Here is a 144,179-nt window from a genome sequence, read left to right on the forward strand (position 1 = left end):
CTTTCTTTAGTTGCTAACCATATTGGAATATCTATTCCAAGCTGTAACCTTACCTGTTTATAACAATAAATCTATCAATTCTTCTCCTACTTTTAAAAGTGGACATTCCAACTTTTAGAAATCCACTGTCATATTAGGTCTTAGCACCTGTTCACTCTACCAGCAAGAATTCCAATGCCTAACCAATTCTCATACCGGAAATCCATACTCCTTTCCTTCAACCTGCAGCAAGTGACTCGCAAGACCCCTCACTCTACTACTATTCAATATTTTATCATTACTTTTTACTATTATTCAATATTTGATCATTACTTTTTCACTATTATTCGCAAATTATCTGAGATCACGTCACTACCCAAACGTAAGCCATAATCAAGGAAGCAATGGGTCTCCAGAAACTAGAACCATACCGAGAAGGAACAATGAGATAAGGATAAGAAACTTGTAAATATTTTGTTTCAAGTTATTCAGCCCATAAGAAAAAGTCATTCAGAAAATCCCAAGCAAATTTCATGTGAACAGCCTTTAGAATTTCCTTCAAATCTCTTATGCCAAAACTCCCTTCTTCAACCGGTTTGCATACCTTTTTTCCAAAGCACCAATCTTCTTTGAGGTGGCTTGAAACTTCCTTGAGGTGTCACAAATATATGATATAAGAATAATGAAAATCAGTCACAGAACCATGCTGAATGCAAATGCAGCATCATGTGGAATGCAAAAGAAAAAAAACGGATGCTTTTCTGTACAGCCTCAATAGACAGGTGCATGTTTTAGAGATAGGTCGTTGCATGTGAAATTCAAGATTTCGATAGTAAGAACAACAATTCATTCATTGTTTCCTATGCTTAATGGGGGGGGGGGGGGGGGGGGGGGGGGGGGGGGGGGGGGGGGGGGGGGGGGGGGGGGGGGAGGAAACGTGAATCCCACCTTATATCCAAGATGAGTTCAACTTTCCACTTGGATTTCCACAAGTCGAACGGGTTGAGTTTCATATCGGTCTAAAAAATGTTACCTAATGACATCATACTTCAGAATCCCACAACTGTCCTATCTCTATAATCAACAATATTATTCTAGAGAATTTCATTCCATCTCACAACAGACAAGACAGCCAAATAAGATCTAGTGTGGATACACACTCATTCTCCATTTATTTATATATATATATATATATATATATATATATTGATTTTGCGGCAACAAGGGATGCATCCCTTCTTCCTTCTGCTACAACTACAAAGAATCCCTGATCTTTTTCCTTTGGTTCAAGGTGGGCATAGGATCATCATCTCACAGATATTGAGAGCGGAGCTGAGTATCCAAGTAGAATGTATTCTCTAAATGAACGGCCATTTCATTCACAAATATAAAACTTGGATTAACTTAAATTGTGTATATATCCTCTATGATTTTCCTGCTTCAGAAGATTCAATATCTTCCGTTTCGCTGCCTAGTTTGACGATATCTTCAACCAGTATCTTTCCTTCTGTTGCAAAGAAAATGAACAAGTAGCAGTCAAATACGATGGTTATGATGATGTTAGAACGTCAAAGAATGAAACAAAAATCAGAAAGATAAAATTTAGGCCTTTATAGCTATTCATAGATTCAATCATTTTAATGCAATACCAAAAAGCAATGGAAAGAGAAGAATGTTCATATTGCTCTTCTACCACCCAAGGGTTCCTTTAGTTGGAAATATTGATTTCACAGCATGAAGGACGTTTCAACAGATCAAAATTGTGATGTTTTATCCCTCTTTTCCTGGAAAGTTAATATGAATAACAGATAATTCCATTAATAGATGGTTAAGACGATAGAGAATGTTGTTGTCTCCATGCGGTACCAAACTCTTCATCATTGAAGTCTAATTGCATCACACGGAAAATATTAACATTCCTTTAAGATCTACATTTATTAGGAGGATAGTGAAAATCAGAAGGGGAAATAACCTATTTCCACTGACCTTTATCCTTGGAAAGATTGCTGATAAGTTCTTGAATGCCCTCCTTACCCAAAGTGTCCTTAAGGTACATCGCAGCAGATGCAACCTCCTCAGGTGTCACTTTCCCATCATAATCCCTGGCATAAAAATAATAAAAGGCAGTTAACTTGACATAATTCCAACAGATGCAATGAATTCTTAAGAAAGAGGGTAATGGAAGTTAACAATTGCTTTGTCGTAAGGATTAGACTATGATATTAGCTTAAACTGCTGTGCAGGAGGATTCAAAAGTACACGAACGATGTAACTTTCTAGGAGACTAAAAATTTCACAGGTGCCTTTTGGGTGGAAGAGTAATATTTTTAGGGAGGTGATGCAGAACATTGACACTGATAAATGATTTTGTGTTTGCTTGATCCATCGGAGGAGATATATACTAAGAAGTTCAGCACAATACAAAAAATCACAGATATTGGGGCCTTAATTTAGAAGACTACCAACTCATTAAATAGTATCACCAGCATTTCTTCAAACATTGTCTCGGGTCAACAGGACTTGAATTTGAAGTTGTACCCGGAAAAGTTTCATATTAAATTTCTCTTTACTACAAGAAGGTTAGTAGACCATCCAGGAAAGTTTTACAAGTTTGTTTTTAGTAATTAAATTTTGTATTAAAATTGCAAAAACATAGTTTGAGTACTCAGGTAGTATATAGGAGAAACACATAACTAGATGATCACTTCGATTTTGCGTCAGGCAGCTTTAAGCAAGAGACACATCATGACAACCAAATTGTTCCAATGTAATGGTCCCAAACCTTTTCTTTTCTATAATTGAAGATTTTAAGCCACAAATCATTGCTTGTATTGAGACTTGTGTACCCCAGAACTATTTCTTTTCTTTTGTTTTTTCCCCTTTCAGAAAAAAACAGATGGGTACTGAGAGAGGTAGGGTAATCATCATGTGTTCAGACAAGCTATGCCTGAGAGGCCTGTACAACTGATATTTTGTAAGTGCATTGGGACATGGCAACAGCATGCAACATGTGATGCTACAATCTGATGAGGACATCTTCTACTATTGTTATTTTGGTCATTTTACGTATGTTTTCTTTATTTTATTTGGGTTTGTATTAATGGGCTTGGACTTTAGCCCATAGACTTTCTAAGGTTTATTTAGGGGTTGTGTTATTTTTCCTATTTAAGTGCTTGTAATGAAACACTGAAGATCAGTTTTTTGAGATTAATCAATTGAGGCTGCCGCCGTCTTCCATCTTTTTCTGTCTTCTTCTTCTTCTATTAATTTTCTGGTTTCTTTCTTATCTTCTGCTATTTCTTCCTCTTCTAGTGTTTTCTCAATTTTCATCCTAAATCATAATCCCTTCCCACAAATATATATTATCGAGCACCATGGATTGTTGTCAAATACCAGCCCCCTCCCCCCCCCCCCCCCCCCCCCTTTTTTTTCTCTAAAACCATTTGCGGGATGACATCCTATATGCACACATCATGAACATGAGCATAAAGTTCTGTAGCATTCAACATCACCTTTCAAATGACATAGCTATTAAATGGCAACAAACCTATCAAGCAACCGCCAACGGTCTCCAATTTTTGCATCAACATCATCAATTTCCTTTTCAAGCTTGTGGAGCATACCATCAACCTGAAACAAGAACATCCCATAACATTTTTGTATATTTCCACTTGCACATAGAACACATACAATCAAGATCCAACCATCAACAGGGACTAAATCGAGAAAAAAAAGGAATTCATAACTCAAAAGTATTTTTAAAATATAGTTACCCTTTCTATAAGTGCCGAAGAAACCTTGTGATCTGCAGCAGTCTCGGCAACATGATCACCATCTTCCCGGGCAGCTTTGTACGCCTTCTTAGCTTCTACTTCACCATCTGTACCCTCTTTCTCCACCATGCTGTTATACAATTCTATCTGGAAATGGTAATAGCAACAAAAACATATAAACAGCAACAGAATATAATGAGACACATACAAGGTTCCGAAGGGAAAAAAAAAAAAAAAGCGTGAATAACATGGAAAGTTTTAAACCTAAACTACTTGTTATTTCAATTAATCCTCATGAAAATGGCATGGTAAAGTTTGTATTATAGTATGATGGACAACAAAACTCAAGGGGAAAATGATATTTTCGAGTAATGTAGCAGAGGCTTGAGATAACAACATCCAGTTGCTATACAAACACAGCATACATGAAGGAAGTTCCTACTTAAAAGACAAATTTCGCTAAGACCCTTCCAGAAGATGAATTGATATATACACATACACAGAAACTAAGAAACTTTTGGTGTGACTTTAAGATAAACTCAGAAATTAATACATGCACATACACACAGACTCAGCAAAAGTTAAAAATGTACTGGTTCAAAGTAAAAGAGAGATTGGTTAGCTTACCTCCTTTTTGACAAGTTGCAAGAACTCTTCGCGCTCCCTGCTCACTGACTATAATGTGTAGCAGAGAAAAATAAAACAAAACAACAAGTATGAGGAAAATATTAAATAAGATATTATCAATCACTTGGACAAGCCTTAATAAAATTAAAAGTACTACCAATCTTTTTTTTAAAAGTCAAATTACTTCCAATCCTTACAGATGCTGAAGCCAAAACAGCTAGTGCACGACTGAGCTCACAAAGCTCCTCCACTTTCTCCAATGTTTTCATTCTCGCCTGTTCCCGTGCTTCTCTAGCCATGGCAGCAGCCATCTCTTCCAAAGCCACATCCTTTTGGCTGCCAGCAGATTCCTTCATCTTGGCCTGCTCCTCCTCTTCTTCCTCTTCCTCCTCCTATAGAGATTAGTTAAAATAGTTAATAAACAAGCAAAAGGTAAGGATATGATATACCATGATGTATACCAATCAAAAAATGATATACCCTGATATATCACAGACCTAGGAACTACGCGTATGTTTGGTTAAGAAGAATTTTGAGACCAATTTTTGAAAGAATTTGAGATTCATTATTTATTGGGTTTTGTGAGAAGTCTTTAAGTATCGAAGTTTGTTAAAGTGGGTAGGTAAAGTTGAAAAGATTTTTTTAATATAATTTTTCTAAAATAGCTTTTTCTTATTAAGTTTTTTTTGGTTAAGAAAGATTTTGAGAATTTTCTTTTGAAAAAATTAAGATGTGTTTTTTTATTGAGTATTGTGAGAAGTTTTTTATTTAATTTTTTTATATGTCCAGTATTGAAGTTTGTAAAGATGGGTAGGTAAAGTCAAAAAGTTGTTTGAATATAATTTTCTAAGAGTAGTTTTTTAAGTAAAAGTTTTTTTGGTCGTTTTTTTTTTTCACTGAATCCTAAGCAAATGAGTAGATGAAAAATTGATATAGAATTTGTTTTTAGATTGAAAGATGTTTGGATTGAAGTTGAACGTTTTTAAAAAAAAAAAAAAAAAAAAAAGTGATGACCAAACATGGCCTAAAGAACCATAAAAGTTTCAATGCAACACAATCACATGATCCTTGCACACTAATTGACTCACAACCAGTACAACTCTTTTATGTATTTATGTTATGAATGATCTGTTTCAGAAATCTTGAATAATTTTGGCAAAGACATGGCATTTATGAACTTCTGACCTGTTATCCTTCTCATATTTGATGAAAAAGTTTGGCGCATAACTTCAATAAGCATTAGTTTTTTTTTTTTATAAGAAAGATAAATTTTATTAATGAACAAGAAAGAACATAGGCATTATCAAGGTACACAAGAAGTATACTTCCAATACACCTAATAAGAGAACAAGAACTAGTAACAGAATATCAGAAGAAAAATGTAATCTGCTAGCAGATTAAGTACTGAAAATAGTAGTAAAGAAAACCAGATATATATAGTAGAAAGACCAAATCTCTAGCCCAACAAAAATGCCACTGGAAAAGGCAAAAGCACCTAAAGCATAGTATAATTAACCTTGATCATTTCTTCCTGCATTTCTAGGAACTCCAATTTCCTCCTCCTTTCTGAAACAGTATCCTCTGATGGCAAGGTTGTTACTTGAACAGTATCCACAACCTCATCTGGTAGAGACGAGATTGCCTCTTGAACAACTTCCTCTGGCTTTTTACCAGACGTAGAGAAGGCTCTGCAAAGCCAGACCACAATCAAGAAATTCAAGCATGGTTGTGTGTCTTGAAACATCTATAATCAGGTGCAGCAATAAGTTACCTAGAAAGAATCAGGAGGGAAGATGGAAGAGAGTGATTGAGAGACAAATCCAACCAATCACGCAGCTGCAAAGTTACAAACAGATACAACAACTTACATGCCTGAATAAAAGGAAACCTTTCTTGAACCTTCTATGCAGAGAGCAATATATCAAAACTTCAAAAGCAAATTCTAACTATTTTAATGGCATCTTCAAAATTTTAATGAATAAGTCACAGACATCAGAAGAGAGTCACTGCCATAAGATAGGTTTAACTAGACTGATTCTAGGAGTTACAAAAGCTGTTACTAGGTAGCATTCTAGATGTGTTAAATGTCCTGTTAAAATTATTCTCACTGCTTCAGCAGATAACTTGTGTTGTATCAAGAGGACAGTGACTTTTTTTTATGAGTAGAGGACAATGTGACTTTAAGATAAGGTCATTGGACCTTTTGCATGAGGACATTGCAGACATCAGAAGTTCAGAACCGATTAGGTTCAAAGTGAAGTAAATCTATCTATAAGGCATGAAAATTCTCCTTGTTCTCAAGGGCAGTAATTACAGGGAAGATGGACAATCAAATTACTGCACATTGCTTAAATTGGCACACATTAAATCAATCAAGATAATTGGCTACTTTTAACAGTTCTGAGCAGAAAACTAGTGGGTGAATGCTGACCATATCAAAAGAATGAGTTTCTGGCAGATGTATGTAAGTACAATGAACAAATGGTTTCAATTAAGACTATAGACTGAGGAATCCTCAGAACTTTTCAAATGCAATCACCCAAAAAGAAGTGCATCAGCCGAAAAAATAGGATGCAAGTTCAAGAACCGTGTGTCATTGAAATTAATAGGATGCAAGTTCAAGAACCTGTTGACGCATTTCCTCCACTGAAGATAAGTCGAGCATTCCTCGTTCTCTACAGGCATGTCGAAGTTCAGCTTCTGAAAGGGACTCCACGCCCTCAGCCTGAATCAACTTATCATCATTCTTGATCCTGCCAAACCGAAACAATTTAAGGTTTTTTCATCCAAAACTTGAATATATTAAAAACCTCTTAAGAATTTATTGATATCGCCCTCATTTTTATCTTCTCTTTAAATCCCCAAAATGGCAATCCAAAACTTTTTTATGCAAGAATCATTTTTTCTATAAGCAATGCAGAATCAGCGTTGGTGAAAGCCCTAGGTGAACTTAAGAACAAGTGACCAACTGAAGTAAAACACATTTTTTAAAATGATGTATAATACAAAAAACACCCATAAAATACAATTAAAAAAAAAAGCTTTGAAAAGCAAAATGGTAATATATTTAGCCTATTAACTCAATTTATTAGAGTATTGTGCAACATTATTGATAAAGTAATAAACTAATTACATAAATCTAATAAACTAATTACATAAATCTAAACATAATTTATATAACTCTCATGCTTTACTAAATATAAACATCTATGACCAAAAAAGTTCAAGAATTGCAGATATTAGCTTCTATGCTAGCATAAGCAATCAAATATCAATCCATCTAGAAAACCAACTTGGACTATTATATTAGGTTTAAAGCATATAAATCTTCTGACAACATGTGCCACCATGTGAATGATCTTCAGTATCAACTAAAGACTTAAGAATATTTTATTTCATCCTTTTGGGGGTCTTGAATGGATTTTTGAAAAATTTACGCAAAGTGCATACTGCACTTTAAGCTCAAACAAAAAGCACCTTGTAAATGCACTTTGCTTTTGGTATGTGAAGCGCTTCAGCCGTGGGGCTTTGCATTTTGCGCTTAAGTGTGCTGTTTACAGCACTGGTTGTAATTAGGGGTGGTAATTTGTGTTTGTAGGTCGTGCTCGTATCGTGTCAAGTCATGGGTATTAGACTATATATGGGTCAACCCAAACACAACCCATTTAATAATTAATTTTTATTGGATTAACCTAAACATAACCTGTTTAGAATGTATTCTAGTTATATGGGTTGATTTTGGGTCTTGCAGGTTGATCCGCAATTGACCTATTTATTAATTGTGTTTTATTAGGTCAACCCGTTTTGACCCAAATCCGCTTATTTCGTGTCGTGCTCGTGTTGGGTTTACGGGTCGGGTCATATATTACCTCCTATTTGTAATGATTATAATTTAACAAATTTCAAATCGATTATTACCTACAAGACTAAAACTAATCGTATTTTATCATTAAATGATAAATCATAATGGAAATTACACTTTACACCCCCAACTACCTTTGTTTTCTTAGTTAGCACCTTAAACTAACAATATGTTTCACTTTGCACCCTCAATTAGATCTAAATGTTAAGACAAACGAAAATAAAATCAAGTGGCACAATCACGACAATCAAATCTTAATAGACGGTGCAAATTGAAACCTATTTGTAGTTTAGGGTGCAAATTAAAACTTTTCGTAGTTTACAGCGGCAAAGCAAAACTTTTTTTTTATAGGTACAGCAGCAAAGGGTAATTAAACTTGTACCATATTAGAGAGGTGAAACACACATGAAATTTGAAACAAAAACCTAAAATCAAAGAAAACGAAGAAGACCACAAAACTCCCAAACATGAGCTTATCGACTAGAAAACCTCCTCAGAAATTTTCAAATGCCAGAACTGTAATAGAAACATAAAACCTTTTAAAATTGCCTCCAAAAGTATTTAAGATAAATTGCTGTTAGAAGTTATTTCTATTATTCTCCTTTCAAACAAAACAATGTCGCGAATAACATTTCTTTATGTCCACTAAATAATATCATGGAGAAAAGAAAAGGTTAACCAAATGAATATTAAAGCGTAAAACAGCAATTGCAAGGAGTGCAAGTGGATCAGCTATTTGTTTATAAGTACAAATCGACATTAAATCAAGGTATTTCACAAATGAACCTTCAGTTCATATGTACGTATACATATAACAATGAGAAAATGACCACTTGTGAGAGAGTGAAAGATTAAGAGCCCACTTTTAAAATACACTTGTCCAGACTCCAAGGCCCCCTTAAAGAAATTTCTGACCACATAACATAAGCAGAAAGTCCCTTTCCAGACTGAAAACACACAAGCAAGCTAACAGAAAATATAACAAAAAGGAGAGAGAAGAAGAAGAAGAACAAAAGGATGCAGCTATAAAAACAAAATGTATCTTACTGTTGTAGTCTTTTCCGAAGCATAAATCGCAGATACGCATCAGTTCCATATGAGCTGATACCCATATATTTGCACATGTTAACTAACCGAGGCCTACGTTTTACACCAAAAATAAGGTATCTTTGTCAAATACTGCATTGATAACAAAAACACCAATAACTATGGGAGAAACTGGATTACAAGAGTCATACGTGGAATAATACTATCAATATGAAGTTATAGCAGAAGCACCAACCTGCTGATGTTATCCAAAGTAAGCTCATCATTGAATAACTTGGCAAAGCCTAAAATTTCATCATTGGAACAACTGGCACCTTTTCTCAGCTATGCAAATCGCAGAGCAAAAATAAACAATAGATATCACAACAGGAAGACAGATGATTATAGAGCAACTCAACCTCCCTTGTTTATGAGAAGGATAACATATAAATAACTAACCTTATTGATAAATTCATCAAGATCTTCTGCTGTCTTCTTAATTTCTCCACTTCGCGAGATTTGGATTTCCTTCGCCATTTCTTTCACTGTGTCCTGAAGAAACTTTGCATATTCTAGTCTTGCGTTTAGCCTCCTTTTCAATGCCTCCTGCAGGTTAATCATTATAATTGAAACCAACATTCTCCTTGATAATGGGGCTCTATGCATTGGAGTGTAATATATGGAACAGGGGGGATATATGTCACACCACAGGTACCCCGCTTCATCTTTCAACAGTGATGAATGGAAACAGGACGCATGAGAAGCAATTAGGTGCAACAAACTGCTGATATTTTAAATAACTAAGCTTTAAGCAACAGTGATATTGCTAGTTTAGCCTTCTCTATCCAAAATAGACATGAAACCCTTCCTTATCTGTTACATAACACATCTAACGAAAATCTATACCTTTACAGCTGTTTGGAATCATCACCGTGGTCTGCTAACAGCATATATATATTAGCACAAAATGGAGAAGTAAATAAGTAACTCATCTGAAACAATCCAAAGAAAACCCAAGCCATATCTAGACCTATGCTCCACAATGGCTAGTAAATGATACAATAGGAGCTCCTTGAAATCATTATAAAGGGAAAGAACTTCTCTTTCCCAAGCAATATGGGTTTCCATTCACCATCCTCACATACTAAACCTGGGTTATTAAAATATCCCCCTTTTAAATCCCTAACATTCTCGTCAGGTCCTTCCATTGTAGGTGACACTAGTCAAGTCCCACACTTCTGATTGAGATTGGCTTTGATACCATTTGAAAAGACATAAGGAAAGTTCAAGCCATATTTCGACCTATACTCCAAAAAAACTAGTCAATAATATAATTGGAGCTTCTATGTGAGATCTTATTCACCACCTTCTCATATTAATAACAAAATGGTTCGAATTGTCTTCTCTTCTGAGAAGGTCTTTCATTATATAGGCAAGACTGCCAGCTTTACAAAGAAACTTAAGCTGTACATGCTAATCAATAGAGTGATCCTAGGGAGCTATATATGGTAAGCTAGCTAATTACATAGAGTAATCCTAGGGAGCTATACATGGTAAGCTAAATCTCCTCTCCTATTTAGGAGAGTATATACAGCCTAGATTAATGAGTCAATTACAGCTATTACCCAGTAAGAATTTATCTATTGACACGGCATAATTTATGGGCTTCTATTGACATCCCCCCTCAAATTGATGTGGGTTATCCATAAGCATCAATTTGTTTGTAAGAAAATTATGTCGTTGCCGTGTGAGAGCCTTGGTGAAAATATCTGCCACTTGAAGATTGCTAGACACATGGGGAAGAGAGATAGTCTGAGCTTCAAACGCCTCACGAATGAAGTGGCAATCAACCTCGATATGTTTAGTGCGTTCATGGAAGATGGGATTGGCTGAAATGTGAATGGCACTAGTATTATCTATATGAAGAGAAGTAGGACCGCATGGAGAAAAACCAAGCTCAGCCAATAGCCCACAAAGCCAATGTATCTAAGCGCAAGCTTGGAACATTGCCCTATATTCGAACTCAGTAGAGGACTTAGAAACACGGTCATGTTTCTTACTTTTCCAAGAAATAAGAGTCAGGCCAAGAAACATACACCAACCCGTAGTAGAACGTCAAGTGTCACTACACCTGGCATAATCAGTGTCACTATATGCTACAAGATCAAGTGAAGTACCAGTAGGATAGAAAAGTCCCGGCAAAGCTATGCCCTGGACATAGCGGATGATCCATCGAACTGCAACCATATGGAGGTGTCGGGGAGAAGCCATAACTGACTAACCAGCTGGGCTGCAAAAGAAATATCAGGTCTGGTGATTGTAAGATAGACAAAGCTGCCAACAAGCATATGATAGGCTGTAGGGTCTGATAACAGGTCACTCTCTTCTTTGCGCAGCTTGAGATTAAGTTTCATGGGAGAACAAATGGTTTGAAAGATTTCAAATTTCAAATACCCAAGCCTCCTTTGATGGGAGAACAAATGGTTATGGAGAGATTTCACAATGAATGGAAGGCCTTGTGGCGAATGGAATCATGGGGAGGTTGGTGTTCCAATGAGGTGAGTGGGCCTCATGGAGTTGGGCTATGGAAACATATTAGAAGAGGTTGGGACACATATGCAGCACATACTTGTTTCAAAGTTGGAAATGGAGTGAAGGTAAAATTTTGGCATGATTTATGGTGTGGTGATCGGGCACTCAAAGAATTTTTTCCTCAAGTTTGTGGCTTAGCAAGAAGAAAAGAGGTATCAATAGGGGATTTAGTTCTCATCTCCAATGGCCTTCCACAATGGAACATTACTTTCCTTAGAGATGCACAAGACTGGGAAATGGATGAATTTTCGGTGTTCTTTGACCAAGTGTACTCCATTCATGTGTTGGGGGAAGGCGAAGACAAAATTTATTTGCACCCTTCCAGGAAGGGAGTTTTCACAACCCGTTCTTTCTACCATTCTTGACCATGCACACCTCAGCCCGTTCCTTCCCATGGATGAGCATATGGAGGACAAAGGCACCTCTAAAGGCAGCCTTTTTTGTTTGGACAGCTTCTTTGGGAAGATTCTTACTATAAACAACTTGAGGAAACGTGAAATCATAGTTATGGACTGGTGTTATATGTGCAAGAAGAGGGGCGAGTCCACTGACCATCTTTTACTACATTGTGAGATTGCCAGAATCTTGTGGGACGAAGTTTTTGCTCGATTGGGTTTAACTTGGGTGATGCCAGAAAGGATATGTGACTTTCTAGTCTCATGGAGAGGTATTCGGGGCAACCCTCAAATTGCATCCATATGGGAAATGATACCTATATGTCTATGGTGGTGCATTTGGAGGGAGAGGAACATAAGAAGCTTTGAAGATCAAGAGCAATCGATGGAAGAGCTTAGAAATTTGTTTTTCAATACCTTGGTTCATTGGTCGATTGTAATTGATTTCCATGGCATGTCTTTTCATGAATTCCTTGTATCTCTGAATTAGCACACACAGGCGTTGCTCTTATATATGTCCAGTATACTTGGGCTTTTTGCCTCCTTTTGATCAATAAAATTTTGTTTACCGATAAAAAAAAAAGTTTCCATGGAAGTATCAAGAGGAGTAAAGTCCTGGAGACCACCAGCAGCCACCAAGAAAATACATGAGAGCCCAGATCCTTCATGTGAAAAGAGTCTTGTAAATGCTGCTTTAATTGGGAGATCAAAACCAAATCAATACCCATGATGATTATGTCGTCATCATACACCAAGAGAATAACAACACCAATCTCATTTTTGCGAAGAAACAAAGATGCATCATACTTGCTTTTGAGAAAAGCAAACTTGAGTAGGGTAGAGGTAAATTTCTCATACCACACACGAGGGGCTTGTTTGAGACCATACAAGAAGTGACGCAACTTGCACACTGCAGAAGTAGGGGTGGAAAGTAAACCTGTAGGAGGACGCATATAAACATCTTCCTTGAGATTCCCGTGAAGAAAGGCGTTCTTCACATCCATTTGGTGCAAACCCCAATTTTGAGAAGCAGCAATAGCCAATATTGTGTAGAGAGTGGTCATTTTGGCTACCGGAGTAAAAGTCTCCTCATAATTGACTCTATATTCTTGATTATTTCCAAGAGCTACTAAACGGGCTTTATACTTGTCCAAACTACCAGACTTACATCCAAGTGGAGTCAAACCTGCAGGACAATCCACCAATTCCCAAGTCTTATTAGCTTTAAGAGCACATAGTTCCTCCTACATGGCCTGCTGCCAGCATTTCTCTTTGACTGTCTGTGAGTAACCACTAGGAATAGAAATAGAAGATATAGTGGCAGATAGTGCAAGAGTTGATGTACCTGCCATAAGTGACAGGAATCCATAATGGTTAGGAGGACCAAATACTCTAGAGGAGCGGCGCAAGGGAGTAGATGGCAAGACAGTAGTGGAAAGGGGCAACACTGGAGGGCTTTGCTGGTATACCGTGCCTGGCTTGAACCTTTCAACTTGAGTACTAGGAGCACGAGAAGTGTCATCAAAAGAAGGCAAGAAAGCAAGGGAAAGCTCCGGTGATGAAGACATAGGAAAGAACCATTGATTTTCAAAGAAGAGCACATTCCTTGAAACACGAACCCGATTGGAGTTTGGATCATAGCATAAATAACCTTTTTGTGTGACACTATATCCCAAGAAGGCACAACAGATAGATTGGGCATAAAGCTTGTTTCTGTCCGATGGGGGAAGATGAATAAAACATGCACACCCAAAAGTTGTGATGACTTGTATAGGTAGGATTGTGATGATGAAGCCTGAAAAATGGGGACTCGAAATCCAAAACTTGAGAAGGAAGTCTATTTATAAGAAAGGTTGCAGTGGTGAGTGCTTCTACCCAAAACTTAGGAGGAACAAAAGATGACGATTCTTTCGTTCAGCTATCCATTTTGTTGCTGAGTATATGGACAAAAATGTTGAGAGATAATACATTTAGATTGCAAGAAAGATTGGAACTCATGAGACATATATTCCCCACCCGAGTCGGACCGAAGAATTTTAACAGCAGCTGAAAATTGAGTGTCAACAAGAGCTAAGAACAGTTTGAACATAGGAAAAACTTTTGATTTGTGCCGCAAGAAATAAACCCATGTATATCTGCTGTAGTCATTGATAAAGGTCACAAGATATTTGTATTGGGCATGAGAAATGATAGGACTGATACCCCAGACATCACTGTGAATTATCTCAAAGTTGTGGGTTGCTCTACTTTCTTCAGAAGGAAAAAGTAAAGTCTTACTTTTGCCAAGTTTACAAGTTGCACAATCAGGAAATACAGTGGAAGAAAAATGCTCTTTATTATTCAATAGACCAGATTTCAACAAATAAGATAGAACCCTAGAATTAGGATGACCAAGGTGCTTTTGCCAGACATCATTTGACACTTTAGACTCATTACAAAGTAAAGATGGTACAGAGAAAGAAGGTAAGCTACATGGAACAGGTAGTTGCAGAGAAAAGAGACGTCCGTGCTTAGGCCCCTTTGCTATCAACTGCCCTGACATCTGATCCTACACAACACAACCACCCTGAGTAAAGTGTACATCACAATTTTGGTCCACAAGCTGGCCAACAAACACTAAATTCACAGAGAGATTAGGTGATACAAGAACATCCTTAAAGGAGGAAGATACATCACCAACTGCCACAATGGCTAGAGCATTACCATTGGCTGTTTGAATATGTGAGGAGCCACAATATTCTTTGATATTACTTAACCCATGGAGAGAATTAGTCATTTGATTAAAGGCACCTGAGTTTAAGATCCAAGAGGTAGATGAAGAACCAGTACCTTGAAGACCAAATGCTGAAAATGCATTCACAATCATTTCTTGCATCGTCTCTCGAGTTAGATAAGGTGCTGGAGGCCGTAAAGCAACAGTAGAAGTTGCAGCAGAAGCAACAGGAATAGTAGGCTGTAACGCACCAGAAGTAACAGTAGCATGATAGGCCTTGTTGGAGCGTGAAGGACGAATAGGACACTCCTAACAATGTGCCCTGGCTACTTGCAGTAGTTACAAAGTTTATGAGGACAGTGAGGGGCAATATGGCCATATTTCTTACAACTATAGCACTGTGTGGTGCTCTTGTCACGACCCTTCCCCTTGCCATGAGTAGCATAGGCAACTGAGACAGTATTAGAAGCAACATGAGCCTGCTCCATAATATTCTGAGTATTGAGACGTTCCTCACGCAAGAGTTCTCCAAAATAGGCCTCCAAAGTCGGAACAGGATCTCAATTTACTAGAGAGGCATGAACAGATTCAAAGTCAGGCCACAATTTCATTAGAAATTGGTCTCTTTGGCTGGTTTTGTGTACTTGTTGTACTGCCGCCAATCCTTCTACAGAGACCTTGAACGTAACAAGGTCTGAATAATCATTCCACAAAATCTGAAAACCATAGTAGTAGTCTTGAACTAACAGATCCCCTTGGGTATAGTTAGCAATGGCCAACTCAATCTGGAAGCACCAAGCATTGTTGTCTGGGTTATAGACTTGCTTGAGATAATCCCACATAGCCTTTGCAGACCTATGAGGACGCAGAGAAAGAATCAGATGAGGCTCCATAGAACCAAGAATCCAGGCCATGATTTGGTTATCTTTGGCAGCCCAAGCTGCCTTGTCAGTCACAGAACCTTCTGCAGTAGATCCCCCTTTGTTGCTGCCATCTATATGGCCCCACAGCTCCTTACCCTTGAGAAATGTCTCCAATTGAAACTCCCAAGCAGCATAATTTTTGCCAGTGAATCTAACACAAACATTATCTGACTTCTCCATAATCACTGAGGCTATGACTGAGAAAGCTAGGACTGAGATTTATTAGAGAATAGCTCTGATACTATAACAGAATGGTTCGAATTGTCTTCTCTTCTGAGAATGTCTTTCATTATATAGGCAAGACTGCCAGCTATACAAGGAAACTTAAGCTGTACATGCTAATCACATAGAGTGATCCTAGGGAGCTATACATGGCAAGCTAAATCTCCTCTCCTATTTAGGCAGGTATATACAGCCTAGATTAATGGGTCAATTACAGCTATTACTCAGTAGGAATTTATATATTGACACGGCATAATTTATGGCCTTCTATTGACAATTAAACCTGGGGTATTACATCCTCAATCTCAATATGAAGGCAAGAAGAACCAGCAATTCAAGTGCTACAGGAAATGTAACACCGGCTTGTCAGAATTGCTCATGCAAAAGTCATTGTCAATACTTGTGCAAATTTAGAAGACAAAATCAATAGTTTGACATTAAATCGCTTATTAATAAAAAAATTTGTTTCACATTACATCAGACTACATTATAAACTTTTCTTCTATTTTTCCCTGGAGAAATGCCATTAGCACAACAAAGATTTTATTCTCAACCTAAAATTGTTGAACACCTAGAGAAAACACTTCCAAATTTTAAAATTCAGTCAAATCTTTTGTAGATTGATGCAAATCAAGAAGGAAAGTTTTTTTCCTTGTACTTCTGCTCCGTACTCTATCTTATTGAATTCTTATAAAAGCAAAATAATTTGTATAAATAGTGCCTAGCTGTTCTAAACAGTTGTACCAAAGATAACTATTTTAACATAACTAAATGGAGTAGAGAAAAAGATAACTAAAGAATCATTGCACCAGCAAATAGCAAAATTTTCTTAATTTTATTAACTTTAGACATTTACCTTGGAAAATTCATAAAAAATGAATACAGGTTTGTTACAAACTAAGATGCTTTCTCACAGCAAGATCTCATGGGCAGTGGACCTAGAGCCATAACCCATCGATCAGCAATAAAAGGCTATAAGTATTGCACACCACCCACCAGTAAAGTATAGAAATCAGAAACTCTAAACAGCTAAACAAAAAGGAAAAAGACCATGAAGGTCAATCCACTCAAGGTCCTCCAAAATAAGAATGTGACAGACCTCAAAACAATTACCTCTTCTTTCATCTTGTCCTGGAAGGTTGATGGCAACATGTTGGGAAATAATCTCAGGAATACTGGCAGCAAGAACTCCATGAATGGAACTATAATAAAAACTGCAAAAGGAACAAGCCTGAAAATATCAGCTGTGGTGCGTGTGAGTTGTTGTCTCTCCCTTCTAGAAAGTGTCTTCCCTTTTGCAAGCTTCAATGTTAACCTTGAGCTGATCCGAATATCGGCCCAAAGTAGTTTTGTACCCAACCAATAGTGCTGCAATGTAGACTTAAATTCATCCATCCAATGGCGAAACTTCCTAGCCCAGTCCTCCCTATTAGTATAATACAAACATAAGTACTAAACTAGTTAAAAGAGATCACACACAACAGATTAGAGGTTTAGAACCTGCTCATGGAGGCAACAGCTCTCAAAGCAGGACCAATTCCCAGAAGTTTTGTCCATATTGTCTTCATAATAGATTCAACATTCTTTTGGGGTTCTTGCATTTGCTTAGCTTTTGCTTTGGCTTTAACTGTACTCAAACCTTCAACTGCTTGGTCACACTCCTCCGGTGAAGCTTCCTTTACCCTTTTAGAAACCCTTTGTTCATTTTCATCATTACCACTAGTTGTTTCAGGTTGACCCACTGGGGCTGCTGAAGCAAAGCGAACAGATTGTGAAATCCAATGAACTCCCAAAGAGGGAACGAAACCCACCCTTCCAATTCCATTACCAAAAGTTGAAATTTCAAAGGAGTTATGCCTAGGAAATCCTGTTAATAAAAGACCAGGTAATCCATCCTTGTTGACTGAAGAGAAACCTCCTTCATTTCTACAATTAGTAGCTGCAAATGGATGATTTGCAACCCAGCTTGAATTCAATAATACATCAGATGAGGATGTCCTTAGTAGCTCAAAATTTCGAAAACCTCGAATCAAGCAAGTGGATTGATTCAGGGAATTGAAGAGGCTTCTTTTCCTTTGCAAGATTCCTCTTGAAGCCATTATTAGAATCTTCAGCCCTTGTGCAAAGAAAAAATGCACGTCTCATGCAGCCACTCGACTTAGCCAGCCTGTATGCAATGGTACTCACAATCAAGTGAAAGAATATAAAATGCTACTTGAAGGTTTGACATGTTGACTAAGGCGCATGCTCTCACTATAAGCTTTTATATATTTATCAAGACCCATGCTATCATTTTCACAGTTCTCCCCAAATACACATGGTTTCATCGATAATATGGGCCAAAGAAATCATCAACTATATTTGCACATGGAAGGGGGAAATTTCAATACTTTTCAAGTTGTAATCTATTCATTTACCCTCATTTTTATTGCAAAGCGGAAAAAGAGGAATATGAATTTTTTTTAATAAGTAAGAAAAATTATTAATCCACATAATTAGGCATAGCTCAAGTACACAAGTAGTATACAAGAAAAACCCCTAATTACAATCTAAGAGCTAGAAAAAGCAGCATTAAAAATATATATATATTTTATAAGTAAGAGCAGCATAAAAATCATTAAAGCTAACCCCCTCCAATACAATAGCCGATGCCCAAAGTAACAACTAACAACGTATGGAATTTATTATCGAAACGTCCATTCCTCTCATTGCATATGCACCACATAAGACATAATAGCACAATCTTCCAAACAGCCACAATTTGACGATTGCCCCGTATTCCACTCCAACAAGCCAAAAGATCTGGCATCAGCTGCATCACCCATGCAATATCAAGCCTACTAAAAATCTCATCCCATAAAACCTTTACCACATCACAATGGAGAAGAAGATGATCCACCGATTCACCATTCCTTTGACACATAAAGCACCAACCCATAATAAATATACCACGCTTCCTCAACTTATTAATAGTCAAATTTTTCCCATGAGAGGCCAACTAACCAAAAAAAGCAACATTGAGAGGCACTTTATTTCTCCAAATGCATTTCCAAGGAAAAACAGTAGATGATTGGATCGACATAACCTTGTACAAAGATCTGACAGAGAAGTATGAATTCTACAATTTTATGATATTTGGTTCCCAAAAATAAAATGATTTTTTTAGAATGTTGCCAAGGCCATGTGGGATGATTTCTTTGACAAAGTTGGGGTAGCATGGAGGGAGAGTGGTTGATTTTCTTGTTAGCAGGAGAAGTCTCTATGGTATGCCGCAAATTGCAGCAATATAAAGGACGGTCCCCATATGCCATCTGTGGTGCATTTGGAGCCAAAAAAAGACGACCGGAACATCGAAGACAAGGAATGCTCATTGGAGGAACTCAATAGCTTCTTTTTCAGCACACTGGTTATCTGCTCAGTAGCTTTAGATTCTAATGGGCTTAAAAATGCTCATGACTGCCTTGTATTTATTTCTTCCTTTTAACAAGGCCTTTTTTCTTTTTTCTTGTATATATCCAGTGTGCTTGGATCACGCCTACTGATATTAATAAAAATTTGACTCACCAAAACAAAATAAATTGAACTAAAATAAGTGAATTAGTAACATCAGCTAATTAGGGTCGATTCAGTATAAATACCTTTTGCCTGAAGCCTAAATATTGAAAGTAAAAATTCAAACATAAGTTCACAGTTCTGAGCACCCTGACAAAGTTCTGCATATCCATGGTATACATACACGCATACATACAACGTGTACAGATATCTGCATATCATCGTATTTACCAAAAACTTTGTCAACCCATTAAAAATTCCTTTTATTCTACTTCTAATAGAAACCATGTAAATGGATATATCATATACTGAATTGTCATCTGAATCTACGTAGGCACACCAATCACAATAACCTGCTTAGACTAGTGGGGTTTGCATAAATTACCAACCATTAGTTATACCACGTTTGCCTCACCCACATCCACTCCCCTACAGACAGAACACATTTTTACATCACAGTTGAAGGATTTAAAGTCCCTGCTCGAGAATGGATTCTAATCTCAAAACCAGAAAAACAATTAAAAAGAAAATTGTGAGTCCTTTCCTCACTCTGTATGTTTAGCCGTATGAAAAGAGCGTGCCATTTGGTTTAGTTAATCAAAGCATATACAAACATGTACACGTGCATAATATATATATATATAGAGAGAGAGAGAGAGAGAGAGAGAGAGAGAGTCACGCGCGCAGAACACATATAGATTTATGTACGTATTTTTGTATGTTTGGTGTAACATTGGTAACAATTAGGCAAGGCCATAGAACAAATAACAGGAAGGTACTCAAGAAAATGCCTAAAAGAGAAGTTCGATGCAAGAAATACTTGGAGAGAAGAAGCCAATTAGGTCAATACGAAACTTACCTTCCGAGCTCACAGAAAAGACAAGCGATCAGAGAGAGGGGGGGACAAGTTCAGAGAGAGAGAGAGAGAGAGAGAGGTGCAGACAGAGAAAGAGTGAGCGAGTCAGCAGAGAGACACGAAGGGAAGGTGAAGAAACTAGAAACTGCAATGGCGTGTGTGCGTCTTTGCGAAATCGAGCGGACTCTAGTATACATACATATACATTCTCTGTGTGGGGCGCGCGTCGCGTACGACTGTGCGAAAAAACTTAAAAATAATTGTGTCTGGAGCGAGCGGACCATATCAACACCTTGACGCCAATTTTGTTGCTTTGAACTAAACAGAATATTCTTAATGGGGTAATATTCATACTTGCAGGATGGTGCAAGAAATCAAGACTAACGAAGATGTACCCAAAAAGAATGAATAAGCAAATGAATAAGCAAATCCATGCTCAATTACAGCATATATAAGGCATTAGTATTGTATCTGTTTATAAAGTTGTAATTTATTAGATGCGAGACTGAAAGGAATATAAATTGATTTTTTAGTAGGTTTGATTAATTACCTCGTTCACTTTTATAAAACTTTTCATCTCATCTTATCCAATTATTACAATTTTCTTAAATCTTTACACAAAATAAAATAATCAATTCAATTTTTTCAAATCTCCAAAACAAAAATAATATTAAAAAATATATTCTAACAATATTTTATTCAACTTTTAACTTTTATCTCAACTCATCTTATTTTATCTCATCTCATCTGTAAAAACAAACAAGGTCTAGTTTCGACTGCGACATTTACGAAAGATCTGTTTGAAAATTTTGCACATATACTAGTAAAATGTAATTGAATTCACAATTTATGTCTATATTTATTTGGAATGATTCATATACTTGACAAATCAGATAAAATATAAGAATTGATTACACAGACATACATATGCACGCACGGTAGAAGCTTACATGCAAGGCAAGTATGAAAATTAGATAAAAAAACATATATATCTATATATATGACTATTACATTTTTAAAATACAATCATTAAAAAAGTAGGTAAAAAATCTCGTTGTTAGATTAAAAATGACTTTTAGATAAAAAATCAAAATCAGAATTTTAGATAAATGGCCATTAGATAAAGTAATAAATCTGACTATTAAATTTTAAAAATACGATAGTTGGAGAAATAAAGTAAAGAAATAACAAAAAGCAATAAAAATATTGTTTTTTTATTTATCTTTTTCCTTATTTCCCATGGTTTTAGTTTAGGTCACAGCCCTTCATCCATTTACTAAAGCATTCCTCCAACATGGCATGCGAGAGCTACAGTCTTAACTAATACTTACTAAAGGGAAAATTTAAGAAAGAGTTGGATTTGCTGTTTTGGGCGAGTAAAGCCGAGCAATGACATGGGTGAGGATCAAGGCTAGTAAGGTATAAACAAACGAACCATTGAGTTTAACAACATCTGGCGAGCAAGAACTACACGGGCAAAGCAACGTGCAAGCAATTCACAAGGTGAGCAAAGTCAGGAAATGGGTAATAATTATATTGGGTGATGCAGGATGATACGTGAACAAGATGCAAGTTAAGGAAGGCGACAATCATACTGAGTGAGCAACGTTGGGCGAGCAACATGTTAGGTGGACATACCTTGACATGCAAAGTGTTTGGAGCCCAAAGTACATGGCGGGCATACCCTTTTAATTATCCAGGAAAATGTTAGTATGCCACCTGACTTTGTCTCCTCATCTTGATTGCTCATATATTTTAATTTTTTTTTTTTACTTAATGATTAAGGTATTGGTATTTTTTTTCAACTATTTAAATATTTTAAAGAAATGTAAAAATTAAAAAAAAAATGAAAAAAGAGATTTGTGCTGGTGAGCACGCCTAGCAGTTAAAATTGGGCGGCACGCTAGCACTGCCCAATTATCAAACACGGTGAAGGTTTAAATAACTACAACATTTCAAAAAACGTTGCATGGATGGACACGTCGCACGATACACTACACGAGATCTCACACTTAGAAGCTTGACACCTCACAACTTTATTGACAACATATAGGACACCCATCAATGTTGAGAAGGCTACATAAAGGTGGACATACATCACTTAATTCCTTTCACTTATTGATAACACATAAGACACCCGTCAGTACTGAGAAAAACAGTATATAGGTGGGCAGACCTCACTTAATGCCTTTCACTTAGTCAAAAGGCATTAAGTGAGCAGCCAAGAGTGGCAACTAGTTTGGCAGCCAAGAGTACCTCAAGTACTCTCAAATACTCTCACTACTATTTTTTACTTCATTGTTACTTTTCACATACTTTTCTATTATTCATTACTTTTCACCTACTTTTTATTACTATTCAATATTCTATTATTATTTTTTCATTATTTTTTCACTACTATTCACAAACATTCTCAACACTTCTCAAGTGTTCTCACTACCTAAGAGTGAGAATACCTGAGAAGAAGATAAGATTGAAAAATGCAACAGGACATGCAAATGTAGATAAGACATAAAAAATGGAATAGGATAGGCACTTGGCCCCTGAGGTGCAAGATGGGAGCAAACACTTTCCTTTCCCGCTTTGCTCGCCAGGTTGGTGAATACTTTTGACTCTTAAGGTATGAGAACTTTGCTTCTCGTGATGTTCGATTGGGGTTCGAGTACTTTGCCTTTAGCAGTGTTCACCTTGGTGCAAGCACCTTCTCCTTTCAGAGTGCTCTCCTAGGTTGTAAGCACTTTGTTTTACTGGCTGCTTTTTTGAGTTATGAGTTTTTTACCTCTCAAGGTGCTCACCTGGGGTGCGAGCACTTCATCTTCTAAATTGCTCGCCTTAGTGCGAGCACTTTGCCTTTCTGGATACTTGGTTTAAGTATGAGCACTTTGCATCCCAGGATGTTCAGGGGTCAGATTCATTTAGACCAAGGTAGGCTTGTGTGACAACTCGGACTTATCCAAGTCCTCGCCTGCTTTTGTCACCTTGATATACCTAAGTTGGACCGTGCATAAGGTTTAGCGCCCTTAAGAAATCTTGGACTTTTATTTATTTAAAATTGTTTCCTCTAGTATAATTAGCATTTTAACCTATGATAGAGGCCCAGCAAAGCTTTAGGATTTCGGTCAGCCCATTTTTTGAAGTACAAAACCCTATAAGGTTTAGGGTACACGCACAACCCACCAAAACTTTTGTCATACATTCAAGGCCTCACAAATCAAGACCAAATAGTGGGAAGTATGGTAAGAAAATTAGGGTTTGGTGTAAACTAAAAGTCTTAGGACGCCACCCATGAAGAGAACATCGGATTTTTGACACTTGTAATTCATGTAGGGGGAAATGAGGATTCTTCTAGGGGAAGTATTCATGAGGTGCCTAGGGAAGACAAGGGATACTCGGCCATTGCACCCACACACGCCAACCACCCACTTTTCCCTTGCCATTTGTTAAAATCATGTTAGTTCCAAGGAAGATTGCATGGGAAAGAGCGCATATGAGAGCTCAAAGGACAAAAATACGACCCACCAAGAGTTAGGATTTCAGCCAAGGTGAGATGCACTCCCACCCTAGAAGATCCAACAACTTCTTTGCCAAGCTTCACCCATACATTCGAGAGGGGTGTTTCTAGAAAGAATAAATTATTAGGAATGGAAGAGAAACTTATGGACAAGGCAAAAACCTAGTGCCTAGGTTCAACCACACACACCCACTCTCCCACACCCACACGATATATGTTACTCATCTAGGAAATTGACACTACACGCCACCCCAAGAAGCTAGGGGAGAGGAAGAGACTTTGTGGGAAAATGAGGAGGGTGGCTAAAACACACACACACGCTATTTGCCAAGTGGCAAGCATGCACACACTCATCCTCCCAAGAATGATTGGATTTTTGTGTATTGACCTTTTAACCATCAGATTCATTGAACCTAGACGCGTGAGAGGGGCAATTTGAACCTAGACGCTTGAAGAGGGGCACTCTTGGAAACAAGAGTTTCGGATGAAGGGTCTCACATGCACTTGTCAATGGGACTCTTGACTTTCCCAAAACAACACAATGATGAGGAAGATGAAGGGGGTTTCAGCCATTGTGCCACATGGCATCCATGCATGAGTCTATTACATTTTCAAGATTAGAGTGTGAGAGAAGGGAAGGTGTCTATAAAAGGGGAGGGGCCGATGGGTGAAGAGTCTCTTTGGGCAAATTTCGAATTCTCAAACACTTCACTCTTGCTGCTTTTCTTCTCCCACACGCCTAAGCCTTTTCTCACCATTTTCTCACCACTTTCTCGCCACCCAAACACACGTCTTCCTCACCTCTCATCTCCTTCAACCTCCGGACAATGAAGGAAACTAAGGGTCTTGCTTTCTAAGGAAGAGGGCGCACGGTACAACCATACAACTCTCTCTCTCTCTCTCGGGATCATTGAGAGAAAACTTGGGTTTCGCAAAGTTGGGAGGCCGAAACCTTGAGGGATGATCTTCAACCCATGTCAAAGTTGTTTTGACCATAACACATCACAAGCACCTTACCCCAAACCAAGCACATACATACCACATGTCTAAGACCTAGCTTAGGTAAAAAAAGAGGGACACGAGCATTACAACACCAAAGGCCTCTAGGCCGAGCGCTTAAAGTACCTTTATGAACAAGAAAACCCTAGCACCTTCACACAGGTATATTAGGGTTGAATTCTTTCAAATTCTAACTATTGAATAAACCTTTTTACAGCTTGGTCATATTGCTTTCGCTTGGATCTTTGTAAGTAGACCTTCAACCTACTCTTGGATAATATGTGTATATGTCGTGTGAACTTGCATTCACATGTTATTTTATTATCTAGTTGAATGGATGAAATCTCTTATTACGCCATGCTATGTGTTCGATTCTATATAAATATGTTTGCCATGTTGGTTGTTGGTTGAATGAAATCTCTTATGATGCCATGCTTTGTATATGGATCTATATGATTATGTTATCATGTTAATTAATGATGTTATATCGTACATGTTAGAAGTTATAAGCTCATATTACTTTTGTAAAAGCATCCTGACAAATGTTTATATGTTTCGGCCAAGCATAGTGAATGATGTTTATGAAATTGTTTTACCATTTGATAAGTGTTGAATATCATTGTTCATATGTGTAAACCAAGTACTCGCATGTTCTAATATTTTCAAGCCGTAGCATGAGATGCATATTGCTTGGTGTGTGATTACATGAATCTCAACATACATGATTATATGGTTCATGAAAAGAAAGAAGCATCATAAGTCCATGTCACATGCATTTGGGTTTGTGCATTGTTTTCAAAGAAATGAGTCAATAAATATTTTATCATGATCCCAAAATGCTAGGGCGGGGGAATGTTTTAGTGTAACTCCTCTGTCCGCTCTGAAGTGGTAACCTTTGGGTTGACGAAGTACAGTCGGTAGACCTTGAATGGATCATTTCTAAAGGATGCTAGAGCAAGGTAGCACCTAAAGCTAGTGGGTGCCTATATGTGTTGTGTGCGGTGAAGGCGAATATGACGAACTATCGGACAAGAATAAGACATAGTCACCTCGACTAAGTGAGTCGTAAAGCGATGCGGTAACTAGCGGGAAACACATGGTGCGTAGGGGAGCCGTGAGGCATCCAACCATATTGTTACAAGTAAAGATAAGGCCATAAGTAAAAAATGTGTGTCAAATTGTTCAAAGTGCAAAGGAAAAGATGTGTTTTGAAAAGTCAAAAGAACTCTGTCATGTGATATTGAAAAGTCAAATTGCATAAGTGAATTTTCTGTCTCAAGTACATGTTCATGTATTCATTTCATGGTTCGCTTTTATATGCTTATATTATTTGTTATATGTTGTTTGTTTACTTACTGGGATTTCCACCGTGATAGTTTCCACTAACATTCCCAATCTAGAATGGTAGAAGTTGTGACGTGTGTGGATACAGACCATGGAGAACCACAAGAGAATGGATCCCTCACCCACAAAAGGAGGCCCCGAAAAGCCCTGAGCGCTCGACTGAGCCATCCATAGAAGGTAGTGTTACGGACCCCGGTCTTGTCCTTAACACTAAGGTCCACGAGCTTGCCTTGGTGAAGATGATAACCGAGTGATCTTGTTATCTTGCTTGGCTTTCACCAAAGGAATGGTGTATGAGTAATGAAATGATGAAGATGATGCACTTGGGTAAGCTAAGTGTTTAGGCTAAGGCAAATCAATGTGGGTGGCTAGACTTGTTCTTGAGTGAGGTGCCAAGATGATGGAGGCTAGGGTTGAATGGAAGAGATGAGGTTAGGGTTTGTTCTTGGAGAGTGGCGCCAAGTTGATGGAGTGGGAGTGTTCTAAGAGTTGATTAGGGTTGTTTGATGCAATGAGGATGGCTTGGGGGTTTCCCTTGATGTTTGGGCCACTTGGATGGAGATTAGGGTTGGTATAGTGAAGTGTAGCTAGGGTTTTGTGAGGTGGCTAGAGTGGATTTCGAGATTTGGATGAGTTGGCTTAGGGTTGGAGTTTAGTATGATGCTAGGGTTTGGAAATAAGATGGAAGAGTGAGGCTAGGGTTTGGAGGCTAAGGTGGGCGGAATGAGGTTGACTTGGTCTTAGGAGGATTGGCTAGATTTGGTTAGTTTAGGAGTGGATATGGGAAGTTTGTAAGATGGAAGGAATTTTTGAGTGAAGAGGGAAATTTGAATTTGAATTAAGATGACAAGTCAATAGTTGACTTAGAGAGATTGTAGGAAGAGTGATTTAAGGAATTGAAGAGGATTTGCAATTCCTTAAATTAAGGGATTTGAATTGGGATTTGAATTTGAATTTGAATATGGTAAGAGGATTGAGAGATTTTAGGGATGTGATTGGGATGAATCAACTTTCCTAAAATTAAGGAAGTTGACTCAAGAGGGACTCTTGATGGATGGCTAGGTCAATGGATGTTGGAGGCAAGACTCCTAAAAGGAATGAATCACCTTATGGAATCTTGAGGTGGACGGCTAGAGCTTATGTGGATGAATGGCTAATTATGGTAAGTTACCAAGATGGGAAAATGGGAGGTAAGATGGGTTCGGCTAGGTCAATGGTTATTTGAGTGATGAAGGGCAATTATGGGAATGTGAACTATTATGAAAAGTAGGGCAACACTAGGGTTGGTCGAGTATGGTAAACAGGGAATATGGCTAGGGTTTAATGAGAGATGGTGGCTAGGTATTTCGGTTAGGGCAATTGGGATGGTGGGAAGACCTTATGTAAAGTGTGTCAATTTATGAAAATGATGACAAACAAGATGGTGGTTGAGTATGTGGTATGAAATAGATCAAATGAGCAATGGAATGGATGAACACCAAGAACAAATGAAGAAAACAATGAACAAATGATAAATAATCAAGAACAAAGTGAACAAGAGATAGCCAATTCAACTATGATTCACGAATTGCACATAGATGAAATAAACCTCTTTATTGATGAACTTGAAAATAACAAAGAGAACAACAACTTGGATTCACGAATTGCACCAAGTTGCAAGAACAAGATAGATTAAACCACACCTATTCACGAATTGCAAGGTGTGATCCTCTCTCAAGGGATTCAAGTATTGCATCCCAAAGAGGTCAAGTGCCTTGGCACCGAAAGGTGATCTTAAGAACAAAATAGTCTACCCACTAGGGAATTTGCCAAAAAATATCAATGCAAAGACTAAGGGTCCTATTTATAAGGATTACAACTTGGAAACCCTCAATAGGTCCCTTGGAAAATAAATAATTAAATAAAAATAAAAAATAATATAGTTGGCATGGGCCAAGTTGACCCATGTCATGCATGAGCTCATGGGTGGGTTAGGCTAGCCCATGCCATGGGCCAGGCTAGCCTATGGCATGGGCCATGGGCATGGCTGGCATGGCTGTTGGCATATGGCTGACATGGCTAGTGGCTTGGCCATGGGCCACAACACATGAGTTCCTACCAAGTAGGCTCGAAGCGGCCAACCACCTCATAAGTGAAGTATTGGAGCTTTTCGAGGTTTTGAAGAAAATTATTAACAAGGACAAGGCAAAATAGAGAAGGCCTTGTAGGGTTTTGAGATGAATTTTAATTTGTGTTGCTTAAAAGAGGGAAATAGTTTTAAGATGTTATCTTTTCGAACCCTTTTGTATTTTGGAAAATTTGAACAATAAAATATTTTGGTATTATAGTTTAATGGTACCATGATGTTTTGCAAAATTGCCCTCAATATTACTTAGACTACAAGAATTTTTGTTGTGATTTATTGCATATTACTAGAATTACCTTAAGTGCATTGCATCTAACTGTTATGAATGATGGTATATAGCCTTGAGTTATATGTCTCGACATCACAATTACCGTTCAATCCCAAACAAAGGCAGGGGCATCACAACTTGACATGCTGAGGAGCTCCCACCTAATCTAACCAATTTGATAGTGGTTTAGGCTTTGCATGTTTGGGAGCCGAGCTCCCATGTCATCCTGCTTTGCTTTCCTCGGGATTTGAGCAGTCAATGCTTGCCCCAGGGTTTGAACGATGATGAAATTTCTTAGATCATGAGGTCATCTACTGACCCTGTCAGCGGCTTGGCGAAAAGACAAAGGGATACAAGTAAGAAGGGGGTCACTTAAATGACAAGACAAAAGGATGAACACAAAGAATGGATCTGACAACTGACAACAGAGGTAAGATGCTATACAGTACAATATAACTTATTTACCGAAAATCATAACTACTAATGTAATCATAACTAATGGTATTTTAGTCTACATAACCATAAGAAAACACAAATTTTGAGATCAAACTGGATCTTTTACCACAAGTATAGAATAGATAAAATATTACAAAAAACTAGACAGAAGGAGAGAACATTGCATGATGGAGAAGAAAAAAAAGCAGTCACACGGCCATAAATTGAAAAAAAAAGATGGTATTTGGAGCTCTAAGAAAAAAAAAAGTAGGGTTTTCCTATGGTCTTGAAACAATGTTAATGTTACAAAGGCATTATAGATTTTTTTTTCTTTATTTTATTTCAAATATCATCTTAAATTTTATTACTGTTAGGGTTATAAAGTTTATCTTTAGGAACTTGTTATCTAAATTATCAACTAAGGTTAAGGATGAAATCTCATTGAGAATTAATAATATTTATGAGATGTGGCTTTTTTCTAATTACTTTTTTGTTCAATAATTAATTATTCTTGCTTCATCTCAATTGATAAAGATATAATCCTAGATAGGAGTTTAATCATATTTTTATCATTATTTAGAATAATCTTAATTAATTGAATGGTTGGTTCCTATTTTAATTAAAAAACCAAATATCTTTAGACAAAATTAATAGCTTGATCTTTAAGTTTTTAAGCTAATAAGAACGTGCTTTAGATATTTTCTTTAAAAAAATAGTTTTAACAATAATATTTTCATATTGATAATATTGGTTTCTGGATTATCATATAAATGTTTTGGAAGAACCAATGTTATAAATATATGTTGCTATGAATTAAGAGGTAGATTCTAAAACCTTAGCTATTTCTCATTGATAATTTCTCCATTGTTTAGATTAATTTGCATTTTTAAGATTGATTTTAATTCTTTTATTGTAATAGACTTATAAACTTCATTATTTTTAACTTAGATTAATTAATTTCTTAGGTTTTTTTTACTTTATTTTAGATGGTTCTCTTTTTTTCCTGCGTTCTTTCAAGGAGTTCCTTTCTCCACGTGAACTTCCAAATAAAATTAATTTATCCTTTCTTTATATCATCTTATTACCAAAATGATTAACTTCCAATTATTTCTTATTTATTTCTCTGTCTTTTTCATTTCGATATTATAAAAATTCACATGCTTTGGTACTTCAGACTTTCATAGATTCAGGAAAATTTAAAAACGTGTTAATTTTTATGTGGACGAGCGTATTTTTCATCTTTTCTTGTTTATTTTTTCTATAATTATGTGTGTTTCCTTAAATTTTGTGTATTTTTTACTTAAAAATAGCATGCAGACCGCATGCCTCTACAAATTTCGTAAAGAGAACTGCTATTACCTTATTTATACTACCTTTTTGACGTGGTATCACTACTTGATGCCACGTGATTTATTAACAAAATAAAAAAAAAAATTCAAAACAAAATTACGTTTCAAAATACAAAAAAATGAATATTAAAATCCTAGATTCTCTTTACCTCTTTTATTTTTATGTTTTTTTATTTATTTTTTTAATAAACTACGTAGCACACATGAGGTTAATGGGATAAAGTGAGCAGTATAATGCATAGTAGCATTTCTCTTTTGTAAATTGTTTCTGTCTTAGATAATTTTTTTCCCTTTTATGCATTTGCTAATTGAATTTTAGCTTTTGATATTTTTCTATATATTTGATTGTAGAATTAACAAAATATATTATTACCACTGTTTGAATTATATTATAATTTTAGAAACAAACACTACAATAAAAATAATATATATATATATATATATTTTAAGGATCTAGTCATAAACAATTGATAAAATATTCTTCTTTTATATTTAACTTGAATTTCGTATGGCTCTCCTAAATAAAAATTTTGGCATCATCACTAATTAATTGGACCTGATAGATGAACAATGTTGGAAAGTAATTGACGTTGATAATATAGCATGGATTACATTAATACTATGATTCTCTAACTATTCTATGCATGATTAATTAAGAGATATATCATGTGGGCTACATATAAGAAAGTTTTATTTAATATAAAGTTATGAGTGATGTTACTCATTGAAGATTGTATCATGTGGTGATACATTATATATCGATTGTTGCATTTCTTGTGCCAACACTATTTTAAACACTCAATATTTCTTATATTGATGGATAAGAATAATAATTCCATTTCTATTCTTTTATATTCTCTAGTATCTTCCTATCAAACATTCACCATGATTCAGTTGAATTGAGAAATGTGTCCTCCTTTGCCCATAGAATTTCAAATCAAGGCACTTTAGAAAGAGTGTTTTAAACACTTGGGGCTTGTTTGGAAAATGAGTTGATCTCATTTTATCTCAAAACTTCTCATAAAATTTTTTCCAAACTTTATTTAAATACAAATACTTTTCAATTTTAAATGTTTAACTTTTTCATCTAATCATTACTTAATTATTATATTTTTTTCGAATTTCTAAATAAAATACAAAAAGATATTATTTTTTTAAACTTCAAAACAAAAATAATATTATAACAATATTTTAATTTTATAATATTTTTATTCAACTTTTCCTTTCTTATTTTTCAAGACGCAATAAAACATATTAACTCAACTATTTCATTACTATTCATAAACCATTTCACTCTAACTTTATAAGCATTTTTGCAACCAAATGGATTTGAGCTTTGTAAAGTCAAAAAAGCTATGTGTGATTAATTAGCCATCAACAACCAAAAAGGACAAAGAAAAACAATAGAGGAGAACTTGGAAAGAGCAGGTATAGCATTCCAAATTGGCTTCCGCTTGGAATCTTCAACTCAATTTTCAAACACTTGCAACTAAAGGTAAACTAAACTTCCCAGGTGATAGTCTTACATGCTCTCACTTATAATTACCACTTGCATGCTCTTACTTATATGCTCTTACTTACACTACACTTACATAATCTTTCTTAAAAAAAAATAAAAATCACAAAGTCATTAAAAATTACTACCTTAATCATTAAATAAAAAATAAATGAATGGGAGTCGATAACTTTTGTCGGGATGCATCCTTAATTAGTGGTTGCATCATTTACCTTATAGTATTATGGTTACAGGCAACCTCACCCATTAAACTATTTAATGCCAACTCACCTTCAAGCTTATCTCTTCTATTATTGCCAAGAGACCCCAACCTATTATTTGAAAAGAAAAATTGGAGTTGTTAGGCATTTACAAAATTATTGAGAACCCCATTTTTTTCTTATATATATTAATTAGCTATTTCATATTATAAAAAAGCACAAAGATTATATATATATATATATATATATATATATATCTTGGATAGGCAAGTTGGTTATGTGGATCTCAAATTAGACTTTGTTAAAAGCTTGTGAAAAATCAGTCTGCTCGTTTGATCTGATTTGGTGTACTCTACTTTGGATTTGCTCTTAATATTTTTAGTCATTTCAACCAAAAAAAAAAGATAAAAACAACTTGTACCTACTCATTTGATTCAAGTCTGATCATTTCCTAAATCATAATTTCATGCATATTACAAACTCTCACTTTGTTTTTATAGATGATATGAGATGAGTTGAGATTAAAGTTAAAAGTTAAATAAAATATTGTTAGAATATATATTTTTAATATTATTTTTATTTTGAGATTTGAAAAAGTTGAATTGTTTAATTTATTTTGTGTGGTAATTTAAAAAAATTGTAATGATTAGATGAGATGAGATAAGATGAGTTGAGTTGTGAGAAATTATGAAAACAAACGAGATTTTCATTTAAAATTTGTGGGATCATTTAGAAATTTATCTGATATATATATATTTTTTCCATTTTGTGAAAGTAGTGGGATCCATAAAAAATATATTGTATAAGAAAAAGCCTCTAAACATGCTTTTACTAATTTTATAAACTTAGTGGGATTTATTAAAAATATGTTCAGAAGAATTTCTTAATAAGATGCATTTGTTTTTGAAACTTTATCACAATTGTTTTGATTTTCATGTACAAATTACAATAATGAAGTATGGACCAATGTTCCAGTGGCTTTCCGTGCTGTTTAGGTATCAGGTGGTTGCTCCCTGTTAGCAATGGCTTGAAATTGGCCACTGTGTCAGCGTCTCGACTCTATCCACCAATAAATATGTGCATTTCTTTTTAGTCAACGATGTTAGCAATTTACTGAATAATAATACATTTATAATTAGTTTAATAGGGCTGTTTATCAAGGTTTCGGATCGGGTTTTCGGATATATCCAGCCAAAAATCTGAATTTCAAACCCGAGCCGGATTCCGGCCCGAATAGCCAGGTTATAACCCCGGCTAGAATCCGGATGAATCCGGGATCTGGATTCTAACCCCTTTTTTTTTTTTTTTTTAACAAAAGTCCAGGTTATTAACTTTTTTTTTTTAAATAGAAAAGGTAATGTTGAAAAGCATAATATTTTTTTTTTAATTTTATCTAAAAGCCTATATTTATGTTAAAAAACATAATACTAATGGAACATTGACTATAATGATAAAATGTATCAAAATGGAAAACTAAATTTTATGTAAAAAACAACTAAAGTTACAACCTAATTACCATTTTAACTAAATGCATGCAAAAGAAAGTAAATGCAATATTCATTATGTAAAATGCATGCAACACACAATGCACTACATATTACATTATTTTATATTTATACATTACATTATAAAACACAAAAATTACAAAATTACAATATATGAATTTTACAATCAGTAGCATGGTCTTCCATCATCAACTTTTATTCTAGTATTCCAACTCAGTGGCTCTTTGGGGTTAGTTCTCAAATGCTGCGATAGTTCTCAATGGCAGTCCCATTGAACTGAGATTGGCAATACGAATGTGAATCAAGAGCAAGCGTTTGCACAAGAGAATGCATAATATCAAACTCAATCTATCAACCAAACCATTTAATAAAGCAATTCAAAACCAATTCAGTAAGCCATAATACTCCAAATACCTGTTCCTGTGAACAGAAATACATGAACGGCGTATAATGCAAGAAATGACTTTTACCCACAGACCTGCATGTGAAAGGAATCCCCGCCTAATGCAGGATAGACACAACATGTTACGTTCACAATTCATTAAATCTGAGTCACACATCACAAGACAAATCTACTCTCTAATCAAAATAAACCCATGTACTTGTATGGAGAAATGGAATGGAATACTTTTACCTTTGGAGACATAAGCAAAGAATCATGACAGATGATGCTATCTTTAGATGATCATAGGAAGCATTATAATTTATGACATTATCATTAATTACAATTCTTGCAAGTGATTAGCAGAAATAGTAGTCAGTTTCATGTTATGTCAAAAGAGAGTTATAGCTTATCCGACCTTATCCACAAAGACAGACACAACAATGCAAGTAAAAGAAACAAAGGGCTATGCTATGCTATCTAAAGTTATACACATGCTACAGACACAAGGGTGCATAACGACCATAAACCACACCAATTTAATAAATAAAAAACAATCAGTTTTAGTAGCTTCACTACTAGCATACAAAGAAGAGATTTACGCTACAGAGTCACAGACAGGAGGGTGCATAACCGTCAATCATTTTCAGCTCTCAAGCACACAACCAAGTCCCCTGCAACTAGCTTATACCCATGTTGAACAGCATATACTTTATACTCATGTTTAACAAAATAACAAAAAATACCTCATATCTATCAAAGATTGTTCCATTTAAACATTTTCAGCAAAACAGACCCGAATCAATAAAGTAATAAAATGAAAAAATCTTAAAAAAATTGTTGTAGAGAAAGCAAGCCAAGACCAGTACTACTTATTGCTCTGAGGGTGAGGTTTTTTTTCCCCTTTTCATTTTCTGAACCACACTCCATTCTGGGTCGTTTTCTTTTTATTTTCTACACAAATGTTATAGAGAAATATTTCCTTGGTACTTCATTTCCTTGGTACTCTCTTCAATAAGCGACGAAACTTTGCTCGGCAAAGACGCTACAGTTTCAGAGAGAGAGAGAGATGGATGGGAGAGTCTCAGAGTTAGATGGATGCGAGAGATGAACCCGGTTATGGAACCTTGGTCTGGACCGGATGAACCCGGTTATTAGAATGCAGGTTTCGGCCCGGATTTGACCCGAGCCGAAAACCGTAACCGGAATCTGGTTATCTGGATTCCTGACTGGGCAGGAAAAAAATCTGACCCGAATGAATAGTCTTAATTAGTTAATATGATAGTGCCATCCCAATTAAATCAACACATGTTTTTTTTCTTCTTCATATTTTCATATTATTTAAAAACTTATATATATATTCATTCACTTTTCAAGTGTTTTTAGAAACTTAAACAATTAAAATCTTATCTTAAGAAATAGATCAAAGAACTTATATCCTAAAAAACTTGTTAAAATAAAAAATAAAATAATATGTAAAAACAAGATTAAAAAAATAAATTAAAAGGCATATGACATAGATCATAAGTACACCAAATGACTCAATAGTTTTTTTTTCCTTGATATAAGCACAAATTGTTTATTTTAACAACTTGAGCTCTAGAATATACTTTAGAGGATTGAAAAAAAATTGTTTATAAAAATGTATGATACACTCCAAATACCTGGGAGGAAAAAAAAAAAAAAAACCCTCTCTGTCCAAAGAAAATAAATGCACCTCTATATTTATATTTTGAAGAAATTTCCACCCATAAACTATCATATATTTTCTCAGTTTGCACTTCAAATTACATAAATTTTTTAATACACTGTATATTTACACCTTTTTTTTTAAGATTTGACTATATAGATATATTAAGAATTGTTTACACAATAAAATTCTAATTAATTGTAAAACATTATTTCTAGTTAAAATTATGATAAAAAATGATTATGACCCGTCATACTGGAAAAAAAAAATTTCATACCAATTCTATATTATTTTGTCCAAAATGTACGATAATTGTTAGTAAAAACTGATGTTAAAATTGATTTTCGTAGTCTCATGGTGATATTATAATTACTACAAATAGAACTGCCTTAATTATGTTTGATGATTTAAGATTAAAAAAATAAATTTACACCATTTTTCAAGATTAGACTATTTAGATTAATAAACAAATTACATAATATAATTTTAATTAATTATAAAGTATTGAATGTAAATTTAAGATTTTAAAAACCTAAAGTATAAATGGAAAATTTTGATTTGAAAGATATATTTTGGATGGGAGAGATTTATATTTGTTCCAGATTTTTGGATTGGAAAGAGATATAAATTAGTGCCTGATTTTGGCCGTAGATTTTAATACACGCGAGTTTAGGCTGGGGTTTCTGTTTCTTAGGTCAAACTCTTATAACTGGTTTGAATTAGTAGATGGGTCGGAATAATTTATAAATAATAAAATATAGATTAAATTATTTATTATATTTTATATAAAAATTTAGAAAAATTATTTTGAGATTTGAAAAAATTAAATTATTTATTATATTTTATATAAAAATTTGAGAAATTTATAATAATGAGATAAATGAATTGAGATTTGATTTGAAATTCAAGAGGCTTTAAAATCGAAAACAAAAGACACGTGCGAGAAACCAACAAGGGGTTTTGTATCTAGTTATGTTTTGTGGCACCGCCATGTAATAATTATCAGCGTCTCTCTCTCTCTCTCTCTCTTTCCATCTCCCATTGGAACTAGAGGAGTTACTAATGGCGGCCGTGTCACCGTGGCAATCACCCGTACGGAACCAGAAGCTGAACCCACTTTTGAAACTGGATTTGGGGCATGGGTTTTACAGAAGCTTGAATTTTGTATATTTGAGGCCAACCCAATCGAAGACTTTTAAATGCAAGAAGCTGGTGGTCTCTGCTGCTAGCAACGACAATGCAGCGTCTCTGAGCGAGTCCACAGCTATACTGACTCGGTCTAAGTGAGTTGCTCACTCTATTTTTCTTTCGCTCTCGCTGATTTTCTTTTGCTCTTTTCTGGGTTTTCTAAACCCAATAAGATGTTTTCTAAACCGAATTAGATGTATACGAAGGATTGCTTTTAACTAATCAAGATAGTGTATACACTTGGTTGACTACGGGCTTCTTTTTCTGTTGGGGTTGTAATGGTTCTACGTGAGCTTTCTTTGGTTCATTCGTTGGATTTAGTGGTTGCATGCAACTGTTCTATATAGCTCTATTTTATTTATTGAATAATCTTTTTTTTGTCCGTCAAATTGCAATTTGGTTGTACGAAGCAGTTACTTTTTCTACAGAATGATTCGTGGTTAATTTGTGGTAAGTTGAAGCAATAAATACTGGAGCTTGATGGCCTGGTGACAAGGGTCTCATTATCTTTGTTCAGCAATAAAATGTAAGAATGGTGATACGGTTGAGAAATAAAATCTGTTGGTAAATTTTATTTTTTCTAGATATCTATTTCTGGTTTCTACTTGATATGATTACGTTCTGGAAAAAAAATGCTCTGTATTAGATAGCTTTACTTAATTAGATTTTCCTTGGAAGATTGCGAGTTTTTTCTTTGTCAAAAGGCTACTTTTGAGCCTGTTTTCTTTCCCTGTACAATATCCATACCTACTATATTTTTTATGGTTATAATGTGGTATCTTAATTGATTTCAGGGTGAAACGCCATACAATTTCAGTGTTTGTTGGGGATGAGAGTGGAATAATAAATCGAATTGCGGGGGTATTTGCTAGAAGGGGTTACAACATAGAGTCCCTTGCAGTTGGTTTGAACAAGGACAAGGCTCTCTTTACCATAGTTGTCTCGGGTACCGAGAAGGTCTTGAGACAAGTCGTCGAACAGCTGAACAAGCTTGTGAATGTCATTAAGGTTATGTCTCACGTAGATAATCTTAAAATTTTCCATGGAAATCCTGATTTCTGGTTGCTGATGATTTGTTGGGACGGGGCTAGGGGACTTTTATTTTCAAATGAATCTTTCAAGACTCTGCTTTCTTGACAGTGCCCTATCTCTTCTAATAATTTTATTCTAGGTTTTTTTTCTTTAATAAATATCTGTATATAATTTTTAGAAGTGAGCGTTCCCTTATTTGGTTCTGCACTTTACTTCTCGAGTGACTCATCTAATGTATCAGGTTGAAGATATCTCAAGAGAGTCACAAGTAGAACGTGAACTGATGCTTATAAAACTTAATGCAGAACCCAACAGTCGTGCTGAGGTAATGATTTAGATCATTCAACCACTAGTCTGATCCTTCTCTTGGATGGGCTACTTTGACTAGAAAGCAAAGCTCCTCCCATCAGTTGGTTCTCTTTTTCCTGAGTATATTGCTATGTTTGTCTGTCTGAAGGCAACTTTTTTCGACAGATATTGCATCGATGGAGTGGGAATAACGTTTTAAGTTCTTTTTTTATTTGTACTGGGTGCAATATTCCTAGCAAAGATTTCTGATTTTTAGATGCCTATTGTTTGATTTTCTCCTGTTGTTGTCCAAGACTTCATTTTCTAAAAATATTTTGGGGGTATGCATAAGAAAACTGAGCTGATCTTCCCTTTAAAATTAAATTTAATTGATTTGCTTCACTAAAAATGGAAGCATACGTTTATATTGAATTTAGAGAAATTTAGAACAGTTTGTATTTCCATAAAAAAGTGTGCTAATTTGTCAGTTATATAGTCTGGTCCTAAGGTGGGTCTACTAAAAATGAGTTCATGCCCTACATGTATGCCATGTGTCTTTGTATTATATAGTGTTGTCATGAATTTCATTTGGTTCAAGCAGGAATTAACCAGTAAGGTCTACTATATGCTTTTTTGTGTATGGGGTTTAATTTTTTGTTTTAAGATAATTGGAGTGGCTCTCTTATTTGAAGATAAGGGAGCAATGGCTTTTTGTTGGCTTTCGTTTTATTTAGTGCATTGAAGTACTTGATCTCTTCTTTGTGCTGTAATCTCCAGATCATGTGGTTGGTAGACGTCTTCAGGGCAAAAATTGTTGATACCTCCGAAGATTCACTGACTATTGAGGTGAATTCTGTCATATCCTTGGCCTTTTCTTGTGTTTTAGTCATTGTAATTATCTATGAATTTAGTTTTAGAGATGAATACTAACACTGATGATAGAATAAATTCACAAAGGCATGATTACGAAGAGAGTACATTCACCTCACCAGATCTCTGTATCATCGGATGGCTGCAAACCCATGTTTCTTGGCTTCAGTTTGAGTGATTTTCTTGATCTTTTTGGCTTGGTGTTTTAAGTTTATACTCCCTGTATACTTGGGTAGCGCCTTTATGCTCGCTAATAATCTATTTATTATTACTCTGCTGCTGCTGTTGTTATCATTATTAGTAGTAGTGTTATAATTACTTTGACATGGGAAAGCTCTAATTTGAAGAAACACTCATGGTCAAAACTATGTTAAACTTCACACCATCAATGATAAAGAACATAGCCCAAACTTGCAAGAAGCCAAGGTCACCTACCACTATATATGAGCCTTGTATAGTTCTTTGTTAAAAATTTCTGAATTTTTTCCTATCTTTTCTCCTAGCAGCCAAGGAAACAAGAGACCTATAGAGACTCCATTCTCATTCCCCCCTCTATGAAAAAAACACTTACATAAGTCCCCAAAGAGATGCTACTTTTTGGAATATACATTTTTCCATTTAAGTAGGTTTCATTTCAGTGAAGGCATCCATCCACATGCCTCTCCTGGTGCAGCTCCGATTTAGGTTAAAAATCATGATATCCAAAAAGCTTAGCTACCAACAAAATGTGTAACAACCCCTTCCTGTGGGTATAGGAATGCTATTGAAATGTTGAAGTGGTGCCAGGTAAGAGATCCACATAATAAAATTTCCCTCATTTTAATGAAAACACTCTTAAAAAAATGTAATAAAAATAATCTCATGGCAAGAAAACTTAAAACTAATCCTGTTGTGTAAGGACGCTTAGACCCCGTTTGGATACAGAAACTGTTTCATTTCCTCATCTCATTATTACAACTTTTCCAAATTCCCATACAAAATATAATAAATAATTTAATTTTTTCAATTCCCAAAACAATAATAATATTCTAACAATATTTTATTCAACTTTCAACTTTCATCTAAAACCATCTCATCTCATCTCACTATCCAAACGTGGCCTTAATCTTGGACATCGGATTCTGATGTTTAAGCCTAACCCGACTGTGCTCATCTTCCTCATTCTCTTCATCTGGGGGGTTGGAAGAAATAAAAACAAACAAAATGAGTTGGTACGTCATACAATAAACATAATTTCTAACTTGGTTTTTCTTGAAAAATATCCATACCAGTCATGTCATATAAAAGCATCCATGTACACAACAATTTGACATCTAACTTGTTTGGCATGTGACTTAACATATTGAGCGCGGTAAGCTATCTATTAAATTGTCTCACTTTTCTTATGGCCAACACACATTACCCTCTGTGTGTAGGGTTGTGGCTTGGTTCCACAGACTGTGGCTACAAGGGGAACCACTTAACTTATTCATAACTTTCTTTGGTGGACCACACTTTCATGTAAACGTCTTTAAGCAAGCTAACATGACATTTGTATGCATATGTATATGGCATTTTTTTATTGGTGAATATGTACATGACATAACAAATTTTTTTTGATCAATAAATAGGAAATTTTACTAGAAAGAGGCGAAGCCAAGTACACAGGATATATACAAGAACCACATGTATGCATGACTATCTAAAGATACAAGAAAATCATGTACCTTCAGGCCGTTAAAGTTTATTACAATCGACCAGTGGAATAGCGTATGAAGAAAAAAAGTTCTAATCTCGTCTATTGTCCGTTCACGATCCTCAAAACTCTGACCATTCCTCTCCATCCATATGCACTACCATAGGCAGATCGGTATTGTCTTCCACATAGTTACGATTTGAGAGTTACCTCGAATGCCATGCCAGTTGGCCAAAAAGTCAACAACCCTTCTTGGCATCCCAAAGGAGTCCTAGTCTAGCAAAGATATTATTCCATGAGCTCATGGCTACATCACAATGCAATAATAGGTGATCCATAGACTCCCCACTTTTCTTACACATATAACACTAATCCAATATAATGAATTGGTGTTTCCTTAGATTATCGAAGATAAGAATCTTTCCTAGTGAAGCTGTTCATACAAAAAAAGGAAGCTTTTAGGGGGGTGTTAGTCTTCCATATGTTCTTCTATGGGAATGTTCTTGTAGAGTGTGTCATGAGGGACTTATTTTTTTTTGATTGGCACCGGGTGTCCGAAAACAACGTCCCGACTGATCCCAGGGGTGCATAGGCTCTCGGTAATGAGTTTCCTGCAAGTTCACCTCAGGTAATTCAAGGGGAAAATCCCCTAGTCCAATGACCTTTAAAGATTGTTTACACTCAAGGGGATTTAAACCTTAGACTTGAGGGGAGCATACCCTCAAGCCCAAGGCCTTTACCACTTAAGCCAACCCCTAGGTGTTACTGAGGGACACATAGTACGACTGCATAGTAAAATTCCCCTTCTTGGATTGTGACCACATAATCTTATCTGCTCGTCTAGTCACTATTACGTTGCATATCTCATAACATCATGGCATTAATCGCATAATTTTTTTTTTTGATGTCGGGGAACCTCTCAAAGGCAGGGCCCTTCGGACCCCCCCGTACAGAGTAAATCTCGGTCCCGTGCATCGCACCTTCAAAAGTTTCTTTACACGGAACTGGTTAAATCGCTGCATTTTTACTAGGGGGTGTGGCCCCAAAGGATTGTTTGCACCTATGAGGTGTTAAACCTTGGACCTTGAAGGGAGTGATACATATGCACGATATGAATTAATCGCATACATATGCACGATATAAATTCAAATATGACATAATAAGCATACTATGCGTAACTTTAACTTTCATTGTCGCTTGGGTACGTAGAATGGGATTTCCTATGAAGGGTTTCACGTGTTGTAATAATTTAAAACAGCATTGTTTGCTTTATACGGGTCATGCTATGCACTTCTAGCTTGAGCACAAAACTTCATAACCACCTATAATTAGATGTGGTACCTTGTCAACTTCTATTGAATCCCTTGCTAGATTGTAATGCTCCAATGGAGGCCTAAGCCACATCTAGGGCATAATCTTAAACAACAAGAACTTCTCCCACCTGAGTAATGTGGGATCCTATACCCCACTTACATCATCACTCAATATTGGGTACCACAATCTCTTCCTTTAAATTCCTAACGTCCTCGTTGGGCCATTCCATCAAAGGTGGCACAGTTCAAGTCTCACACTTCTGGTGGGGGTAGGTTTTGGTACTATTTGTAACGCTTCAAGGGAGGTCCAAGCCACATTTTGACCATACTCCAAAAAGGACTAATCAATGGTACAATTGGAGCCCCATTGGAATCATTGTAAAGAGCAAGAATTTCTCCTCCCAAGCAATGTGGGATCCCCGTATACCACCTACACTCATCACCTTGTATCAGATATCATATAACAACTCATGCACGTAAGGTGTTCTAGGGCAGTTTTTCAGTAAAATAGTTTACAATAATTGTCTTTTTGAAGCTATGTCTTGCTGGAATTTCCATCATTGGTGGCACAACTGCACCACAATACAACCAATGAACAACGACATTAATTCTGTCAGCCCACCTATTGATTCTGACGACCACCAAAACTACGATTATGTTTAGGGAGAACAAATAGAGCAATAAAAGGTAGAGAAACAAGATTGCTCTATACCATGTAAAAGTTAGAGTTTAGAGAAAGAAGAAAAAGTGGAAAAGAGGGAAAATGATGGGTAATTCAAAATCTTGCACTACTCTCTTACTATTGCATTATGTATATTTAGCTTGAAGTTGACAGTTATACACCCTCATGGAGTATACTTAATACAATCATACCCAGAAACATGGTTAAACTTTACATTTGGTAGGGACCAGATTTTCTGGTTTATCTTAAAGTTAATTTCCATGTGGATATTCCAGGTCACTGGAGACCCTGGGAAGATGGTTGCTGTTCAAAGAAACTTGAGCAAATTTGGAATCAAAGAACTTGCAAGAACTGGGAAGGTAATATTTTTGTATTCATATGGTCATTGTTTTGTTTTTTTTTTATAAGTATATGGTCATTGTTTTGTATGCATGTATTTATGTTTATGTATTCTTACATTATTCAATCCCTTATTGGCAATATTGAATTTAATTTGTAACTGCTGAGAAATTTCCATCAGTTATTTCTTTTCAATTTAAATCAGAATGCTACATAAAGTCATCTTCAATGGGATGGTGACCATGAGATCTGATATTGGAACAAACGTTAATATATTGAGCAGTCAGTTTTTATACTTACAGTTGGGCAATATTCTTTCTGAGTTGAGCCCCGAGTGTTGGCTGTTTGAACTCGGTTCGACAAAGTTATATGTAGCCTCAACCTTCATATATGTTCGAGCTAGACTCAAGTAAATTTAGCCAAGTTTGAACTTGGTTCAAGCTTGACTCCAATAACCCACATAAGTTGACCTTGAGCTCAAGTGAAATTTCAATTTAAAAAGACAAAAAAAGAAAAAGAAAAAGAAGAGTGTAGATCAACCATAACTCCAGCTTGAATCAGATTTCAGTACAGATGAACAAACAAAAGCACACATTACCATAGATTAATCATCTTACCCCCAAAATACAAATGAAGGAAGAAAATGAGAAAAAGGACCAAAATAATGAAGGCAGGGATCTATAATGGAATCACAAATGGCGGACGAAGAGGAGGGAGGAGAAATTTCTAGATTGTGTGGTCCTTGGAAAGGGGAGAAGGTGGCAGATGATGGGGCTTAAAATTTGGGGGGATGGTCTGGCAGTTGATAAGTAGCACAAAGGCCTTCCCTAGGGCTCCAATCTTTTCTTTCTTTCTTTCTTTTTTTTTTTAAGTAAATGATATTATTAATAAGGATAGGCATAGCCAAAGTACACAAGATGATATACAAGAGATAAGACCTATCTAGGTCGCAGTAGTGGACTCATTTCCTTCCAGGCTTGTTCTTGGTTGGTTTGTTAGAGAGAGAGAGTGAGTGAGAAGATTTGGTGAAAAGCTGAAATTTGCAAGGTTGGGGGTTGGGGAGAAAGAGGGGACTTGTGTGAGGAATTAAATTTGATAAACTGAAACTGGTTGTTTACACATGATTGTTGAAAAACTTGATTGACCTGCTGGCATACACTTCTTTTTCCTCTCTCTGTTCTTTTTTGGGGTGTGTGTGTGTGTGCGTGTGGTGATTATCAATTCTGTAGGTTAAGGCGACAAGAGAAAGACCAACATTTGTGCACATGTTGGCTTCTTTGGCAGTGAATGCACTATTGTAGAGCTTTTTGCAATGCTTTACCTCCAGGCTCATGAGTAGTGCCTTCCTTATTCTCCACAGCTTTTACCATTATGATGTTGGGTCCTACATCCATCCCATAATGCATTATTATTTTTTTTTTCTGTTTATTCCTTTGTATTTTTAATGAACATACTGTACTGCCACCAGTATTTAGCTCCTATTACAATTTGATTTTCCACACATGTTAGATACCATGTATATAACACTACATATATAATTTATGCAAAACACACACACACACACACGTATTTAATTATTTCAGCATTTTTAGACGTCTTGGTTAAGAAGGGAGTATGGGTCTGTTGAGTTGTTTTTGGGTGGAATCGAAGCTTTCAAGCTCTTAATGGAAATATGTATTGATACAAGGAAGCTTGTGGAGATGAGTAGGCGGTATGCAAGGTTAGTCTCATTGAGTTGTATTAGTGTATGGTGACTGGTGACCACGGTGGAAACGGTGCTATAGGCGAAGGGACAACTGAAGTTCATAAAGCACACATGTGATGGAAATAGAGCATACTTGGGTCTACTGTTCTAGTCTTCATGGTTGCTGTTGAGAATTTACTGAATATGGTGGAGGAGGCCAGCGAGGTTTTGTCATTATACCAAGAGGTGTTGAAGTTCTAGGATGGGAGAAATGTCACTAAGCTCCACAAAGCCGTGTTCTTGGTTTTCTCAGTTCATGGTAAAGTGCCATGGGGAAGAGCTCGTATAATCTAGTGGTGGCAATATGTGACATGGATCGTGAACCCAACAGGAACATGACACAAAATAAATGGGTTTGGTTCAAAACAACTTGACTCGATAAGGCACGATTAATAAACCGGTCAATTGCTGGTTAAATCGCGAAACTTGCATACCATGAATAAATTCTATTTTCAAATTCTATAAATTTTTAGTACATTTACTATGTCTTTGTTGTTGTTGAGATGTAATATTAAATAGTTCAACTCGAGGGAAGTCTAAAGGGAGGGTATTGTGAAGACGGAAATCAAGGTGTTGGGGTTGGTATTCGGGTAGAGTTTTAGTTCTATGCGACACAAGGATTGGGTCGGGTCTGACGTACATTGGGTTGGTTTTTTATGGGCTTTTTGGGTCATTAGGGGCTTGTTGGGTCATTTTGGGCAAGGTGTTTTTTTGTATACATTCAATGTACTTGGTTTCTCCTTTTGATATATACAATATTTTTACTTATAAAAAAAAATGATGATAATAGTATTTGACTATTTAATATAATATATCAAACTATTAAACTTTTTTAGTTAATATGTAATTTTATTATTTGGAGATATTAATTTTCTTTTATATTATTGGTTTGGATATTGATCATAAAATACTTTATCATGAATCTAGTTGTAATTGTGAATGACTTATATAGTTATCATTGCATAATATATGAAATTATGTTAAATGGGTCAAAATAAATATATGGGTTAGCTCAACTCATTTATATGTAACTGGTTGAAACATGTTGAAATAGGTCGTGTTCAGGTTAACCAATAAGATTTTATTATTAAACATTTGATTATTAAACGGGTTATACGGGTCATGTCGTATCATCCGTTATTTATATGACTTGACACGACATAAACATGAATTGCTATCCCTAGCATAAGCTCTTGGGTCATGAGGGATTTTCAGTGAAGTTGAAGAAGAAAACTCTAGCTCTTGTGACAATGGTAGAGATGTCATATATAGGAGCATCGTGTGGGGGTGGGACAAGCCTCATCGATATGGATGGCAAATAGAGGTGGCATGGGGAACAAGGAAAATATTGAAGTGGCCATTGAGGGCTTGTGTGGGCAGAAACCAAGGTTACAGAGGTTGACTGACTCGTCTGTAGCTTACAAACTGACCATTGCACAATGAGAAAAGAGTTTGGTCCTATCAATGGCTGCTTGATAGTAAGAGAAGTACAATATGTTAAAAAAGATAAGGTAGCAGCTGATTGAAATGAAAGATGACATCATTTCCATATTAAAGAAGGTGGACTCAGGTTTGGGCTTGGGTGAAGTGGGTTATTTATCTACTGAAATGCTGAGAAGAGGCCTAAGGATGGAGAGTCCAATTCTAGCACAGTTGGGAGCAAAGGTCCAGCTCAGGTATTAACTGAAATAAAAGGTCCAAGCAGAAGTGGGCCAATTTAACCAAGTCCAATAAAGGTAAAAAGAAAATTTAGACCAGCCTGTCTACTTTGACCTGGCCTAGGCATTGGTGGTGGGTAAAAAGACAATTTGGCCATTGTTATTTGAAATGGGCTCCACGTTAGGTATAAGCTATGGGATGGCTGAAACTCTGATTCCTCAGCCGGGGGTGGTACAGAAAGGGTTGTGGGTGAGCAGTGCACATTCGGCGACCATACAATCTGATGTCTTGCTGGCACTCTTGCCAGAGACGAAGGACCAAGGTGAGGCACCGAGGCTTGGAAACAACATTGGGTCTGCTGCCATCCCATATTTGTTGAAGGCAGTCTTGAGGGGTTCAAGCCTCGACTGCATTTTTTAATGTGTTGTACTCTACTAGTTTGAAAACAAGAGGTGAAGACAAGCTGCTTTGGGCTCCATCCAAGAAAGGGAAGTTCAATGTCTGTTCTTTCTATGAAGTTCTTATCTCTCATAATAGTTAATACCACCCATTCCTTGGAAGAGAATATGGAAGACTAGGGCCATGTTTGGTTACTAGGTTTTTCCAGAATTTTTCAAAATTTTTTACAAAATGTTTTTAACTTCAATTCATTTTAAATCTCAAAACCTTTTATCTATTTCTTCAAAAAAATTTCCGTTTAACCAATTGCCTAGGTTTAAGTGAAAAGTAGAAAATACAAAAATCAACCCCTAGGGGTTGGCTCAAGTGGTAAGGGTTTTGGTCTTGGTGGTACGCTCCCTTTAGGTCTAAAGTTCAGATCCTCTTGGGTACAAATAATTTCTAGGGGCCATTGGACTAGGGGGATTTTCCTTTGAATTACCCAAAGTCCACTTGCGGAATTGTTTGCAGAGGGCATGTGCACCCTTGGGATTAGTCGGGACTTTGTTCTCGGGCACCCGGTGCCAATAAAAAAACAACTGTCACAAGAGCACAAAAAGGTACCCCAAAAAATTATATTCAAACTTTTCAAATCAACCTACCTACTTTCACAAACCCCCATAAAACATATTTCAAAAAACTTTTATCCAAAATTTCCTATCTAGTTTCACAAAACTCATAAAAAAACATATCTCAAAACTTTTGTAAAATGTTTTTTTTTTTTTTATAAGAAATAAGAAAATTTTATGTACATAGGAAGTATACAATACAAGAGAAAGCATCTAAATACAAGCTAGGAACTAGAAAAGGAACTAGAATAGACTGAAAGCAAATCATGAAGATTATCTCCATTCAATACCAGAGCCTTGCCCAAATACACAAAATACTAAAGAAAAACTCTCTTAGTTCTCCCATCAAGTGTTCTCTATCTTGAAAACACTGCCCATTCCTTTCCAACCATAAGCACCACGTCAAACATAAAGGAATCATCTTCTATATAGCAACAATGCGATGAAACCCCTTAAACCTTGCCAACATGCTAAAAGATCCACCACTTGCTTAGGCATCACCCAACCAATACTTGTCCTACCAAAAATCTCATCCCACAAAGTCTTAGCCACCTCACAATGAAGAAATAAATGGTCAAAAGACCCACCATCTTTCTGACACATGAAACACCAATCCACAATAAATAATCCATGCTTTCTCAAATTATCCGTGGTGAAACATTATCAAATTATAAAAACCTCTCAAACATTTTCAAAATCTTCTTTACCCAAACATACTCTTAAGTTTATAACACCCAGGTCTAGCACCAAGGCCAGTCCAAGCTCGCGCACTATTAATTTTTATTTTTATTTTTTTTAATTGGGGTTAATAGATTTAAAGAGTGATTTTGAATAGGCCACGGGCCCAAAAATCTATTTTGGTGGAATCTGAATTTTTGAGCATAAATTACATTTAACGGGCCAATATTTCGGAAACTTCAATTGAGATTTATTGGATATATTTGGTTAAGCCCATGGACTATAATTCTAGGGTTAACTAGGAAAAATGTTCTTTCGACTGGACAGTTCAAAAGACATTTTTTTTAAGTCCATTAAAATTTAGTGGGTTATTTTGGGGATGCTAGTAGTGGATTATGTATTAGGAACCCCAAAGAACCAGGACTCATGCGGAAGGCAAGGCTTAAGCTAAATGTGACACAAACCCACGTACAAACCATGCACATGGATTTTTCTCTTTCACTAGGGTTTTTAGCTACCTATAAATACAAACATAAATGCACGTTTTCATGCACAGCCCCCATAGAAGATTTCCCCGAAATCCTCATCTTCCTCCTCTAACCTCTAGGGTTGTTGCAACCTTGAAATATTTTTCTTCTTTCTCCTTGTGAAGCTCCTCCTCCACATAGCCTGCCGCCACCTTCCCTTCGCCCATGTCGCAAGGAACAACAGCAGCAGCAAGCCGCTGCATTGCGAGAAGACCCCCATTGCCGTAGTTCGTCCTCCGCGGTAGAACCTCCATGCCGTGGTAAGCCTCCGCTGTACCTGAGCACCTTTGCCCTTTCCCCCCACGGAACCGCAACTTCAAGCGGTTGCTGTTGAAGCCATTGCAAGCAACAGAGACCAACACTGAAAGCCAACCTATGCCACCAAAGCCCACACTCAGCCACGACAAGGCCACTATCATCGCGTCCTTCCTCCTCACATGCATTGTGAGCCACTAGTTGCACCGCCCACTTTTCTTCCACACTTCCAACCCACACGACAAGCTCTGTTTCTATATAACAAAAACAGAGCACGTCTTCTTCTGTTAAGCACGACTCCTCCGCAGGCTATCCAACCACTTGTCGCCTGTGCACCGTAGCCCAACCGTGAGACACTGCCCCAGGTCGATCACTATTACACCGTAAGCCTCTGTCTCTTCCTCTCTCGTTCTCACACACACACTCTCTCTCTCTCTCTCTCTCTCTCTCCGTTCTCTCCCTCTCATTGTTTTCTCTCTCCCTCTCTCTCAGTACCGTGCTGCCGTGCTCATGACCACCATCGACCTCAGCCTAGCTCCTTGCGCTGCCATGTCTCTTTCTTTACTCGGTAAGCCTTGCTGGCCCTCTACCCATGTACAATGTTGCCTGGTTTTCTATAAAAAGAAAAATGAAAGTGATGTCTTTGAAGTTCCCCCGTAAAGTTTCTTACCCATATAGTATAGAAAAATTGCTTTAAGATGATATTATAATTATGCCCTTTGATATATAAGCCAAATCATAATGTGTTTTGAACTTGTATTTTGTTGGGCTTGATTTTAAGATGGGCCTAAGTTTGATGGCAGAAAACTATTGTGTTATTTTTAGTGGGCTTTGTCTCACTTTATATTAGCCCAAAAAGTTTGTTTAATAGAAAATATTTAAGGATTTAAATTATATTAGTTGGTATTAAATTTTCTATTTACAATGGAATTTCAGTAGTAAATAGTAAGTATTTAACCCTATTTTAAATTCTTTAAATCTGATCAAGTCTATTTTTATTAAACGAAATTTTGTTGTTTACTTTAATTGATTTTGTTATAATTACGTTAAGTAAATATTAAACTAGAAATGTAATTTACATGGGTTTAGTCTTAATTGAGTAAATATGTTAGTCATGCACTTTATTTTTACATAAATAATTTAGAGTTTAGTAAGCGGAGAATTTAAGTGGATATCAATTAATTTGAGAAGTGGTGATATTTTAGGTTTACGAGAATTTTAGATTTTAGGAAAGATAGGTTATTTTAGTATTTCAGGCTTCAATATCAAAATTCGTGTTTAATTAGGGATTTAAGTAAGTTACGTGTCTATTTTATAGGTGACGATTGCTATTTGTTTGGCACAGTTGTGGGAAAATTTAAAGAAGTAAAAGTCCAGGTAAGCGGAGTTCATATGCTAGACTTTGCATACAAGAAATGAACTGAGGTTGATTTTCGAAAAATATGCATGTTTTGTCATGAAAAGAAATTTGAAACAATCTCAGTTATTAGTTCTGCATTACTCATGAAATTTGTATAAAAGATGAAAGTATTTTTATCATGACTGGTGTAGACATGAGCAAATTTTTAGCATTATGTTTTTGACTATGTGAAAGAGCGAATATGAAATCTGGAAATTTGTACATTTTATGTGAAGATGTTCTAAATCTGTTTTGAATATGTGAAAATGATATGAAATTGTTCAGTACTCTGTTTTGATATGATGTGGCATCTAAAAAACATTTGGCATGACTTTCTGATTTTGTTTCTGGTCATGATCCGATGATTCTGATTCTGTTTTGCTTTGATATATGACCTTGCCATGGGTGATAATAGTGACCTCTAGACTTGTCATGAATGATAATAGTGACCTCTGGCCCTGTCATAGGACATAATAGTGACCTCTAACCCTGTCACGGGATATAATAGTGACCTCTGACCCTACCACGGGGCATAATAATGACCTCTGGCCCCGCCATGAGATATGATAGTGGTCTCTATTCTGAGTGTAATCGCTTTGGTGTCATGTTGATTTATATTCTGCTTGGCTTTTCGCAGAATATACAATCCTACCATGGGGGTTAAACATGGTCTCTGTTCTGATATGACGCTTGATATGATATCATATGATATGATATGATGATGATGTTTAGTTATGCTATGCCAAATGACTTATGAATATGAACATTTTGAACTGTTGCTATGACATTCTGATAACATGTTTTGGATCTGCATTCTGAAACTAAAATGTTTTGTTTTGCATTTTGAATTCTGTGAAAAGGCTTATGTTTAGATACTAGTATATGTTCTCTGTTTACTGAGTTGTTGATAACTCACCCCTTGTCTCAACAATATTTTTCAGATAATTTTGAGGGTTCAACTGGAAATCAAGAGTAGGAAGCTTGAGAAAGATTAGATGATCGTAGAAGAATTAGTGCCAAAGGGTACAAGTAATTATTGGAGAGTCCTATTCAGTTGATTTATTAATTTTTAGTTTGTTATGTTGAGGTCTTTCTTTGGTGTTCTTGTGGGGGAACGTAAATATTTGGTTGAAACAAGTATATTTATTTTTAAGGAGTCTTTGGAGTATATATAATTGTGTTATGGAGATGATTTTAGATAACAGGAGCTAACTCTCTGGACCTCTGGGACCGGGGTGTTACCAAGGTAGCTCCAAGAACTGTATTTTTTTGCTTTTACAACATCTATCGGAAGGATTCTTACCATGGACAATGAGGAAAAGATACGTTGGTGTAATTGGTGGTGCTGTATGTGCAAGAATAATGGGGAGTCAGCGGACCATCTTTTACCACAATGTCAGGTGGCTAGTGCTGTATGGAGTAATTTCTTTACTCGGATTGGTTTGGCTTGGGTTATGCCTGGAAGCCTAGTTGCCCTTTTTAGCTCCTGGAGAGGATTAGGTGGCAATCCACAAATTGCAGCAGTGTGGAATTGGTTCTTACATGTCTCATATGGAGTATTTGAAGGAAAATGAATGATAGAAATTTGAGGACGATAGAGGAGCTCAAGACCTTTTTTTTTTTCCTAACACTATACTGCTCTGGACAGATGACTTTCTTGTACACATTTCATTGTACGTGTAATGAGCATTTTAGCATTTTTGATGATATGATTATTATTTATCAAGAAAGATGTTTACATGTGTTTATGCATTTAAAAAACATATAATAGTGAAAACAATAGGTTACAAAATTTAATCTAATTTGGTCTGTAGCTTATGGTGATCATCCATGAGCAGGTTCCTTAATAGATGTTGTCAATGAACTAAGATGAATAATTGTTGCTCATTAATATATGACTTGGGTTTCCATGTTTTGTGCTTTGAATATGCATCTACTTGTAGATTGCATTGCGGCGAGAAAAGATGGGTGAAAAGGCTCCATTCTGGGGATTCTGTGCAGCTTCCTATCCAGATCTTGAACAACCACCTCCTGCTAATGTTCTCGTAGAGAAAGCGAGCCAATCACTTGATGGTGATGCCAGTACATCCTCGAGTGTATGTACCTTTTTTTCTGTAAAGGAGGCGCAGTGCGTTATTTTTTTCCTCATACATAGGAAATTACTGTATAGAGCTAAGGGTTTTAAGTTTTAACTCATTGCATGTGCATACATGGTTCTGCATTTTCATATGCCATTTTTAGAAGGCTTATCATTCGGCTCGCACACACACACATCTATATATTTTCACACACAAACATATAGTTGTTTATATTTTTTGCATATGCTGCTGCCTCAAAAACATCTACAAAATGATATTTAAACAATTAACTTCTTTCTTTTTGGGGGATGAGATACTGAACTTAGAAGTTTATATTTTGATTTAATTGTTCTTAAGTTCTAGTCAAATGAAATTTCAATTAAATACTCCAAGGTGGCCTTTGGTTTGAACTCCTGAATCATTTGGGAACACATATTGCCATTATTTAATAGGGAATTGCTACAGGCACAAAGAGATTACATAAAGTAATCCAACAAACTGATGTGGCTTCATATGATCCGTTAGATCTACTTTATAATAAAAGTAACTTTACGATTTGACGAACCATATCATGCCACGTTATTTTGTGGGGCTATTTTGTGTAATTCCTTTGTGACTAAAGTATTTCTCTATTTAATATAGAGAACATATACTCCTGTTTTAAACTTGCCTTATTTGCCACCTATTGATTGCTTTTATTCTGTGATGCTTCATGCTTGTTGTTAGCATTATAACTTTCTTTTGGTAAGTAGAAATATATTACTTTATTTTTTATTTTTAATTTGACTGTATGATGAAAAAAGCCCAGAGTCAGAAGAGTATTGGTGAAAAATTGGTTTATAGAATTATGGTTCAAATTGGGGTAGAGACACTGGCTAGAGCTTGGTTGGTCTCCCTTATTTGAAGTGAATATCCTAATTTTGTGCTTCTATGACGTACCTTTTGCACTATTGGGATAAATTCAGTTGAAAATAGTAATCAGAAAAGGTGACCAGCAAATAGTGTAGCTGTGCAAATAAATGCACAATTATTACTGAAGGTAGGAAAAGGTCTTTGTGAGACTTTTCTGAATGCCTGATAGATAAACTCAAAGAATGAAACTCATTTGAGTCAGAAAGTGGCACAGCTTGTGCTCCAATTTTTACAACTTCAAAATGTGTTGGCCATATGCAAGCTGATTCAGAAATTGCTTAAATATAAATTGTTTGCCTGGTAAAGGCCTTGGTCTTGGTGGTATGCTTACTCTAGGTCTAAGGTTCAAATCCTCTTGGGTGCAAACAATTTTTGGGGCCATCGGACTGGGAGAACTTCCCCTTGAATTACCTGAGGTGCACTTGCGGGAAACACCTTGCTGAGAGTCTGTGGTCTGTGCACTTTTGGGATTAGTTGGGACGTTGTCCTCCGACACCCGGTGCCAATAAAAAAAATAATTCTATGTTTTGGAAACTATCTGGTTTTTCACCTTCTAGATATTGATAACATTACATGGGTAGGTAGCCTACCCTTTTCTGAGGTGACCATTTATGTTGCAAGCAGTTTGTGGTCCAACACTAGTGGCATGTTAGTAAAATCATGTTATATGTATACTGTGGTTTGAGGTTGGTAGGATTATAATCTAGTTCTTTTTTCTACTGGCATGTATTTGGGATTGCATAGTAGTGCTGATGTTTTAATTCACACATTGTTTCCTTGTATAAAGTTGGTGGCACTTGTGCTGTAAATGGTAAAAGGGGGGAAAACGTATTGTCTGCTGGATCTTTTTATCTGAATCATGCTTTTATGTTTTCTTTTCTCTGCCCAAGGATAGTTGGAGGTGTTGCAAGCAGATTCCAATAGTTTTTTTTTATATTTATCATGTCCTAAGGGTGATATTCTTTCTTACTTTAATGAATCTATATTTTGCTGCATATATTTCACTTTAGTTTGTGTTGTTGGGTTTTTACTTGGGATCATTACAATTTTGGCTTGCAAATATTTAAATTTAATTTTATTATTACAGGGTGATGTTTATCCGGTGGAGCCATACAATGACTTGTCAGTGAAACAAGTTCTTGATGCTCATTGGGGTGTTCTCTATGATGAAGACGTAAGATATCTATGTGTTTGAAGATCCTTTAATTCATGTTGTAATCTTTCTAGAAGATAAATATGGACATAAGTAAATCAAAACGAAGTTGTGAGGTAAGCACAAAGCAAAATGCTCTTTTGCCTTTTACTAAATAATGCCTGTTTTTGTAGGGGTTTCTTCCCGATGGATAAAGCCCCAAATTATAATACATATAAGAAAAAGTAATCATGAAGAATTTCAGAAAATTCAACCCTTATTTGTTATTGGCTTGTTTTAGATAAATAAAAAGGCACAAAGGGGTGCAACCCTAGTATATAGGAAGTATACAAGAGAACCCCTATTTACTGATTAAAAAAAACAGAGAACCTCTATTCAGATTAAAAAGCAATATTTTGAAAAATCTGGAAAGCTAAAAAAAAGCAGAGTATAATAGCCATCATCCATGTATAGAGCGAGCTAAGGTTGAACTTTGTCAGCTCTACTACTGAAGCTTCCTTATCTTCAAAGGTCTGTGTATTCCCCTCTCTCCCACTACACCACATTAGGTATGAATAAGGGTGCTACCCGCCCTATATGGGGAGCACCCAAATTATAATTCACTTTGCTACTTCACAATGAAGAAAAAGACGATCAATGGGTTCCCATACTTCTTACACATATAATATCAACTTTCCATAATGACATGTTAATTAACATGAAAATCTTTCTCAATGCCGCCGACCGTACAAAAAAAGCCACTCTTGAAGGGGCCTTTGCTTTCCAAGTACACATAGGGAAATGAGGAACTATTAGGTAATATCAAAACCTTATAGTATGACTTTATTTCAAACTTGTCTCTTGGATTAGATCGGGCATATCTCTGAAATTGTATAATACGTTAAAAAAAGTGGAAACCACATCCACCTCCCAATCTTGCATAGGTGTGTAGTTAAAAGGTACCCCAATTAGTAGTTCCATTTCGGATTCACATGTGCTCCGCTGCCCTTGCATCTTTACTACGAGTAATATTATATGACTCTGGGTAAGATATCTTAGAAGGTTGATCCAAACACCACACATCATGCCAAAAACTAGCCTTAGAACCATCATCCATGAGAAATTGAATGAATTTTGACTACCAATCCCGCTACTTCACTGTGTGGTGGCCTAGCTGTCTGGAATGACTTCTTTGGTAGAGTGGGGCTTCCTTGAGTCATACCGAGAAAATTAGTAGACTTCCTTGCATCTTGTAGACGCTTATACTGCTTCCCATAGATTATAGCGATATAGAGGATGGCTCCTAAATGTTTACTATGGTGCATTTGGAGGGAGCGAAATAACAGAAATTTTGAAGATCATGAGTGGACCACATGTGAAATAAAAAAAACTTTTTCTTTCACACTTTGTTCCTGTGGGCTTAAGTGATAGATTTTAATAGACTTGTTCATATGATATTGTTTCAAGTATAGAAGGAGAAAAACCTGGGAGAAAAACCCTAAGGCAGTATGGAGAGAGAAAAGGCACCCAAACCCCACCGTCATCCTCCACCCAAACCCTAAGGCACCCCGCCACCGCCACATACAAGATCGACGGGCTCTGGCGAACTCCGCTGAGTGCAGTCCAGCTTCGGTCCTCCCTTCGGTGACCTAGAGTGTCTCAGGGTTCTCTCTCTGTCTTTCTCTGGGGCTAAATGAATGAGATTCTCGGTGACGTTAAGGAGATCTCTCGAAGGCGACATCGACCGTCGAACCTGTGCCTCCGCCACTAGTCCTCCCTTCGGCTACTCCTCTAAGGGCACTTTGGCGTCGGTCCTCCTTCCGGCGACTTGGATTTTTCACTTCTTTGGTTCGTTGGCGCAGATGTCCTCGTCGATGGAACGATGACACCTATGTCGAAGGTGAAAGAACCTTTAATGGTGACAACAATGGACAACAACAATATAGCTGTTGAGGAAATTCGGGATTTGATTGCAGGATATGACAGAGAGGAAATTATGGGTTTGTTATTGGTGCCTTGTGAGGATGAATGTCTAGGGTCGGGAGTGCAATGGAGAACTTTGTCTGGGGATAATGTTGTTCCCCTAGTTTCTCTTCCTCCGATAAACAATATAGCGGGTTTACCATCAAATTGAGTTATGCATAAGGTTAACGAGATTCAGCATATTGAGGAGCTTTCATATGCAGGATGTGAATACCAATTTAAAGCACTACTCACTACGATTGAGGAGGACCACTCGCTTGAAACTAAATCAAGTTTTAAGAAAAGCAGGGAGTTAAAGCGTCTTTCTTGGGCAATCAACTACGATGCTAAGGGAGGTAGCTCAAGTCGAGGGAAGACTAAAGGGAGGGGCATTATGAAGACGTCCTCGTAGAGGGAGTTTCGGGTGGAGTATTAGGGCCCGTTTGGATAGTGAGATGGGATGATATGAGTTGAGATCGTTTGTGAACAGTAGTGAGATTATTAGTTGAAATTAGATGAGATAAGATGAGATGATTTCATCTCACCTCTGTATCCAAACGGACCCTAAGTTTTATGGGAAACAAATGGTTGGGGAGGTGTGTTCTATTCCAATTTGGGCTTCTTGTATTTTGGATAGATTTCTAATTTTCATAGGCTTTTTGGGTCATTAGGAGCTCTCTAGTATGGGTTAGGTGTTTTCTTGTATACGTCCTGTGTACTTGGTTACTCCTATTGATATATATATATATATATAATATTTTTACTTACCAAAAAAAAAAAAAAAAAAAAAAAAAAGAGTTGTTCATGATTTCCTTGTATCGGCTTCTAACTCTTGCTATATGTTTCTCTTGTATATGATCCATGGAGTTGGGCTATGCCTTGATTTTTTAGTAAAATTGTTGATCTCTTATATATATAGCCATATCAAACCTGAGCTTTCATTTGTGGTGCTCTATGTGACTTTCAGCAATGTGGGTAATGCTAGATACAGTCTTAGTGTGTGCAAGTCCTGCGTACTTCCTTTGAAAAAATGTGGGGTCTACCATTAAAAAAATGATTTTTTCATGTGGGTCATAGATTTACCCACTTTTTAGGAGTGCACGGGGCTTGCACACCATAGGATTGCAAATATCATTTCTTTTGTTTAATAATTGGTATAAAAAATATTTTGGTTGCTGTATTATAGTTTTTTTTTTTTTTTTTTTTTGTTTTTCCCGTTGTTTATGAGTACCAATCATTATATTGTGCTGAATGTCATTCTACAGTCAAGTGGGCTCAGGTCACACACGTTGTCTATGCTTGTGAATGACTGTCCTGGAGTTCTCAACATAGTTACTGGGGTTATTTCTCGAAGAGGTTATAACATTCAGGTCAGTTTGGCCTCAAATTCTGCTCCTCTTTTGGGCTTATCTGGTTTTGATGGTCTATGCTGATTCAATAGTTTCCTTTTACTTTATATTCTAGAGTTTGGCCGTGGGTCCTGCTGAGAAAGAGGGGCTTTCCCGCATCACGACTGTTGTTCCTGGGACTGATGAGTCAATTGGCAAGTTGGTTCAACAACTGATAAAGTTAATAGATCTTTATGAGGTAAGGGGTACTGGATTACATGCTGAGTGTATTTACGGAGACTTTTTCAAGACAGACCAATAAAAGAAGCCCTAAAAGAGAACAAAAAAATCTCCAACCACCTCTAGTTTGGGAATTAAAACTGTTAACTCAGTGGGTAATTATAATATGCAACTAAGTGGTAAGATAAAATAAAGTACCCGCATAATCCTGTATGTACAATAGTCTCTAGAATCCAGAATCCTTTATATTGGTAATTACATCTACAAGTATGAAGTACTTTTACTATTTTCATGCACCCAAAGAAATTATGCCGTTACACCTTTCATCCATCTTTTTACACTTGAAAGTTTATTTTCTGATTGGTTTTGTGTACATACTTCCCGAGGTGAAAACAAGATATATTATCAATAAAATCAACGGGAAGTTATGGATTAAAGAATGTATGTAAAAAACTTAGCGTAAAATAAACATGTCAGTTTTGGAAAAACGTCCTACCTTGTGGGTCTAAGGCTCTACTTGTCATTGGATCTTTTCTTTATGATGAAGTTTGAGAACATCTGTAATGCCTAGATTATAGATTTGGGTAAGTGCTTTTATATTTGTGCGTGTGTCTGTGTTTTTCCTTGCCAGGAAAAAGTTTTCTATTGAACTAATTCCTAAACTTTCATATTGCTGAAAGAATTTAAGCTTTACTGGAATTGCTATTTCAACAGTCAGTCTTAATTTTTATTACTTCCGGAAGAGTTCTGTTAATTAAATATTAATCATTATGACTTTGCATAGATGCTATTTTAACACGCAGTCTTAATTTGTATCATCACCAAAAGAGTGCAGTTCAAATAGTCACCATTATAATTTTGTATATGGATGCTAGGCTTGATCCATGACTGGGTTTCCCCATTCTTGAACACTTGATGTGCGTGAGTGAATGATTGACTAAACGTCACTAAAGAAAGGTGGTCATTTCTTCAGGTTCAGGATATCACTCACTTGCCATTTGCTGAGAGAGAGCTTATGTTGATTAAGATTGCTGTGAATACCGCTGCTAGGAGGGATGTCCTTGATATTGCCAACATTTTCCGGGCCAAAGCTGTTGATGTTTCTGATCATACCGTTACCCTAGAGGTAGAAATTCTTACCATCTATCAAATTATCAATCATCATATTGTTACGTCTTGGCATGCATCATTTTTGGACACTTATTACTGTAATGCCATTTCTTTTCATTTAATGAAAAAAGAATCATAATGCTGGCTGGGGGTTGGGCAAGGACCCTTCCTATTGCTAATGAGACAAAGATTATCAGTGGTATAAGTGGGGAAGATAGGTTTGATCAGAAGAAAAATTTAATTGAACGTCCATAACACGCATACCATTCAAGAAGAGGATGTAGGTACAGGTTACAATCAGAAAAGATATTTCTCCTATATTGTGTCGGTTGATCTTGTAAGACAACTTTTCATGTGAGTGGGTTATTCTTAGCCAAAGATCCAATTAAGTCCCATTCTCCTCTTTTAACCTTGGAATGATTGGCTAGGCATGTATCAATGCTCTGATTAGAGCTTGCAAGTTCCATTTGGTATTTATATACCGGCAACTATTTAGTAATATTGTCATTGTCTACTGTTGTTAGCACTCCATCTCATTGCCCATCACATTTTTCTTAGGACCAATAGGGTCTTTGAGAAACCCTCCTCAAAACTTTGAAGCATTTCAAGGTCAGTATCACATACACCTTTAGCCTTACTCTTGAATCTGCTTAAATTGAACAGTGGCTCAACTTCGTCTGTGACCTTACCCTGAATGCACTCAATCTAGTTTCTTTAATACGAACTTTGGGACTGAATATTAAAATTGAAATTAATGGATGTATACCTGAGTTTGGTGATGAAAGCAATGTAAATTATATGATTGCAACTTGATTTCTGGGAGCTCCCCATTCATCAATATCTTCCTATTACTTTTCCTGGCTTGCAGTCTCCATTTTCCTTGATTAATATTCTGACTATTTCTAGTCTGGTTTTTGTATGTGCTCCAGCTTACAGGTGATTTTAACAAGATGGTTGCACTACAGAAGTTGTTAGAGCCCTATGGGATTTGTGAGGTATTTCATGATTCTTGTGCTTTTATTCTGGTTCTTATGTTTTTCGAACTGATTTCATAAATTTGAGTATTGATTCCAACATTTTTGTTTGAGAGAGAGGAACTTTGAGTTGCCATGAGAACACAATCATTTAATTTTTAAATTAATTTTTAAGAGTACTTCACGTACAGATCATGATTCGTTTATTGGTTGAAATACCTGTGCTTCTGCACAATAACAAACTGAAATTGCTATATACTGCCGAGGATAAGACAGATTTAATCTCTGTGCATCTAGTCAATTTCTCTTGTGCCAACCATCTCATACAAGAAATATTTTGAACATCAGAAGATTCATGCCACATGTATTAAACTGATTGAAATAAATGGCTAAAGAATCTCGAGTCGGTCCATTTGTGTTGAGTACAGGGCTGTTATGAGGTGCAGATGCAAGTCCTTACAGTGAAAATTGCCATCCGGATATAACTGTTTCTGGAAGTGTGGAGCATGAAGTAACTAGTAAGAGTGTTCTAATTGTTGCAATTCCCCCTAGGGGCTAGCTCAAGTGGTAAAGATCTTGGTCTTGGTGGTATGCTCCTTACAGGTCTAAGGTTTGAATTCTCTTGGGTGTAAACAATTTCTAGGGGCCATCGGACTGGGGGAACTCTCTCTTGAATTACCTGAGGTGCACTTGCTGGAAACTCCTTGCTGAGGGCCTGTGCACCCCTGAGATTAGTCGGGACTTTGTTTTTGAACACCCGGTGCCAATCAAAAAAGAAAATATTGTTGCACTTTAATCTGCAGATCAGCCAGCCAAAAGTTGGTTGCAACATTCAATAGCTGCTGGTTTTAACTTTAAGTCAATCTATGAGATTGTTTGAATTGTGTAGTGCCTTTTCTCACTTTACTGGACTCCTGGCTCGCTTGCCCACTGGTGTGTAACCGATTTCTTTGAGAAAGAGAGAATTTTGCAAGTGAAGGGTGAAGACAAAGAGGAGAGGAAGTAGAGGGATAAAAAAGATTTTTTTTTGGTCAGTTGGATAAAAATGAAAAATTGGGGAAGTATAGCTCGGTATGTGAGGAAGTTTAGTTAACGATGCTGATATTTATGCCTCAATTACTTTCCCAACCGTTTATCACGAAATAGGTGATTTTCTAACACTGCATTAGCGGGTGTTTTCGGAAAATAATTGGTTGCTGGATACTGTTCTTGGTTAACTATTTAACTATTACTATAGATTTATAAACTGTTTCTTCTTCCTTGAAGGTGGCACGGACGGGTAGGGTGGCAATGGTTCGGGAGTCGGGGGTTGATTCCACATATCTCCGTGGTTTCCCTCTTCCAGTGTAATGCTGTGTCATTGAGTAGCTCTAACAATGATGGAGCATGTTAAGTAAGTTTTCTGGTTTTGCCTTTGATAGCCTTTTGTTTAGTGTCTTTTTTTCATTTTCAGATTGTAAAGGAAAAGAAATGAATTTGGGTTGTTCCATAATTGTGTTAGGTCTCTTGAAGGGCGGATCCATGCTGACTTTGAAGTGCAGAAAATGTGGTGCCTGTCGTAACTTACACCTGTGTCCTCTTTGCACTTTAGATCTTGTTTATTTTTTCCTAAGCTTTTTGTCAGCTTTGTTTTTAACCGAATTTATAGATATACCTTCACGTCAAAACTTCTAAGAACTACTTATGTTAATGTAGCTGTTCATTTTATTCGAGCATTTGGTATCATATAGCTCAAGAAAACCGAAAACCAATTCTAAATTTTACCGTTCTCGGTTCTCAAAGGATTCTAGGGGAGAACTGCTCTAGCCTCTCTCCATCTCCAGCTGCTTTCTCTACTACAGTCACAAGAGCATTCATGCTTGTATGAGTGCTCAAAGCCACGGTCTGATTTGTTACATTCAAAGTGGCTTTTTATTAACTAATTTACTTATGAGATGACTTTAAATATGTACATCAATCAATGTGAATGTGGATGATAAAATTTAGGATGAAGGGTAGAATCACTTTTAAAAAAAAAAAGTAGAAGAAAGAAGAGTGCATGTTGAGGACTACTCTGATGGCCAGAATATGATGAATTGAGTTTAGTCAAGGCACCTAACTATCGACCTGAACTAATCCTGGTATGCATTTGATTCATTCTGCATTTCTTCAGTTGTAAGTAGATGCCTACCAAATAAGGAGCCTCTCCCTGGCTGTTTAAACGTTAAACCGCTTGTGGCGAGAGGTCACTTGCCCCCGGTAAAGAACTTTATCAAAATCAATAGGGACGTCGGTTTTTGGCATTCTGCCTTGTATGCGGGGCAGGCATTTTGGCTTTAAACTTAAATTTGGGTGTAGTTTTTAAACCATCCGTGATTTTAAATTCAAGATTTTTCGATGTTTAAAAGTTTGTTCGGCTTTGGTGTAAATCCAAATCCAAACGAGATTTATTTGTACTTCAAAGCTCCACCCAAATTTTTTGTCCAAAACTCATCAATCCAAACGCAAAATCATAGCAGAGTACGTTCCGGATGAGAAGAGCGTTGATATGGCTTTTCCCAAGGTTTGAAAGCACGTGACAGTTGGAGGGTGGATTGTTGATCCCCGTGCATGGAACAAGCCGAACTTTCTTGGTTACCAAACATATTTGTTCACAAAACAAAATAGAATCGCTGGTTCAATTCCTACGATGGAGTTCTGCATATGACGTTGATCTTCCGGTAATCATTGTTTGACTTTTGTAACAGGTCGAGGTGGAGCGCCTCGAGGGAATAGAGAAAAGAGAGAGTCGTGGTTTTTTCATGAATATTTAGATGCATTCAAAAGGTTCCAGGTGTACAATAAAATACACACCACTAATGGGCCCATGATAGCCTCTGACCCTACGGACTCAATTCAAACTAAAAGGAAACTAGGGTTGAGCTCCGACTCCGTCAGAGTCGGAGTAGCCGTTTCCAAACTCCGACTCCGATAAGTGTTGGAGCGAATTTTTTGCTCCGACTTCCGGTCGGAGCTCCGACCGTCTATTGGACTAAAAAAAAAAAAAAATTAATGATAGTATTTGTCAATTTCTTCTGTTAAATAAATTATATGCAAAAATAAATTTAATCTAAAAATAAATATAAGACATTAAGACTAATAATTTAACCAAATCCAAACTTGTAAAAAAAAAAAAAAAAATACTGAAACGATAAAAAAAAAGCTTAAATACAATAATTTAAAAACTACATAACATGTATGATGTAACCATAAGTTATAACAGTCCCATTTATAATGTAATAACAACATTGACATAAATATTTAATGCTCATATCACTCAAATCTCAATGGTCCATTGATCATGCCTGAAATGAAAATAGAAAGTTGTAATCAATAAATGAAAAAATATCGATAAAAAAAAACTGAAAACGGTAAAAGTAGAATTTAATTCTTACCCAGAAAAGGGGTTCTCTCAACTCCATCCCAACTCTCAAGGAGCGTCCGTCTCAGACTTTCAGTCATCGGCAATTATGTTAGCGTTTACAATTAGATCTATAAAATTATAAAAAGTAGAAGTTAGAAACATTAAAAATAATTAAATAATCATTTAAAAGCATATTAACTTACCCGATTCAAGCTTATAGCTCTCGACATCAACGCCAACGATATATAGTCCCCAATGAACGTTTCACTTATCCAATTCTGTGTGCAAACGAGGGCCTCCACGGTTGACGGTGACAATGAACTCCAATAAGTATTCAACACGCGACCTTTAGTGCTAAATGCCGACTTTGAAGCAACCGTAGTGACAGGAATGACTAGCACATCTCGGACAACACGGGAAAGGACTGGATACTTGGTGGAATTAACTTTCCACCAAGTTAATAGCTGAAATACATTCTCAGGTGCCTCGACAGCTTCTATAAAATATCGTTCAACCTCAGATGTACAATGCATAATATTCCTTGTTTACATGAGTTGATGATACTGCTGGATAATACGATGGCTTCTAACCCCTACAGATGGGTTAGAAGCACCTGAGGAAGCTTTCGACCCTGTCGGCCTCGAATGTGAGGAGCTACCAGTACCAGCTGCGGATGAAGGCTGACAACTATTGTTGTAGTGATTATATAGGTCATCAATATCACTTCTTAGCACTCTAATAAACTCTGCAGCCTTCACTGCCCCGAGGACGAAATTTACCTAAAATTCTAGAACGGCCAGCTTATATTGGGGGTCAAGGATCATAGCCACAAATAGCAATCTATTTATCTTCTCAGTATTCTCCTAATATTTATCATATTTGGTCTTTATCCTCGTAGCCATAGCAGATAACAATCCCTCAGAGTCAGTAAAACTATTTTTCAAGTGGAAGTGAAGTCTGACAGCTCGCTAAAGAATGAGTTCGCAGTCGTATATTTGGATCCAGATAGACGCACGGTTATGTCATAAAAAATTCTTAAAAATTCAACAAAGTAGCTCACACTGGTCCAATCATGTGCATCCGGCGCACCAAGCCCCTGTTCTGCTGGCTCCAATAAAGCATACCTCAAGCCCCCATCCTCGACCTCCATCCGCTCGAATGCTTTTTGGTATTTTTGTGCCACATCCAACATCATGAATGTAGAGTTCCATCGAGTCGGAACGTCCAAACACAACATACTAGAACATTCAATCTTAAGATCTTCTGCTATTGCCTTAAACTTGGCAAGCATTTGAGGGGAACCCCTCACATATCGTACAATACTGCGAACTCGGGTAATGGAATCATCAACCTCTTTTAACCCCTCAACAATTATGAGCTTGATGATATGAGCACAACATCGAACGTGAATAAACTCGTGGGCCCGAATGACATCATCTCTCACCGTCGTGTTCCGCTTAAACCAATCAATTGCTGTTTCATTGGCACTGGCATTGTCAACTGTAATGCATAACACTTTTCGAATTCCCCAGTCCTTTAAACAATCATCCATCTTTGCCCCAATGGATGTACCTTTATGATACACAATATCTTTAAAACCAATAATTTTTTAATGCAAAATCCACTCACTGTCAATGTAGTGTGCTGTGATACACATGTAACAGACGTTCTGTATGGAAGTCCATGTGTCAGTTGTAAATGACACTCTCTGGCTAGTGGTAATAAACATCTTCCTCATCTCCGCCTTGTCCTTCGCATGCCTCTTCATACAATCTCGCATCATCGTATACCGTGATGGAATGAGAAATCGTGACTCAACAAAATTTAGAAACTTTTGAAAGCCTCTTTTCTCGACTGTGGTAAATGGCATCTCATCAGTAATTATCATCTCTGCAAGCATGTCCCTCAACATCTTCTCACTGTATTGAGGGATGACCAATTTCTTAGTCTGTGTACCATCAGTGGCTGTGGAAGTTTGGTAACTGAGGTTGGTCTGATCAATGGCTTGCAATCCCTTTGCTATCTTATATCGTTGGCAACCATTTAGATGTGCTATTAACACACTGGTACCTTGCTTCTTCGAATGGTATCCACAAAGTGATCCACAGTAATGGCATCTTGCTACCGGGTTCGCAACATCACCAGGAATTTTGGTGAAATGCTCCCATGTCCACGACCTTTTTTTAGAAGGCCGTGGTGGTTGATCTTGCTCAATGGGCATCTCCTCCTCTTCGTTGAACATATCCTCATCTTCTATATCAACTGGGAGTGGGAGTCGACTACTCACACAAGAAGTAGCTGCTCTAGATGTAGCTGCTCTAGATATAGCTGCCCTAGATGTGGCTCTAGGGGTGGAAGTACCCTCCGGTGTAGGAGTTGTAGTATTGGCATCTGCCACATCCCCTTATGGATGATCCATGTCACAATCAAAGAAGCTGAAAAAATAATAATGAAAAAAAAATTAGTTTAAAAAATAACTAGCCTTTATTAAACATTTAAATTAACACAAAGATATAAAATTATTCATTGCAAGAGGGCACATCACTATTAAACCTGCAAATGTCACATGATTTATAGTTACTATTATTAAAAGCTACTTGGAGAAAGGTTTTGAAGTTTGGATGGTAATTGAGGCATGTAATTATTAGGAAGAAGATTTGTTTCCTTGTAACCCTTCTTCAATATGCTTTTGAAGACTGTTTTCTTATAATTTGGCCTCGTCTTTGTCTTTCTTCTATCGGGGAGGTGATGAAGCTTGTTAGTTGGATGTGGCCTTGAAGTAGTCAAGAGTGAGATGATTTACAGAGCATTAAGAGAGGAAATAAGTAAAAGAAAAAAAAAAAATCTCATTCTCTTATATTTGAGTCTTTGACCCAAAAAACCAATATTTTTAGAATAAGTGAAGTATCATGAGAAAATAATAGGTACAAACCCAAGTTGTTGATTTAATTCTGGATTTCCTTTACCCATTTTTTTTTCTACCTTTTGTTTCGTTAAATTTCCTTATATGGTAACTAATTACATAAATTTCTAGATGCCCTTGAATAGAAGGAACCTGATAGAGGACTTCTATAAAGTAAATATGAGAGTCTATTTCTTAAGTAATAAGAAACTTTCTTGCATCAAGTTTCCATTTTTATCTCAATTTTCATTTACCTATTCAAACAAAAAAATTGAAGTGCACCCATGAGGACATAGTGGGGTGGCAGTGTTTTAGTACTTCAATGCAATATGCCATTTTGTCTAGATCACCCGCAATTTTCAGTATTTTAAATGTCTTCTTTTAGAGGCTCTGGCTGATATATTGATCTTGGATGTGCTTATCTTGTTGGTAATTTACATGTTTACTTATAAAAAAACAAATCTTGTTGGTAATTTTGTGTCCTCTTGCAGATTTATGTCCTGAAAATGTACCCATGATTTTTTTATTGATGCTTTCCAACAGTTTTGCTTGTAGATGTAGTTTGGGACCATTGCCTCGCCCTTTGAATATAAACGTGAAATGGTTTTTGGTCTAGTTAGTGTTGATTAAAGTGTGATTTTCATATTATATTAGTGCAATTGAACCTCACCAGTTTTTATATTTAAGAGAGCCTGAAGAAAAGTGAAAGCAAACAGTTATCCCAGTCTTTGAGTTATCGAGGAAGTGATATGACAAAATTTTATTTAGTCCCTATCTCACAAGAAGAATCAAGTGATCAAGAATTATTCTAAATTCAAAAAATTATTCGATGTATTATACAATTATTTTAACATTCAAACTACGTTCATTCTGTTCATATTTTACCAATTTCACATACCTTATACACTAAATAGAACCTTTAAAAGAGTTGGCACCAATTTCCCATTGAGAATTATACTTGCAAGTGTTCATTAGTCGGAGTTAATATCTCTTACACATTTTATCAAACACTATGCATGCATACAACACAACTTACAAACACATCATACATTTCATTAAACACATTTCCTTACTACAAATTTACAAAATCAATTCAGAAGAATCACAACAAAATACCAATTCACAAGAGAGTGAGAGACGTTTACATAAAATTAATTAATTAAACTACTAAATTTAATTCTAGGGCTTGGAAGTTCGGAACCCCTTACTCTCACCGTAGGCTGAAGCTCGGCTTGAAGTCACACGGAGGAGCAATGAGGAATGGCGGCAAGGGAGATGCGAGAGGCAGCACGACAGCAGAGCTCGGACGCAGCAGACGAGAGACTAGAGAGAACAGAGAACTGAGAAGTGAGAAGGAAGAAAGAAGAAGGGAATTGGGGGGGGGGGGGGGCTCCTGCGTCGTTTATTTTTTTTTTAAAAAACCCCAGATGTAAAATGATGTCGTTTTACATCTAGGGTCTTTTTAAAAAAATTCAGAGTCGCATGGAGTTCCAAACTTCGACTCTGACTCCGAACCCCGTTTCGGAGTAGCTCCGAATTCCGCCTCCGAACTCTGACCACTCCGACTCCGTCGAAGTGGGAATGGGAGCTGATGTCGAGCGAAATAAAAAATTTCAGAATTTTGCCCAGCCCTAAAGGAAACCAAGGCCTACGACCTGCTATTCAACAGACCGTTTAATTAAAAGACAACAATTAAACACCAACTAACAAAAGCTAAAGACCCACACTGCAAACCCACTGGCCCATGACCCAACCCTTGTACTTCATCAGAAATCACTTTAGATTAGTTCAGCTTCTACACTTCAGTCAGAGCAAGTACATCTTCACGTGTGGTAGGGTTTCGACCCCTTCTTCTTCCTTTTGGTCTTCCGCCGTTCTTCACTTCTTCTTCTTCAAATTGGTGTTGCCATGTGTTACATATCTCCCTTGTTCAAAACACCTTGCCCACTAGGTGGGCAAATTCCTCTCTCAATCATGAATATCCCTCCCAGGTGGCATCGTTGGCCTCTTGGCCTTGCCATTGAACTAAAAGCTCCACCTTGGCTTTGTTACCGGCCTTGACCATGCGTCTGTTCAGGATCCCTTTAGGTTCAGGTAGAATCACTCCATGGTTGTCCATAGGGGGTAGCGTGGGAAAGGCAGTGACTCTGGTGCCGAGCTCGCACTTGAGTTGAGACACATGGAAGGTGGGATCGATTCTTGAGGAGCTGGGAAGATCTGGTTTGTATGCCACCTGCCCGATCCTCTGTAAGATTCGAAATGGACCAAAATATCAGGGAGTAAGCTTCAGGTTGCGCCGCTGTGCCACCATGCTCTGCCTATATGGCTGGAGCCGCATATATACTTTATCACCCACACTAAATTATTGTTCCTTCCGTTTTAGATCAGAGTATTTTTTTTTCATTCTATTTTGTGCACCGTGTAAATTGTGTTTGAGTAGTTGTGTGATCTGGTCTCGAGTCCTTAAGGTGGTATCCATTGTTTAGTACGTGCTGTGCCCGGCACATAATCCATTAGTCTTGGTGGTGGTTGCCCATAAAAGGCTTCATAGGGAGTCATCCTTGTCAAGGAGTGCTGAGTGGAGTTGTACCATCACTCGGCCAAGGGGACCCACCTAGCCCAATCTTTAGGCTTGTCCCCACTGAAGCATTGAAGATAGTTCTCGACTGTCTTATTCTGGGCTTCGAACCGCTCGTTGGTTTGAGGGTGGTACGCAGTACTTAGTGATAGTTGAACCCCCTGCAAAGAAAAAATCTATTGTCAGAACTGGCTAGTAAACATGTTGTCACGGTTAGAAACAATAGACTGTGATAGCCCATGCAATTTAAAAATATGTTTGAAAAATAACTTAGCAATGTCCTTAGATGTATAGGGATGTTTGATAGGAATAAAATGATTGTATTTGATTAGCTTGTTGACCACTACCCACAAGGCGTTGTTGAACCCTTATGAATTAGGCAACCCCTCCACAAAGTCCACGGTGATATGAGTCCATGGACACATCAGTACAAGTAGTGGTCGAGGTAGCCACTTGGTAGAGTGTTGTCTACCTTAACCAGCTGCCATAGGTCACAATTCCTAATAAATGCCTTAACATCCCTTTTGAGACCTTCCCAATAGAAATTTCTCCTCATTCTGTGGATTGTTTTGTTGTAACCCGAATGTCCACCCCATGGACTATTGTGCGACAGTTCCAACAACTTATTCTTGAACTCCTCATGTTGAGGAATATATAACCTACGCTTATACACAATAGACCTTCCCTCTGGTGTAGTTTGGTCCTATCTTGCCTTTGGAAAGTAGCTTAATAAGGTTCTGTATCTGTGCATCATTCTCACAAGCAACATTCAATTCTTCCATCCACTGCACATTAGAGAATGAAATCAGAATTTATTGTGCCTTCCCATCCATATCCTTCCTTGATAGGGCATCGACAACCCTATTTTCCACCCCCTTTTTGTACTACACCACAAAGTCATACCCCAGCAGCTTAGTAATCCAACGTTGTTGCATCGGAGTTCCCACCTTTTGGTCCAGAAGGTGCTTGAGACTCTGCTGGTCAGTACGCACCACAAAGGCCTGCCCTAGTAGGTAATGCCTCCACTTAAGAACAGCTGAAATAAGGGCAAATAGCTCCTTCTCATATGATGTAGGATAGAAGTGAGAACAAGAGATAGAAGCAGAGTAATAAGAAATAGAGAAGAAAAGGAACCAGAAGAGAAGAAAGGAAGAAGAAGAAAGCAAAAGAGGGGTTGGAAGGAGGCGACTGTGGCGCTAACTCTTTTCTCTTAATTCAAAAACTACTTTCCAACGTTCCTTACAAGTCTTTAAGTAGTAGGGCAATACAAACCCTAAATGAAATAAATAACATATTAATAAAATAACAAAAATAGAAGATGTCTTTAAATAGTAGGGTAATATAAACCCTAAATAAAATAGACAAGACATTAATAAAATAAATAAAGCATTAATAGGAGATGTCCTCATCAACTCTCCCGGGGTGGAAAAGCTTGACTCTGTCGAGTTGACGAGTCACACTAAGGCTGCAATCAATCACCCATAAGCTAAGTGGTTGAGCACGCTTCTTCTGACGACCATAAACATGTGTGAGTGGAGGCCTGAGTCTGGTGTCCCTACCCACTTCTCTAGAACAAGTAGCTGGTGATCGGGGCAAAGGAAGATCCTGCTGGCTCTGATAAAGCTCCAATAAATCTGGATCAAGCTGCTGGAGTGTCTATCTGGGAATCCATGTACAGTCAGAATCTGGTTAATCGACCCAATGAACAAGGAAACGCTGAACCTTTCCATCATTGGTCAACACAATCTGTTCATCTAGAATAGTATCAATTTTATCTTTGTGTGCTGTGATAGATGGTAGTGGATTAGGAGTGACAAAAGGTTCAGGGTCAGGGTTCACAGATGGAGGCAGAAAAGGATCACTGGAGGGATTGAAATGGCCTTTGTAAGCAACTAAGTCCTCAACATTGAAAGTAGAGTGGTAACCAAAATGTGATGGAAGATCAATAATATATGCATTTGGACCAACACGCTTTAAAATTTTAAAAGGACCAGCATTACGTGCTTGCAATTTGGAAGCGGATCCAGGTGGATGCCGTTCCGGTCTAATTCGGATCATAACATAATCCCCAACCTTAAATTCAACATGTCGTTTATGCAAATCAGCTCGAAGTTTATATGATACATTACTGGCCTTAAGTTGTTTATTGATCTCAATATGAAAATCATGAAGATGTTGAACAAATGCCTCAGCTGACACAGACTCATTAGCATGAGGAGACATGGGAATAAGGTCTAAAGGCTTCCTAGGTTTGTAGCCATGAACAACTTCAAAGGGATTCATACCTAAAGACCGATTCACAGAACTGTTATATGTAATCTGAGCTGTAGGGAGGATCAAATCCCAATTCCTAAGATTTTCCTGGACCAGACATCTTAATAAGTTGCCAAGACTGCAGTTCACAACTTCAGTTTGACCATCTGTCTGGGGGTGGAAAGCAGTAGAGAATTTCAATTTAGTGCCAACCATATGCTAGAGGGTTCTCCAAAAATGACTTGTGAAACGAACATCCCTATCTGAAATAATAGTCTTAGGAGGACCATACAACTTGACAATCTCATTAAAGTACAACCTAGCGACCTTAAACGCATTTGAAATTTTGCTAGAAGGGATAAATTAAGCCATTTTCGAGAAACGGTCCACTACAAGGAAAATAGAATCATACTTCTTCAAAGTGCGTGGAAGTCCCAACACAAAATCCATACTAACTTCTTGCCAAGGACAACTAGGGACAGGAAGGGGTGTGTAGAGACCAGTATTCTGTCACTTTTGTTTGGCTAATGGACAAGTGTTATTGGTGCTAACTATCTTAGCCACATCTCTCTTCAAGCTGGGCCAATAGAATTGACGTTCAATCTCTTCTATGGTCTTATCATGTCCAAAATGTCCAGCCAAGCCTCCGGCATGAACTTCCCAAACTATAAAGTCCCTAACTGAAGTCCGAGGGATGCACAACTTATTGGTTTTAAAAAGATAACCAACCTCCAGACGGAAACCATCAGTGGTATCCGACTGCCCACTTTGCAAAGCGAGAAAAGTATCCCTAAAACAGGACAAGACTCATACTCTTCCTTAAGTCTTTCAAAATCTATGACCTTGACATTCATGATAGACAAAAGGGAGATGCGGAGGCTCAAGGCATCAGCTGCTTGGTTCTTAACACCCTTCCTATGCTTTAAAGCAAAAGAATATGCCTGTAAATATTCAACCCAACGGCCATGCCTAGAATTTAGTCTTTTCTGAGAATTAAGGTATCGGAGGGCCTCATGGTCTGAATAAAGAACAAACTCCTGAGGTAACAAATAATGGCGCCAATAGCGCAAAGCTTGCACAACCGCGTACAGTTCCTTATCATATGTAGAATACCGTTGTTTGGCATCATTTAACTTCTCACTGAAATAAGCAACAAGGTGGCGTTCCTGGCTAAGAACTCTACCTATTCCTACCCCTGAGGTGTCACACTCGACCTCAAAAACTTTGGAGAAGTCAGGAAGTCGCATGACAGGAGCTTCCGTCATTTGCTTCTTGACTAACTTAAAAGCCTTAGCCGCTTCTGATGTCCACTGAAATTCTCCCCTCTTCATGCACTCCGTGATAGGAGCCATGATTGTGCTAAACCCCTTAATCAAACGACGATAAAAGGTAGCCAGACCATGAAAACTCCTGACGTCATGTATAGTCTTGGGCTCAGGCCAACCAACAATGGCTTGAATCTTTGTGGGGTCAGCAGATACTCTAGTAGAAGACACAATGAATCCTAGGAAGACAACTCGATCGGTGAAGAAAGAGTATTTCTTCACATTAGCATACAGATTTGTTTCACGAAGGGTGGAACAAACCTGTGTGAAATGATCTAGATGTTGTTCCTTAGTCTTACTGTAAACGAGAATGTCATCAAAGTAGACGACGAGGAACTTGCCCATGAAAGGCTGAAGCACTTGTGTTATCACTCTCATAAAAGTACTTGGGGCATTGGTTAGTCCAAAAGGCATGACCAACCACTCATAAAAGGCTATCATTTGTCTTGAAGGCAGTTTTCCACTCATCACCCTAGCGAATCCTAATTTGGTAATACCCACTCTTTAAATCAATCTTAGAAAATATTGTGGCACCAACCATCATATCCAACATATCATCAAGCCTAGGGATAGGAAATCGATATTTCACTGTGATGCTATTAATGGCACGACTATCAATACACATTCTCCAAGAACCATCTTTCTTAGGAGTCAAAAGAGCAGGAACTGCACAAGGGCTTAAACTCTCACGGATAAAGCCTTTGTGAAGAAGTTCACCCACTTGCCTTTGGAGTTCAGCATGCTCAGTGGGATTCATCCTATAATGAGGCATGTTTGGAAGGGATGCTCCTGGGACAAGATCTATGGCATGTTGAATATCTCGTAGAGGGGGTAAGTGGTCAAGGAAGTCTTCAGGGAAGACATCCCGAAACTCTTGAAAAAATGACTGGGCCTCGTCAGGGGCCACTATTGGAGACTCCAATAGAACCTCCATAACAACCACAACAAACACAACAGAAGCACCCACGAGTGCACGCTCAAACTTCGTAGAGTTAATGAAATTTAGCCCTTTTCGTTTCACAATTTTCTTTGTTTGCTGTGAGCCAACAGGTTTTAGGGGTAAAGGGTTAAGATGAATCTTCTTTCCATTAAACACAAAGGAACATGAATTGGATCGACCATGGATGGTCACATCTAAGTCGAATAACCAAGGCCTGCCAAGAATGACATGACCGACATCCATAGGAATGACGTCACACCATATACTATCCTTATATTCTAGGAACTGGATAGGCAACAGACAACGCTCTTTTACAGCTATGGAAGAAGTATCAACCCAAGATACACTATACGACTGAGGGTGAAGCACTGGTTGCAACCCAAGACGGGACACAATAGCCACAGAAACCGCGTTAATGAAACTCCCACTATCCACAATGATTTTACAACCCTTATCATTGATTTTGATTTAAGTATGAGAGATGGCATGACGACGCCAATCATCAGCACCTTTGGGTTGAGTAAGGGTACAACGTACAACACTTAATCGGGGTGTGTTGGGAGCAAGGGGTACAGAACCTAGATCATAGGAAGGGTTCAGATTCAACCCAAGAAGGTATCCTCATTATCACCTAAATCATAAAACTCCTCAAGCTTAGGCTCATAGACTTGATCTTCTAACGGTTCATCAATTATACCCTCATGTTCCTCAATGACTAGGGTTCGACTAGGACAATTGGAAGAAATGTGGCTAAAACCCTTACATTTGAAGCACTGCAAGCGGGAGGAAGTCCTGGGAATTTTAAGACCTTTACCCTTATTTTCCCATGCGGGGGAAACATTAGATGGTGGAGGCCCTAAGAGAGACTTAGGGGAAAGGGTGGGCGCTGGGGTGATGGAAGGGTGGTTGTCACCACGCCTTTTATACGGAGTCCTCATAACCGACTCATAGTCTCGAACTAAAGAGTAAGCGTGGTCAAGTGTAGCGACACCCCAAAGGACAAGCTCGCGCCTAAGATAATCTTTTAGGCCTTGTCTAAACCTACTCAAAGTCATGGCCTCATCCTCAACAATATGACATCTCATTCGGAATTCATCAAATTGAGTGACATACTTAGTCACTGGCTTATTGCCCTGTGTAAGGGCATTCCATTGGTCCATCAAATTACCCCTGTAAGATTGGGGCAAGTACTTCTCTTGAAGACGATGTTTCATTTCTTCCCAACTCCCAATAGGAGGCTCATGACGCCTCTCAAGGAGATCCTCTACACTTTCCCAAAAGAGTTGGGCAGTGCCAGTTAATTGCAGACTAGCAAATTAAACTCTCTGATCCTCAGGGACTCTATACCAGGTAAAGAAACGATCCATATCCCTAATCCATTGAGTAAAAACTCGAGGATCTAGGCAACCATAAAAAATAGGGACCTCTAGCTTAATGTTTATGAATAAGCGCTCTTCATGGTGAGTAGGAGACTGAGTACCTTGACTGGAATGGTCTTGTTCTCGCTCACGATCATAATCCCTACCCCCATGATCATGTTTGACATGTTGTCGATCACCTTGTCGATGACGATAGTGTCTATTATGGGACACTTCAGAGTTGTCAGACGAATGAGGGAGTTCCTCAAAATTATTCAACCTAGTAGCTAGGTCTCTGTTCTCTTCAAGAGTAGCAGCCATCTCAGTTTGGACAACCGCTAATTGAGTTTGTACATGTTGCTGGTTATTGGCTAGTTGAGCTAATTGTCGAGTGAGGGCATCAAATTGGGAAGGATCCATGGTAGAGGTACTGGAACTAGAGGTGACAAGATGACCACTTCACAATTGTGTGCAACGCAACACTAGCTAAATGAGGTGCAACGAAGAGATCAATTAACAACAAGTGCAAGTCATGAAAATATCAATTGAGCAAAATAATAATAAGTATTTTTTTTTTGGATTAAGTAAATCCAAAATACGGCAAACAAATAATGTTGATGTTTAAAATAACTAAGCAATGGTCAAATGCTAATCGAACAAATCCAATCACATAGCAATGCTGATATTTTTGTTTTAAGAAGATTTTTTTTTGGAAGGACAATCAATGCAAAGATGAAAAGTAAAGGTTCGGGCTATGGAAGTGAGAATGGGAACACAACAAATAGGAAGTAAAACAAAATCCAAGTGTTGAATAAATCTGGCCGTAGCAAATGTGGGTTTGGCTAAATTCACTATGGTAACAACAACACATAGAAACAATTAATACATTTTCAAGACAAGCCGATAGTGTAAAACCAAAAAAAGAGATAGTAAAACTCCCTTTACTTGTTGAGAACTGTGCACAGTCGGTGAAACTCCCTTAATGGTGTACCCGACTCATTCCTTTCTTTCTATCATTTTTTTTTGACTGGCTTCGTTTTGCTGTACTTGTTGTTCTGGCTATTTCTGCACTGGGAGTCGTGCGAGAGGAGAGACCGAAAGAGAGAGAGACGTCTGCTAGAGGGAGAAGAATCGGAGTTGAGGTAGCGGAGGGCACCATGTTTCCGGCACCATCTGCCTCAGGTTTCCTGTTTCCACACCTATGGTCTCTGGGATTTTGGCACAGCAGTGTGCTCAGGGTTAGGAGAGGCAATGACGGTAGCACTCACAGAGCCAAGACCTAAAGACTTACAGGCAGTGTGCTTTTTGTCAGGAGAGGCAGCGACGGCTGCACTCACAGAGCCGAGACCGAAAGACTTACGGTGAAGAGCGGGCGGCAGCGAGACCGAGATGATGAGATCAACAGCGTGACCGAGACCGCTAGTTGAGGCCGGTGAGGTCTACTCAAGAGGTGCGACAGTTTTTGGTGATTTTCAGCAATCTCACTTGGTGGTTTTCGGTCAGGTCTGAGAAGAAGATGAAACAAGGTGAATGGGTTTTCGGCGGTTTCTGGTGAGAAGAAAGTGAATGAGTTTTGTTTTGGCTTGGATCGAAGGGAACTCTTCGGTGGGAATGGCTTGCAGAAAAATGAACAAAATGGGGACCGAAATTAATCTATTGTTTGAGAAAACAACAGAACCGGCTCTTGATACCAATATGATGTAGGATAGAAGTGAGAACAAGAGATAGACACAGAGTAATAAGAAATAGAGAAGAAAAGGAACCAGAAGAGAAGAAATGAAGAAGAAGAAAGCAAGAGAGGGGTTGGAAGGAGGCGGCTGTGGCGCTAACTCTTTTCTCTTAATTCAAAAACTACTTTTCAACATTCCTTACAAGTCTTTAAGTAGTAGGGCAGTACAAACCCTAAATGAAATAAATAACATATTAACAAAATAACAAAAATAGAAGATGTCTTTAAATAGTAGGGTAGTACAAACCGTAAATAAAATAGACAAGACATTAATAAAATAAATAAAGCATTAATAGGAGATGTCCTCATCATCATAGGTTGACATCATGAGTGCTCTATCCTTCAAGGCTTGACTGAAAAATGCAATGGGTCTGCCCTACTGCATTAGGACTACCCCAATGGCATTTTTTGAGGTATCACATTCAATCGTGAATGGTCCTGAGAAGTTCGGAAGAGCCAATACGTGACACCATCGTTCAACTTGTGAAAAGCTAGCTTAGCTTCCTCACTCCATTTAAAACCATCTTTTTTCAACATTTGAGTTAGAGAGGCAACAACTCCACCATAGCCCTTTATGAACCTGTGGTAATAACCCGTTAATCCCCAACACCGTCTCAAGGCCTTGAGGGATTTAGGCAAGGCCCACTCCTTCATCGCTTGTAACTTTTCCGGATCTGCCCGTACCCCTTCAGCAAAGATTAGATGGCCTAAATATGCTATCTCCTTGCACCCAAAGTGGAATTTAGACCTCTTATCGTACAACTTGTGTTGCCTCAGTAGCTCAAGGGTTGTTTGGAGGTGCTCCACATGCTTCTCCACTGTTTTACTGTAAACAAGAATGTCATAAGAAAAAAACAAGCATAAATTTCCTTAGGTAGGGGCCGAAATACCTCATTCATAAGGTTTTGGAAGGTGGACAGAGCATTAGTATGCCCAAAGGGCATTACTAGGAACTCATAATTTCATGTGTCCTAAATGCTCTTTTTGGAACATCATTCGGTTTAACCCTGATTTGGTGGTAACCGGACCTCAAGTCCAGTTTTGAGAAAATAGTGGCCCCTTACAACTTATCCATAAGCTCCTCCACCACCGGAATAGGATATCTATCCTTGATAGTAACACTGTTAAACCCCCAATAGTCTACATAAAGCCTTCATGTGTCGTCTGCCTTCCTAACCAGCAATACCGGCAAGGAGTAAGGACTTTGGCTAGGCTTTATCACCCCTGTGGACAGTAGCTCTTGTACTATTTTTTCCATCTCCTTCTTTTGGTAGTATGGGTATCGATAGGGTCTTATTGAGGTGGGTTTTGTATCTGGGATTAAATTGATAGCATGGTCATGGGTCCTTGATAGGGGTAGCACTTTAGGCTCTGAAAATACATCTTGAAACTGCACTAACAGTTACTGGAAAATTGTTGGAATCTGCTAACAATTTTGGTCCTTTCACTTCTTCAATTACTTGCAAAATTACTCCCTTCTTCTCCAACCATTCAAATTTTTTAAGGACCCCTTCCTCAATCATTCTTGCTACAGCCAATCCTTGAATCAATACTTTCTTGCATTGGTACTGAAACTTCATTAGGAGTTTTGCAAAGTTCCATAAGATTGATCCTAAGTCCCTCAGCTAGTTAATCCCCAACACCATGTCACACCGGCTAAAACTAATAAATGCACATCTATTGTGAAAATAGTACCTTGGATCAAGACCTTCATGCCATTACATTTTCCTTCACTAGGAATCAACTCTCCATTTGCCACTCTCACCTTTACCTTTTCTTTGAGATCTATAGGAAGTTTGGTTCTGTTGATGATTGCTGGATCTAAAAAGCTATGTATAGACCCTATATCCACCAAAATAGTAACCCACTAAGTTCCAACCTTCCATTTCACTCACATAGTTCTTGAGTTATGAGAACCCGTTAATGCATGGAGGGAAATTTTAGGCCCTCCTTGATTTACTACTAATTTTGTTGTTGGTGTTTCTACTGTGTTGTCGCACTATTCTTCATCACACGACACATCAAGATCAGTTTCTAGCAATACATCTTCCAATGAGTACAATTTTGGACTTTGGCACTTATGGCCCAGGTTCCAGTTAGCATCGCAATAGTAACAAAGTCTCTTATCCCATCTCTCTTTCATTTGTTGTTGGTTTATTTTCTGTATAGGTAGGGATGGTTTAGGGAAGGGGTTTTGTTGTGTTTTTGGGTTGGTTGAAGGGTGGCAGGTTTTGTTTTTTAAGAATGCTTGGATCTGGTGAGTAGCTTGGGCTGAACTTTTGGGTTTTTCTAGTCAAGTTAATGGTTTCTTCTTGGATCTTGGCCAAACTATAGGCTGAGGTCAAGTTTTGGGGATTAAACATTTGGACAAGTAAGTGAATGTCATCCCGAAGGCCACTAAGAAAACAACTAAGTTTGTAGGTATTAGACAACCCTTTAAGCCGATTAGTCAGGATCTCAAAGCTGGCCTTATACTCTTCAACAGTGCCACCTTGTCTTAACTTAGTGAGTGCCTCCATCGGGTCATCATAGACACTAGGACCAAACCTCACTAATAAGGCTTTAATGAAGGAGTCTTAGTTAATAAGTTTTCCAGATTCCTCTAGGTCTTGGAATTAAGTAAGAGCCTTACCCTCCATGTGGAAAGAGGCAAGCCTTAAACGATGATGGGGTAATGTACTATGAAATGAAAAAAATTGATGAACTTTGTAAATCCAACCTGCAGGGTCTTCTCCATGGAAGTTGGGAAAATCAAGTATGATGGTTCTAGTTTGTATCTCTCTTGTGGGTTGCTGTGGAGTTGTGTTGTCCCTGTCCCTAGTGTGGATTTCTGAGAATGATTCACCATTACTGTTCCTCCGTTGCATTTCTACAATCAAGGCTGCAAATTGCTGGAATATTGCATCCATCTGTCTCTTTATAGTCGTCACCTCATGGATTTTTTTACTGCATTAAGCCAATCTTGTAATTGATTCATTCTAGTGCCTTCATCAATACTTGTAATATTGATATGTAGATAATCGGTGTCTCTAATACCACTTGTAACAGGTCTAATAAAGTAAGGGACATTAAGTAGTGTAAAATAGGCGATTATAGTGCTCTCTTTGAGGTGGAGCGCCACCAGGGAATAGAGAAAAGAGAGATGGTTTTTTCCTGAATATTCAGATGCATTCCAAAGGTTTCAGGTGTACAATAAAATAGACTCCACTGATGGGCCCACGATGGCCTCTGATCCGATGAACTCAACTCAACTAAAAGGAAACCAAGGCCTATGGCCCATTGTTCAACAGACCGACCGTTTAATTAAAAGACAACAATTAAACACCAACTAACAAAAGCTAAAGACCCACACTGCAAACCCATTGGCCCATGACCCAACCCTTGTACTTCATCAGAAATCACTTCAGATTAATTCGACTTTTTACACTTCAGTCAGAGCATGTACATCTTCACGTGTGCTAGGGTTTCGACCCCGTCTTCCTTCTGGTCTTCCGCCATTCTTCACTTCTTCTCCAAATTGGTGTTACCGTGTGTTACAACTTTGCTCATTGCACATGCTTAAAGCCATCTCTTTTAGGTAATGAATTGTTAGCACAAAATCAAGAATATAGCAGAGCAGAACCCAAAAGGTTTGATAACTATATAATTGGCTGATGGTATAAACTGAAATTAAATGTTTAGATGCTGGGAGAAAGAACCCAGAAATTGTTAAAATGACCAAAATGAAAAAAAGTGAGAAACACAGATATATTAAGCTGAAAATGATATTTGGTTGCAAGTTCCGCAATCACTTTAAAAAAAAATGGATAAATATGATATCTTTATGAAAAAATTATTTTTTTATGATAGACTACACTTTTTTTTAAACGGAATGCAAGCTGCCATTGAACCCCGATCTCTGAGATCATTGCCTTCTTAGCATATCTCCAAGAAAGCAACACATGCTTTTAGCATATATTTCATGCAGTCACAGCTCCAACAAAAACTCATCACAACATAAAATTGGTTTACTCGTGCAAAACTCAAATGAGCAATTTCAAATATAAGTTGGGGGCAATGACAACAGCCAACACCTATCTTGATATTACAGCACAGAATTAAATCTATATACAATTGGTGGTTCAAACAAAGGTAGCAGCACAACAGGCGTCAAATGCTATTATCTTGCCTAAATGCTTAATATCGTCACAAGTCATTACAGCTACTACTACCATATATCAGACAGGTACCTATCATATGGGACCAAACTATGATATCTCAACCAAAAAGAAATCTGTCTTTCAATGGGTTTGAGTTGTTTCTTGAGCAACGATAAGTTCATCCAGACAATTAGCATCAGTGCAATCAGATGGCATTAAGATCTCATCATCAGTTGTGAATTGGTACTTCTCCCCAATAGCTCTAAGAAGCTGATACACTTCAAACATAGTAGGTCTCTCCTTTGCAGTTGGCAACACACAATTACAAGCAACTTTCAGAAATTGTGTGAGCTCGTTATCAATACCCTTTCCAAGCAAAGACTTATCAATGGCAGTTTGGAGAAGAGAATTACTTGATAGATCAGTAATCCATTCTGCTAAACTTCCCTTGAAGGTCTCTGGGGCATTAACCACATGGGTTGGGTTCTCACCTGTAATCAATTCCAACAGAACAACTCCAAAGCTATACACGTCCCCTTTTGGAGTAGCAACTAATGTTCGCGGATACTCAGGATCAACATAACCCAAATCCCCAAACTCCCCATTGACAAAAGTACTCAAATGGGTGTCAATCGGGTTCATAAGCCTCGCAAGGCCAAAATCAGATAACTTGGGCTCAAATTCTTTATCCAAAAGTATACACTTGGAGCTTATGTTCCGATGTATAATACGTGGGTTGCAGTTATGGTGAAGCCATGCCAAACCTCTAGCTGCTTGAATCCCAATTTTGAGCCTCATGGGCCAGTACATAGTCCTGGCCTCAGGTTCTGTACAATGTAATTGATCATAAAGTGTCCCATTTTCCATATATTTGTATACCACAAGTCTCTCCCTCTTTGCCATACAAAAGCCCATCAAGGGAACCAAGTTACGGTGCTTCAGACTCCCCAGAGTATTCATTTCAGATACAAATTCTTTTTCTAGGTGTTGAGAGTCTTGTAACCTTTTAACCATTAGGGTACAACCATCAGGAAGCAATGCTTTGTACATAGTTCCAGTTCTTGTCGTTCCAATGATATTGCTTTTGCTAAAGTTGTTAGTTGCCTTCATGAGATCACTCAACCTCATTTTTGAGACTGACTTCTCAAACATTGAAACCTGTAAACAACATTACCTTCTTTGTTAGTCACGTTGGAGCTTCCTCAACAAAAATCAAGACCATATAAAAGTTATTCTGTACTCAAGAAACTGAGGAAAATATAGTCTTATTTAGCAAACATTTTTTTGATAAGTAAATTATTTAGCAAACATATATCATAAATAGCATTTTCAAGGAGCAACATATAGAATCACAAAACTTGCCTTGATTCCTTCCATTCCTTTCAGAGTCTTTGCCCATTGGTTACCTTCAGGGTCATCTTCCTTCTTCTTTCCAGCTACTCCACGTGACAAGTAGTAGAGAACAATACCAACAACAATAGATGTAAAAGTCACACCACCAAGTGCTGATGCAGCAATTATTCCAATATGAGATTTTTTGGTAGTATCTTGGCAGGCTTTCAGAGGCCCCCCACAGAGTCCTAGATTATTCGCATAGCTCTCCGCAGTTACATTAGGGCCAAAGTTAGGGACAGGCCCTGACAAGAGATTGTTGGACACACTAAATTTCTTGATCCGATTAAGCAGGACAAGTTGAAGTGGGATCATACCCGTCAATTGGTTGTGACCGAGTTTAAGCACATTCAAGTAAGTACAATTCGCAAGACTTGATGGGATTTCACCCGAAAAACTGTTGGATGAGAGATCTAGGGATGTCACATATTGGAGTTTATCTGATATATCACTAGGGATGGACCCTGATAACTTGTTGCTAGAAAGATCTAGGCCTGTCAAACTTGTGCAATTCTCGATGCCAAGGGGAAACTTGCCCTTAAGATCCATGTCCGAAAGGCGAATATTTAGAACTCTGTTCTCATCAGGATGCCAACACTCCACGCCGTTGAACTTACAAATGAATCCCTCAGTATTGTTTTCAAAATTCCATGAAGGGCTCAAGTAGTTGGAAGGGTCTTCAAGAGAGTTTTTGATGGTTTGCAAGCAGTAAATATCACTCTCATTGGCAAAACTTGAACTACCACTAAAAAAAACCACACCCACAGACAAGATCAAAGTGTGGGCAAGAACGGCAAAATATTTGCCATTCAACACCATTTGCGTGGGAATATTCATTATGGAGGTCTAAAAATAAAATAAATCAAACCCTATTGGCAATTATACAAATAAGGGTTAGTTGTTAAAAAAAAAAAAAAAAACTATTATACAAAGAAAGGGGCTTTCAGGAAATTGGAGCAATAATATACACAATCAACAAAACTTCAGTTCCAATGGCACAAAAACCAAAAGAAAAACAATTTTCATTCACAGAAAAGACCCAATCCAACCGAAGAAAAATCCATTTAAAGAAAAACAATCCTACACAAGATATGTCACACGAAACAACAACCGTAACAACTCCAGAAGCCTGAAATTAATACCAGGATGTTACAGACGCTAGCCTTAAATCCTTTAGAGACCCCGAAAAATTTGAAACCCAGGAAACTAATCTATGTTATACATTAAATATAAAGAAGATTTAGGGCACACACAGAAGAGAAAATGGTTTCAGAGATACCTGACATCATACTTCAGAACTACCTATAAGAAGAGAGAAAAAGATAAAGGGAAAAGATAAAAAAGAGGGGAACACTGAACGTTGAAGACCCTTTCTGCAGCATATGAACTCAAGAATCAGCGAGCAAACATCATTAGGATGTTATTGTCACAATGACTTCCTTTAATGTCAGTCTTCCCACCTTTTCCAACAACCCAAAGACACAAAAGTCGAGAGAGAGAGAGAGAGAGAGAGAACCGCTCCTACCGTAAAAGTTGTGAAGGAACGGCCATGAATTAGTGGGTGTAGACCGTGCCGCGTTTACTAGTAAAATGAATTGAATTTGACTGGAAAAAGAGACTGAGAAGTTGGACTTCCTTGCGTATCAAATGGGTTGGTAATTGGGTCTTCGTTTGTCAATCGCTTGGCGAAAAACTGTCTGACATGTCCTTAAACAAGTATTGCATAGGAAAACAGCTCTTCTATAGACAATAAGTTGGGTCGCTTATTGTGCGATAGGTGCGAATTCAATAAGGTGGGTCCCTCGTTTTTATCACAATAAGGTGGGTTCTTAGAATTTTCAGTCGCAAACTAGGTTCTCTGTTCACACGCAAAAAGAAGTTCTTTGTTCTCACAGTGTTGCAGCTTTTGGCCTTTGCTGACAAAAATAACAGACGACTGGCTCCGCTTGGATAATAGAAAATTTTTATTCTCTTCCCTCTCATTTTATTTTATTTTTAAATATCATTTAAATATAAATATTTTTAAACTAATTATAAAAATGTTTTTACTTAAGGCTCAAAAAGTCAAAAAAGCTCAATTAAGCCAGGTCCGGAATAGAAAGCCATTAACTCCGCCTACTAAAAGGCTCTATTGTACATGACCTATAGAAGGGATGGTACTGTAGAGGATGAGACTCGTCGATCTGAAGACCCCTTGGAGAGTGTCCAGTTCTAGAGTGCTCACCCGAATAGCAGGCATAATAAATGAGGAACCATTGATCTACTAACAGAGAAGACATGAATGGACCAGAAGGAAGACAGATTGAGAAGAGGAGGTTGGAGAACCACACCGTATTAATGGCTCCGCCACTCGGACAATATGTCACATTAATGACATCGTTATAGAGCCACGCCACATTTAAGGATTCTGACATAAGGAACAGTACGTGGAACGCAGACTTCATGAAAGAAGGCACAGTCTGCTCCTCAGGCTTGTAGTATAAATAGCAGATCTTAGGTACGAGAATATCTCTCTAATCCTTAGGCTCTCTTACTTATTTACTACACTTCAAGAATATTGACGAACTTTGGCATCAGAGATTCCCGGCCCAAGGCCGCCCTCTCAAAGCTGTAGTATTTTCTACATTGTGTAGGACTCATTTTTTAAGACCTGGGTTGTCGAAGCTTAATAGTGGCGTCGTCTGTGGGATCGTAATAGATCTTGCGTATCCTTTTCATGCCTGTGACAATCTGTTTCGAACAACTCAGGAGAAATATGGGAGACGCCATGGAAGCAAGGTTGAAAACCATGGAGGAGTGGGTGAAGAAACTAATTGGCGAAGTGGAGACACTCCGCAAAGAGAATGCGGAAGTAAAAAAACCCCAACGAGAGCAAGATGGCGGGGCGAGATCCAGCGACATTGAGCAGATGGGATCCTGAAACACACAAGCGGGACCTAACAAGAGAGAGGAGCAGAAAAACATGCAGGACGAGTTCCACAGCCGAAGCAGAAAAACATGCAGGACGAGCTCCGCAGCCTCAAAGGGAAGTACGAGGAAATAACAAGGAAAGTAGGCATATCGTCAACGGTAGACTAGTTGCCTCACTAGCACTGGTCTACCCTATACCCTATACTGAAGCAGTAATGACAGTTCTTTTGCCACCAAAGTTTAGAGTCCTTGCCATGGAGATGTACGACGGAGGAAGGGACCCCCTCAAGCACTGGAAACTTTCAAGGCTCACATGATGTTGTATGGCTTCCCCAGCAAAATAGCTTGCAAGGCATTTTCGCTGATCCTGAAAGGGTCAGCACGTGTATGGTTTGGGTCACTAGCACCTAAATCTGTGGATAGCTTCGGCGAGCCAGTCAGGCTGTTCCTAACTCAGTTCATGTCTAGTCGGAGGAGGTGGTGTTCGGCTGCATACCTCCTCACTATCAAACAAACAGAGAACAAAAGCCTGAAGTCCTACTTAACTCGGTTCAACAAAGAGTGCATGACCACCAACGACCAAGATGAGAATATAACCTTGGCGGCACTCCTGGGAGATGTCTGGCCGCTCTCCTAGTTTATGACAGAGCTAGCCAGATGGACTCCCATGATATTACGGGAATTTATGGACCAGACCGACAACTTCATCAACACAAAACACTCTCCGGAGTTGACAGAGCTGTGAAGGAAGGAAATAGAGCTCGCGGAGAGGAAAGATAAGGTCCCAACCAAGGCCAAATCCCAAGAGGAAGGGGAAAAAGGCTCCTAGGAAAAGCGGCAGGAGGAAGCCTAGGCAAAAGGACTGGGACCACGGTACGATTGACCCACATTACCATTCAAAAGGAGGACTATCGGGGAACAATGTGGCGCTACTACATGTAGCATCGGTCCACCTCACACAATACCGAAGACTGCTTCTCCCTGAGAGGAAGGAAGGAATATGTGGAACAACAGAGGTGCCGTCGCTCCTCAGCCAGAAGACAATAGCAAGAGAAAAGGGGGAGATTGAGGAAAAGGAGTCGAGATTAAGGTGACCATCACAGACGGGCGAACAACCCTCAACGACTAGCAATAAGGGGGCCACCGCTAGGTTGCCCCCATTCGCCACCTAGGCAACAACCCCTTGGAGAAATTCGAACCATAGCTGGAGGGTTTGCAGGTGGGGCCACCACCTTGTCGAGTTGGAAAGCATATGCTAGGTGGGCCCGATACTACTAGGTATACTCGACTGAGTATCACACCGCCAAACAAAGAAGGGGTGACCTTGCTTCGATAATCTTGTTTACGGAGGCCGATGAAGAAGGGGTTTTGTGCCCCCCACGATGCGCCCTAGTGGTCACAATGCTCGTTGCCAACTTCATCACCCGCATAATTCTCATTGATAATGGGAGCTTCGCGGACATCCTATTTTGGGAGACCTTCGTCAAGATGGGTATTGAGGCCTCCCGGCTACTGCCCGCTCCCATGCCCTTAAAAGGTTTCTTCGAAGCATGTCCAGCCGATGGGAACTATCACCCTATTGGTCCTGGTGGGGAGTAGCCCCTGCACGACCCCTGTTATGGTCAATTTCCTGGTGGGGAAAACTTTGTCAGCATACAACGCCATCATCGGGAGGCCCACCCTCAACAAATTAAGGGCCGTCATGTCGACCTACCACCTCAAAATGAAGTTCCCAACTCCCTAGGGAGTAGGGGAAGTTCGAGGAGAGCAGATATTGGCGAGGGAATGCTACGTCCAGGAGCTGAAGCAGAAAGATGAAGCGCTCGCCTTGAACGACGACAACGGAACAAGGTAGGCCAGACACCATTGAAGAAATTGCGGCAGGCCTCCGACTACACCTCGCCCTGCCAGTTTCGAGGGGGGAAGGGATGGTGCGCAATTTTGGAGAGAAGGATGGACGACGACCTCCCCAAAGAGGTATTCCGTGTCCCTTAATTTTGTAACATCTCTTCACCTAGGTTGTACTTTCCTTTTTATTTAATAAAAACGTGACCTTTCAGGAATATGCAGAACACCTGTTCCACGATTTCATATTACCAATAAGGCACCAACAATAAAATGCGCGGCCAACAAAATCTACGGCAACAAGATCATCAATAGATTACCTCTCTGCGGGGCACCATAGGGAGAGGTAGGCCTAAGGGTTGCCTTATCCCTCTAGCGGTGGAGTGTGGGTCAATCTTTGGTGGCCTGAAAATGAAAATTTACCTTCCTTGCGGACATTAATAGGCGGATGCGGGTCCAGTCACATGATAGGTCGAGTCTTGTCCTCTCGAGTTCACACTTCAACTGTTCTCTCTCCTCCAAGCTCTCTTGAACGGCTGCTCCTAATCATCCACGATGGAGGCCGCAAGATGAGAGGTGCCCTGGCTATATAAAGAAAATACTAAGAAAAATGAACAAATAAGAAAGCAAAAGGTGGGAAAAAAGCAGTCGAACCTCGTGAAAAAAGCCCGATAAGTACTCAGCAACCCGACCAATGGCTTCCTTTTGGTTCCCCTCCAGGGCCAGCTGAAATAGAGAAGGAAGGGCCTCCGTAAGGCCTGTAGACTTAGACAATCCTACAGAGACTTCAATGGGAGTAGGAGGGCATCCGGAAGAAAGTCGCCCATGCTGGACACTCAGCCTGGGCTAGTGGTTCATCACTTGCACTATCACCAGCTGCATAACCTACAAAGCTACCACCTTCAGAGAACCCCACCTAGACCGGGGGGGGGGGGGATGGTGCTGCAGAGGACGAGACTCGTTGATTTGAGGACCCCTCGGGGAGTGTCCAGTCCTCGTGTGCCCTCCCGCACAACATGCATAATAAACAGAGAACCATTGATCTACTGATAGAAAAGGCATGAACGGACCAGAAGGAAGGCAGATTGAGAGAAGGAGGTTGGAGAACCACGCCGCATTAATATTTTTGCCACTCGGACAACACGTCACATTAATGACGCCGTCGTAGAGCCACACCGCATTTAAGGATTCTGACAAAAGGAATAGTACGGGGAACACGAACTTTATGAAAAAAGGCACGGTCACTCCTCAGGTCTGTAGTATAAATAGTAGATTCCAGGTACGAGAATATCTCTCTAATCCTTAGACTCTTTTACTTATTTACTACACTCCAATAATATTTACTAACTTTGGCATCAGAGGTACGATAATATTTCTTCTAGAGATCCCTTCTGGACCGAATGCGGTGCCTTTATAGGATTTACACCCTCCAATAGAAGGATGACACGTATTTAGCCTAGACAAATTACGGTAGGAGCTATACACCAAAACAATCTCCCTCTTTTTCACTCAGTCCGTTCTCTCTCTCTTTCTCCACTCTCTCTCTGTCTGTCTATCTGTCTGTCTGTCTCTCTCTCTCTCACAATGGCAGGCCGAAACCCAGGATTTTACTTTTCCTCAAAAATCTCATTTGATACCTTCTTCCTCTAATGTCTAACTCTCAACCAAAAATGGAATGGGTTTAATGTAAATATAATCTACCAAAAGTTTGAATGACTTTGGTATTGATACTGTTGCATTATTAGTATTCTTGGCAAGGATGGTAAGTTTCATCTCTCTTTTATCATTAAAGACAATAACAACAATCTACAAGGGTTGAAGCATTTGCAGGAGTAGTACTAGTGGTTTTTGGGTATTGGAAATAGTCTTTGTTGCTAGTGCTTCGATTTTGTTTTGCCATCTTTACACCATTCTTTGATTTGTTGATATGGTTTCTTAGGGGTGAATTCGGTTTGGTTCGATTGCTCAATAGGGAGTTTTTGGGACCGGACCGATTATTTCGGTCCACCATTTTTCCACCTTGGATTGAACTGAATATCCCTATGGACTGGACTAGACCATTAGCTATTGGTCCCGTCGGTCTGGCCCAATACCAAATTGGTTAGTTTTATTTTTTCGGCCCAACTGACATTTCTACACAGATTTCGGCCCAAATAACATGTTATCCTATTTTTTAACATTTTATCCTATTTTTCAACCCAAATTGCATACAAAAAATAGAAAGAACTTGAAATAGATGCAATATGCCAATAACATCCAAACTCTAAATAAAAAAAAAAAAAAAAATAAAAAAGAAAAGGAAAAAATATACATAAAAATTCCATATGGACCATATCCATCCAGAAAAGGTTGGCAATCATACTAATAAAATTAAAAACAAAAAAGAGAGAAAAAGAAATTAAAAAAAAAACCCCTAATTATCCAAACTCCAAATAAAAGAAAGAAACGAAAAAAGTAATGACAACTAACGATAAAAATTATTATAAGCCAGTCATCTAGCCAGAACCTACCTACTTATAAAACAATATTACAAATTCAAAATTACTCCACAACTAAAATAAAACAAATTGCATCAAACCACCATCCAAATAACCAAAAGGAAATGAACAAATATCTTAGTTTAAAAATCTTTTTCATGCTAACCAAAATAACTACAAGTCTAGTATAGAAAAATATCCTTCTCACCTCAATCATCTGTAATGGGCGTAGATATTGTATTCAATGCCTCCATAGGATTTTCATCTTCCCCAACAAGTTCTATACATAAAAGATAAACAAAAAACAAATTATATAAATTTACAAAACATATAAATCAATGGATCATGAAAATATATAAAAGCCAAAAGAAATAAATTTGTTACATACCCATATCTAGCTTCTCAAAAGCTTCCTCATCATCCATTAAAGTCCTAAGGCTAATTGGAGTAGAAGAAGAACGAAGTCGATTCTGTGCACAAATGAGGCCTTCTACCATAATCGGAGACAAACTATTTCGAGAAGGATCAAGTATACGACCCACTGTGGTAAATGCAGATTCAGAGGCCACTGTAGATACCAGTATTGCAAGAACATCGTGCACAACTTTTGACAGTACGCGATATCTAACAGAATTAACCTTCCACCAAATTAGAATGTCAAAATTTGCACTAACTTCCTCACGGCTTTCGGCTAGGTATCTATCAACCTCATTGCCTTCCTATCCTCAAGCATACTATCTATGGTAGTTACATCTTCACGAGGGGGACTTATGCACTGCTATTGTTCACCAGAATTGTTCCCTTATTCAATTTCAACTACACATACATATGGGTTAAAGCACTTTCCACCTTCAATTTCAAATCAACCACTTTGTAGAATCATGGACATATATTGATTTCAATGAAAACTCAAGATATCGTATCTTGTACCGAGGATTAAGAATAAGCCCAACATACAACATATTCATATTATCAAAGTAGCCTCAATATTTATCAAATTTTTGCCTAATATTTATTGCCATTAATCCAACATGGGGCTTAATTCTTCACACTCCATGTCAATCACATCTTGAATTGTAACTAGATTCGTAAAAAAAGAGTTGCAAGTCAGATAATGACCCCCCTAAAAATGTAAAGTTGCATAATGAAATAATTGAAGAAATCTCACAAACAACCTTACATTCTCCCAATCATCTTTGTTAGCACTAGAAGAGATTATGTACTAGGAAGGAACTCCCCTGAATCTTCTTCCTCTAATCGTTCAAAAATCTTTCAAAAATTTTCAGCCTTCTCCAACATTAGATAGGCGGAGTTCCACCTAGTTGAGTACATCTTAGAGATCTCCTCGGACATGAACACTTCTTGGTCGGAAATTTGAAAATAGGAATGTACCTCGGAGAGGAATTCATTTAAATACGTCAAATGTGACCTGCTCCTCGCTGATCCTAAAATGAGTTTCTTTTGTTGGACATCACTTAAGGCTCTCCCCGTCGCCATGAAAGGTCAGCCTAGTATTAAAGGGATCTCCTCATCCTCCTCTATGTTGAGTACAATGAAGTCGGGCAGGAAGATGAACTTATCAACTTTCACTAGTCCATCCTTAATGAATTTTTGGGGTACTAAATAGATCTATTCGGCAATAGTAGAGAAATGGTCATTGGCTTTGCTTCTCGAAGACCCAGTTTCCTGAAAACAGAGGGAGGTATTAGATTAATATTTGCCCTAAGTCTCATAAAACTTTATCAAGATAGAAATTTCTTATAGTGCAAGGGATCGTGAAACTCCCTGGATCTTTCAACTTAGGCGGCAGCTTCTTTTGTACAATGGCACTGCTTTCCTCGGTTAACATTACTGTCTCAGCTTGCTGGTCAGTCGCATCATGCTCGGCTTCTTTCACCTCGGACTCCACGTTCTTGGCAGCTTCTGCATCTTGCTCAGTATTTACTGTTTCATACTCCTCCAACTTCCGTTTGTTTGATAATATATCCTTATTTTTTCTTAATCTTTGAGGAAAAAAAATTGGTGGATCATAAATTAAAGGAGAATAAGTTTCAGATATAAACTCCCTGGGTTTCTTGGGTTTTGAAGCCCCTTTATTTTCCTTAGTCTTCTTGGTCGATCGCATCTTGCTCGGCTTCTTTCACCTAGGATTCCACGTTCTCGGCAGTTTCTACATCTCGCTCGGTAAGCATGATTGAGAGCTGATCGATTTGTGCCTCAAAATTGCAGGTTGAAGCCGAGTTGTTCTGGATCACCATATCCATCTTTTGCATGTAGTGCATGAACATCTCCTTAAGTGTCGGCTTCTTTTCTTGCCGTGGAAACTGTTGAGGAAACTGTTGTGGTGGTCTAGCAGACGCTTGATTGTTACTCTATGAAAAGTCAGGGTGATTTCTCCAACCGGGATTGAACGTGTTTGAATAAGGATTGTTTTGATATTGGAAATTGGGCACGTAATGGGCTTGTTCATAACTAGGTTGGGTGAAAGGATTCCCCTCTTGGCAATCTACACTTGAATGACTTCTTGCGTAATGACTACAAACAACATTAGTTTGAATATCATTAATGTTCATCTTACCTAGCTTTGTGATAGAATTGCCATCGGTGCCGCCAATGTGGTATAGCATACTCTCTTAACGCCTTGTACTCCTAGTCGGCTATATTAAATTTAAAGTCGACGACCTCTGTCTTTTTCTCTTTAATTATCTGATGGAAGGTTCTTTCAATCTCGGGATCGAAGAGTAGATGTTCTAATGGTTTAGATCGGAGCGTGCACCTCTGATTCCTGAAAAGAAAATAGCAAAACTGAGGTCTATTTAAACAACTTTTAAAAATAAATAAAATAAAATCCAAATTAGTTGTAATCTAGCTAGTATCAATATCAATAACAAATAATTAATCCCCGGCAACGGTGCCAAAAACATGTTCGCATAAAAATATATCTGCAAGTGCACAAATATCTTAACAAGTAGTAAAGCGTGTTAAAGAAAACGGTTACCGAACCCATAGGAAATAATTATACTATTGAGTATTGAAATCGACTAAATTAATTACTATTTGGAATACCGAAATCTGAAGAATGGTTTACAAATTAAACTAAAGAAAAAAAATATTAAAATCAAGATTTTAAAAATAATGAGAGTAGATCTAGAGTGTTTGACTTCACCTAGCAAATCCCATACAATTTATTCTTCATTGTTATGGAATTTCAATTATCCCAAGTTGATGATAAAAATCTTTTAACTATTCGATATTTTCTCTCGAAAAATACCAAAAATATCTCCAATTAATAACTCCATATCTCTATGTGAATTTAACGAATTGGAGACTTTTAAGTTCTTTGGATTTTTCTTAAAAATCACACTAGTCGCGGTAAAGCATATCTGGTTTTGCTCAATTAATGATATTTAATCATAGAGCTTTAATCAAAAATCACCTCTCGGTCTTATTGCAATCCAAAAGATCGAATAATAGTTAGCTAAAAAATTGTAAGCATTAAGAACAAAGAATAAACACTCAATCATGGAAATATTAAAAATAAAATAACTTGGAATATAACCTGTGTGTTCAATGCTAGGCTACATCAAATCTCTAGAAAATATAATTAGTTCATAATGAAATTAAAAAGAAAAAAAATAAAACTAGTGTTCTTTGTTGAAGTCGGTTGATGAAGCATTCGGCTTTCGCCTCTGCTCCCTTAGATCTGCCTTCTCGAAAGAACACTTCAAAAATAGAATCTAAAAACTCTCAATCTCTAATTCAGAACTCCAACTAAGATTCACAAAACCAAAGACTCCATATTCATCCCACAAGATTGGATTAAATAGACGTCAAAATCAAATCCGGAAACAAAATAAATGTGGCTACAATCTAGCATAAAAATATGGAACATAGTTTCTAAAGATAGTTGTTAACATAAAAGAAAATTATCCCAAGAATATCGAAATTATCAAAAATGGAAGATTCAGTAATATGGGCTTGATTTGCAGAGATCATAAGGATTTGGTAGTCAGTAAATTGATTACGGAACTCGGGAAGATCCCATCGGGTAGATGCTGTGTGCGTTGAATATAACTGGTCTCATTGCCTAATTGCCAAGATGTAAGGCTCCTCTCGCTAACCTACCGAGCGGTAAAGCTGCTCGCCTTTGCTGGTTGTCGCCCACGATGTTGGCCTTTGATTGGTTAGACTGGTCACCAAGTCTTCTCACCTATTCTGATCGCCATTGGGTCTCCTCACCTGTCAAGAGGAATGATTATTCTCTTTGCTTCCCGTGGTACAAGGCTCCTTGCCCAAATCTCCTCGGCTCTCTTTAGATCTCGTCACCTCTCTTCGGTCTGGATCTTTTAGTTTCTTCTTTTATACTAAAATGCTCTCATTTTGCACTAAAATCTTCTCATTCCTTCAAATCCAAGAAAATAAAGAAAATATAAAATAAAATAAAATAAATAAAATTGAACGAAAACTAACACTTTTCATAAATAAAAGAGTAATAAAATCACATCAAAATCACACTTATCAGGTACATCTAAGCAAACATGACTTCTGCACGTAATCTCTTCTAGTTGTATACTTGACTTAAATGCACTCCACCTTTGATGAGAGGATTTAACGTATTCACACCACCTCTCACCTTGGAAATACACTCATCATATTCTTTCAACCCCTCCCGAACAATTAAGTTTAAGATGTGGACACAACATCAAACATGCAAGAATTCATGTTCCAAAATAATGTCCTTCCTATGCTTGGTTTTTTTTAATTGCTCCATTATTAGAACTTGCATTATCAAGAGTGATTGCAAATATTTTTGGCGCCCCTAATCAATCAAGCACGTCTCTATGGACTATATCACCGTTGTGATTTTCAACTAAAGAAAAAGAAAGGATCCTCTTGTATAGTTTTTAATCATCATCAATAAAGTGTGCAGTGAGACACATATAGTTGAGGTTTTGCACAGATGTCCATGTATCCGTGGTAAGAGAAATCCGTTGCCCTTGAAGAGCAATTCTCAACTGATTTTTCGCCTCAAATACACACTATAACAATCTTTAACAACCGCAACACAAGATGAGATCCCTATCCACTTAGGTTGAACAACAAGCATAAACTTTTTAAAATTCTCCCATTCAACAATGCTAAAGGGCAGCTCATCAAGTATTACCATTTCTACCAAGGCTTGTTTGCAAGCCTCAACACTGAATCTATAGGAACAAGTCCTCCACTACCACCTCCCCCATCCTTGACCTTCCAACCTAAAGTAGTTTGACCCTTATTCGTCTAATTAAACGAACATTTCTTACATTAATGCTCAATGTGATACTTTATGGATTTTGTACCATTCACCTTACTATCACCTGTATAATCAACATCATAGTAATTACATGCAGCCCTAGGTTTATTTGGATCACTTTTTGGTATTCTTGTGAAGTGATCCCAAACTATTTACCTAGTTCTGCGCCCATTAGGTCCACTACCACTCTATTTAGTACTTACTGTTAACGTTGTGTTTAATACGCCTTTGAGCCAAGCTTTGGTAATTCAGGTCTTCAAAACTTGGGTTTGTGAAAATAGAGAAGAAGACAATTGGGAAAGGGTGGCCTTGGGGCCGGGGAGTCTCCGATGCCAAAGCCAGTAAATTCTCTTGGAAGTTTATAAACAAGTGAGAAAGTCTAGGGATCAGAGAGAGCTGGGGGACATATCGTGTCTGCCCTCATGGAGTCCGTGTCCTTCGTACTGTTCCTTTTGTCAGAGCCCTTTAATGCGGCATGGCTCTACGACGGCGTCATTAATGTGGTCTGTAGCTCAGGTAGTGGTGCCATTAATGCAGCGTGGTTCCCCTATTTGCGTCACCCCTCTAGCGTTCTTGGTGGTCCGTTGATGCCTCCCATGTCAGAGGATTAAGGGTCCCCCATACTTTCCATCCATTACATGGACAAGCACTCAAGAGTTTGAGACTTTTATTCGAGGAGTCTTCAGGTTGGCGAGTCCCACCCCTCCAGCACGTTCCCTCATGCAGGTAGCATCCCGAGTAGCCTACCCGTGGGCTTGGTTGAAGATTCTACTTCTTCTGGGTTGTGCCTTTGGTTCTTTTCCCCTTCGTTGCCCTTCTCAGGCCCACTGAGACAGAAGGGGAAAATCCTCTTACAGTTACCCTGCTAATTCTTATCAAACTAGTACGGTGAGAATTATTATTAATCTTGAACTCGCCTTGTTATTGAGGCCGGGACCTCCCCACTGACGTGTACATGACTTTGAAGTTTGAGGAGGTTCCCATCGCTTGGCTACCTTGGTATCGTTTCCCTTCCATTTTTACTGGCGTGTCTCTCAATAACCTTGATGGCGTCTTTTCCGTTATATCAATGTCAAGGGCGTTAGATGGCTCTTCACCTTCACATTGCTTCGTGTTTCGTATTTCTTAGGATTCGAAGCATCTCATACTTCTCCCTTCTGCCACGGGGCGTGGGATATCACCGTTGCCTTCCCCTATATAAATGCAATTTGGATTAGAGTCTCCTTTCCATTCAATTTACTGTAGTCTCCCTGCCATCCTTGCTCTCCCAACTTCTTCTCCCTTTTGCTTACTCTCATTTCTTTACTACATTCTACTTCTGTGTTGATGGCTTCTAAGAAATCCACCCAATTCATGGCTTCTAGTGGGGGAGACGCTGATGTTATGCCATCTTTCTGGGGCAACCGTTGGCATTCCAATGCTCAAGCTAGGATGCTGGCATCACTGGCTCTTACTTACCAGGTGTCGGAATTGGTGCTCTTTGAGGTCCCTAGCCCACACGAGGGTGCTGTTCACTTTGAGGGTCACTCTTTTCGAGTGGCCCTCTTTCTTTCCATGTTTACATGTGGCTTGAGGCTTCCTTTTCCTCGCCCCGTTCGCGACTTGCTGGATCACCTTGGTCTAGCCCCATCTCGGCTTCATCCAAATGCTTGGAGGCTTTTGATTTGCTGCAGTATCATCTGGTCGCTTGCCTTGTTGGAATCAGACTCGGAGCAAGTAGACCTCACCGGCCGTGAGTTCCTCTTTACTCACAAGGTGTTGCAACAGAAGGGGAACGTCTGTAGTTTCAGGGTAATGCATGCCTTTGTTAACTTGGAGTCGCGATATCGTAAGGGGAAGGACTGGTCTATGAGTTCTTCTTTGTGTCTGGTCACAGGTGGTAGTTCCTGGTGGGTCAAGTGAGTTCCCTATCAGGGAGGACTGGGGAAAGATTCTGGAAGACAAAGAGGTGAGTTGAACGGCTACCCTTGCAGAGTTGCGGCCTATTGCCCTAGTTCTGGATTGGGTGTAGAAGAACTCCTGTAGCATCTTCTCAGAAGCCCTCCTTTTTGAGGAGAGCCTAAAGGGTTCTCTACCTCCCCTTAGCCACATTCCTTTTGACGACAGAGCGACTATTGCCTTGTCTCGGGTCATTCCTCTCGAAACTGCCTCTCAGACCTTTCTCCATTGGGCAAGGGGAAGAAGCCTCACTTAGAGGGGGCTGGGGCTGGCAATAGGCCCCTTTCTGGAGCCCCGATTCCACAAGCGTGGGAGTCGACTATGCCTGAGGTTCGCCACCCTACTGTCTCGTTGACGCTGGTGGAGGCATCCCACTGTCCTGTTGACGTGGAGGTGCCGGTAGGACCTTTTCCTAAGAGTCCTTGGACACACCGGTGAGAGGCCCTTCGACTGATGTTCCTGTAGTGCTGTCCCCACTGACTGATACTGGTGATGTGAAATTAATGCCCTACTCCAGGGAGTCTCTGCAGTCGAGATCCCTGGTCGGGCTCTCATAGAGCAGTGTTCTCCGGGGGTTTCCTCCCCTTCTTCAGCTCGTTTTGCTACTGGTAGTCACTCCTTTGTGGATAAGGTCAAGGCTTGCTTGGGAGGTCTAGACGTCGTCATTGAGAGGGTGGCGGCGGCTATTTCTAGTAACCGTGTCGTGGAGGTGGAACGCCGCTTAGAAGGTGATTCCCTTTTGGATGTCTTAGTTGGCTCAGTTCCGAGGGGTTCGTGAGATGATCTGACCACCCAGGCGGAGCACCAATTGGAGGGTTATTCCCTTCTGAATGTTACAATTGGCTCTGGTCGAGAGGTCTCTACGAAGATCCGCTTGTTCAAACAGGAGCGCATGCCGAAGAGTTTGTCGACGAGGTTCATCGGGTCGAGGTGGCTATACAAACATTTGAAGCCAAGGGCTCAGTAGAAGTTATCCCTCATTTGGCTTGGTTGGAAATGGGAGGGAATTGTGCAGAGGCTATTAGCCAGGTCGCGAAGTGTTTGTCCAGCTTTTTCTAAGAGGTTCGCCTATTTTTTTCTCCGTCCTTTACCTTTCTTTCCCTATTTTCTAGTTTCCCTTTACTGATCGTTGCATGTTGGTCCGTCTTGTTGTCTGGGTTCCTCTCAGCTGACGGCCTTTGTTGTGGATGGCCAGGAGGCCGTTGAGCAGGAAAACCAGGACCTTCGTGCGATGACCCAGACCACCCTTCAGTGTGCTTGCGGTGAGAGGGAAGAGAGGGAGCAGCTGGAGCAAGAGCTGAATAGGGTATGGCTTGCCTTGAAGGAGGAGCGCAGGAAAAATAAGAAACTTAACCACCATCGGAAATGGCTCAAGAGGGAAGTGAGGGAAAATAGCCATCGAATAGTGCGACTTGTTACAGATCTTTAGGGCGACTTGTATCGGGTATAAGAGGTCACCTCCCGCCTGGACAGGCAGCTAAAGTTGGTCCTGAGCATTGGCAATCTCATGTGGGGGTACGGGTATGTTGAGGGCTTTAGGTCGATGCGGGACCACCTCTTGGGGAGTCCACAACTACGTTCGTGGACCTTCAAGAAATATTTGCAGAACCTCGACCTTGCCCAGATTTCTGTTGACGAAGCGGTTTTCGCGTTCAATTGCAAGTTGGGAAGGGAAGAGATCCCTAATGCTTTCATGGGTCCTGTCGTCCCGGTCGCGCTTGAGCTTGCTGCTTCCAAGCCTAGTGATCCTACTCTTGACGTTCCTGAGGTTGGTACTCTTGGCGCTGAGGCCTGACGTCGCCATGCCCTAACTTCTTGGTGCCGCTGCAGCTCTTTTGTTTTGCTCTTCCATTTCTTTTCTTTTTAGTGAATGTATATACCTGTGCGTTGTCGCCCTGCGACTTGTATGCAAATTTGATCAATGAAATTGTTTCACATTTTTGTAGTGCCGGGCTACTTGTCTTTATAATGTTTTCCTTTCGTGCTTTTATTATTATTATTATTACTATTATTATTTTTTTTTATTTTTTTTATTTTTTCCTTTTTGTGGTCAGCCTGGGGAGTTTTGCCGCAAGAAATTATGGAAATCTTGACTACCTCACTAGCCATCCGTTTATCTGTTTACGTCGCCTTCGTTCGCCCTTGTTAGGTAGTTGTCCTCTCGGGACCTTTAGCGACTTTATTTGATGGGACTTTGGTTCGCTGAGCCTTACAACTTTCTGTTGTACTTAGCTGGCTTTTGATGCTTGTCAATGTAATTAGTCGCTTTATATTGTGACTTGTTCTTTGTAACTCTGTGGCTTCATGTTGTAACTTGCTCTTTGTAACTTTGTGGCTTCTTGTTGTAGCTTACGATGATTGATGATATCACCCTTTATCGACTATGTTTGGCTATTTGTCTCTGCGTATTTTTCTCTGTTATTTTTTTTTTCATAATCGGCTTGGGGGGTTTTGCCGTAGGTAATTACGGGCTAGGCGTTAGGCGGGAGAGGGGGGGTGTTGTCACCATATAGGGCCTCATGGTCCACCCCGCCAGCGCCTAGCTTATTCTCGATAACCCCGCAGGCCGATGACTCTCCTGGCCGTACTACTTTTGTCTGCCTTTTTTAAGTAGTCATTCTCATGAGGCTTTTAGCAACTTTTTTTGACGAGGCCAATGTCTTTCAGTCTTTTCCTACATCGATTTCTTCTTTTTGTCGTCTGTCTTCTGAGTATGCTTTACCTCACCTAGTCCTTTTGTTCTTTCATTTTATGTTGCTGCGCTTTATTTTATCATGTAACTGAAAGAAAAGAACAGTTGTATTGTCAGTGTTCATTGGCCTTTGCCCGCTGCCGCCGGTTTGGGGGGATGAAAATCCTCCCCTAAGAGTTAAGCCATGCCAGGGGAATTTAGGTTGCCTCCACATGGGAGAGGCTGGGTAGCTCACCGCTAACCCGCCTCTATGCCCCTCTCGAGTGACATCGTGGTCGCGAAGTTGGATATAAGTAGATCGGGTTGCCCTTTGTCGAAATAAGGGACGAGATGAATTATTTCGGGTAGCCGTGGTGCTATTCCCGCTCTCCACTGCGGGGAGACAAAAGTGGCCTTTGGCTTGACCTGTCTCCTTGGCCTGCAGGGAGGTAAGCTTTCCGAGCAGTTCGGAACTGGATTCGCTCTCATCCGTTAGCATTGTTCATCTATTCCTGGTTGGAAGATAAGAATGTCATCATCATTTTATCATTTAGTTTTGTAGGAGTTAGATTTCACAAACCTGGGCCCCCCGGCCTTATGACGCGATTTGCCTGCTGCTTTTGTTGGGTTATTGACATTTGCATTCCTTGGCTCAATATTTGGGCAGTTGAAGGACCTGGCCCGCTCTCCACTAGGGAGGGGTCAGGATGCCTCGGGCCGACCTACCCTTTTAATCACCGATGATGTAATTTCTTTGGGCGGCCGCGGGCCGGCTTTCTGTTTATTGTGATGAGAGTTGGGGTAAGTGTTCGAGCATCCAAAAGGCTGGGCCCGCTCTCCTTTGCAGGAGGGTTCGAGGGGTCTCTGGCTTAACTCGCCCCTGTTACCCCGCTAAGAGGTAGTTTGTTTGGACAATTTGAGACTGAACCCGCTCCCGCTCGTTGACATCGTGTAGTCTGTTATTTGGCCTTCAAGGGGGTTCATCCGTTGCTTCGATGTTTTATCTTTGGAGACTTCATTCACGTCGGATAGTTGAAAGACTAGGCCCGCACTCCATTAGGGAAAGGTCGGGATGCCTCAAGTCAAACCCGCCTTTTTGATTCCCTAAGGAGGTAACTTCTTTAGACGGCCATGGGGCTGGTCCGCCCTTTTGCTGCAATGGGAGTCTGGGTAAGTATTTGGGTTGTCGAAAGGCTAGACCCGCTCTCCTCCTCGGGAGGGTCCAAGCAGCCTCTGGCTCGACTCGTCCCTGTTACCCTGCTGGGAGGTATTTTGTTCGGGCAGTTTGAGATTGAATCCGCTCCCGCTCGTTGACGTTGCAGGGAAAGGTAAGATTTGGGTCAGGCTGGCGCTAAACCCACTCTTCTTTCACAGCGGAGGTCGAGATAAGTATTAAAGACCGCCGTGGGAGTTGGATCCGCACTCCTCTGCGGGAGGGGTAGAGCAGCTTTGGCGTGACTCATCCCTTTAAGTCTTGCGGGGAGCTAAGTTTTTGGGCAGTTTGCAATTGGACCCGCTCCCGCCTGTTGACGCTTACGAGGAAGGTAAGTCTTTTGTCTTCGGGCAGTTAAGGACTCACCTACACTCCGCTGCATGAGGGATAAGGCAACCTTTAGGCCTACCTTTCCTTTTGGTATCCCGCGAGGGAGGTAAGTTCGGACAATGATATAGCTGGTCTGCTCTTCGCCACGATAGGAGTCGAGGTAAGTTGTTCGGGCCCCGAAGGGGTAGAACGACCTTCGGCCTAGTTATGCCTTTTGGTCTCGTGGGAGGTATGCTTTTCAGATAGCATGAGACTGAACTCGCTCTTGCTCATTGATATCGCAAGGAAGGTATGTGTTGGGCCAGGTTGGCACTAATCTCACTCTCTGTTGCGATGGAGGTTGGGGTAAGTTGTTCAGGCCATAGGGGGCATGACCCGCTCTCCATCGCGAGAGGGGTAGAGCAGCCTTTGGCCTAGCTCTCCCCTTTGGTCCCACGGGAGGTACGTTGTTCGGGCGGCTTGAGATTGGACCAACTCCCGCCCATTGACGCTTGCAAAGAAGGTAAGTCTTTGTCTTCAGGCTGCCGAGGGCTGACCTGCACTCTGCCGTGGGAGGGATAAGACGGCATTTTGGCCTAACTTTCCCTTTGGTATCCCAAGGGGCAGGTAACTTATTCGGACAGTGATGTGGCTGGTCCGCTCTTCACTACGATGGGGGTCGAGGTAAGTTATTTGGGCCGCCTAGGGGGCAGGACCCGCTTTCCATCATGGGAGGGATAGAGTGGCCTTCAGCCTAGCTCTTACCTTTGACCACGCGGGAGATACGTTGTTCGGGCAGTTTGGAACTTGACTCGCTCTCACCTGTTGACCTCGTAGAGAAGCTAAGCATTGACTCGGTGATGATTTTGTTGCTTGCAGATTTTGTTAATCGTAGATTGTCTTGTCGGCATTTTGTTGACAACACGAAAGTTTGAAGTAGATGTGCTATATTGTCTTGGAAAATTTTGTCTTTCATTAAATAGTAAGAATTTACAGTGATTAAATGACACATTACAAAATAAAGGGAAACAAAACCTTTTGCCGAGGAGCTTTCATTTGTTTTGCCTCTGTCTTTGAGGCCATGCACCTTCCCACTCCCCTTCAAGCTTGGTAGGGTGAGTTGCAGACTAAGGTCGACACTTTAGCTCTTGGACGTAGCATTATCTTGCCAGGACCTGTTTGCCTTAGATTTCTCCCACTCTGCAGGGAGTCGAGAACTTCATCTTGAAGTGGTAGGTTGACGTGACGGCTCGCAAGATGTTAAGGGTGGGCCTTTCGATGATAGTGTTGTACAACGATGGGGTTCTCACCACTAGGAAGTCAACTATGATTGAGGCCGTGCAGGGGGCGCTGCTAGCGAGAATCGACAGCATGATGGTTCCCACAGGATGAACCATATTCCCAGATAAGCCTTTCTGCGGCATGGGGGCTAGGTGTAGTGGGGCCGCATCTATTCCCATCCTGGTGAAGCACTCCCAGAGCAGGATGTCTGCAGAACTCTCATTGTCAATGAGAATTCTGTGGATGGTGAAGTTGGCGACCAATATAGTCACTACTAACGCATCATCGTGGGGGTACAGGACCCCTTCCTTATCAGCCTCCGCAAAGGAGATGATCGGGGTTGGTTCACCCCTTCGATGCTTGGTGGGATGTTACTCCGCCGAGTACACCTCGTGGTACTGGGCCCGCCTGACGTGTGTTTTCCTTCTTGAGGAGGAAGTGCCCCTACCCATGAATCCTCCAACTATGGTTCGAATTTCCCTGAGTGGAGGTCCTGCCCGTGGTGGCGAAATGGGCTGATGTTACTGCGGCCCCCGCTCTGGCGGTCGTCTTTGGGGGCACTCTTCCCTTCTGCACCGGTTGATTCAGTTCCCGCTGCTTTCCCTCGACCTTCCCCTTCTTTCCTGCTCTAGTCTTCGGGTCGGGGGATAGCTTTCCCTCATCTGTTCCGCATGCTCCCTTCTCCCTTGCTGGGAGAAACAATCCTTAGTGTTATGCGAGGTGGACCTGTGGCACGTGCAGTAGCGGCATGCAATACCCCGATCATCATCTTCGTGGGCGGCAGAGGTGTCGGCTACGTGGATGGTGAATATAGGTCAGTCGAACCGAGGTCACAGTCCCATTGCTAGAGCTTCCTCCCTCCTTTTGTCTTGGGAACTCTTCTCCGACTTCTCGTGGGCCTTATCTCTAGCCAGGACCCTCGCCTTCCTCTCTGCTTGCTCCAGCTCCTTCTTTCTTGGCTCCGTTAGGGCTCAGAGAGTGTCTTCGGCATTGATGTAGTTGTCAAACTGATCCATGAACTCCCATAGCGTCACAGGGGTTCTCATCGCCAGTTTAGCCATAAACCAGGATCGAGGCCATACCTCTCCTAGAAGTGTCAAGGTTATTTTCTCATCTTGGTCGTCAGTGGTCATGCAATCATTGTTGAATCGAGTCAGGTAGGACTTCAGGCTCTCCTCCTCCCCCTTCTTGATGGTGGGGAGGTATGCTTCTTGGTGCCACCTTCTCCGACTCGACATGAATTGAGTCAAAACAAGTCTGGCCAGCTTGCCAAAACTGTCCATGGATCTAGGCGGCAGAGACTCGAACCATACTCGTGTTGGCCCTTTCAGGGTCAACGGGAATGCTCTGCATGCCACCTTGCCTGGGAAGCCATGCTGCGTCATGTGAGCCCTACACGTTTCTAGGTGCTCAAGGGGGTGCCTCCCTCCTTTTTACATTTCCATGGCTAGGACCTTGAACTTTGGTGGTAAGGGCACGATCATCACCTCCTTTGTGTAAGGTAGACCAGTGCTCGTGAGTAGTTGGTCCATCGAAGATGATGTACCCACCTTCCTTGCAATCTCCTCGTACTGTCCTTTGAGATTGCGAAGCTTGTCCTGCATGTTCTTTAGCTCCTCCTTCTTATTTTCTCCAGACTGTGTGTTCCGAGACCCCAAGTGTTCACTATCGTTAGGCTCTGCTTCCTCATCATGCACCCGTTGAGGTTTTCTGAGTTCCTCATTTTCCTTGCGAAGCATTTGCACCTCGTCGGTCAGCTTCATCACCCACTCCTTCATGGTTTTTAGCCTTGCCTCCCTGGCTTCCTTTGTGTCTCTTCTAAGCTGTCTGGAACGGGTTGTCACATGCATATGAAGTACACGTAAGATCTATAACGATTCCATAGACAGCGCCACTGTTAACATTGTGTTTCGTACGCCTTTGGGCCAGGTTCCAGCAACTAAGGTCTTCAGAACTTGGGCCTACGAAAAATGGAGAAGAAGACAATTAGGAAAGGGAGGCCTTGGGGCCGGGGAGTCTCCGATGCCAAAGTCAGTAAATTCTCTTGGAAGTTTGTAAATAAGTGAGAGAGTCTAGGGATCAGAGAGGGTTTCTTGTACTTGGGACTTGCTATTTATACCATGAGTTTGGGGGGACAGATCATGTTTGCCCTACATGGAGTCCGTGTTCTTTGTACTGTTCCTTTTGTCAGAGTCCTTTAATGCAGTGTGGCTCTGCGATGACATCATTAATGCGGCGTATAGCTCGGGTAGTAGTGCCATTAATGTGGCGTGGTTCTCCAAATTGCCTCACCCCGTTGGCATCCTTGGTGGTACGTTGATGACCACCCATGTTAGAGGATTGATGGTCCCCCGTACTTTCGGCCCATTACACGGAATAACACTCAAGAGCTGAACATTATTCGAGGGGTCTCCTGGTCGGCGAGTCTCATCCCTTGTAGAACGTTCCCTCATGCAAGTTGTGTCAAGAGGAGTCTACCCGTGGGCCAGGTTGAAGATTCTACTTGTTCTGGGCTGGGTCTTTAGTTCTTGTCCCCTTAGTTGCCCAAAAACTTGATCAACTTTTAATTTCGACTTCCAAGCGTAGAAGCTGTCAAAGTAATACAAGAGTAAATCCGAAGATCGAATTTACAAAGACAATGGGAATTAAGCAAACATTTCATATTCACAAGATAACATATTACCGTTCATGGTGACAAGAAATTTCGAAAGGATAAGAAAGCATTAAACTAAAAGATCTAGCAATGAACAAAAAAGGTAAGAAATGAGAAATAAATTTCAAAGGTTGACCACTAACTATATCGACACCAAAATAGGGGCTATTTACTAAGGGAGTGTGGACTGAATTAAGAGTGAAATTATTGGTTGTTCTGAAAGTTCAAGCACGAGTAAAGCTGAAAATAAATGTGAATCTATGTTTCTAAAATTACTAAGAATCAAGAGGTTTAGAGGAAATGTATAAAAATTGACTTAAATTTCTAAGAAACAATAAAACAAACACTTGGGATGCAATTTTCGCTCACTGATTTGGTGATGGACTTCTCTTTTCATATTCTCTCAACCATTCTCTCATGCCTAGAAATCATGGTCGGATGATATGCAATGAACGACAATTTTTATAGCCTAATAAAACTACTTGACAAATTATATAACAATTGTGAAACAGTAAAGAAAACCATCAAAGTCTTGTTACTTGTTCAAGTATCAATTGTGCCTTTACGTCTACAACTGAGCTAAACCAAGAACAAAGAACTTCAATCCTTTCTAGATGCAAATTGAAAAATAATCCAACAAGTCAATCATCAAAATCACAAAACATTAAAGAAAATCCAACCCCAAACAGTCATGGATTACTCCTTGAATCCCAAGCTAAAATTCTAGCCTATCATCTCTAGATTAGCAAAATGCCCAAAAGGATTCAATCCTAACATTTCTGGTTTCTCTCTAAACGAGCTGTCGAAGACCAAAAATACTCCCAGACGCCGAAAAAACGCTGAAAACGCAAAAACCCCCAAAACAAAAACTGCCTAAAGAAAAAATGATAACTGCTCCCAAACGAAAACTGTGCACACTCCATAAAATTACCCACTGAAAAAAAAAAGTAAAAACTGGGCACCACGTCTCCACCCAGTTCACTCGCACTAAATGACTTAATCCAATCAACTTCTGCCCCCGTATTGCAATGTGAAACTGACCCAGTTGAAACTAGGCATCTTTTGTGTGATTCTGCTGCTGGTCCCGTGCTCCACGTCCCACATCCATGCGAGAATCCCACTCTGCTTTAACCATCCTTTGGCTGTCTCACTCTCCATCCTTCATGACTTAGCACACTTTAATTCCAATAATGCCCTCTGCTTTCATTCTTTCCAAGAATGCCCTACACATATAAGTATGCTATGAGTGTTTAATTATTTTGGAGGTAAATGTGAAACTTTTGTGTGCAAAATAAGGGCATCGATTGATTTGGAGTCCGATACTAAAGTTTAATGTGTACTTAAGTTGCTTAACTCTTATTTGATGAAACATATCATTCACTTAAACAACTTAATTATGCATTTCTAACACTTTATCACCTTTCTCAGGCAAGCTAAGATAGAGGGGAAAATCCCCTTACACTTGCATTGGGTGGGAGTGGAGGGATGCTTTGCCCTTGTGTTGAGTCATTAGCATTATCCGTGGTGGAGTCTCTCGAAATCGCTTCTCTTGTACCGTCCATCTAAAAAAGCATCAAACAAAAAAAGAGTTAACAAGTAAACGTTAACAAGTTAACTGTAGAAATATGGATTGAAATGAGTCAAAATGGAAGCTTCTGGACTGCCTTATAGACATTGATAACTATATCTAAAAATTGAGCCATGATTACATCACATGTTCGGTGGCCCATCCAAAAAATTTAATAACCATTGACGTCTATGAACCAACTATGACACCATTTGCCATTTAGATTGTCTACTTATAACTCACAGCATTTGAGTTTAAATAAACAATGCAACTATGCATTTGACAGATTTGTTAACTGCCTTTTTGACAGATTTGTGCATATTATTTGAAGAATTAAAACACAACATAAGGGCTAAATTAAAGGCAAATAATGTGTATGAAAAATTAAAACACAACATAAGGGAACCTTCACAAATTAACAATGTACATGATTGCCATTGAAATAAATGTACACGATTGCCATTCACAACAAAATTAATCACAACTCATGAAATTGATCTCTCACAATAATAAGATGAGCATCTTCATAGAATAACAGATTAACAAAATATTACATTAAAAAATAAAAAATATTACACGATTTACATTTTACAAGTTAGAAAATTTAAGAAATCTCACTCCAGCTAGCAGCGGTGGCGATTGGTAACCAGGTGGGGGTGGAAATGAGTGACCATGTTATGAGGCCCACGGAATGGGCCTGGGTGGAGGGGCCGAAGGGCTTGGGAGGGTAGCGTATGAGTAAGCCCAGAGCCAATTAAAGGAACAGTGTGTTTTGAGAAGAAGGCAACACAGAAGCTACGAAGTAGAGGAAGAAAAGAGAACAAGCCATGTGCGGGATTCTACAGCTTGTTAATTGAGAAATTTATTGGTACAATCCCGAATAGAGGTATGCAAGAGCAAGCCCTAGCATGGCTAAACGAACCGTTTCATTTAAGCCAAAGACGACGTCGTCTCACGCAGAAACCCTTTCCCCTTTCTTCCTTTCCTTTCCCCTTTCTCTTGAGCAATTGAACTCCCGTATACTCCTGAGATTGGACTCCCCTTTCCTCTTGAGACTGAGTTTTCCTCTTGAGGATGATGATGCATTCTGGATAGTCGATGGTGGTTTTCCTGTGGATAGTGGATGCATTCTATAGACACAACTCATATTGCAGTGAGATGAAGTCTCGATCCTTGTGGCCGCTAACTCTACCAGAGTGTAAATGTGTGCGGGCCATACTGGTTTACAGAGTGTAAATGTGTGTTGTCTTCAGTTAGATAGTAAAAATTACTAAATGTCTTGCGAGCCCAAGTGGTTTACAGAATGTTATGGATGTTTCTCGTGATGTGGCTGAATTTTTTAATTATAAAGATAAGTAGCAAGGTCCCTAATCCTCTTTGAATTTTCAGCTTTTGTTCAGCCCCTTTCAAATATGCTAACCTTGAGTTTTATAACACAATTTGCAGTTTTTAAAACGTGGTTGTGTTATGTAAATTGTGAATCTTTATATGATCTTGGAATATTAGTGATTTTGGAAGATTTTGTATAAATCTTCTTCTCAAGCTTGCATTTGTTAAGTAGCATTGATTTTGAAGGAACCATCCTATTTGTATTACTAGTTGTGGAAATTATCTTTTCACTCTTAAAGGAACTTTTCATTGTTTTACTTTGTGGAAATATTTCTTTGATGTTGTTGGAGCAAAATGACCAGTTGCAGTTTTTTCAGTAATTCTTTTCTGGCTCTGGATCAACATATTTTCTAGATTTCTTCTCCTATTAACAAGCATTTTTCAATTTTAGTATTGGAAATGAAGGTAACCAAAGAACTAACTCAGGAAATAAGGAACGTTTTTTTTTCTTCTGGTCCACATGCTCACTTGTTCCAGCACCAGAGCATTTTCCATTAGTTTCTCTGAGTGAGATGTCAATTCCATAGTTCATACTCAGAAAACTCAGCAAAATCCACTCTGGAATTTGGTTCAAATACCACACAAAGATACCTGAGTTTGGTTATCTCTTGCCTCTCTCTTAAAATGGTTTTTTTTTCTAAAACTTTATCTTAAATTTTTTTAGTTTTTATTAACTAGATACCTGAGTAGTATGCTGTACAGGGGTCTACGTTAAGCACTGGCTTGTTGAGAACATTTAGATTTGGGCTGGGTTGGGTCTACATTATCGATGGTGGTGGTGGTGGTGGAAGAGCTGAGGACGACGCAAGATTTTGAACGACACAATGCACAGGAGGTCACACGGGCTGGGTAAGCGGCAAAATGAAATTGAATGGCTCCTTCCCGTATTCGGTTTCTAGGAAAATCGTATGGCATTTGCTATTCTGGGCATTTTGATCATTGGCATCTGCTGATATGGACTAAAAGACAAACAATGGAGTGCATGGGGCCTCCTTACAGGGACTGTACCTAGCACCTCTCTTGTTAATATTAGTATTTTACTATATTGTCCTTTTCAGTTATTAGTCCACTTGTAAGCCATTGATTCGCACGGGTAGTTACCTATAGAAGGGGGAGTCTAGAAAGGGGAATTACAGATTTCGTTGTTCATTATCTGGAAGAATATTGCTTTGTGCTTTCTGTTTTCATGGAGGTTGAGTATTCCTAAAAAATACTCAGTTTATCTTAATATCATTTTACATACATTTCACTACCATCCATTCCAGTGTTCGCTTCTAGATAAATTTCCTACTGAGTTCGTTACAGACCAGTGTGGTAGCTTGGGTGTGAGAGTGAGGGGCTCCGGGTGTAAAGATCGAAAGGGGTTCGTTGTTCGTAAGGGGAATGGAGACAGTGAAGATGTAGTGTACGTAGGAGTGTCAGGGTTTATTAACCCTTATGTTGAATTGGCATCCTCTGTTTGAAGCAACTCGGTCTGGAACTTTGTTGGTTGGTAATCTAAACGGTGTCGTTTAGAGTGAAATTCACTCTAAACAACGCCGTTTAGGGTGTTCCTGTTAATTTTTTTTTAATCTAGTTCTATTCTTAATAAATAAATTAAATTATAAAAATTATAAAAAATTAAAAATTAAAATTATCTGACCTCTTTAATGTGGATGATCTACTTGACTCATTAATAACATTATTAATTATAATTATATTAATGATGTTACTAGCTTAGTACTCAATAGTATGTGTATGAATTATGATAGTTAAGACATAATGGCTTATATTAAAACTTTGATACTTTATATATGGTTAATGAATAATTGGTCCATAGATATTTTATATCCTAATTTAGGTATCTTACAAAAAAATATACATAACTATTTTAATTAGGTGTAGATACTAGAATATGTACCATTGCATATAATATTATGATTTATCATAAATTAGTTAATTCTCAATAGCATATTAGTTAATATTTAATAGTATATTTAACATTTTATACGGTAAATGATCATAGGTTAGATGAAAATTACATAGTTAAGTTATACATCTACTATATATATAATTAATTCTATATATAGTTTTGGTCTAGGAAAACCATATCTCGGGACCAGATCGAAAATCAAGAATAAAAAAAAAACTTGGACCGAGACCGACCATAAAGATTTTTGGTTTGGTTCAGTCGATTTTTCCAGTCCGGACAAAAAATCTTACACCCCTATGGTTTCTAGACAAGGCGGTCTCAATTTTACTTGCCACTAAAATTTCAAGAGAGAAAGAGAATGATGATGGAAGGGAAGCACCACGACCCAGATTCAAACAACAATGACCCTAAATCCATCGAAAATCTCAAAAAATCCTAAAGATCCCCGAATGATAATGGGGAGGATAAACTGGTTCTTGATGTGATGCAGGAGAATCCAGATCCAATGATGAGATTCAACTAACAAATGCAATGTTAAAAGCATTGGACTGCCTTGAGGAGGTAGACAAGCGCAAAACTGACTGGAAGAGATGAGTATTCCTAGGGTTTGGGCAAGAAGAGGTATTTGTCAGATTTGGGCGAGAAGCAGAAAATGTGGAAGAAAAGTGGTATTCCTCATATTTGGGCAAGAAACGATTTATTCCTCGGTTGGGCGAGGAAAAATGGCGATATAAGTATTTTAGCCATAACTTTGGCTACAGGTGTCAGAATCTCGCATATGACCCCAATCCTGAAAGCTTTCTTTGGTGTGTACGTTGTGGTCACCACGCTGTGCTTGGTGGGCCTGTTAATCCCAAAATCAGCCATTTTTCCTTCTGAATCGTCATTTTTAGTTAACTCTTTTATTTTTAGTTAATTTTCTTTTATGGTAATGTTTATCTTTAGTAACAATTTTATTCCAAATTTTTAGACTAGATTTTAACCATAGTTATCTTATTTTGTATTTTACTGTTTGGCCTTAATTACAATTTTACCATTTTTCATTAGCTATTTAAGCCCAACTTGTGGGCTTCAGAAGCTAATTATTATTCGATTTATTTTATAATAAAATTTTAATATAAGAGTTTATCTCAAAGTTTATCTTTGTTTGCGATTCTTCTCAATTTCAATCTCCAACTTCTGTTGTTTAACTAACCGTCAGAATAATCTCCTATTTTGCCCTGGTGTCATGACATCTCTAGAAAAGTTTTGTGACATCTATAGAAGTGTTAATCCTATACGTCTCGATATATAATGAAAATAATGGAAGACTGATGTGTCAACCTCCCATTGGATGGTGTAAACATCCCAAACTCACCACATACGTTTTTTAAAATTTTCTGTTTCTTCTATCCCTTCTTTTCTTCTAGCTAGTTTAGATACTTCGGTTCAATTTTTCTTGATAAAAGCTATCTTGTTTGATATGAACCTGCAGTAATGGAATCCCTTGAACCCACAATCAATTTGAAAACTCACCCAAGAAAGTCAAAATCAAGTCAATGGATGGAGAATCTAGACCCATAGAGAACTCGTTTCAAGAACCAAGATTATATTTGATATGAACCCGTAGGAGTGTAATCCCTTGAACCCACAATCAATTTGAAAACTCTCCAAGAAAGCAAAAATCAAGTCAATGGATGGAGAATCTAGACCTGATGAGAACTCGTTTCAAGAATCTAGATTATATTAAAATCTAGATCCGTTGAAAAACTTGTCTCAAGAACTCAGATTACAAGGAGGAACGCCACAAAGGTTGTGATTTACCATTGATAAATTCAAAAGTTTAATAAAGAACAAGAGGAGTAAACTCAACTCACAATGAAAATTTAATATTGTCTAAAAAAAAAACTTGTATTGGACGGCTACAAGGTATTTAAATACCTAAACCCCAATTAACCCTTGGCCAAAATAAGGCCCTTTTTACCCAAAATGCCCATGGATGAATAGTGTCACGGCTACAGTAACTTCTTAAAACCCTAGTTCAACAAAATAAAACATATGTGTGCCAAACATCCTCAAGCCCGATTATTCTAGACTAATTCATATGACTAATAAAATAGATCCTTTAAATGATTTAAACAAATTGAAAGCCTTCAATAACAATAGGCCCAAACAATGACTCTAAGTCATGTCTTCCATAGGTTGCATCAAGTGGATCAAAACTGGTTCTCCTTCTTTCAAGCCCATCTTGAGTGTTGGGCTCTTGCTAGCTTCATCCCAAGTGGATTGCCCCAATTATTGCATTGCTTTCTTGATCTTCTTGGCTCTTGATCTTGTAATTGGCCCATCTGGAACTTGTAAATGATCTTTAAGACTAGGCCCACCTTGGTTCCCATCATTCCCCATTTCCTCAAAAGGATTAGACCTCGAATCTTCACCTACATCAAAAGGAGAAAAATCAGAAATATTGAAAGTAGCAGAAACATTATACTCACCCGGAAGATCCACTTTATATGCATTGTCATTAATTTTCTCAAGAATTTGGAAAGGTTCATCTCCTCGAGGATGCAACTTAGTCCTCCTATGGGCTGAGAATCTTTCTTTATGCATACGAATCCAAACCCAATCTCTTGGTTCAAAGATGGCACGCCTTTGCCCTTTATTGGCTTGGGAAGCAACCCTTTCATTCTTTTGGACAATTTGAAACCATACCCTCTCATAAAGTGACTTAACCAACTCCGCCTTCTTTTGTCCATCCAAGTTAGTCCTGTCATCAACAAGTAAAAGTATCAAATTTAAAGGAGTAAGTAGATTAAAACCATAAACAATTTCAAAAGGAGAATACGAAGTAGTAGCATGGATGGTCCTATTATATGCAAACTCTATAAATGGCAAACAATCCTCCCAAGTTTTTAAATTCTTATGAACAATAGTGCGTAAAAGTTGAGTTAAAGTCCTATTAACTACTTCAGTTTGACCATCAGTCTGCAGATGACAAGTAGTGAAAAATCAGTGCTTAGTACCCAATTTTCCCCACAACACCTTCTAAAAGTAGCTAAGGAATTTAACATCCCTATCAGAAACAATACTCCTAGGTACACCATGGAGTCGCACTATCTCCTTGAAAAACAAGTGAGCTATGCTTGTGGCATCATCTGTTTTATGGTATGGAATGAAATGTACCATCTTACTAAATCTATCCACAACCAAAAAAAGAGAATCTCTATCTATTTTTGTCCTAGGCTGCCCCAAAACAAAGTCCATAGATATGTCTACCCATGGCTCACTAGGAACGGGTAAGGGTGTATACAACCTATGTGACAAAACCTTAGATTTGGCCTTTCTACATGTAATGCACCTGCCATAAATGTGATTGACATCTCTCTTCATCTCAAGCCAAAAGAAATGTTCATGCAAAATGTCTAAAATTTTCTTGACACCAAAGTGTCCCATTAATCCCCCACCATGTACCTCACGCACCAATAACTCACACATAGAACAACTTGACACACAAAGTTTGCTTTCTTTAAACAAATAACCATCATGCTTGTAAAACTTACCAAATACCGCCTTATCACATGCCATATACACATCAGAAAAGTCAGTGTCATCGGCATACACATTTCTTTCACATATTCAAACTTTAGCACTCATAGAAGTAAGAAGTACATACCTCCAGGATAAAGCATCAGCAACAATATTCTCCTTACCTTGCTTGTAATGGATGGCATAGGGAAATGTCTCAATGTATTCCATCCATCTAGCATGCCTTTTATTCAACTTACCTTGACCCTTGAGATGCTTCAATGATTCATGATCGGTGTGGATCACAAATCCCCTTGGCCATAGGTAGTGCAGCCAAGTCTATAATGCACGAACAAGAGCATAAAGCTCTTTGTCATAAGTAGAGTACTTCAGAGATGCCCCACTTAGCTTTTCACTGAAGAAGGCTATGGGCCACCTATCTTGCATCAAAACAGCTCCAATCCCTATTCCTAAGGCATCACATTCAATCTCAAAAGTTTGTTAAAATCAGGTAATGCTAACACAAGTGCAGAGCATAACCTTTCTTTAATAGTGGCAAAATCTTTCTCTTGATTAGCCCCCGAATGAAACTCAATATTCTTTTTAATTACCTCAGTGAGTGGTGTAGCAATAGTGCTAAAGTCTTTAACAAAACACAAATAAAAGCTAGCTAAGCCATGAAAGCTTCTTACCTCAGTGATGCTTTTTGGCGTAGGCCACTCCTTGATGGTCTTGACTTTCTCTTCGTCCACCTCAATACCTTTTGTACTAACAACATAACCAAGAAAATCAACTTTTTCCATGCAAAAGGCACATTTCTTGAAATTAGCATACAACTTTTCACATCTCAACACATCAAGTACATATCTCAAATGCTCAATATGTTCATTTAAGGCCTTGTTGTACACTAAGATATCATCAAAGTACACAACCACAAACTTGCCTATGAATGCATGTAGGACATGGTTAATTAATCTCATGAAAGTACTGGGCATATTTGTAAGTCCAAATGGCATAACCAACCATTCATAAAGCCCATACTTTGTCTTACAAGCAGTTTTCCATTCATCACCCTCTTTCATTCTAATTTGATGGTATCCACTTTGAGGATCAATTTTACTGAAAATACATGAGCCATGCAATTTATCAAACATATCATCTAATCTAGGAATGGGATGACAATACTTTACCGTGATATTGTTGACCGCCCTGCAATCAACGCACATCCTCCACGTCCCATCCTTCTTTGGCACTAGTAGCACTGGTACTGCACATATGCTCATGCTCTCCCTCACGTACCCCTTACTCATCAAATCCTCTACTTACCTCTAAAGCTTATTTGTCTCCTCTAGATTACTCCTATAGGTTGATCGGTTTGGAATAGCAGCTCCGAGCACAAAATCAATCTGATGCTTAATGCATCTAATGGGTGGCAACTCATTTGGCATCTCATCTGGGAATACATTCTCAAACTCCTGCAACAAAGAAGTAGCCAAACTAGGAAGAGACTGGTTAGTTTCATCAAGATTAAGATAAGACTCTTTATAGACAAGAAAAATCATAGGACGATCTACTAAGAAAGTTCTCTTAACCTCACTTTCTCTTGCATAGAAACTCACTTTTGTCTTTCCTTTTCTCTCTGCAGACTCTCCTTCTTTTATGCTCATTTTCACTCTCCCTTTTTTTTTTTCCTTCGCTCAATCTCATTTTCACTCTTTCTTTTTTGAGCAACGTTACTTTTCAGTTTCAGTTGGTCCTCATGGACCTGTCTTGGAGTTAAAGGAGAAAGCTTGATTGTTTTGCCCTCCTTTTCAAAACTATATATGTTCTTGAACCCATCATGTGTCACCCTCCTATCATACCGCCACGGCCTCCTCAACAAAATATGGCCAGCATGCATAAGCACAATATTAGAAAGCACCTTATCCTGATACTTCCCAATTAAAAAAGTAACTAACACTTGTCTATCCACCCTAACCTTCTCACAATCATTCAACCATTGCAATTTGTATAGTCTAAAGTGTTTTAAGGTTAGTAAATTCAATTTCTCAACCAAAGTAGTGCTCTAGCCACAATAGTACAACTCCTCCATCAATGATCATACTACATACCTTGTCATTGACGTGGCATCTAGTATGTAAACTGTTCTCTTTCTGTTGCTCTGCATCATCCACCTTAATGTGTGTATTGAGAGCACGCCTGACAACAAGTGACTCACCTGTCACGGGGTATTCCACTCCATCATCATCATTAGCATCAACCAACTCGGGCATCTCATCGCTATCATCCTCACACTCAGTCTCACCTCCCCATTGTCATGCATAATCATCACACATTTGTTTGGACATTGAGAAGCGATGTGTCCTGAACCCAAACACTTAAAACATTTAATATCTCTATTCCTTGAAGATTGAGATTCTACCTTGGGTTTGTTGCTAGTTCCCTTAGACGGTTCGATCTTTCTCTTTGCTTTAGCTGGATAATTCCTATCCCACTTTGATTTTCAAGTAGTGCTAGAAACCAAAGTATACCTTGCTATCCCTTTTCTCTTTAACTGCCTCTCTACCTTCACAACCATGTGCACCATGTCCTTTATCTCCACATAATGTTATAATTCAACTTCATTGGCTATTTCCTTATTCAACCCACTAAAAAATCTAGCCACGGTGGACTCTCGGTCCTCCTTTACATTAGCTCGAATCATTGCCACCTCTATCTCCTTATGGTAATCCTCCACACTCCTAGACCCTTGTGTAAGATTTTGTAATTTCTGGTAAAGGTCTCTATAGTAATGGCTAGGTAGAAATCTCCACCTCATGAGAGCTTTCAACTCTCCCCATGTTTCTACAAGCCTCTCATAATTCCTCCTCCTATTGGTCACTAATTGATCACACTAAATAATAGCATAATCAGTAAACTCAATTACCGTCAACTTCACTTTCTTCTCCTCAGAGTAATTACGACAATCAAACACCAACTCTATTTTTTTTCTCTCCCTCTAAATAAACTGTAGGCTCAGTTCTACCTTGGAAAGATGGTATTTTCATTTTGATACTCCCAAGATCTCTATCTACACCATCCCGACCCCCTAGGTTACCTTCAAGTCCTCTTTCACGCCTAACTCTTCCATGTCTACCCGACTCAACTTCAGATGTTAGGTCTTTCTCATCCTCACCATCTCCTTCATTCTCATACTCATTTTCAACCCTAAGCTCACGTCGCCTCCTATTTCTTCCACCTTGCAGATTTCTAATCTCTACTTTTTGATGATCCATCATATCCCTCACTTTACCCAACACAAAGTTCAACCGCTCAAACTGTTGTTGTATGGCTTGCAACACAAAGGATGAGTTATCTGTCATCCCCCTTGGTGATGAGCCACTCTGGTGAGACATTGTAATGTGTTGCACAAAAGAATGTTAGTGTTAAATAAAACCTCATACACTTCCTTACATGTTTACACTCAAATAATAGCACTCCACTTATGTTTCATGCATAATTAGATTTTTTCCGATAATAGTCTCATACTCTTTCGCCTTTTACCTCAAGAGTTTTCCCACTCAAGTTCTTTAAGAACTAATTGAACTCAATCAAGACAATGCAACCTTGTTTTATCCCAACTAGTAATTAGGTCCAAGAAACAAGAACAAGAGAAACACAGAAGGAAGAAAATGACACGAGAATCAAGAAAATTATACGAAAAATTAGTGACCTACTATAATGAAGTATGCAGCTCTTTTGATGATAAAGCTCAAGAAAAACAATTTGGATTTCTATATTTTTTATTTTTATTTTTTTTCCTTTTTTTTTTTCTTTTCTTTTCACCAATAGATTTGATCACAATAAAAGAATAAACAATTGACAAAACCCTAACAATAACTCAAAACTCTAGAATAAGTGATATACGATAGCCTCTCTCTCTCTCTTTTTTTTTTTTTTTTTGCAACCCTAATCAAAGAACAAGGCAACCCTAATCAAAGAACAAGGTAACCCTAATCAGAGAATAAGGAAACCCTGGAAAACAATGAGAAATTCGACAGCCATAGGATGAAGGAAATTTCTGCACTTTTTTTTTTATAAGTAATGCAAGAATTAAAAGATAAAATCAAACTTGATTGGAAATCGAGCTCTGATACCAAATGATATAAATCCGCAGGAATGGAATCCCTTAAACCCACAATCAATTTGAAAACTCACCCAAGAAATCCAAAATCAAGTCAATGGATGGAGAATCTATACCCGTTGAGAACTCGTTTCAAGAACCTAAATTATATTACAATCTAGGTCCGTTGAAGAACCTGTCTCAAGAATCCAGATTACAAGGAGGAACGCCACAAAGATTGTGATTTACCTTTGATAAGTTCAAAAGTTCAATCAAGAATAAGAGGAATAAACTCAACTCACAATAAAAATTCAATATTGTCTAAAAAAAAAAGCTTGTGTTGGAGGGCTACAAGGTATTTAAATACCTAAACCCCAATAAACCCTAAGCCAAAACAAGGCCCCTTTGACCCAAAATGCTGCTGGATGAATAGTGCCACGACTATTGTAACGCGAATATAGTAATGTGGCTACAGTAACTTCTTGAAACCTTAATTCAACAAAATAAAACATATGGGCCAAGCATCCTCAAGCCCGATTATTCTAGACTAATTCCTATGACTAATAAAATAAATCCTTTAAATAATATAAACAAATTGAAAGCCTTCAATAACAATGGCCCAAACAATAACTCTACGTCATGTCTTCCACAGCTTGTATCAAGTGGATGAAAACTGCTTCTCCTTCTTTCAAACCCATCTTGAGTGTTGGGCTCTTGCTAGCTTCATCCCAAGTAGATTGCACCAATCCTTGCATTGCTTCCTTAATCTTCTTGGCTCTTGATCTTGTAATTGGCCCATCTGGAACTTGTAAATGATCTTTAAAACTAGGCCCACTTGGGTTCCCATCATTGTTGACCTTAAAATCATTTCTTTTTATTGTAAGTTGGTACTAAATAGTGTAAGAATCTTTCTAGCTCATTCAAGCAGTGCTTCGTCATCCATAGATCCTACCATTAGGCATTTACCAAGTTTATCTTTCGAAGTAACCGTAAATGTTTTAACAAGAAAAATCATTATGGTCGAGAAGTTTGCATATGTTTAGAATAAAGTTATCTTGATTTTTGATTTACTAGATCTATAACTAGCCACTACCCCGGTATAATATATCTTGGTTAATTAAAAATGATATATAATTGTTTTAAGATATTTTAAATTGTTATCAATGTATACATGAATTTGGTGGAGGATCATTTAGATTCCACCTCTTAGAATCCTAGCTCATTTATGTACAACTCTTAGAACTTGTAAACTCAAGAATGTACCTTATTAATTCATGTATCACCCATTCATATTCATTACTCTCCTATGCCTATAAAAGGGTGTTTTGAGGATCATTTGTATAACACAAGAAATAAAAGTGAATAATATTGAGCTCCTGAAGAGCTAAGTCTATATTGCAATCTTTTAGTTCTCATGTTACTTCTCTTTATTTTACAACACATTATCAGCACAAGACTTTATCCAATCATTGTGTTCTTTTGATCTTTGGCAAGATACTTGCATAACATTTCCCGCCACTATCATGTCAAATCTTACAAAACGTGAATTTGTTGTCTAGATGTTTCTGGAAATAATTGCTTATTATGGATCATTGATATTGAGATTCATCTTGATGCAATGAATCTTGGAAATACTATTAAGGCAGGAAATGAAGAATACTATTAGAATTGCCCTAAAACAATAATTTTCCTTCAACATCATCTACATGAAGAACTAAAAACTGAGTGACTCACAATAAAAGATCCATTGATTCTAAGTTTCTATGGGATAGTTTATGCAAGATATACGAGCACCAAAATATCGTAATCCACCCAAAAAGCTTGTTATGTTTGGATGCACCTTAGGTTGCAAGATTGCAAGACTGTTAGTGAATATAATTCTGCACTTTTTAAAATTAGCTCAGAGTTGAAACTGTGTGGAGAAAAAGTCACTGATGAGGATATGTTGGAAAAAGCGTATATTAAATTTCATGCCTCGAATATGTTCCTGCAGCAACAATATCGAGAGAGAAAGTTCACTAAGTATTGTGAATTGATTCTTGTTTGTTAGTGGATGAACAAAATAACGAGTTGTTAATGAAAAACCATCAGTCTCATCCAACCGGTTCTACTCCATTCCCTGAATTGAATGAAATCTCATTCCATCGTAATAAAGGAAACCGTGGTCGTAGATGTAGACGTGGAAGAAAAAACTATTGAAATCAAGTTAAGCATACTTAAAGTTTTTCAAAGAGAAATGTTACATACAACCATAAGTGGAACCATACCATGACAAAGGAAGATGAAAACAAAGGCTTACAGAATAAGCTTGTAAAGAAATATGAAGATAAATGTCACATGTGTGGTATGAAAGGGCATTGATCGCTTAGTTGTCATACATCCAAACATTTGGGGGACCTATATCAAGCATCTATGAAAGAAAATGAAAAAGGGGTCAAAATAAATTTTGTCGACTACAAGGATCCAGAAGATCTTCTAACTTATTTTAATAATCCAAATAAGACAGATCTGACTCATCTCGATGTTTTTTATTTTTCTGTGGATCCTAATGGAGATAATGATCTTTTGATCATTGACTCATATGGCCATAACAATTAATTTTATCTCTTTATTATGTAATCACATTATTTTTGAATTGTTATCTTTTAATACATCTTGTTAAACTTTCTTTTGCACTAATAAAAATTTATTCATATTTTTGTTTATAAGGATATATGGGTTCTACTGATGAACTGACCAATTTCAAGATTATTGGTGAAGATCTGTGTCTAGTAGACAGTTGTACAACACACACAATCTGTAAGGATAATAAATATTTTCAATATATAACTTTAAATAGAGCCAATGTTAATGCAATATCTAGTCATTCAACCTAATTGAAGTCTCCAAAAGAGCCAATATCATTTTATGAAAAGAAACCAAAATTTTGTCTTGACAATGCTTTGTATTCTTCCAAATCTAGAAAAAATTTACTCAGTTTTAAAGATATGCTTCATAATGGTTATTAAGTTGAAATCACTAATGAACACAATGATGAATATATTTACATTACAATAATAAATTTGGACCATAAGCTCATACAAGAAAAACTGCCAACTTTCTTTTCTGAGTTATATTATACAAGAATGAAAACAATTGAATCACACGTTGTAGTACACTGAAAGTGCTCTGCTCCAAAGAACTTTATGCTTTGGCATGATCATATTGATCATATGGAATCAATCATGATGCGTAAAATAATTGAGAATTCATATGGGCACAATTTAAAGAACTAGAAGTTTCTTTTATCAAGTGATTATCCATGTGAAGCATGTTCCAAAGGAAAACTAATTATCAAACATTACTCTTCCAAGCTAATTATTGAGTTTCCATCATTGTTATAAAGAGTCTTTGGAAATATATGTGGACCTATACATTCACCATATTAGTCATTTAGATATTTTATAGTTTTAATAGATATATCAACTAGATGGTCACATGTTTTTCAGGAATGTCGCATTTGCTAGACTTCTTGCACAAATTATAAGATTACGGACTCAGTTTCCTGATTATCCAATTCAATCTATTTGGTTGGATAATGCAGGAGAATTTACATCTAAAACTTTTGATGATTATTGTATGTCAGTTGAAATTAATATTCAACATGTTCTTGCCCATATACATATCCAAAATGGTTTAGCATAGTCATTTATTAAATATATGCAATTAAAAGCTTGACCACTACTTTTGAAAACAAAATTATTTGTCTCAACTTGGGAAATTGTAATTTTGCATGATGCCTCATTGTTTCCAATAAGACCAACTGCCTATAATAAAAATTTTTCATTGAAACTTGCATTTGGATAACCACTTTTTTTTTTTTTTTTTTTTTTTTTTTTTTTTTTTTTTTTTATCTTTATACTTTTAGTTGTACTGTGTATATATGTTCTAATTGTATCTCCCCAGCGCACAAAGATGGGTCCTCAACGTAAACTTGAAATTTATGTTGATTTGACTCTCCCTCTGTCATTAGATACCTTGAGCCTTTAGCTAATGATATTTTTAAGCCACCTTTTGAATATTGTCATTTTAATGAAACAATTTTTCCCACCATTAGGGGGAGAAGAGTTGGCAGAAGTACAAAAATAAATAACATGAAGCACTTTAATATTATCTCATCTTGATTATCATACTAATCAACGTGAGCTAAAGTTCAAAGGAACATTTATTTACAAATTATTGCAAATGAGTTATCGGATGCCTTTACTGACAATAAGAAAATAGTAAAGTCTCACATTTCGGCTGCTAATATTTTAGAAAATATCGATGTCACTATAAGACAATCAAATAATGTGACAACTAATGAGTCTAAGACACATTTAAAGCGTGGAAGACCTATTAGTGCAAATGATGAAACTCTCTAGAAGAGAAAAGAACAAATAAAAGAAATTGGTTCTCCTGAAGATGCCATACCCACAAAACAGGCAATAAAAACAATAAAACCATCCAAACTTTCTGTACAAAATTCTCCTATAATAGAATCCTCTGAAATGTAATCTCTTGAATAGTTATCTCCTGAAGAGTTATCTATTGAAAAGGAAAATATATTTGTAAATAACAAGATCTATATACATTATGTAAGTATGGTAAAATTATTTGATAGAAATAAATTATTGTCGACAACATATTTTTATTTTAAGTTGCTCTAGATATCACTTGAAGTGATGATGAAACTGAACCAACAACCATCATAGAATATTGACGTAGAAATGATTGGTCAAAATAGAAAGAACCAATTCAAGTAGAAGTGATGTCACTTGCAAAACGTGAAGTATTTAGACCTATAGTACGAACATCTGAAAGTGTGATACTTGCTGGATATAAGTGGATATTGGTATGTAAATATAATGAGAAAAATGAAATTATGAGGTACAAAACATGACTTGTTGCACAAGGTTTCTTGTAGAAATTTGTTATTGATTATGAAGAAACATATTCTCATATAACAGATGCAATTATATTAAGATTTTTTATTAGCTTCATAGTCACAAAAAGCTTGGATATGCGTTTAATGGATGTTATTATAACATATTTATATGGATAATTGGATAATGATATTTACATGAAAATTCATGAAGAATTTAAAATGCCTAAAACATGTAATTCAAAAGAAAAATTCTATTCATCATCTTCACACACCACACTTTTTTTCTCTCTCTTACCATATATGTGGTGTATGGATGATGAGTAGAAGAATTCAATTAGTTTAAGAAGAATAAAACTATTTTTTAAAAAAAATAAAATAAAAAAATAAAAATAAGTGTGGTGTGTGGTGTGTGGGGATGATAAGTAGTAAAACTCAATTCAAAATCCTGAAATATTTATTCTATTAAGTTACAAAAATCTTTATATGGGTTAAAACAATCCAAACGTATGTGATACAATCATCCAAGTGAATATCTAATAAAAGAAGGATTTGAAAATAATCCAATTAGCTCATGTGTTTCCATTAAAAAATCAGATTATGAATTTGTTATTGTTGCAAGATATGTAGATGATATAAATCTTGTTATGACTACAAAAGAGCTCATGAAAACTGCAACTTATTGAGCTCATGATATAAATTTTGTCTTGGTCTGCAAATTGAGCATTGTTCAAATGAAATTCTTATTCATTAGTCAACATATACAGAAAAGTTTTGAATCACTTTTACATGGACAAAGGTCATCTCTTAAGTACTCCAATTTGATGTGAAAAAATACCACTTTCACCCTCAAGAAGAGGATGAATAAATTCGTAGTCTTGAAGTATCTTATCTTAGTGCAATTGATGCTTTAACGTATCTTGCAAATTGTACACAACCAAATATTGTCTTTTCAATCAACTTACTAGCAAGATACAATTCTGCACCAACTCGAAGGCATTGAAATGACGTCAAACATATTTTACACTACCTTAGTGAAATAGTTGACATGAGATCATTTTAACAAAAAGGGTAAAATCCTCAATTAATTGGTTCTGCAAGTCGGGTTACCTTCTTGATCTGCATAAAGAAGGACTAGAAACAAGATACATATTCACTTGTGGCGGTACTATTATTTCATGGAAATTTGTCAAGAAAATATTAGTTTTTATTTCTTCAAACCACTAAGAGATTATTGCAATTCATAAAGCAAGCCGGGAATACATTTAGATAAGATCAGTAATTCAACACATTCAATAAAAGTGTGGTTTATACATAACCAAGGATAGTTCGACAACATTATATTAAAATAATGATGCTTGTATTACACAAATCAAGGGAGACTATATCAAAGGTGATAGAACCAATCATATTTGACCAAAATTCACACATAAGCTCTAGAAGAGAGGTGATATTGATGTTAAACAAATATGATCATGTGATAGTTTAGCAAATCTAATCACTAAAGCATTACCAACTGCAACATTTAAGAATCTGATACATAACATTGGAATGTGTCAACTCAAGGATCTTTTATTATAAACTACTGACACTCTACATATTTTTTAGGGGGAGAAAATGATCATACAGATTGTACTATTTTTCCTTCGCTAAGATTTTTTCCCACTGAATTTTCCTTTGTAAGGTTTTAATTAGGCAATCGTAAAGCATTCCAAGATATACAAGAATATTGTGCTCTTTTTCCTTTGCTATCGATTTTTTTTCCATCAGGTTTTTTCTTTGCAAGGTTTTAACGAGGCATATTCTTTGTTTATAGTCATCCAAGGGTGAGTGTTATCAATGTATGCATGAACTTAGTGGATGACCATTTAAATTCAATCTCTTAAGAATCATAGCCCATTCATGTATCATCTCTTGGAATTTCTAAATTCATGAATGTACGTTATAAATTCATGTATCATCATTTTATATTTCTTATCCTTATATGCTTATAAAGGGAGATCTTGAGGATCATTTGTACAACACAAGAAATAGAAGTGAATGATATTGAGCTCCGAAAGAATTAAGTCTATATTGTAATCTTTCAATTCTCTTGCTACTTCTCTTTAATTTACAACATAAATATGTTTATATGTTTTTATATCATATACTGCATACAATCAAGACAAAATTTGAGGAACCCATCTTTGTATTTGTTGCAATATCATTGGATATTGAAGTTTGCTATGTCTTCGTATTCTTTCTCAAGAATATTTCTTTCTCCAGAAGAAAAGTATTTGGAAAACTAAAAGATGGATCACTACAACAGAATGTGTGTTTTGTGACAGAGAAAACTGTCACAAAAAAATGGCAAACCGTCACTAAACATATTTGGTGACGGTTTGAAACCGTCACCATGACCGTCACCTAAAGTGCATCACAGAAAACATTTGGTGACGGTTTACTATTCAACCGTCACAAAAAATATTTTTAGTGACGGTTGGAAGTGTTCCGTTCGGTACAACGTTCGAACGTTCCTTTTTTTGTGACAGTTATGAACTGTCACAGAAAATCACGTTCGGACGTAAAATCAAACGTTCGGACGTTATACCCGACCGATTGGCGTTCGAATGAGAGAAGTTGACATTCGTTGGACATCGTTCAAACGTATCATATTTACGTTCGAATGTTAATGCGTCCGAACGTTAATTACAATAAACGTTCGAATATTTGTTCTAACGTAAACATAAATGTTCAAACGTAGCGCGTTTAATGTTCAGACGTTATTTCGAATGTAAACGAAGGAGCGTCCGAATGCAAGTTCTTTGTTCGAACGTTAGTCGCTTTACCGTTCGAACGGTTTGTTCGTTTTAGCATGAGTACGTTCAAACGTATAGTTTAACGTTCGAACGATTCAATTGTATTTACGTTTGAACGTTTGTTACAGTGTGAACCAACGTTCGAACGATTTTTATTTACATTCGAACGTACAGATCAGAAATACTAATTTCATAAAATTTAAAAACATAATACCAATTGTATCATATTACATACCCAATTAACAAGTAACAATGTCTTATAAAAGCACAAAATTAGATATTAAAACTAGTCAGAAATATTGACAAAATTTATTTCTTCTTTTTTCCTCGCCCACGGGGATTCTGTTGCAACGACATAACACGCTCCATTTGCACCATCATCTCCTGTTGCACTTGCTCTTGCACTTCACTGCGTATTCTTTCCTCCTGGTCTCTCTGTTGGTCCTGCAAACGCGTCTCTAAATGAGACTGTCGTTCTAAGAGAGACTCTAACTCTTGCTGTCTCGACCTCATATACTCATTCTCACGCCGTGCAGCTTCTAAATCTACCGTAAGATTATTAATTTGTGAAGCCGATGAGATTGAGGAGGATGAACATTTATGCTTGATAGATCGTCCCAAACCTCTTGCCATACTAGACTGTGGCCCGAGCACTTGCGTGACTATGTCTATGTCACTAGGAGAGGATTCCTCAGAAGCCAACTGCATCTCCAACATTTTGCTCTGCAATTTAAAAGGTAATGATCGTAAATAATTAGTAACGTATTAAAAGAAATAGAAATAAGAAATAAACTATTAAAATGTTATATAAATAATTTATTTAACAAAATTAACACTGCTTACATAATTATCTGCAGCGACAGGATCCATTCACTCACTATGCTCATTAATGTGAGCAGCAGCATAGACATGAATGAGGGGAAAGTTTTAAGGATCATCACGTTTCTAACAAAGCAACAATATTAGCAATTTTAAAAAGATAATGTTAGTACTTATCAGAAAGAATATCAGGAAAATAAATGAATTCTATAATTTTTTAATTACCATTTTTTCAGCAAGACAGTGGAATAACCTTGAACCGGCACGATGGTGGACAGTCAGAATGGATCTATTATGTGCATTTGTAGAACTCAAGTGTTACAAAATATATTAAAAATGTTAATTGTAATATGTATACATATAATATATAAAACGAATATGAATGTAAATAATTAAAAGATATAAATGTAAAATACCTGATAATCTGGAGATGCGAAAAGATCACAACACTTTCTCCAATCATCTAACTTCATCTGCTGAAAAGGAGACTGCGCAGCCTCTTCCAACGTCTCAAACTTCTTGAAGTGGTCATGACATCGTCCTTTGTGACGTCGGAATAGTGTAGCCATCAACTCATTCACGGTTCTCAAATCCTCGCTACGGCCAAAGTCGAGGTCGAATTCATCCTAACAAGGGAATCAGGTCAAAAATATAATATATTAATCTAGGTGAAAAAAATGTACTGAAAAGTAAACTCACCAGCACACGACTTCGAATGTACTCCTTAATCTCATTCGGAACATCTCGCCATGAGCGCACATAAAAGGGAGCATAAGCTCGAACTACTGTGCCAATATAGGAGGAAAGCGCTGCTGCACTATCATCCACTCCTCCAGTGGAATTATCAGGAATTGTGATCTTCAGTTTACCGTGCCTTCTATTTTTTTCAAGAGAGATTCCACGTGTATAGCCACGACCGCGACGTGCAGATGCATCAACTACATGATAATAGATATACTATAATTATAATTATATAGTTATTGAGAAAAAAGTATTAACTATATATATAATTATCAACGACAATATTTCCTTACTGGTAGGTGTCGACTGGTTGTTGTTCTCTTTTGTGTTAGCTTGATCTTCAGGAACGGATTCCTCGAGTGGGGAGTCCTCAATGGATTCAGGACTTGGACTTGGCAGAGGCACATTTCTTCGTTGTCGTTTTGGCGGCATTCTTTAAAATAATTAATTATATCAAAGAAAATTAATTAGAAGAAATTATGAAAATTCAAGATATTTTATAGTCACCTATATGAATAAAATATTTAGTATTTTTATTCTTCAGATGAATTTTCCATGCTTGTTTCAGAATCTCCATCAATAACATCTTCATCATCATCATGCACCTCTTCTTCATCATCTTTATCCACCTCTTGCTCGGATTCTGATTCGTCTTCATCTTCTGACTCGTCTTCTTCTTCTTCCTCCTCACTAACTTGAATTGAATGATCATTTAATACAGACGGGTCGAGATGTACGGGTGGGACATCATCTCTACACAAGGGGAGCAACTCGAGTGCACCGAGGTCAACAAACAAGTTAATACCCTCTCCATCTTCCTGGTATGCCTCAACAATCGGAGTGTCATCTTCATCTCCACTATTCTCGTAATCTGCACTCGTTCCTGCTTCATATATATTTCGAGGAACAAATTTTTGTATGACTCGCCAAGTTATCTCCTCACTATCTTCATCAGCACTTTTCATTGGATCAATCAAGTAATAGACTTGGGTAGCTTGACAAGCCAATATGAATGGATCATCTTCATACCATTTAGATGCAGTATTGACACTCGTAAAGTGATTATCCCTATGTATCGAAACCTGACCACCGCCTAGATCCCACCAATCACATTTAAAGACATATGTTACAGACCCACCCAGATATTTCAATCCGATAATATCACGTATGACACCATAATAGTCAATATCATCTGTTCCATGACTCCCCTCGACCAACACACCACAGTTTTGAGTCTTTCTATTACGTTCACGGTCCAAAGTATGGAATCTATAACCTCGAACCGTGCATGAAGTATATCGAAGTGCTCTATTTGAGAGACCATGCGCCAATGCATACAATTCAGAAGAAATTGATCTGGGATCATGAGCATGTTGTTCCAAAATCTATAAATTGAAATAGTATATATTTATTATTTCATTATCCTGAGTTAAAAATTTCATAATATAACATATATATAATTTTAGTTCATACACGTTCTTCAAACCATCCGGAAAATTCTTCCTCGTGTCTTGCCTCTATATTTTCTACGCCTTCCGTCCTAAGTTTGTCCATGTGGTCATTGTTATAACATGTTGCAAAAGAAGTATATTTTGAGCACAACAATTCTAATTAATTTAAAGAAAACTATAATTATTCAAAGAAATGAAATGACATACCTAAGATAATCATCAATCTCTCGGCAGTTATTTAGCACATACCACCGAACTTTACCCAACTCTCCATCAATTAAATCGTAACCTGTTTGTGCACCCAAGGGTCGTACATTCTGGGAAAACACTGATAGCTCATGAGGAGGCGGAGTAGCAAGATCAGCATTTCGCTCTTGACGATTAAATTGTGTCTCAACACCACGAAGATATAGAGAGCAAAATGTTAACCATTCATCGCGTATATAGGCCTCTGCTATTGAACCCTCAGCTTTGGCTTTATTCCCAACAGTGCGCTTCAATCGACCCAAATATCTTTCAATTGGATACATCCAACGGAACTGCACCGGTCCACCCAGAAGTACCTCTCGCGGTAAATGTATTGCTAAATGGACCATGACATCAAAAGATGATGGTGGAAAGATCTGCTCGAATTTACATAGTATAGTAGCAATGTCTTCTTCCAATTTCGACAACACATCTCGATTTACTATCCGAGCGCACAAATCCTTGAAAAACATACATAGTTCAGATATGGCGACACGTACATTAGATGTCAGCTTCCCACGAATTCCCACAGGTAATAACTTCTGCAAAAATACGTGACAATCATGACTTTTCAATCCATTGATTTTCCAATCATCAGGACTCACGCATCTACCAATATTTGAAGCATAACCATCTGGCAACTTCACACCTTGCAACCATTTGCAGAAACCCATCCTCTCCTCCCTCGTCATCGTAAAACATGCATGCGGCATGACCACCCTGTTGCCTTCCACCCGCAAATGCAGATTATGTTTAATTCTCATTCTCTCAAGATCTTTCCTCGTCTTGATCGTGTCTTTCGTCTTTTTGTTAATACTCATCAATGTATCCAGTATATTATCACAAATATTCTTCTCTATGTGCATTACATCCAAACTATGTCGCAACTTGCAAAACGACCAATACGACAAGTCAAAAAAAATACTACGCTTTGTCCAATTCAATTCTGGTACGGCTCGTCTCTTGTTCTTTCCCCGACCTTTGCCAAAATTGTTCGCTCTAACATGTTGTAGCTGTTCCACTATCTCTTCTCCATACAACTCTTTTGGTGCAATCCTATCCTCTACTCTCCCATCAAACTTGGCACATTCTCTTCTTCATGCATGATTTGCTAGTAAATAACGTCGATGACCCATGAAACACAACTTCTGAGAAAATTTTAGCCACTCACTAGCAGTTTCTTTATTACACGTTGGACATGCTAACTTCCCTTTCGTACTCCAGCCGGAAAGATTCCCATAGGCCGGAAAATTATTTATGGTCCACATTACCGCAGCATGCATCTGAAAAGATGTTGACTTAGATGCATCATAAGTTCTAACCCCCTGTTTCCCATAACTCTTTCAGCTCTTCAATCAACGGCTGCATGAATACGTCAATCTCATTCCCAGGTGATCTAGGGCCAGGGATGAGTAAAGTTAACAAAAAGTTTGGCGCCTTCATGCACCTCCATGGTGGAAGATTGTACGGAATCAATACCACGGGCCAAGTGCTATAACTTGTACTCATTTTCCCAAAAGGGTTGAATCCATCGGTTGTGAGCCCCAGGCGCACGTTCTGAGCTTCTAACCCGAACTCTGGATACTGATTATCGAAAGACTACCACGCAAGTGAATCAGCTGGATGCCTCATATACCCGTCATTCTTAACTCTTTTCTCCTCGTGCCACCTCATATCATGAGTTGTTTTCTTACACATATATAGTCTTTGCAACCTAGGTTTCAAGGAAAAATACCGCAACACCTTAACCGGCACGTTTTTCTTACCTTTCCACCTCGACTCTCCACATACAGGACATGCTTGTTTCTCCTCGTTCTCCTTTCAGAACAATACACAATCATTCTTGCATGCATGTATGAACTTGTACTCAAATCCTAATCCCTTTCTCAACTGTTTCGCTTCATAAAAGTTCTTGGGCAATGCAGACCCTTCGGGAAGCACCTCGTTAAATAAGTTCAATACCATGTTTATTGCTTTCGTCGACATCCCACACAATGATTTAATGTGAAGCAACTGCACAATAAACGACATTTTGGAATGTTTTGTACAACCTGGGTAAAGCTCGCGCTTTTTATCTTCCCACAGTGAAGGAAAATTTTCACAATCAGTCCCTGATCTACCACTTGAGGCATTGTCGTTAACCTCATCCATAAACATCACAGCTCCAATGTCACCCAACATCTCCTCCATCTCATCATGCTCATAATCATCATCCATGTGCCACAAATAATTGTGATGATCGACCAATACATCTGCTGACCCTTCATACGGCTCACCATGCAATACCCATCGCGTATACCTCAGATCCATACCGTTCACAAATATATGACGCTCTACTTCATACAATCATATCGCACACAAATTTTTACACCCTCGACATGGACACTTAATGTAACCACGACTATCAGCAGAGGCCCGTGCAAAATCAATGAAAGTTTTTACTCCACACATAGGGTACGTAATCCTTTCCAAGTCTATCGTCCAGACGCATCTAATTTTTGTCCATTTTTAAAAACATCTATATATTAATAACACGTACATTGAAAATTCACATGTATCTCATGCTCCAATTCTCATTACTTTTTTGATAAGGTAGTTGGTCCTATTCCATTCGAGATTATATTCTCCATATTGCACAAATCTCGTCACTATACTAATTTCCACGTTAGTAGAAATTTCGGCAGCACCTCCCCATAATTCTCCAAGTATACATGTTCAAATATCGGGATTGTGACCCTACGAACAGTATACCCGAAGAACAGTAGAAGAAGACACCGAAACTTCATATTAAACGTGGAAAGTAGCGAGTAACAAAAATGTGCAATACAGATAATGTAATCTCAAACTGTCCACACTGGACAATTCAGGAATCAACGGACACATAAATGTACATTGATTCCCAAACGGGTCTAAGGGTGTTTATGCAATGTCACACGCATCTAGCAAAAAATCATACAACAATATCTCCATGTTGTTTAAATTAACAATGTCACCTTCAAGTAGTGTTATATTGTTAAACTAAAGAGGGATGGAAGGTTATGTGACCCTACGTTTCGTGTCTTGTACACAACCGAGGGAGAATGATCTTAGAAATGTTTAAATTTTAGTCTAATTACTTAACCGTCACAAACTGTCCGACCTTGACAACTCTCAAGGCCGAAGAGACTATGACAGTCAAGCAATTAGACTAAAATTTAGAGATTATAATTGTTATATATAATTTTAAAGGTTATTATATAATTTTAATTATTATCATTCCACAATTATAATCTTAATTGTTATACTTAATTGAGTGATTTATTTACTTATATAGATAATAAGTATATAATTTTTATATAAGAATCTATTTGATCCTTATTTTCTTTCTCTTTAGTTTATAATAAATAAGTATATTTACATATTCAAACTCTACTTATTTAGTAGGTTCAAGACTTTTTTATTGAAGAGTATTTTAAAGGTTATATTATAATTTTAATTATTATCATTCTTAAAATATAATTTTAATTGTTATACTTAAATTGTAAAAGAAGTATAATATAATTTTAAATATTATAATTCTTAAAGAGTTACTTTTATTTGTTATTACTTAATTTCAAATATTATTATAAATATTTAATTATCATACTTAAATTTCAATGGTTATACAATAATTTTAATTATTATAATTCTTAAAGAGTTACTTTCATTTGTTATTACTTAAATTGAAATATTATTATCACAATTTTTCAAATTTATATCACAACATATTCACAATAACTCACAAACTATTTACAAACTATACAAATAATAATCACAATATTTCAATTGTAAGCATAAAATAACACGCCACATGTATTAACAAAGCTTAAGGACAATATATTTGTAACAATGTAAACATATTCAAACTTCATTCACAAATAATAATTTAAATATTTAAAGTCCATATCACAATATATTCACAATAACTCACAATATATTCACAAAATAACATGCCACATGTATTAACATATTTCTAAACTTGAGTAAGCAATAAACATGTATTAACAAAGCCTAATGACAATATATTTCTAATAATAAACACAATATTTCAAATTCATATCACAACATATTTACAATAACTCACAAACTATTTACAAACTATACAAACAATAATCACAATATTTTAAGAGTAAGCATAAAATCACAACAACATATTGATAAAGTTTAGAAATATACCTAGCACTCACAATATCCTCTTACAAATCAAAATCTTCCAACTTCCCAAAACAAGCAATCCTTCAAAAAAATACAACACTAACTTATTAGAAATATTCTATAACAAAAACACATTCAATAAATATCATAAAATTCAAATAAAGACAAGAAATAAAAATTTTTTCTTACCAAAACTCAACTCTCTCTCACTCTAACCCTCTCTCTCTCTCTCTCTCTCTCTCTCTCTCTCTCTCTCTCTCTCTCCCTCCTGCAGGACCCTCTCTCTCTCTGTTGCGCGCACGGGAGAAGAAGAAATGATCTGCTTCCTCCCGTGCGCGTACTGATTAAGTTCTAAAATTATTAGTTTAAAAGTTTGAACGTTTAAGTTGTACATCCGAACGTTATATTCTAAAATTATTCCCGCCCAGAACGTTTGGACGTTTACAGTACATGTTCGAACGTACCCTTCTTATGATATAACATAAAATCTAGCGGGAAAGTTCCCGCACTTTCCTCATATATGTTCGAATGTATCACAATTTTTCGTTCGAACTTTCGTAGATTTACAGATGAACGTTCGAACATTTAACTTAAACGTCCGAACGTACATTTCATCGAAGTGTTACCATATTTAAGCGGGAAATTTCCCGCACAAATTTAACTAACGTTCGAACGTTAACAGATTTGGTGTTCGGATGTACATAATTTTCTGGTGATTTTCATCAAATAACGTTCGAACGTATAGTATAAACGTCCGAACGTATGAATAATCACACAGATACCTTAATCGAGCGGGAAATTTCCCGCCTATTAGTTTAACGTTCGAACGTTAACTTGAAACGTTCGAACGTACGATTCCTACTATATTAACTTATAATATAATATATATATACTACATTTTATATATCTATAACTATATACTACATTGTATAGTATGATAGCATAATACTTTAAATGAGAACATAAATGTATATAATATATAAATTATACCATATATATAAATCAATAATATATATTAAATTGTTACTTATTAAATCTTTATTATATACTAACTTATACTATAATATATATACTACATTTTATATATCTATAACTATATACTACATTATATAGTATAATAGCATAATACTTTAAATGAGAACATAAATGTAACTAATATATAAATTATACCATATATATAAATCAATAATATATATTAGATTGTTACTTATTAAATTTCTTTATTATATACTAACTTATACTATAATATATATACTACATTTTATATATCTATAACTATATACTACATTGTATAGTATGATAGCATAATACTTTAAATGAGAACATAAATGTAACTAATATATAAACTATACCGTATATATAAATCAATAATATATATTAAATTGTTACTTATTAAATTATTTATTATATACTAACTTATACTATAATATATATACTACATTTTATATATCTATAACTATATACTACATTGTATAGTATGATAGCATAATACTTTAAATGAGAACATAAATGTATATAATATATAAACTATACCATATATATAAATCAATAATATATATTAAATTGTTACTTATTAAATTCTTTATTATATACTAACTTATACTATAATATATATACTACATTTTATATATCTATAACTATATACTACATTTAATAGTATGATAGCATAATGCTTTAAATGAGAACATAAATGTAACTAATATATAAACTATACCATATATATAAATCAATAATATATATTAAATTATTACTTATTAAATTCTTTATTATATACTAACTTATACTATAATATATATACTACATTTTATATATCTATAACTATATACTACATTGTATAGTATGATAGCATAATACTTTAAATGAGAACATTAATGTATATAATATATAAATTATATCATATATATAAATCAATAATATATATTAAATTGTTACTTATTAAATTCTTTATTATATACTAACTTATACTATAATATATATACTACATTTTATACATCTATAACTATATACTACATTGTATAGTATGATAGCATAATACTTTAAATGAGAACATAAATGTATATAATATATAAACTATACCATATATATAAATCAATAATATATATTAAATTGTTACTTATTAATTCATCAATAAACACTATAAACTCATAAACTATTCACAAAATTCACAAACAATAATCACAATTATTTCAAGAATAAGTATAAAATCACAACAACATGTATAAACATATTGCTAAACTTTAGAAATATAACAAGCACTCACAAAAAAACCAATAATCTAATTGTCAATAATATTATATAACATCCTAATATATAACATAAACATTTATAATATAATATATTATAGATAAAATTTTGGAAATTAAATTGAAAAACATTCGAACGTAATAATAAGTACGTTCGAACGTTCTGTGTATATAAGGCCAAAACCGAACGTCAAAACGACATTTCCAAAACGTATCCATCGTCTACTCCGTTGCACGCCGCCACGCCTCCGTCACCGCTGCCGTCAACTCTGCCACAACCGTCACTAAAAGTTAGGCATTCATCTTTTATTCAAATAACATGTATTTTATTAAGATTTGGATTGAGATTTAGATTGAGTTTTGTTTAAAGCCGGATAAGTGGTTACTGGATTTTCAACTTCATTTTCCGGCCACCACGGCCAGTCATTGGCCGAATAGTCACCGTAGAAATGTTTCTTGAAGTGTATACTTCATTTCCACGGTGACATTTCGGCATTTAGAACCTTGTAAAGAAATTTTTGAGATTTCAATAATGGCTGAGTCGACTCAGCCATTCTGCGTCGAAACGTTCGAACGTTTCACCAAGACATTCGAACATACGACGTTTAAATTACAGAGCTGTTACGGCTTCCACGTTCGAACGTTAATTGTCTTACATTCGGACGTCATATTCATCAATTTTCAGTCTAAACGTTTAATGTCTACGTCAGGACGTACTACTTTTTAAATATTATTAAACGACATATGTTCGAACGTGAATATTTTACTTTCGCACGTAAATCACATACGGTCGGACGTTTAATTATAACATCCGAACGTAGTGATTTTCTACATTATTCATGCTTCGACGTTCGGACGTTCATATTTACGTTCACACGTAAAACAAATACGTTTGAATGTATTTGTTTTAACGTCTGAACGTACGTCAGCCAATATTTATTTACTGCTTATGTTTGAACGTACATTTTTACATTCGAACGTATTTGTTTTAAGTTCGAACGTAAATTTATTTACATTATTTTACGTGCGAACGTATAAATAAACGTCCGAACGTTTTATCTTTAACGTTCCAACGTTAAAGATAAAACGTTCGAACGTTACTGCAGAGCAGCTTAAAATTAATACAAAAAAATGCATTATTGTAAATAATTTTTTTTCCCTTTTCTATTTTCAGGATATGGCTCTTCCACTGCATACTAGGAAACGAGAGAGGGAAGGAGCCACGTCCGACACTGCCCGTATCGGAGCCGTACTGTTATGGTAGAGCGAGAGGTCTTAATTAATGAGTTCGACGAACTCTGTTGGCAGCAGACGAACCTGAGAGATGTTTTCCTCAGTAGAGGCTGGGGAAATATCTGCACATTGAGGGGGAAGGTATACCCCTCAATGGTTCAAGAATTCTATATGGGGATGTGTGACATGCCTCAGGATGCATCCTCTCACACCGTGACTGTACGCGGTGTTTCCAATGAGGTATCAACAGATGTCATCGGCGAGCACCTCGGGATTCGTCGAGGAGTTGAGACATTTGCACACTCGACACCCCGTGAGGATGTAGGCACTTCTACATCATCTACTGGCCGCCCATTTGAGCCAGCATCAGCCAGAGATGCAGGCCAGTCAGAGGCTGAGGATACTGGCGTCGAGGCTCGGGATGATGACCGAGACGAGGATTTCTACATCCTCACCGGGAGGGACCGCATGCAGATCGAGCGGAAGAACGCCTTCAACCAGAACCATCTGCTGCATTTCTTCCGCATGTTGCACCTTATTGTTGCAACAAATGTCGATCCTGTGGCTCATAAAACCACATTTAGTCGCCTTCGGGCACAATTTTTGATACGAGTGGCACGTGGAGATCCTATAGATTTGCCACTGCACATCTTTGAGAGGATTCGTTACGAGGCGAGCATCGTCTCCATGGATAATCTCCCATATGGTGTCCTAATCAGCCGACTATTACTTGCACGGGGAGTGCCGACCTAGTTAGAGGAGTGGGTCAAAGATCAGATGAGCCCCCTCGACATGACCACGCATCGACGTAGCATTGGACAGGCGAGGGGACGTCAGCCACCCCTGTAGAGGATCTAGTTCCTCCGACGCAGCTTGAGCCAGGTCATGTCAGGAGTAGTAGTCAGCATACGCCGAGTACATCCGCAGGAGATGTGCGGCCTGCTTGGGTTGATGCAGTCATCTCACAGCTGACTGCGCATATCGATCATAAGATCGATCGATCGCTCGAGGCTATATCGGCGTCTGTTGCCGAACTCACCCATCGTGTAACTATCCTCAACGACAAGGTTGATACCTTGACTGAGGAGGTACGGAGTTCAACTTTTGCGGATAACGTTATCATCTTGTTTACTACATTCTATCAAATTTTATATTTTATTTTTAATATTTGTAACGAAAAATATTATTGAATATTTCTATCGTTTTTTAATTTCAATTTTTAATCTTCTTTGATGTTATATTTTTCAACTTTAATACTAATCACTGCATTTCAAATATATATAAATCAATAATATATATTTATATATTACAAAGTGTGTATATATAAATATATACAATTCAATTTTTTAGACTTGTCCACAAATTATGCACAATAAAAACCACATAATTTTTAAATTAAAGTTATTTAATTTAAATTTACAATGAACGTTCGAGTGTTATTACTTAACGTTCAAACATTGGTGCAAACATTTTACTTTCGAACGTAAAATTCATAACATTCGAACGGTTGCGCCAAAACATTTTACGTTCAAACGTAAACAGACATAACGTTCGAACGTATATGTGACGTTCGAACGCATATTTCCCATTCGTTGGAACGTAAAAAAATCTCATTCTATCTTTAGTGACGGTTTCCAGAAACTGTCACAGAAAATGCCTTTTAGTGACGGTCTAGGGACTGTCACAATTTCCCAACCGTCACTAAAAAGCAATTGTGTTGTAGTAGATGATGTTTAGTAATAATTAGTAACTTGATTAAAGATATTATTTTCTATTTAATCATTTTAGTTTTAAATAAAAAAATTATTGATTTAATTAAATTCATATTTTTTAATTTAAAAATAATACATTCGAAGGGCAACATTATGGTAATAAGTTTTATTTAAATGAGATAGTGGATGATATGGCTTCACGAGACCAAGGCTTTTACTTTGAAAATTATATAGTTCTAGCCGTACACCCGCACGATGCGCAGGAAATTAATAATTCTTTCAATTGTATTATATTCCATGAGAAACTCGATATACTTGTCAATTTATACACATAGTGAGAGAGGGAATTGCAAGAGAAATAATTCATCACGTTGCCTATCTATGTTGTTGACTGTACTTTGGCCTATATTAGTCAAAATAATAATCTGGATGTCAAAGCTAAGAGAGATGCAAAAAAAGCAGGGGCAAAGATGACAACTTCAAATATTGAACAAAAAAAAATGGCTACCAACGCCACCAACATTGCCACAAAGAGTTTCCCCTCTATGAGGGAAACAAATTTTGGGACCCTTAACAACCACCCAATTAGATGAATTTCCAAGAAGAAGCTGCGGCATTGTTTGGAGTAGCACCAATGACTTCAAAGATGGCAACGGACGATCCCTTTCCAAGATGTCAATGAAATAAAAAATGAAACCTTATGTAGAAGACTAAGATTTGTAGAAATATAAGAGGAATTGTAAATCTTAATATTTTGGGATCCACGTGAAAAAAATTTAATTATGGACTCCGTTTTTTTTAAATGGAGTGCACATGGCTTGCATACTTTAGGATTGTATCTAGCATTACTATTTATATATTGTAATGGGGAGAATCAGATAGTTTTAAGATATAACTTACAAATAGGGCTGAGGAAAATTTTGAAAATTTTATACCGCAATGACTCCGACAAGTCAGAGTCAGAGTCGGTTTTTTTTTTTTTTTTTAAAAAAAAATTCAATCAAAGTCGGAGTCGGAGATGTCGCTAGACTGACTTCGACTTCAACTCCAAATCTGATATTGTACATATGTTATAAAAATATCTATTATTTATATATTGATCCTATATACTAATATAGAACTTATATAGTTAAACTCAATAATATACTAGTGTGAGCTAATTATTATAAAATAATATATTTATACTATAATATAAAGAAAAATTTTCTCATCAGCCACTATTCACCACAACACACCTCACACCTTATGAAAAACACCCTCATACCTTGTGAAAAACACCCTCACACCATATGAAAAAGCATAGGTGTGGGGTGTGAATGAATAGTGGCTGATGCATGATAAGTGTTATTTTATGTGATTTTTATTACTCTTTTAATTATGAAAAGTGTCATTTTTCCTTCAATCTTATTGATTTTATTTTATTTCTACATATTTTTATTTATTTTTTTGGATTTGAAGGAATGAGAAGATTTAGTGCAAAATGAGAGCATTTTGGTACAAAAGAAATGACTAAGGATTCAGACCAATGAGAGGCAGCAAAGAGATTTCTCGTGCCCAAAGGCCAGAAGGCTTACCACTCGGTAGGGGAGGAGTGATCTCCACACCCCGCATTCATTAGTGATCTCCGCACCCTTTCATTAGTAATCTCCGCGCCCGTTCATTAGTGATCTTCGTGCCAGTTATATTCAGCGCACACTGCGTCTACCCGATGGGATCCTCACAAGTGTCGTACTCAATCTGTAGACTACCAAATCCTCCCGATTTCCGCATATCAAGTCGAATATCACTGAATCTTCCGTTTTTGTTAAACCCGATATTCTTGGGATATTTGTTTTTCCTTCTATGTTAATATTTATCTTTAGAAACTATTTTCCAGATTTTTAGGCTAGATTAGAACTGTATTATCTTGTTTCCAGATTTGCATTTTTACATCTATTTAATCTCGAATTGTGGGATGAAATTTTTCTTCTTCATCTTTTTCTTTCTGCTTTAGAGTCGATTTTTGAGAGTTTGCGTTAGAGAGTCTAGTATTCTTTTGAGGAGGTGGATCTGGCAGGCATAGGCGAGAGCTACATGCTTTTTCAACCAACTCCAACGAAAAATATCAGTTTTATTCTTTTTCTTTTTAATTTCATTATGAACTAATTCTATTTTCTAGAGCTTTGATGTAGCCTAGCATTGACTACACAATTTAGATTCCAAGTTATTTTATTTTCAATATTTTCATGGTTGAGTGTTTATTCTTTTTTCTTAAAGCTCACAATTTTATAGCTAACTATTGTTTGATCTTTTGGATTGCAATAAGACCGAGAGGTGATTTGCGATTAAAGCTCTAAGATTAAACACCATTAGTTAAGTGAAAGCATAGATGATTTACTGTGACTAGTGTAATTTTCAAGAAAAATCTAAAGAACTTAATGAGTCTCCAATTAGTTAGATTTACATAGAGATATTAAGTTATTAGTTGAAGATATTTTTGGTATTGTTCGAGAGAAAATATTGAATAGCTAAGGGATTTTTATCATAAATTTAGGATAATTGGGATTCTATAACAAAGAAGAATAAATTGTGTGGGATTTGTTAGGTGAAGTCAAACGCTCTAGATCTATTCTCATTATTTTTAAAATCTTAATTTTAATATTCTTTTCTTCAGTTTTATTTAGATAAACTGTTCTTCAAATTTCAGTTTTTCAAATAGTAATTAATTTAGGCAATTTCGATACTCAATAGTATAATTATTCCATACGAGTACGATAACCGTTTTCTTTAAAATACTTTACTACTTGTTTCGATTTTGTGCACTTGCAGATATATTTTATGCAAACAATGCATAACATTCCTCTAATTTAAATAGACTAATAGTTTAGTATATGTAAACATGATAATATTACTACCATACATAATATAATAACATATAATTAGATACTACAAATAAGTCTAGATAGCATTAAGTTAGAAATAAGTTGGATATTAACATAATATGTAATTAGACACTATAGTATAATAATAACATGTAATTAAATACTATAGTATAAGTCTAGTATATAAACAAATTAGACACTAGTATAGAAATAAGTTTATTACAATAACTTAATAACATGTAATACTGATTTATTAAAGTATAATAGCATGTAATTAGACACTACAAATAAGTATATTATATATAGAAGTAAGACACTAGTATAATATAATAATATGTAATATTATAGTATAATAACGTATAATTAGACACTATAGTATAAGTCTACTATATAAATAAATTAGATATTATTATAGAAATGAGTTTAGTATATAATAAGGTAATAACACACAATACTAATTTCCTAAATTATAATAACATCTAATTAGGCACTAGAAATAAGTAAAGTCTAGACATAACTAGACACTAGTATAATATAATAATATATAATACTATAGTATAATAACATATAATTGGACACTATATTATAAGTCTAGTATAAAATTAAGTTAAACATTAGTATAGAAATAAGTTTAGTATAATAAGTTAATAACACGTAAGTTGTAATACTATGACCAACCGCTCTTTTTCCCCTCGATTGGTCACGAGTCGCCTATACGTTTTAAATCTCGAACCTTTGTTTTTAAGTTTAGAGGAGGATTTTTAAATTGAGCCAAGTGTTTTAAATTCTTCTAAATATTTTTTTTATGAGTCCAAAATTATTTTAATGGGGTATTTTAGTGATATTGGACCAAGCCTAATTTTCAAGTAAGCATCTTTAATTTTGAAGCCTCGAAAATAATATAGTTTTAGAAAATCATTTTATTTAAATGATTTTATTTCTTGAGGAATATTATTTAATATTCATAGTTTTATTTTATGTTAAATACTCTATTTATTTAGATGATTTTATTTTATGATGAAGAATATTATTTATTTGAATCAAGAATAAGATTTTAGTTTGAACACTTAGTTTATTTCCTTTCCCTTCCATTTATTTTCTACTCATTATTTTCTATTAGTCATCTTGTATTTTCCTTGAGTGATCTCCACCCTTTGATTAAAGTAGGCATAAATGTAGGGCTAGGGTCAATTTGCCCAAAAACCCTAATCCCTTCTTTCTTCCTCTTTCTCTTTCTTTTTTCCCTTCCTTGCGGCAACCCCCAGCCGTGGTTCCCTAGCTTGCCTCCCCACGAGCCCATGTTGCCGTTGTCGACAACATAACTTCCACCGTTGCAAATTGTCGGCAACAACCCCTCTTCTCCCCTTGGCTTCACTCTCACCTCATGGATCTCTCTCTCTCTCTCTCTCTCTCTTCTCTCCGCTCTCTCAGTTAGGGCTCCGCCTTAAGCCACTTGCGGCCATTACCATGGGTTTCTCTCTCCCCATCTCAGCTTCTCTATCTCAATTTCTCCCTCCGACAACCCCTTTTAGCAAACCCCACTCTCTAGCTCTCTCCCTCTCTGTAATGGACCCGACCTAGTAGTGACTCATTCAAGATAGTCAATCTCCAGAAGAATCAAGAAGTAGAGAGAGAAGAGAGAGAGAGAGAGAGAGGGAGAAGGAAGAAGAATATGTTGTATGAAATTCTGAGTTGAGGAATTTTCCCTCCAACTCGTATGATTTATACTTCCTTCATTTGATACGACATTGGATATACAACTACATAAAAAACATGCTACAAAACGACTACATTCCCACTTATTCACTCAACACCTCATTAAACCAAACGACAACGAATTCAATATTAACATCCTCTTGTTACAACACTCTTAAGATCATAATGAACTACACTGGCAACTTCACTCAGCATGGCCCCTCAACCCTATTGTCATCATCCACTCCAGTACCTTCTTGATCCATAACACTCTCCCTCGTAATCTTCCAAGCCACAATAGTGCTGCCCATTAAAGCCCAGCCCCGTCACACCCTCACCCCATCTCTAACTCGCCAGCTTGTTTCTGCTTAGCCACAAGAAATCAAAAACCACCACAACACCGTCGGGACCAGCCCATAGAACCATCGTGGATCTCCTCCAACTGAGCAACATAGCACCATCAATAGCCCTGTAATAGCTCGCTAGAAATTCAATAGTGAAATTTCTATAGGTTTTAGGAACCTCGTGAAAACTTCGTAAATTTTCATGAATCTACAAATCGCGTAGGTTTTAGTTTGTCAACATAGTTAGTATTACCACTCACAATGGTGTGAGAAGAGCGATTTTATTTATTTGAGATAGTTAGAAGTGTCAGAATGCGATAAGGTCTGCGCTATTAGACTTAGAGGAATATTTAAGATTTTATGGCGCAATAAACCCATACACGGCTCATGACAGCCCCAAAGTCGTGCATGATGTGAAGGCCAAAGGCCACCTCACCACCACCCTTCTCTCGGAAGTTTTCTTGGCTGAAAACCACTCATTATTTATATCATTTGGTGACTAATACCCACCCATCAAGGTGTCACTCAAGCCTATACTTCACTTTTCTGAGCCTTTTCATTTCAATTCTTGGAGAGAATACTCAGAAGCTCTCTCAGGCAGTCTTCTGAACCTTTTTACGTGCCTTTTTTAGTATTATCTCACTAAGATTACTTCATGAAAGGTATTTTTCTTTGAGTTTAGTTTCCTTGGGTACCTTTTTTGTTTGATTTCATGGTCATTTGATTAGGCCAAAGTTGTTTTAACCATGGAAAGGTCAATCTAAATGATAAACGGGATAGTGAGTTGTATTTTGGAGTTTTTTACCAAGCTAATGGACCAATTTTGGTCCAAGATTTTTATGGAGTGTTTCAACATATTTATTTGAATGTTTGTTAGAGATTTTTTGCATGATAAAAGCTTTTGATGAAAGATTTTCTTAGATCTAGAAACTTAGAAACTGGAAGGAGAAAACCAGTTTCTGTTTTAAGAAAGTTTGGATCTTTTGTGCTTTAATCTTACTCCAATAGCTTTAGTATTTTTTATTTTATGATACTAAGCCCTTGATCTACATGTTAGGATGTTATTTTGAGTATTTTTGGTTTTATTTTCAAATATATGGATTTTTATACAAGAGAATATTTGGTTAGGTCAAAAGTCTAATGATTTCGGCTAGATCCATATTTTGGTTTATTTTTAGTCATGTGATTTTAACTTTAATACTTGGATCTAATTTAGCACACATTTTAAAACCATATGATGTGTTGTTTTGAAGATCTCATCATGGTTGCCTCTGATCAAGTGTTTGATCAAAGCAAAGTTTAGAAAACATTATGTTTTGACTAAGTTTTAGAGCCGAGTACTTCAAGTGAGATCTTGTAATTTTTTGTGACTTTGATGTGTTGATTCAAGGCATGTTATTTCTTAGGAATGTGTTATAAAAATGTTAGAATAAAGTTTTGGATTTTTGGAAGTTCTTGGAGATGTTTTGAAAAAAGTCAAAACCTTGAGATTCAAGGGTTTACTTTTTGGTTAAATGTTTGGATCTTTTGCTTAAAAAGTTTTGTGTTTATGAGAAGTCGATTTTGTTAGATGTTTTAAGCATGTTTTTAAACTTAGGATATGAGGATATTTGTTGTAATATTTCGATTTGATCATGAGTTTTGGAGTTGGATGAAATTGCA

At 37.6% G+C, this 144,179-nt stretch overlaps 5 protein-coding genes across 6 annotated transcripts; 2 read left to right on the forward strand and 3 right to left on the reverse strand.

The window, feature by feature from the left end:
- Positions 1-1,126: 1,126 nt before the first annotated feature.
- LOC121259844 (mitochondrial proton/calcium exchanger protein-like) lies at positions 1,127-20,826 on the reverse strand. Of its 2 annotated transcripts, XM_041161634.1 has the most exons (15): positions 20,524-20,823; positions 17,613-18,279; positions 17,226-17,538; positions 9,727-9,873; positions 9,524-9,612; positions 9,289-9,381; positions 7,006-7,132; positions 6,151-6,215; positions 5,896-6,067; positions 4,577-4,771; positions 4,380-4,427; positions 3,753-3,899; positions 3,527-3,609; positions 1,966-2,081; positions 1,127-1,486 (listed from the first exon to the last, which is right to left on the reverse strand). In XM_041161634.1, exons 2-15 carry the CDS (start codon positions 18,209-18,211, stop codon positions 1,404-1,406), a joined length of 2,277 nt encoding a protein of 758 aa, XP_041017568.1. In that variant the 5' UTR covers positions 18,212-18,279; positions 20,524-20,823; the 3' UTR covers positions 1,127-1,403. The 2 variants fall into 2 exon arrangements, with proteins under 2 accessions (XP_041017568.1, XP_041017569.1); XM_041161635.1 differs by lacking the exons at positions 1,127-1,486; positions 1,966-2,081 and adding an exon at positions 3,291-3,324 and having other exon boundaries at positions 20,524-20,826.
- Positions 20,827-36,804: 15,978 nt separating this feature from the next.
- LOC121260358 (acetolactate synthase small subunit 1, chloroplastic-like) lies at positions 36,805-61,946 on the forward strand. The gene is made up of 13 exons (XM_041162199.1): positions 36,805-37,127; positions 37,827-38,040; positions 38,306-38,389; positions 39,130-39,198; positions 43,168-43,251; positions 52,444-52,596; positions 54,578-54,664; positions 57,850-57,954; positions 58,049-58,171; positions 59,126-59,278; positions 60,192-60,257; positions 61,503-61,629; positions 61,738-61,946. The coding sequence occupies exons 1-12, from the start codon at positions 36,907-36,909 to the stop codon at positions 61,584-61,586; spliced, it is 1,443 nt and encodes a 480-aa protein (XP_041018133.1). The 5' UTR covers positions 36,805-36,906; the 3' UTR covers positions 61,587-61,629; positions 61,738-61,946.
- Positions 61,947-80,760: 18,814 nt separating this feature from the next.
- On the reverse strand, positions 80,761-83,940 carry LOC121260359 (probably inactive leucine-rich repeat receptor-like protein kinase At5g48380). Its single transcript, XM_041162200.1, has 2 exons — positions 82,205-83,940; positions 80,761-82,000 (listed from the first exon to the last, which is right to left on the reverse strand). Exons 1-2 carry the CDS (start codon positions 83,069-83,071, stop codon positions 80,984-80,986), a joined length of 1,884 nt encoding a protein of 627 aa, XP_041018134.1. The 5' UTR covers positions 83,072-83,940; the 3' UTR covers positions 80,761-80,983.
- A 1,517-nt stretch (positions 83,941-85,457) lies between these two features.
- LOC121260184 lies at positions 85,458-85,781 on the forward strand. Its single transcript, XM_041162027.1, has one exon. It carries the CDS (start codon positions 85,458-85,460, stop codon positions 85,779-85,781), a length of 324 nt encoding a protein of 107 aa, XP_041017961.1.
- Positions 85,782-103,142: 17,361 nt separating this feature from the next.
- Positions 103,143-103,556, reverse strand: LOC121260185. Its single transcript, XM_041162028.1, has one exon. The coding sequence runs from the start codon at positions 103,554-103,556 to the stop codon at positions 103,143-103,145; it is 414 nt and encodes a 137-aa protein (XP_041017962.1).
- Positions 103,557-144,179: the final 40,623 nt, after the last annotated feature.

This window comes from Juglans microcarpa x Juglans regia, chromosome 4D (assembly GCF_004785595.1).
Source record: "Juglans microcarpa x Juglans regia isolate MS1-56 chromosome 4D, Jm3101_v1.0, whole genome shotgun sequence".
NCBI lineage: Eukaryota > Viridiplantae > Streptophyta > Magnoliopsida > Fagales > Juglandaceae > Juglans > Juglans microcarpa x Juglans regia.

What these genes read in the sequence shown, in the direction of transcription:
- LOC121260184 (XM_041162027.1), top strand. Translation starts at nt 85,458, where the DNA reads ATGATGTTGTATGGCTTCCCCAGCAAAATAGCTTGCAAGGCATTTTCG.
- LOC121259844 (XM_041161634.1), bottom strand. Translation starts at nt 18,211, where the DNA reads ATGGCTTCAAGAGGAATCTTGCAAAGGAAAAGAAGCCTCTTCAATTCC. An exon ending in ACTTTGGATAACATCAGCAG is followed by an intron (nt 9,382 to 9,523) that starts GTTGGTGCTTCT and finishes TGTAAAACGTAG; the next exon opens with GCCTCGGTTAGTTAACATGT. An exon ending in CAATCTTTCCAAGGATAAAG is followed by an intron (nt 1,487 to 1,965) that starts GTCAGTGGAAAT and finishes TCTTTGCAACAG; the next exon opens with AAGGAAAGATACTGGTTGAA.
- LOC121260359 (XM_041162200.1), bottom strand. Translation starts at nt 83,071, where the DNA reads ATGAATATTCCCACGCAAATGGTGTTGAATGGCAAATATTTTGCCGTT. An exon ending in AAGGAATGGAAGGAATCAAG is followed by an intron (nt 82,001 to 82,204) that starts GCAAGTTTTGTG and finishes TGTTGTTTACAG; the next exon opens with GTTTCAATGTTTGAGAAGTC.
- LOC121260185 (XM_041162028.1), bottom strand. Translation starts at nt 103,556, where the DNA reads ATGACGCAGCATGGCTTCCCAGGCAAGGTGGCATGCAGAGCATTCCCG.
- LOC121260358 (XM_041162199.1), top strand. Translation starts at nt 36,907, where the DNA reads ATGGCGGCCGTGTCACCGTGGCAATCACCCGTACGGAACCAGAAGCTG. An exon ending in AGCTTGTGAATGTCATTAAG is followed by an intron (nt 38,041 to 38,305) that starts GTTATGTCTCAC and finishes CTAATGTATCAG; the next exon opens with GTTGAAGATATCTCAAGAGA. An exon ending in AAGATTCACTGACTATTGAG is followed by an intron (nt 39,199 to 43,167) that starts GTGAATTCTGTC and finishes TGGATATTCCAG; the next exon opens with GTCACTGGAGACCCTGGGAA.